The sequence below is a fragment of the Schistocerca serialis genome, chromosome 1 (genome assembly GCF_023864345.2).
Source record: "Schistocerca serialis cubense isolate TAMUIC-IGC-003099 chromosome 1, iqSchSeri2.2, whole genome shotgun sequence".
In the NCBI taxonomy this organism is placed as follows: domain Eukaryota; kingdom Metazoa; phylum Arthropoda; class Insecta; order Orthoptera; family Acrididae; genus Schistocerca; species Schistocerca serialis.
This window is the reverse complement of record NC_064638.1, coordinates 351,887,146-352,012,858: the sequence shown is the minus strand read 5'-3', so window position 1 is coordinate 352,012,858 and position 125,713 is coordinate 351,887,146. Positions and strand designations below refer to the sequence as shown.

General features: G+C 41.6%; 1 protein-coding gene across 1 annotated transcript; it reads right to left on the bottom strand.

The window, feature by feature from the left end:
- Positions 1-14,277: 14,277 nt before the first annotated feature.
- On the bottom strand, positions 14,278-64,493 carry LOC126470080 (lazarillo protein-like). The gene is made up of 6 exons (XM_050097596.1): positions 64,433-64,493; positions 56,625-56,798; positions 37,938-38,068; positions 28,029-28,117; positions 24,511-24,606; positions 14,278-14,907 (listed from the first exon to the last, which is right to left on the bottom strand). Exons 2-6 carry the CDS (start codon positions 56,754-56,756, stop codon positions 14,777-14,779), a joined length of 579 nt encoding a protein of 192 aa, XP_049953553.1. The 5' UTR covers positions 56,757-56,798; positions 64,433-64,493; the 3' UTR covers positions 14,278-14,776.
- Positions 64,494-125,713: the final 61,220 nt, after the last annotated feature.

The window sequence follows — 125,713 nt, the reverse complement described above, 5'->3', positions numbered from 1 at the left end:
CGTGTCGTCTTCAGCGATGAGAGTCGCTTCTGCCTTGGTGCCAATGATGGTCGTATGCGTGTTTGGCGCCGTGCAGGTGAGCGCCACAATCAGGACTGCATACGACCGAGGCACACAGGGCCAACACCCGGCATCATGGTGTGGGGAGCGATCTCCTACACTGGCCGTACACCACTGGTGATCGTCGAGGGGACACTGAATAGTGCACGGTACATCCAAACCGTCATCGAACCCATCGTTCTACCATTCCTAGACCGGCAAGGGAACTTGCTGTTCCAACAGGACAATGCACGTCCGCATGTATCCCGTGCCACCCAACGTGCTCTAGAAGGTGTAAGTCAACTACCCTGGCCAGCAACATCTCCGGATCTGTCCCCCATTGAGCATGTTTGGGACTGGATGAAGCGTCGTCTCACGCGGTCTGCACGTCCAGCACGAACGCTGGTCCAACTGAGGCGCCAGGTGGAAATGGCATGGCAAGCCGTTCCACAGGACTACATCCAGCATCTCTACGATCGTCTATATGGTAGAATAGCAGCCTGCATTGCTGCGAAAGGTGGATATACACTGTACTAGTGCCGACATTGTGCATGCTCTGTTGCCTGTGTCTATGTGCCTGTGGTTCTGTCAGTGTGATCATGTGATGTATCTGACCCCAGGAATGTGTCAATAAAGTTTCCCCTTCCTGGGACAATGAATTCACGGTGTTCTTATTTCAATTTCCAGCAGTGTATTACGTCTTGATTAGCAGAAATAACACCAAACACAACAGTACAAAATTTGAATAGTTTTTCTTACATCTAGACAGTAAAATACTGTATGAGTTAGCTAATATTACATGAAATCAATCGATTCCAGTTTGTAAGTTCGGTACTATTTAGAATGACAATCAAGTCTATTGAGGATGGTTAGTTTTTGTGGCAGGATAAGCAAAAGATTACTAAAGGTTACTTGTGTTCACAATGGACGCCAGCTGCTGATCCAGTATTTTTACATCTCTGCCTGCAGCATTTACCTTTAGCTGTAACGTGTTGTTGGCTGTATGGCTGCCCTCACCATCTGAAAATCCTATAGAAAGATAAGCAAAATCCTTGCTGATTTTATCAATTGAAACTGCCCTACGATTCTCGTCAGGCGAGAAAACATGCACTCATTCTTAGTCTGGAAAATATGGCGGTATACACGCTCATAGATGGAGCAGCGTGTATAATTTAATGCCAATGCCCTCTCAGTTCTCGTAAGAACAGTTAAATACGTGGCTGTTTCATTTCTCTGATATCAGAGCTCAACGACTCTTTAGCTAATTTCTAGCTGAATGTCAGCCGAAGTTAACGCAGTGTTCACAAAAAAATTCCTCTTTTCGCGTCGTGCAGAGCGTGATGCACTTTGTTCTACACTTGACGCTGGTTCAGAGGAGAGTCCCCAAAGTTTTCAGTATTCTGTCTTTCGTAGCAAACTGTACCCCACCTGTGTCCTTTCGTGCTTCATAGCATGGCTTTTTAGACCAGTGGAAGCGTTCCTTTCATCTCGTGCAAACTACACTGCCAATCGCAAAGGGCATACCTTCAAACTGCGCCGTAATCTCGCCACTTCTATTCCTCCTGAGTTTATTTCAGCCAATCGGACCTTTTTTGCCCACTCCTGACGACTAAAAATACACGCGTATATCACGAGAGCACCACAGGCCTTTCATGTAATCAGAAAATGCGACCGTATTTATCTGTATCTCAGGCCTGTTTGCATAAATCTGGAAATTCCCCAACGCAATTTTCTGGCTGTCACCTGCTCCCTTTGTTGGACCATCTGATTTGCTCACCGTCTCCTTCGACACAGTTCTCAACCTGCTAAAAGTTTTTTTTTCATCCTTTGCTCATTGACATGCAGGTTTTGGTTTGGTGTGTTAATACCGTCGAATAAAGTTCACACCTTTTCTTATTAAATATAGTACATTTCGATAGGCAAATATGCTGATTATGACCTGAGTATGTCATGTTACATTTCAAAAATGGATCAAATGGCTCTGAGCACTACGGGACTTAACTTCTAAGGTCATCAGTCCCCTAGAACTTAGAACTACTTAAACCTAACGAACCTAAGGACATCACACACATCCATGCCCGAGGCAGGATTCGAACCTGCGACCGTGGCGGTCGCTCGGTTCCAGAATGTAGTGCCTAGAACCGCTCGGCCACTCCGGCCGGCTGTTACATTTCAATCTACTTGTTACGATGTAGAGAATCTTGTGTAAGGTGCAAAACTATCATTCATTCAAGCTGTCACCTTACATATATGCCTCATTCAGTGTTCAATTTTGTGCTGGGACAATCAACGGATGAGAAATTGATTGAAGTAAGCTCAAAATTGTTCTCAAATGCTGAGTTGAAATAAATTTCTACTGACCAACTCTCTGTTTTAATTTGTCATAGTTGAAACAGATGTTCTTTCAGTCTCTTTTGTTTTTCCACCGTAATTGATTTACTATATACTACATGTCTGAGCAAAAAACGAATGTTTTTCCAAAATTTAATGTGTTTTAGTTTTCTGACTTAATAAATTTTTTTAATAGTATGAAGCCTTTTCTTTCTGATCTATGATTGCCTATGCTCCAATTTTTAAATTCAAACAAAATAGATATTCTATTTCACTTTATGTACTAATTTGTCCCACTCATAATTTTTAAATTTGAGGCTGATTTTTATTTGACATCAAGACTTACATTAAATGATGATGTAGATATATTGAAGTTGAGAAAACCTTCATTTATGATCATCCTCCCCTTTTTCAATACTTATGTTTTATTCTCAACCTTAATTTCTATGTTTATTAGTAGCTTATATTGCTATTATAATTCAAGAAAGATTCATTGCTTACAATAATTTATCAAATAATTTATCATATAATTTATCAAATCAATTCCCATAACTTTACAAGCATGATCCAATTAATTTTTACATTCAACATCACAAACATATTTATATCCCCCAAAAATCTTAAACTCATGCATTGTAACTGACAGAAGGAATAAATTATCCATAGACTTTTAGAAAAATATTAAATTTCTAACCCTACTAATTACCCTGCAAACATCAAATCATCATCACCAAAATGCAAAATCTTTTTTTTTTACATGACATATATACAACAAACATGTTACATACAAGAATCTTAGCATCAAAAGAAAATATCAACACATTGGTTTTCTTAATCTAGTTATGTTGTCAGAACGACATACAAAAAATGTCATTTGTCTGTCAAGATAAACAAAAACTTAAAAGTATTGTTAGCAAAAAATCTACTTTGAACACAAAATTTTTCAAAAATAAAAAATATATTTAAACAATAACAAACTCTTTGTGTCCACAATGTTTTCAATTTAACCAGATACACGTTATTCTGTCACAGACAGTCTTCTCTCCTATATCTTCAATGTGGTTCATTAAAGTCATCATCCTCATCTTCATGTGCCTAATTGTGTCTTGTCTGAGAATGGAATTACAGTCGGCAGAGAGGAAGATCGCAGAAGTTTTGTCTGTATTGTGAATGCTTGGTTGCCTTTATTACATTCCATGTACCCATGACGAAATTATATTGGAGATCTATCATTAGCAGCATAAAAACTTATATTCTTCATCAATACTCGAATATTTAAGCCAGTCCTTTGTTGATTAATTCGTCTCCAGTTTCCTGTATGAGTAGTGGTCTCTCATCTCTCTGTGTTAGATTTGAAAGTCTTGCAATTTGCCATAAGGAATATATTGGACGTTTGTTTTGCTAGAACAGTTAAAAATGGACTTTTTGTTGGTAGGTAGACGCATTAATGGTCTTGTATAGGAAAGGATTTAGTAAGGTTTCTTGTTTTCTTCTGGTCCAGGTCTTCTTTCTTCCTAATCTTATCCATTGAATCTTCTTTTATTGTTGCATCTTGCTATCATCCAACTTTTATCTTCGTTCTTTTCTGAACTGGGAATTAGGATTTAAGACCTTCTTAACCTCGTTATTTAGTATTTTCTTTCAAATCGTTGTTTATCCTTTACTGTATCAGGTTGTTCTTCAGGTTACATTGGACATCCTTCGATCATACTCTTGCTTACTCCCGTGAGTGTTTAGGGTATGTTCCACAATTGTTGGGTTCCATATGATATGGTGATAATTTCAGGTGTTCTGTATCTTGGGTTACAGACACGCTCCTCTTATTCTTCCAGTGATTTCAAACATTTGTTTGTCTTTGATGCAACAAGTCCACCTCCATTCCAGCTTGATGGAGATCCATCATAATTCCTTATGCTACTGTAATCAGTTTTCAACAGAAGTTGTAAATATCTATCGCTTTAGCAAAACTGTTGTTGTGAAGACTGCATGTGACTTCCGCTTGAATAAAGATCACCTCATGTCACATGTCAACTCTATCCAGGTTTCATTGCAGATCCCCGTACTGTCGATCATCTCGAAAGCTGATGTACTGGGCACCCACAATCATTGTTCCTTCCTCTCGTGCCTAACCGCTCTACTCAGTTCTGCCGTTGATCTGACCATGACGACGATGCATCTTACATCCCAAAATTTCTCTAATTTACATATTATTACCACCTATCTTAGTTTTTGGGTTGCTCTACCAATCTTTATCAAATCCAAAATGATTTTCAAAAGCCCCTTCTCCCTTAAGCTTACACACTTTACAAATACTAAACTACTAAGAGACTTTACAAAAATTCTGTATTAAAAACTGTACATAAGCATCTCTTCATTAAATCTCTTGATAACTGTACATCTACTATAACAGATCAACATCTTTTACCCCCATTCTATATGTACACTTTCTTTTTTCTTTTCACTATTAGTATAAATGTAGTAGTTTCCTCATCTTCATCATGATGATTAGTAAGAGGAAAATTGACGGTGATGAACGTTAGTGTAATATTATGTCCTTTTTTTTCTAACTACAGGCACATCATACTATAAGAACTCCGCACCTTGACTCTGACTGCAGCGTCTTTTTCTCTGCAATCTCTTCTTTTTTGCATAAGCTGTAACAGAACTTCAAAATACAATATACGTATGTCTACTTCTTGTTTCACTTTTAAAAACTTTCTCCACTGTCCAGTTCCTTTGTTGTAGAGTTTGTACTTTTATCAGTTGTAATTATCTTTATCCCCATCTCATAACTTTTTTCCTGCCTCCACCCTACTCTCCCTTAGTAAAATCATCCCTGTGCTAAACTCACGTCCCTTTATCTACATATTTCAAAGAAATGACATGTTTCTTGTTTCTTTTAATATTTCAATTCTCTCTCTCAATTCTTATCTCCTGACAATCTCTTCCAACCATTTCCCTAACATCTACTTTTAACATCAACTTGTGGTAACTTCAACAAATCATAAATACTTCTCATACTACCATAAATATCTCCTCAACAAACTGTTCGCAAACCACAAATAAATACTTCCCTCTTACCCAGTACTTCGTACATATAATTTTGTGGCTTCCTCTCTTCCACAAAATCAATTTCTTTCTATTTTATGCTAAGTTTTAAGAGAGAATCGACTCCTATTTCATCAGACTATCTACATACTAGTCTCTACCTTTCTCCTTTCTTTTCACTCATTTCCCATAGCTCAAAAATGGTTCAAATGGCTCTGAGCACTATGGGACTCAACAGCTGAGGTCATAAGTCCCCTAGAACTTAGAACTACTTAAACCTAACTAACGTAAGGACATCACACACATCCATGCCCGAGACAGGATTCGAACCTGCGACCGTAGCAGTCGCGCGGTTCCAGACTGAAGCGCCTAGAACCGCCCGGCCACCGTGGCCGGCCCCATAGCTCTTTTTCTCTTCGGATGATTACCTTTCTTCTTACTTTACTGTTCTTCCTTCACAGCTATCTTTATGATACACTGAGAAAGTTAACCAATTTGTTTTAATAAGTATAATTAAAAAATTATTTTTTTTTCTTAGCTTTCCTAGTTTTTGGCTTCTACATTTTATTCTCATAGGCATTACACTACTGGCCATTAAAATTGCTACACCACGAAGATGACGTGCTACAGACGTGAAATTTAACCGACAGGAAGAAGATGCTGTGAGATGCAAATGATTAGATTTTCAGAGCATTCACACAAGGTTGGCAAGGTGGCGACACCTACAACGTGCTGACAAGAGGAGAGTTTCCAACCGATTTCTCATACACAAACAGCAGTTGACCGGCATTGTCTGGTGAAACGTTGTTGTGATGCCTCGTGTAAGGAGCAGAAATGCGTACCATCACGTTTCAGAGTTTGATAAAGGTCGGATTGTAGCCTATCGAGATTGCGGTTTATCGTATCGCGACATTGCTGCTCGCGTTGGTCGAGATCCAATGACTGTTAGCAGAATATGGAATCGGTGGGTTCAGGAGAGTAATACGGAACGCCGTGCTGAATCCCAACGTCCTCGTATCACTAGCAGTCGAGATGACAGGCATCTTATCCGCATGGCTATAACGCATCGTGCAGCCACGTCTCGATCCCTGAGTCAACAGATGGGGACGTTTGCAAGACAACAACCACCTGCACGAACAGTTCGACGACGTTTGCAGCAGCATGGACTATCAGCTCGGAGACCATGGCTGCGGTTACCTTTGAAGCTGCATCACAGACAGGAGCGCCTGTGATGGTGTACTCAACGACGAAACTGGGTGCACGAAAGGCAAAACGTCATTTTTACCTATGAATCCAGATTCTGTTTACAGCATCATGATGGTCGCATCCGTGTTTGGAGACAACGTGTGGTGAACGCACATTGGAAGCGTGTATTCGTCATCTCCATACTGGCGTATCACCCCGGCGTGATGGTATGGGGTGCCATTGGCTACACGTTTCGGTCACCTCTTGTTCGCATTGATAGCACTTTGAGCAGTGGACGTTACATTTCAGATGTGTTACGACCCGTGTCTCTACCATTCATTAGATTCCTGCGAAACCCTACATTTCAGCAGGATAATGCACTACCGCATGTTGCCGGTCCTGTACGGGCCATTCTGAATACAGAAAATGTTCGACTGCTGCCCTGGCCAGCACATTCTCCAGATCTCTCACCAATTGAAAACCTCTGGTCAATGATGGCCAAGCAACTGGCTCGTCGCAATACGCCAGTCACTACTCTTGATGAACTGTGGTATCGTGTTGAAGCTGCATGGGCAGCTGTACCTGTACATGCAATCCAAGCTCTGTTTGACTCAATGCCCAGGCGTATCAAGGCCGTTATTAGGGCCAGAGGTGGTTGTTCTGGGTACTGATTTCTCAAGATATATGCACCCAAATTGCGTGAAAATGTAATCACGTGTCAGTTCTAGTATAATATATTTGTCCAAAGAATACCCGTTTATCATCTCAATTTCTTTTTGGTGTATCAATTTTAATGGCCAGTTGTGCATGATATCTGATACGTCTAATTTCTAATTTTTCTTGGGGTGCTAAAATTTAATGTTTTACCCTTTATACACTTTCAACTGAATCACATGGTACAAGCCCAATGATTTTCCTCTTTTTAGGTTAATCAATTTGACTGCATTATCATGAACCTCTTTAGTTAATTCCAAAGGGCCTTTATATACCGAAAAGAATTTATGGATTTGATGCTTTCTTTTTTTTGTTAGGGAGATGGTGGAATTTCACATGCGCTTTTTGTCCTAGTGAAAATACTAGTGAGGTTGCCGTTTTGTCCGCCTCGTTCAACGTCATAGCTTTCAAATTGTTCAGGGGCAATTTTACTAGATGCTGAAGTTTCACTCTGGTTATTGGTGGGAATTTAATTATTTCCCGGATTTTTTCCAGTGCCATTTTATTTTTCAGAACAGTTATTGGATGTAATAAAGTATTTCTATGTGGCATTTCATTTTGCACATCGTGGAACTCAGACGAATGTCTGTCCCGTGTATTACTGCTGCTTGCTACAATACAAACGACGGACGATCCCGAAATCCTTTATCTTTTGTACAGCCGGGTTGGCTGTATTTGGAAATACACTATGTGATCAAAAGTATCCGGACGCCCCCAAAAACATATGTTTTTCATATTAGGTGCATTTTGCTGGCACCTACTGCCAGGTATCCCATTTCAGCGACCACAGACGTCGTCAGAGAGCAGAATGGGGCGCTCCGCGGAACTCACGGACTTCGTATGTGGTCAGGTGATTGGATGGCACTTGTGTCATACGTCTGTACACGAGATATCCACACTCCTCAACATTCCTACGTCCATTATTTCCAATTTGATAGTGAAATGGATACGTGAGGTGAAACGTACAGCACAAAAGCGTACAGGCCGACCTTGTCTGTTGACAAACAGAGACCGCCTAGAGTTGAAGAGGGTCATAAAGCGTGATAGGCACACACAGGAATTCCAGACTGCATCAGTATCCACTGCAAGTCAGGCGAGAGGTGAGAAAACATAAATTTCATGGTCGAGCGGCTGCTCATAAGCGACACATCACGCTGGTAAATACCAAACGACGCCTTGCTTGGTGTAAGGAGCGTAAACATTGGACAATTAAACAGTGGAAAAACGTTGTGTGGAGTGACCATTCACGGTACACAATTTGGCGGTCCGATGGCAGGGTGTGGGTATGGCGAATGCCCGGTGAACGTCATCTGCCAGCGTGTGTAGTGTCAACAGTAAAATACGGAGGAGGTGGTGTTATGGTGTGGTTGTGTTTTTCATGGAGGTGGCTTGTACCCGTTGTTGTTTTGTGTGGCACTATCACGGCAAAGGCCTACATTGATGTTTTAAGCACCTTCTTGTTTCCCACTGCTGAAGAGCAATTAAGTGATGGCAATTGCATCCTTCAACACGATCGAGCACTTCTTCGTAATGTACCGCCTGTGGCGGAGTTTTTATACGACAATAACGTCCCTGTAATGGACTGGCCTGCACAGAGTCCTTCGTGCCAGGCCTCACCGACCGACATCGATACCTCTCCTGAGTCCAGCACTCCGTGAAGAATGGGCTGCCATTCCCCAAGAAACCTTCCAGCACCTGATTGAACTTATACTTGCGAGAGTGGAAGCTGTCATCAGGGCTATGGGTGGGTCAACACCGTATTGAATTCCAGTATTACCGATGGAGGGCGCCACGAACTTGTAAGCCACTTTTAGCCGGGTTCCTGGATACTTTTGATCACATCGTGTATAAATGGGTTTAATCTCATGCCTTTGGAGACTGTTTTGCCATTGTGCTGAACGATATTATGGCCCATTGTCCTACAGCATTTTATCCACATGACCAACCTGTCGAAGGAAATCCTTGTGTCAGAGTTTGGCTGATAATGTTCCAAGTCGCTTTCTTCAAGGCGGTAAATGTGTTATATTTTGACATTAATTCTAGGACAACAAAAATGAATACATGACTTCTCTGTGTATGAGATAATGGGCCCATGAGCTCTGTTGCTGCTGTGTGTCTCAGTTTCTCCGGAGTGATAGGGAACATTGGTTGTCTCGTTTTAAAAGTTAAATGTTTTTCTCTTTGGCATTTCTTACGTTTGGCCAGAAACTGTCTGATTATTCGCCCCATATTTGTGAAGTGACAAGACATCTTTAATTTAAAAAAACATTCTTAGGACCATAATAACTGTTACTCAAATGAGTATACCAATAATCCTTATTTATGAGATCCTATGGTATGCGCGCAACCATAAACTTGTACCTGTATTACGTCTGTAGCACAAGACATTGTCCTTTATGACATAGAATTGTCTAATGGCCCTTGATCCACAGTTTTCCCACTTAGTTTTAACTGTGGCGAGGTATGGGTCTTTATCTGGTTCCCTGCCTAACTGTTTTAATGTATTGGTGACGTAATTTTCAAATGGCACATTTTTCAAGTAATGCATTGCTACCTGCTCTTTTTCTGTATTACTCACTCTGCTTTCGTTAACTCGTTCCGGCAATCTGGATGGGGTATAAGCTATGTTTAATGGACCACTCATGTAGGTGATCCAAAAATCATATTCCTGTAAAGTTAACATCCACCGACCTTATCGTCCTGGCAATAGCTTTGCACTTAACATAGATCCTATGTCCTTATGGTCAGTAAATACATTCGTTTTTCGACAAAACAGGAAGTAGCTGAACCTACGAAACCCACAAACTACTGCCAAGGCTTCCAAATCTATGACTGAGTAATTTTTCTCACATTTGGTAAGTACTCGATTAGCAAAAGCTATCGTTTTTCTTATTCACTTTGCCGCGCGAGGTACCCACGTGGTCTGAGGCGTCTTGTCACGGTCCTCGCGGCTCACCCCGTCGGAGGTTCGAGTCCTGCCTCGGGCATGGGTGTGTGTGTCGTCCTTAGCGTAAGTTAGTTTAAGTTAGATGAAGTAGTGTGTAAGCTTAGGGACTGATGACCTCAGCAGTTCGGTCCCATAAGTCCTTACCACAAATTTCCAATTTTTTCTTATCCATTTTCCGTCTTCTTCGTATTGTTGAAAGAGCATCACACCTTAGCCTGTTTTAGCACTGTCTGTTGCCACACAGAATTCATTCGTCATATCGGGATGCACTAAAATTGAAGCCTTTACAATGACTTTTTTAGTTGTTGGAACTCCTGTTCTGCTTGAGCATCCCACATCCAGGGCATCTTTTTACTAGTTAACGCGCGTAAACGTTGGGTAGCAAGAGTTTCTATCCGAATGAACTTATTGTAGAAGTTAATGAGCCCCAAGAATCCACGTAAATCTTTGTGCTGGACGGAATGCCTAAATTTAGTATTGCTTTCAGTTTGCTAGGGTTTGGTTCAATTCCCTGTTCAGTAATAATATGGTCTAAAAACTCAACCTTTTTATTCCCAGAATTGGACTTCAGTATGTTCACAGTTACTCCATATCCTTTTAACGTCCTTAGCAATTTATTGAGCACCTCATTATGAAGTTTCTATGATAGTTCAGCTACTAATATGTCATCGGCATAACAGATGAAATGAAATGAAATGTCGTGTGACGAGGGCCTCCCGTCGGGTAGACCGTTCGCCTGGTGCAAGTCTTTCGATTTGACGCCACTTCGGCGACTTGCGCGTCGATGGGGATGAAATGATGATGATTAGGACAACACAACACCCAGTCCCTGAGCGGAGAAAATCTCCGACCCAGCCGGGAATCGAACCCAGGCCCTTTGGATTGACATTCTGTCGCGCTGACCACACAGCTACCGGGGGCGGACGGCATAACAGATGAGACGCTGTTGGAGCTCTTTATCCAATATAGTTCCTAAACCTCTTATAAAGGCAGCAGAGGATATGTTCAATCCGAAAGGGAGCCTTTTGAACTGATAGCATCGTCCAAACGCGATAAAAGCCTTATAATTTCTACATTCAGGTGTTAGTTCTATTTGCCGCAAACTAGTACTAAAATCTAAGAAAGAGAAAATCTTGATCCCAAAGAACTTTTGTCAAAGCTCTACCAGGTTTTCTGGACGATCGGTTTCAAGAATCATAACGGAATTTATCTGTTGTGCATCAGTGGCCAACCTAATACTTCCATCCTTCTCATCCACTTACTACAGTGGACTGTTGGATGTCCAAGTTGAAGTTTCAATAATATCATCATCTAGCATCTAGTGTAATTCTAAAAATGTTTGTCTTCGGTAACTCAACGGAATAGTATAAGGCTGTACTCTAAATGGCTTGTAATCTCTAATCTTAAATTCGTACTGAAAATTTTTAAGCCACCTAATTTTGATATAGATATCTAGGCATTTTACCGTAATACTACCTCTAATTCGGCTTTGTCTGTTTCTGAAATATACCTTACTTGTAGCAATTTACTGTATATTTCTCGATGAATTTCTACCATTACTTCGTCATCTGCGGGTATTATTTCTTCTGTTCACCTTTACCGGGGATGTCCCTCATCCGATTGATACAGATCCATTTGCTAAGTCCATTGTTTGTAAACCCTGGCATTTCTTCATGTCTGAATTTTTCCTCAAAAGTAAGACGTACCTTCCAGAGCATCATATACCCTTCGTCCATATTAAGTGTAACACGATTTTGACACATGAAATCGGCTCCAATGAATATGGGCACAGACAGTTTCGACACAATTACCATGTTAGGCTCTATTTCACGCCCCTGACAGGAAAAAGTTACACACGTCTAGTAACTACCGTCGACGTAGAAGACGACGAGATGGGTGTGGCCGCACCACCCAGACCTCATTCGAATGGCGTTGCAGGACAGATCTGCGTCCTCCTCGACTCTGGCGCAAAGTGGAACAGTGTAACACGTCGTACACTATCAGGGGAGACAGTCCGTCGACGTTTATTATGTGGCACGGCTTACGTGCGCGTCATCCACTCCTACACCTACATTTGACGAATGTGCAGAAACGTGCTGTTCGGCACTGGCGTATGGAACAACATCACTGGGGACAGGAACGGCATCAGATAGTGTTTTCGGAGGGATCCAGGATCTGTTTGTTTGAAAATGATGGCCGCAGTTTGGTTCGCCACAGACAGGCTGAGCGGCAGCACAGTGACTGCTTTCGCACAAGACATAAAGCGCCAGCTCGAGGCCTTATGGTGTGGGGTGCTACTGGGCACAACCACAGGTCACAGCTGGTGCGCGTCCAGGGCGCTGTGGCCAGTGTGACCTATGTGAATGTCCTGCGACCCGTAGCCATATCGCTCCTGCACAACACTTCAGACGCCATTTTCCAGCAAGCCACTGCACGAGCACGTGTTGCTGCACGAAGACGTGCCTTCTTGATGTTACGGGATGTCAGCCTTTTGCCACGGCCCGCCACATCACCAGACATGTGGCCAATTGAAAATGTGTGTGTGTGGGGTATGGTGATCGACGGGTGAAGCGCTGTGACACAGAGCCGACCACCAAAGATAAACATTTTAACCAGGTGAATACGGCATGAATGACTATACCACAGGACGCCATTCGCGCCTTATGCGCGTCGATGCCATCACGCATGGAACAAGTTATCTGGGCCCATGGTGGACCCTGTGCCTACTAGGCAACGGGGCGCACGCTGAACCGATGTGACGAAAATGCTAATCATTTCTGCAGAACATACTAATGTACATGTCCTTTGGATATGAATGTCTTACCTCTAGTCGTTGAAGGTGTTCTGTTGCTTCTATGAGTGTATGTAAGTGAATCATGGATAGTGAATCATGGGCAGTAGGAAAACCAGAAAAGAAGAGAATAGAAGGCTTTTATATGTGGTGCTACAGAAGGATGTTAAAAACCTGGTGAACTGATAAGGTAAAGAATGAGGTTCTCCACAGCAACGGCGGAGAACAAGACAACAAGACGAACATGTTGGTAGGACTTGAGCTGTAGAAGGTAAAAACAGTTGGAGACAATGGAGGCTGGAATATACCAAACAAATAATTGGGGACGTTGTGCTAAGTGCTATCTTGAAATGAAAAGATTAGCGCAGGAGAGGAATTCGTGGTGGGTCACGTCAAATCAGAGGGCTGGTGGAGAAAAATATTGTGAAATGGCAAGTTCTTAGATATGTTCGCTGTCTTAAATACAGTTTGTAATAAAATATTGTAAATAGCAGCTGTCTCATTTATGTATCACTGTACCATCACGACGTGGGTCTTCGAAGAACCTAAGATATAGGTACCCAGTAACCCAGAACGACTGCATATTTCTTTGATGTAATAACGATGAAATTACGGTTTCTTTTTCAGAAGTTGGTATTGAGAGGTGACGTAACGGCTAAGTGTCAAATCGAGTGATCTGAGGTTTTATACTCTATCTGTCCAAGGACTTTCCTCTGTCACATACCGCTTCCTTCACCGCTAATTGGTACGTACGAAAGATATCAAGTTGCAATGGTTTGGAGTCCACGTTTAAATGCTGATCCTACTTTAACGGCCAAAGTAATTCCGTTCAAAGTTCGGAGGATCGCTTTCTCATTGTAACCCATCTCGTCGTGTAAGAGAACATTACAACCAAAACTTCATTTTACTCACACTTATTTTCCAGAGGCTACTATCAAAAAATAAACGTAGCTAATTTAGTGTAATAATTGTATTTGAATATATTTCATTACACAGTACCTTTGCAAGGATTTGTGATGTAAACACTTTTCACTCCACATTGAAATAAAATGGTGACAGTTTACAAAAAAAGAAAAAAAATACATTTGGGTGTCTCAGAGACACAAAAGTGATACAGGTAATTCAATTTTCTTAGCTACTTTTAGTGCCTGGAGGAGCTATTTCATGATATACACGCACGCAGATAATCAAAAAGAACTTTTAATACTCCTAGAAACTAGAATTACGATCTATGAGTTTCTTTTATTTTCCTTAGCTACAGATGAAACGTAGTTGCCGGAGGTGATGAGATACAGTTGTTAAAACAATCAGTCCAGATAAAAACAATCACCAATTCATGACTCGCTTACTATGTATAACTTTAACACTGTCCACAATTTTTCGATTTTTCACTTTTCAAAATACAAATATTCACTCGGTGTGAGGCCATAAAGCGGTCATGCACTTACGTTTACTTGCTCACCACCACTCTGAACATAGAAAGTAGAAATATATTGGATGCTTTGAAAATTTTTGCTAAAACTAAATCAGTGTCAACTACAATTCTATATAACAAACGAAGACATTAATTTGATTTATTTCAAGGAATACATCTCTTATGAATACTTATTTTACATCGAAAAGTGTTATTGTAGCAATATTTTGTAAGAGACATAAAAATATGATTGCAGTGGCTATTAAGATAGTTTCAAACGGTCGATCTAGAGTTGGTTGGTCGACAGCTAATTGTTACAGTTTTGGTTTGTTTTGATGTAAGACTTTGTTTCCAGGTTGTTTTTGTCTAAAACTGAGAACATCCGTTGGATTGTTTCACTGCTGGGATTCTTGTCTCTTGTGAGCAGCCATGAGAATTCTGGAAAAGACGTTGTGGAGATTAATTGAGGTACAAAACCAGGAAACTTCAAAATTTGCACAAATTTTATTAACAATGTGAGTAATATTAAATATTATGTAAGGGAATGCTCCTGCCTTACATAACAACATATTTCACAACAGTTCAGGTACCAATACTAGAATCATGGGAATAATCATACTGTGGCAAGAAACCAGTGTGGGAAATGGCTCTGATAAAGATTGATACGGAATTAATCATGCTTATTAACAATGATCAACGACATGAGGATGCAGAAGGCACTGGAAACCACTGCATTAAAGACACGTAACGTGTATCCACAGGACATGTGGCCTGTAATTGAAGAAGTGTCATGATGATCTCTCCATTGTCAAAAGATTCCGGAATAGTCCCCCATTCGGATCTCCGGGAGGGGACTGCCAAGGGGGAGGTTACCATGAGAAAAAGATTGAATAATCAACGAAAGGGTAACGTTCTACGAGTCGGGGCGTGGAATGTCAGAAGCTTGAACGTGGTAGGGAAACTAGAAAATCTGAAAAGGGAAATGCAAAGGCTCAATCTAGATATAGTAGGGGTCAGTGAAGTGAAGTGGAAGGAAGACAAGGATTTCTGGTCAGATGAGTATTGGATAATATCAACAGCAGCAGAAAATGGTATAACAGGTGTAGGATTCGTTTTGAATAGGAAGGTAGGGCAGAGGGTGTGTTACTGTGAACAGTTCAGTGACCGGGTTATTCTAATCAGAATCGACAGCAGACCAACACCGACAACGATAGTTCAGGTATACATGCCGACGTCGCAAGCTGAAGATGAACAGATAGAGAAAGTGTATGAGGATATTGGAAGCGTAATGCAGTATGTAAAGGGGGACGAAAATCTAATAGTCATGGGCGACTGGAATGCAGTTGTAGGGGAAGGAGTAGAAGAAAAGATTACAGGAGAATATGGGCTTGGGACAAGGAATGAAAGAGGAGAAAGACTAATTGAGTTCTGTAACAAGTTTCAGCTAGTAATAGCGAATACCCTGTTCAAGAATCACAAGAGGAGCTATACTTGGGAAAGGCCGGGAGATACGGGAAGATTTCAATTAGATTACATCATGGTCAGACAGAGATTCCGAAATCAGATACTGGATTGTAAGGCGTACCCAGGAGCAGATATAGATTCAGATCACAATATAGTAGTGATGAAGAGTAGGCTAAAGTTCAAGACATTAGTCAGGAAGTATCAATACGCAAAGAAGTGGGATACGGAAGTACTAAGGAATGACGAGATACGTTTGAAGTTCTCTAACGCTATAGATACAGCAATATGGAATAGTGCAGTAGGCAGTACAGTTGAAGAGGAATGGACATCTCTAAAAAGGGCTATCAGAGAAGTTGGGAAGGAAAACATAGGTACAAAGAAGGTAGCTGCAAAGAAACCACGGGTAACAGAAGAAATACTTCAGTTGATTGATGAAAGGAGGAAGTACAAACATGTTCCGGGAAAATCAGGAATACAGAAATACAAGTCGCTGAGGAATGAAATAAATAGGAAGCGCAGGGAAGCTAAGACGAAATGGCTGCAGGAAAAATGGGAAGACATCGAAAAAGATATGATTGTCGGAAGAACAGACTCAGCATACAGGAAAGTCAAAACAACCTTTGGTGACATGAAAAGCAACGGTGGTAACATTAAGAGTGCAACGGGAATTTCACTGTTAAATGCAGAGGAGAGAGCAGATAGGTGGAAAGAATACATTGAAAGCCTCTATGAGGGTGAAGAGTTGTCTGATGTGATAGAAGAAGAGAAAGGAGTCGATTGAGAAGAGATAGGGGATCCAGTATTAGAATCGGAATTTAAAAGAGCTTTGGAGGACTTACGGTCAAATAAGGCAGAAGGGATAGATAACATTCCATCAGAATTTCTAAAATCATTGGGGGAAGTGGAAACAAAACGACTATTCACGTTGGTGTGTAGAGTATATGAGTCTGGCGATATACCATCTGACTTTCGGAAAAGCATCATCCACAAAATTCCGAAGACGGCAAGAGCTGACAAGTGCGAGAATTATCGCACAATCAGCTTAACAGCTCATGCATCGAAGCTGCTTACAAGAATAATATACAGCAGAATGGAAAAGAAAATTGAGAATGCGCTAGGTGACGATCAGTTTGGCTTTAGGAAAAGTAAAGGGACGAGAGAGGCAATTCTGACATTACGGCTAATAATGGAAGCTAGGCTAAAGAAAATTCAAGACATTTTCATAGGATTTGTCGATCTGGAAAAAGCGTTCGACAGTATAAAATGGTGCAAGCTGTTCGAGATTCTGAAAAAAGTAGGGGTAAGCTATAGGGAGAGACGGGTCATATACAATATGTACAACAACCAAGAGGGAATAATAAGAGTGGACGATCAAGAACGAAGTGCTCGTATTAAGAAGGGTGTAAGACAAGGCTGTAGCCTTTCGCCCCTACTCTTCAATCTGTACATCGAGGAAGCAATGATGGAAATAAAAGAAAGGTTCAGGAGTGGAATTAAAATACGAGGTGAAAGGATATCAATGATACGATTCGCTGATGACATTGCTATCCTGAGTGAAAGTGAAGAAGAATTAAATGATCTGCTGAACGGAATGAACAGTCTAATGAGTACACAGTATGGTTTGAGAGTAAATCGGAGAAAGACGAAGGTAATGAGAAGTAGTAGAAATGAGAACAGCGAGAAACTTAACATCAGGATTGATGGTCACGAAGTCAATGAAGTTAAGGAATTCTGTTACCTAGGCAGTAAAATAACTAATGACGGACGGAGCAAGGAGGACATCAAAAGCAGACTCGCTATGGCAAAATAGGCATTTCTGGCCAAGAGAAGTCTACTAATATCAAATACCGGCCTTAATTTGAGGAAGAAATTTCTGAGGATGTACGTCTGGAGTACAGCATTGTATGGTAGTGAAACATGGACTGTGGGAAAACCGGAACAGAAGAGAATCGAAGCATTTGAGATGTGGTGCTATAGACGAATGTTGAAAATTAGGTGGACTGATAAGGTAAGGAATGAGGAGGTTCTACGCAGAATCGGAGAGGAAAGGAATATGTGGAAAACACTGATAAGGAGAAGGGACAGGATGATAGGACATCTGCTAAGACATGAGGGAATGACTTCCATGGTACTAGAGGAAGCTGTAGAGGGCAAAAACTGTAGAGGAAGACAGAGATTGGAATACGTCAAGCAAATAATTGAGGACGTAGGTTGCAAGTGCTACTCTGAGATGAAGAGGTTAGCACAGGAAAGGAATTCGTGGCGGGCCGCATCAAACCAGTCAGTAGACTGATGACAAAAAAAAATTAACAACTACCTCAGCATGTATTATGCTAAGTATTTTAAATTGCGATTTACAACTGTATTCGGTTTCTATGTGATCTTGATAACCAGAATCTTACTGTGACATCTCTGTACCTTACGAAAAATGAAATGTGCATGATAATGCAAAATTTGATGATGTAAACACGCCTACATTGTGGATTAAAAAAAAACACGATAGGTGGTTCATAAGAGTTTTCGACAAACTGACAATTACATATTTCAGTGAGATGCAGACGCTGAATTAAAAAAAACTAGGGAAGAATTGAGAAGAATATTATGAAAAATGTAAGAATAATTCTGTTTCCGAAACCTAATGGAACAATAAAGAAACATTGGGGAATGTTATGTAGTCATGGGTGTTGCAAGTACTGTTTTAGAAATATTAAGAGTGAAATTAAGAAAAAATGAAAATTAATTAGTACTCATCGTGCGATTTTCTCATGGCATTGTATTTTCCAGTATGGAAGTGAGATATTCTACCCACTCGGATAGCTAGACGCGTTCGCACGCCGCTTTAGATTTTCTAGAAGGAGCGGCGATCCCGAGGTCAGGCATGTCGGCCAGCCTGGATGTGGCTTTTTGGCAGTTTCCCGCATCCTACTAGGTGGATAGCGCGCTGGTACCACATAACGCACCAGTTGCACGATACGCAAACATTCACAATGTTCGCAGACATTCACATGGATAACATTGGATGCAGTTGGTTGGGTACACATATTCCGTCCTGCAGGTAAAAGGATGGGGAGGGCATGTGGCCGGCGTCTACATTAAAAATCTCAGTTCTGACAACTAACGTGCCGACCCCGTGTAGATACGAAATTAAGGCAAAAGCAAAAGAAGACTGAACAGAGAAACATGATTTTACTGCTATGTAAGTCAGGGAATTTAGAAATCTGGATGTTGCCCGGCATCATACGATATTAAATCATTTTTAAACTTCTTGTTCCATTCAGTTTCGATGCCTATGACACATCTCATGGGACAGAACTTTTACTAAAAACGATCTGCTATAGTTACCACCATAAAACCTGGTGAACATCCTAAAGACACGAATGTTGAGGATCCCATGAAACGTCAAAACGTACGTAACAGAAGCATAACAATGCCTAAGAGAGGTATATGTTTAATAAGAAATTCATGCACGCTAAGAAATCAGATTACTGTTGCTAGAACAAATAATTATGTATACAACTACTGGAAAGAATTTAAAAATGCAGTGCGGTTGCTTAAAAACAGACACAATTTTTTTCTGAACTCTCATGACATGCTTAGCGTTTAAGGGTGGTAGTCAAACGGGCCGACTTGAAGCAGGACAGACACCACAGGACATTTTAATTTCCACTATCTATATTTTTACAAATAAATTCGTAAAACTTTGTCAGCATGACCAGGAAGGATTCAGGATTCACATTCATAGCAGTGGAAGTTCAAAAACATAAAAAAAAATTTTTTACATGTGAAATTTCATAATTTTTTCACTTACTATTGGCCGCATTTGTTGCTATAGGTACACTTTTCATCATAAGTAACAGAGATTCTTCGATGAATTTTGCACAGCATACAAACCATACGTACAGGTAAAACTTCCTGGCAGATTAAAACTGTGTGCCGGACCGAGACTCGAATTTCGCAGGAGAGCTTCTGTGAAGTTTGGAAGGTAGGAGACGAGGTGCTGGCGGAATTAAAACTGTGAGGACGGGGCGTGAGTCGTGCTAGAGTAGCTCAGTCGCCGGCACGGTAGCTCAGCGTTTTTGGTCAGAGGGTTAGCAGTCCTCCGTAATAAATAAACTGAGATAACCGATCAAAGACGAACTTAAACGGATGTCTTACGACGTCGGCCCCGTGGACATACAACGAACGAAAACGAACAAAATGAGAATTTAAAAAAAAAAAAAAGTTGGTGGAGCACTTGCCCGCGGAAGGCAAAGGTCCCGAGTTCGAGTCTCGGTCCGACACACAGTTTTAATCTGCGAGGAAGTTTCATATCAGCGCACGCTCCGCTGTAGAATGAAAATTTCATTCTACTTACTTCCAGATGTATAAAACTCAAAAATTCATTTACTTTACGAAAAAAATGGATGAGCTGCTACATTTTAAACTTCATGTTTAGAAAAAACTCAAATTTTATAGATAATTGTCTGAATTTTTACAACAGTTTTTAATAGATTTGGAAAATTGTAGCTCTCTTACTTATGAAGAAAAGGGTACCTATAGCAACAAATGCAGCAATAGTAAGTGAAAAAATGATGAAATTTCACATGTAAAATAAAATATTTTGCTGTTTTTTTGAACCTCCACTGCTATGAGTGCGGATCCTGAATCCTTCCTGGTCATGCTGACAAAGTTTTATAACTCATTTGTAAAAGTACATACAGTGGAAATTAAAATGTCCGTGGTGGCTCTCCTGCTCCAAGTTGGCCCGTTTGACATCCTACTCCCTTTAATTCAAAATCTGTTAATCTGTTACAAATAGACAAAAGTAGCACATGTTATGTAACAGGTTTCACAGATTTCTTTTTTTTTTCTTTATTGAGTTTAAATTCCCCCAAAAGGGGGCGGGATGGCAGCAGCTTAATACGCCGCTCTTCAGCCTACAGAATTTGTTTTAAAAAGATAAAGACAATAAATAATAAAAGCTGGCGATAAAATCGGTGACTTAAATGGTAAAATGGCGGAAAATTGTGGAACTTAAAACATAAAACAAAGAGTTGATGGTGCTAATAAAATACACAGGAAGCAGAAAAACAATAGATAGACAATTAAAAAACACGGGACAGTCTGGTTTCTGAGTCTGGAAACATCCCCCAGGCTGTGGCTAAGCCATGTCTCCGCAATATCCTTTCTTTCAGGAGTGCTAGTTCTGCAAGGTTCGCAGAAGAGCTTCTGTAAAGTTTGGAAGGTAGGAGACGAGATATTGGCAGAAGTAAAGCTGTGAGACCGGGCGTGAGTCGTGCTTCGGTAGCTCAGATGATCAGCCGGCACGGTAGCGTGTTTGGTCAGAGAGCCGGTTGGCCTCTGTAATAAAAAACTGAGTGGAAGGATCAACCATCGAACTTGAACAGGATGTCTTGTAACGTCCGCAACAACCAAACACAACGATTATTATTTAAAAAAAAAAAAAAAAAAAAAAAAAAAAAAAAAAAAAAAAAAAAAAAAAAAAAAAGTAGAGCACGTGCCCGCGAAAGGCAAAGTTCCGGGTTTCACAGACGTACAAATTTCTTATAAATGTCGAACAAGATTCAAGAACAGAAAGCTTTTTGGTGCTGATATACATATTTCAGATACTAATACATGCGACTTGGATGTATACATCAAATACTGTCATGAATAACTCACAGAATAAAAGATAGCACCGTTACCTGCACAGTTCGACCTCGACTGTTGCAAGTACCATACAAGCAACGCCCAGCGCCGCCGCGTGAGCTGGAAGGAAGGCTCTGTCATGCTAGGTGGCGTAACCATGTCGGTGCATGTTTCAGGAGCGCCATACAACTTCGTATCCATAGCATTACATTTAAATTGTTAAGGAAGAATTGCAAAAGATGCGTGTCAATATAAAGAACATTTAAAATACTGCTTGCCCTATTTGGGCAGAAATCCTATCTTACTTATAAAAGTGCAAGTGATATATTACGTAAAACCAGCGTATAAAAATCTTTATAAGGCTTTTTTTATTTGTATGCGTATGTAAAATTATCAAGTTATTGTCAGCTGAAATCCGTTACAGTGCGGACTGCCCATGTAACTTAACATAACAATACATTTTCATTTTTATTGCAAAGCAAAAGTCCTAGGGTCGTTATTCATAGAACGAAGTGCAAAACGGTACAACATTGGATACAGTTAAAACTTCACAAATGAATTTGCAACTTCATTTGTACAACAGAACAAAGACTCATGCGTCATCATTTACCTGATCCAGAGCAAAATAGGTGTAACATTAGGCGACTTTAAAATTCCAATAGTGAAATGTTGTATAGCAGATAATGGGATAAGTAAAAACAAGATGGAATGGAAATGAAGTCCCATGCTTCTTGACAGAGCGTAGGGGAAGGATGCGCGAGACCCGCACAGCCGTATTAGGTAAGGTCCTAATGGAAGTGGTTTGCCGTTGCCTTCCTCCGACCTTAATGCGGATGAATGATGATGATGACACAGCACCCAGTCGTCTCGGGGCAGGTGAAAATCCCTGAGCCCGCTGGGAATCGAACCCGGGACCACGTGCTCAGGAAGCGAGAACGCTACTGCGAGACCACGAGCGGCGGACAGAAACGGGGTACTATATTATTTTATTTTAATTCGATGGAAGATTCTAGGTTTTTTGAATATTGTTTGGAACTGACTTTTACAAGAAATGTGCGTTTCTGTAAAATATCTGTTACTTTTGTCTGCTTATAATAGATCAACCATGAAGGGTTAAATCCAAAACGTGTCATGATAGTTACTAAACAAGTTCAGAAAAAAAGCAGCAGCTGTTTTTAAGAAATTACACAGCCTTACTGAATTCTTTCCAATAATAACACTCCTAATGGTTGCAAGCCTCTACAAGGACTTTTAGTCTGAATTAAAATCACTACGCATTTTGAATAAAGTCTCATTAATCTGGAGAAGTCGATAGCACAATCTTCCGCTAAGGGGATTGCTTTAGAAAGCAATTTTATTTCTCTCAGTTACTATACAGTCCATTTCTTGGTCCATTTCCGTTCGCTGAGAGGTTCGCCCCAGAATGACCGACCCTGGATGTATTTGAACGATTGTTAATCCCGTACGTCATTGCAAACGGAGTGCCATGGTGTCTTTTTGCAACTATAAGAGCCCCACGGAGTACGTATGCAAACATGCGGGAGTATGTGAAATGGAAAAAAAATCGAGTGAACAGAAGATCTAAAAAGTTCCAAATTCCTTCGATGCACAAGTTGCTAAGATATTGTATTTACGCCTAGCACTAGCCTGAACAGATTGGAATTATCAAATGAATGCAACTGAGAATCAGAAACTTGTACAATAAATGCCAGAATTGTGTGTTACAATATACGGCAAAACATAAGATTCGTTTATAACGGACAGAAAGATTACGTGAGGAAGGTGTGCTATAACAAGCGCTTTTTAATGTAGGCATGGTCAACATCATAAGGGAAGATGGCCAAGAGTCAACAGCAGATGACGTGAAAATCGTAGCGTATGCAGTCACTGTCAAGATTTGGGAAGAAAATGAGCAAAAATTGAAAGAACAAGTAAATACGAGTATTTGAAGAAGAGACCATGGACACGATGAATAAAGAAATTATGAAAAGCAGCATGAAAAATGAAAAAAATGAGAGGTGTAAGTTGAAATGGAAAACTTATTAAAGTAGTTAACGCTTTCAAATATGTAGGAAGTAAATTAACCAAGGAAGGAAACATAAAGGACGAAATTTTATTATTTTATATCGGAAATAATTAGAAATTAGAAAACACTTGAGAAAGCAACGATCATGACATACAAGTCGTAGTATCTGCCAATTTTGACATGTGGCGAAAATGTTGGACCTGGACAAAGAAAGATCTGAGTAGAATACAAGCAAAAGAGTTCCGCTTTCTACGAGGAATCCTAGGTAAGACGAGACGGGTCAAGATAGGGAATGAAACAATATGCAACACCCTGCAGATCAAGCCCCAAAAAGAAAGTAGGCAGAAAAATAGGGTTAAATGGTTTGACCACATTAAAAGAATGGAACCAGAGAGACTTCCAAGGAGAGAACTCGAATGGACAAACCATGGACGAAGACCAATTTGAAGACCATAAACAAGATGGAGATAGCAGGTGAAGGATGGTGTGAACCGAAGGGGACTGCAATGGGAGAATATGCTTAAAGATAGACTGAGGGAGGAAAAGAAAACTTGAAAGGGGCTCTGAACGAGCTGCATAGGCAGGAACGTTTCACGAAGAAGAAGACGACTGGTGAATATGTGGCTTTATTAAATTTACTGCATTATATTGGTGAATATGTCGCTTCATGAAATCGTTCAATGGTCTGTCTGTATAATAATGTCTCTGTTCAACACGTATGTTCAGGAACTGGCAGGTAGGAGATTAAATGATAATGATGACAAACTATTTAAATTTTAAGCGGCTCAGTTATAAAGAAGGAGTGTGTCTACTCATTTATGATGGTAAGCTGGAGATATTTTTTCTTCCAATGAAACCAAAACATAATTGTCTTAAATTGTAGCTGTGGTGAAATTGCATGGGCTGTCAGAGGCGAAACTTACGTGCGTTAGCGATGTTTGCGAGGCTGCTACACGACCATACTACGGAGTAGCTGTCGTAGTCCGTGTCCAGAATCCAGTAGGGCGCCTTGAGAGAACCTGTAAGTGAAACACATTTAGCATCCGAGTTTACGAAGAAGTTAGTAACTTAATAGTTGCAGTTTTGTAGTTATGAGAATGTAAGAAAAACTTTTGTTTGATGGTGATCTAATGTATCCAAAATGTGGATTGTAATAAATAAATTCGCACACACACACACACACACACACACACACACACACACACACACACACACACATTCACGCGCATAAACTGTAATATACACAAAACGACAAATTAGTTTAAATCTGCCTCACAATCGCTGAAACAACCGAAGATTTATTAGTGTACTTCACAGCAGAACCTACTTCTGTAACGTTATCTCTTCAAAAAGGAGAACCGTCATTAGAGCGAAGTAACGCTTTATGCAAGTCAGTAGTGCAGCACTACAGGCTGTTTCAAAATTCCGATCCAAATGTATTATGTTTTAATGCTATTAACCAGAACTGTATAGAGGGGATACCGATGTATTTCTCCCCCAAGAGTGCAGTCACAGAGGGAGCGAAAAACTGAGCGAAAGGAAAGAAAGAAAGATACTTTAAGAATGTACTGGGATAGGTACATGTGTTGTCCAAATCGTCGTGTTCCCATCTTCTGCCTATGAAAAGAAGCCTATCTCTCGACCCGTAACCGCACGCTATTGTCACAGTGTCATTTCTAGAGTGTCATTTCGTCCAAGAGCTTCACAAAGAAACGGCTGCTAGTGATGAGACATCTATCGCTGCCGCGCGGAAAAGCCGAGTGGTCGGGGGCGCCTTGTCACATTTCAATCGGCTCCCCCCTCCCCCCCCCCCCCCCCCCCCCCGGCGGAGGTTCCAATCCTCCCTCGGGCATGGGTCTGTGTATTTCTCTTAGCGTAAGTTAAAGTTACATTGAGTAGTGTGTAAACTTAGTGACCGACGACCTCAGCACTTTGGTCCCATAAGGTCTAACCACAATTTTCCAATTTTTTACACCACCTACATTATTTACGCAACGGCAGTGCGCTGGGTTAAGGCTGGTGCTGCCTGCTGCCTGCACAGCTCGAGCACGTTCAACAGTGGAGCTCTTTCTTCTATCTGGGTACTGTATGCTAAGATTTCCAAGGGTCGAAGTAGGTTTTTGACAGGCCACTTTGGCTAAGGCCTTATGTGTGCTTCCATACTGCTTCTTTTATTTATTTTTTATTTTCATCATTTCTGTAGTGTTTTTCTTTACATTATGTATATTTTTGTATTCTCATAATTTTGGATAATTTTGAGCAGTGGATATCTGTTTATTTTACGTGTATAAGTAATTTCGTTATAATTCTAGACCTCAGCCCGAAAGGAGAATTAATATCGGTGCATGGTGGTGAGAGAGAGAGAGACAGTTGTAGGGCAGTGTGGGGTTTCCGCGAAGAACGAATTACAAGACGAGATTGTATAATCGAAAAAGCTGACAAATTTTAGCGAGAGATCAAAGGAAAATTTCTCATCATTGTGATTTGTTGAAGACATGAGACGAGGAAAGTAATATTGAGATATAAGGCGACATCTGTATTCCTGGTATATCTATTCTGAGGCCTGCAATAACCAATAATGCAGAGAGGAAGACGAATTCGCAAGAGGAGAACCTCGTAAGAAGAGGAAGAAGCAGAGAAAATAAGATTTGGAAAAGAGAAGAGATTGGAGAAGATTCAAGTAGAAGACGAAACAATATACACTCCTGGAAATTGAAATAAGAACACCGTGAATTCATTGTCCCAGGAAGGGGAAACTTTATTGACACATTCCTGGGGTCAGATACATCACATGATCACACTGACAGAACCACAGGCACATAGACACAGGCAACAGAGCATGCACAATGTCGGCACTAGTACAGTGTATATCCACCTTTCGCAGCAATGCAGGCTGCTATTCTCCCATGGAGACGATCGTAGAGATGCTGGATGTAGTCCTGTGGAACGGCTTGCCATGCCATTTCCACCTGGCGCCTCAGTTGGACCAGCGTTCGTGCTGGACGTGCAGACCGCGTGAGACGACGCTTCATCCAGTCCCAAACATGCTCAATGGGGGACAGATCCGGAGATCTTGCTGGCCAGGGTAGTTGACTTACACCTTCTAGAGCACGTTGGGTGGCACGGGATACATGCGGACGTGCATTGTTCTGTTGGAACAGCAAGTTCCCTTGCCGGTCTAGGAATGGTAGAACGATGGGTTCGATGACGGTTTGGATGTACCGTGCACTATTCAGTGTCCCCTCGACGATCACCAGTGGTGTACGGCCAGTGTAGGAGATCGCTCCCCACACCATGATGCCGGGTGTTGGCCCTGTGTGCCTCGGTCGTATGCAGTCCTGATTGTGGCGCTCACCTGCACGGCGCCAAACACGCATACGACCATCATTGGCACCAAGGCAGAAGCGACTCTCATCGCTGAAGACGACACGTCTCCATTCGTCCCTCCATTCACGCCTGTCGCGACACCACTGGAGGCGGGCTGCACAATGTTGGGGCGTGAGCGGAAGACGGCCTAACGGTGTGCGGGACCGTAGCCCAGCTTCATGGAGACGGTTGCGAATGGTCCTCGCCGATACCCCAGGAGCAACAGTGTCCCTAATTTGCTGGGAAGTGGCGGTGCGGTCCCCTACGGCACTGCGTAGGGTCCTACGGTCTTGGCGTGCATCCGTGCGTCGCTGCGGTCCGGTCCCAGGTCGACGGCCACGTGCACCTTCCGCCGACCACTGGCGACAACATCGATGTACTGTGGAGACCTCACGCCCCACGTGTTGAGCAATTCGGCGGTACGTCCACCCGGCCTCCCGCATGCCCACTATACGCCCTCGCTCAAAGTCCGTCAACTGCACATACGGTTCACGTCCACGCTGTCGCGGCATGCTACCAGTGTTAAAGACTGCGATGGAGCTCCGTATGCCACGGCAAACTGGCTGACACTGACGGCGGCGGTGCACAAATGCTGCGCAGCTAGCGCCATTCGACGGCCAACACCGCGGTTCCTGGTGTGTCCGCTGTGCCGTGCGTGTGATCATTGCTTGTACAGCCCTCTCGCAGTGTCCGGAGCAAGTATGGTGGGTCTGACACACCGGTGTCAATGTGTTCTTTTTTCCATTTCCAGGAGTGTATAAGGCCTACATCCAAGTTCCCCAGCTGCTTGACTGCTAAGAATGTCACTAACGCGGTGGTCGTATTCTTTTGGCGGGTGCCAATTACTTTCGACCCCCTTAATTGCCGTTCCACGTTAGTGCGAAATTCACAGTGATACACGAACAGCTCTTGCAGTTTTGGGAATAAGTGAGCCAGCGTTAAGTACTTGTGAATACCCGTAATACTGCAATGCCATTTTAATATATGAGAGAATCAGAGGTTGCTGGCGAATGCGGCGCAGTGTTTGAGGTGTGCACGAGTACAGTGTGTGTTGTCTATGTGAGGGCCCACTCACCTGTGAGAGGAAAAGACACGAGCAGCCGGCCGTCGCTCCCGTCACTCGCCAGGTTCGCCGTTCCCTTGATTGTTTCCGTGATGCCAGTGCTGTAAAAATCACGGTTTCTCGACAAAAATCTGTTACGTGCTACAAATATACTCACATGCAATGAAAGTGATGTTATAAATCTTCTGTATATTGCGCAATTTGTATCTACCACAGCAAAATATTCAAACAATGGCAATTCCAGGATGGAATGTAACAATAACAGAGAAGGAAAGTTGCAACTCACCATATAGCGGAGATGCTGAGTCGCGATAGGCACAATAAAAAGATAGCAACCATTTCCTCGACCGACTCTCCACAGTTCCTTTTCCTTCACTACACAGTGCCCTCCTAGTCACTATTGATGCCGCCTCCCTACACACTAACATTCCTAATGCCCATGGCCTTACTGCTATCAAATACTACCTTTCCAGACACCCTATGGATTCCAAACCAACAACCTCCTTCCTAGTCTCCATGACCAACTACATCCTCCCCCACAACTACTTCTCCTCTCAAGGCATTACCTACAAAGAAATACGCAGTACGAATATGGGCACCAGCATGGCACCTTCCTATGCTAACCTATTCATGGGCCATCTAGAGGAATCCTTCCTAAAAACCCAGAATTCTAAACCCCTCATCTGATTCAGATTCATTGATGACATCTTTGCTATCTGGATTGAAGGTGAGGACATCTTATTCACATTCCTCAACAATTTCTCCCCCATTTGCTCCACCTGGTCCTACTCAACCCAACAAGCCACTTCCGGCCGGCCGGTGTGGCCGTGCGGTTCTAGGCGCTCCAGTCTGGAACCGCGCGATCACTACGGTCGCACGCTCGAATCCTGCCTCGGGCATGGATGTGTGTGATGTCCTTAGGTTAGTTAGGTTTGAGTAGTTCTAAGTTCTAGGGGACTGATGACCACAGATGTTAAGTCCTATAGTGCTCAGAGCCATTTGAAACATTTTTGTTGACCTCCACCTCAGAATGGCTACATCAGTACCTCTGTCCATATCATACCTACTAACCACCAGCAATACCTCCACTTCGACAGCTGCCACCCATTCCATACCAAGAAGTTCCTTCCGTACAGCATAGCCACCCATTGTCCTCGCATCTGCAGTGACGAGGAGTCCCTCTCTAATATACCATGGGTCTCAATGACGCCTACAAGGACTGTAATTATCCTCCCATCCTTGTACAAAAACAAATCTCTCGTGCCTTATCTTTCCAGCCTTCCACAGCCTCCAAGTCCCACAGTCCGGCTACAGAGGAGAATTTCCCTCGTAACTCAGTACCATCCGGGACTGGAGCAACTGAATTACATTCTCTGTCAGGGTTTCAAATACCTCTCGTCGTACACTGAAATGAGAAATGTCCTACACACTATCCTTCCCACTCCTCCTACTGTGGTATTCCACCATCCACTGAACCTACACAATATACTCGTCCATCCTTACACAACCCCTGCTCCCAATCCCTTACCTCGTGGCTCGTATCCCTGTAATAGGCCTAGATGCAAGACATGTCCCATACATCCTCCTGCCACCACCTACTCCAGTCTGGTCACTAACATCACCTATCCCATCAAAGGCAGGGCTACCTGTGAAGCCAGTCATGTGATTTACAAGCTAAGCTGCAACCAATGTACTGCATTCTATGTAGGCATGACACCCAGCAAGCTGTCTGTCTGCATGAACGGCCACCGACAAACTGTGGCCAAAAATCAAGTGGACAACCCTGTTGCTGAACATGCTGCCAAACAAATCCCTCATCTCAATGACTGCTCCGCAGCCTGTGCCATATGGAGCCTTCCCACCAACACCAGCTTTTCTCAATTGCGCAGGTGGGAACTTTCTCTGCAATACATCCTACGTTCCCGTAACCCTCCTGGCCTCAACCTTCGTTAGTCACTGTCCTCACCCATCCAGCCCCCTCCCTGTTCCCATTCCAGCACTACGCAGCCGTCATTTCACCGCCACACCCAGTCTTTTAATTTAGTTTTATTTTTATTTCTCTCCTTTCCACTACTTACCCCCTCCCCCCTCCTCACTTTCTGTCCTGCCCTCCGTCTAAACTGCAACACTTCACTGTCCGCCGGCCGCGGTGGTCTCGCGGTTAAGGCGCTCAGTCCGGAACCTCGCGACTGCTACGGTCGCAGGTTCGAATCCTGCCTCGGGCATGGATGTGTGTGTTGTCCTTAGGTTAGTTAGGTTTAAGTAGTTCTAAGTTCTAGGGGACTGATGACCACAGATGTTAAGTCCCATAGTGCTCAGAGCCATTCTTGAACTTCACTGTCCGCCACTCCCATCATACTATCCCTCCCCCTCCCCACCCCAGCCTCCTCCTTACTCCCACCCAGCCGCCACTACCATCATGCACTGGTGCTGCTGCTCGCACTGTAGTTTCAGCTCTCTGAGACTGCAGACGTGTGTGCAAGTTGTGTTTGCGTGAGTGTGTGTGTGCGTGTGTGTATGTGTGTCTACTGTTGACAAAGGCCTTAATGGCCGAAAGCTATGATTGCGTGAATCTTTTTATTGTGCCTAAAGCGACTCAGCATCTCGCCTATATGGTGAGTTATAGCAAAATAATAATAGTCTAGGTATCTTCCGTTCCTTCCGCCCGGGCCACGGCAGGAAAGCTGGAGCCGACCTGCTATACAGCCAGTGCTGACGCTGCGATACGATGGGACTAGAAGTGACTTGTACAACACGTCAGCCAACGACTCTTAGAGAACTATGTGAACATGTCGAGCAGGCGTGGCATAATGTATCCCATTCTCCTTCTGTACGATCGACTGGATGCCGGAGTCAGCACCTGCATTGCCATCTGTGGAGGCTACTCCACACACTCATATGGATGTTTCAACATGGATCGATATCTGCCGGCCGGGGTGGCCGAGCGGTTCTAGGCGCTACACTCTGGAACCGCGCAACCACTACGGTCGCAGGTTTGAATCCTGCCTCGGGCATGGATGTGTGTGATGTCGTTAGGTTAGTTAGGTTTAAGTAGTTCTAAGTTCTGGGGGACTGATGGCCCAGAAGTTAGGTCCCATAGTGCTGAGAGCGATTTGAACCATTTTTGATCGATATCTGGTACCCTAGAAACGCTTGTGCTACGGATCTGTGAATGTAATAATGTACTCCATATGCACTGTTGCAACAAATATTAAGTGAATGGGAAACCTCTAAAAGGATGTACTAATTCGTTTTCCGGCAGTGTAAAATGTCTCATAGAGAGCAGAGAAATTTTCAAATGTAGAATAAAAATGTTTTTCCAGAACAGTACATTCTGAGTCAAAGAAGGAATTCCCGGACTGAAATCGTCATTCAGTTAGAAACCTGTAAAGGGTCAACATATTTCTACTTTTATCCGCAGTGTTTTATTCTGCTACATCATAACATTTATCGCGAATGTGAAATAACTAACCTCGTCAGTTGCTTGGGTTGTGAGCGTGTTACGACGTTACAGTGGGTGGCTCAGTGAAGCCTAAAAAGTCTCCGAGATTATCTGTACAAATAAAGTGGTGTGTGTGTGTGTGTGTGTGTGTGTGTATGTGTGTGTGTGTGTGTGTGTGAGAGAGAGAGAGAGAGAGAGAGAGAGAGAGACAGAGAGAGAGAGAGAGAGAAAGAGAGAGAAAATGTTCATGTGGTCACGATATGACAGTTTTCTGAATATACGTTCTAAACAAAAGGAGTAATTTTGAAACACCTGAGATGGTTTTATGATAGTCAAATCAACGTCAATTTAAAAAAAAGGAAAACCTCTGGCAGTTTTCACTACAGTATTTCCAGCCTCGACACGAAACAAATATCCTTATCAGTTATGTATTGCTTATACGCTTGAAAATGACGACCTGGCGAAATTGCATGACTCAGCGTAATCCCTAAGGAGGTAAACAAGGGGATGAAGCGATTTTTTTTTTTTAAGTGGCGCTAGTAAGGCAATTTTGAAGCTACACCTACGAAAATAAAGAAATATGCGTTTCAGTATTTTTGGATATTTGACCTTATGGATGGTTCATGCATTTTATTATCATTAAAGAACTACTGAAGTGTTTTTAAAGGTAAATCTATGAACAGTGGTATTTGACTTCTCGGTTACAAATAAAGACATACGAATTGAACTCCTTTGCAGGTGAAATAGGAAATAAAATTTTTTTACGAAAATGTTCTATTCTGAAAGTGTTTTTAAACCTAAGTCAATGAAAATTTAAATTTGGTTTCTCAGCTAGAAATGAAAAATACATGTTTCACTGTTTTTTGGGAATTCAACCCCTATGGGGGTGAAATGGGGGATTTAAGTTTTTATGGAAATATTTCCTTGCACAAGCATTTTTGAAGCTAAATTTATGGAAATTTGTATTTGGCTTCTCTGTCATAAATAAAATATATGCATGGCACTGTTTTTGGAAATTCAATCCCTGAGGGGGTGATATATGGGGTGAAACGTTTTATGAAAATATTTCATTGCGAAAGATTTTTTAAAATTAAATCATTGAAAATTGGTGTTTCACTGTTTTTCGAAATTCAGCTCCTAACGGGGTGAAACAGTGTCAGACTCATTGCCTGACTCGTCACCGTCCAGCCCAAACCACTAAGGATAGAAACAGGAAGTTTGAAGAGGGCATCGATTAAGAAAGGATTGTCCGAAATTACTCTCGTAAGCGGGTGAAACAGGCCTTTTACAAGTATGTCGCTATTAACGGAATTCTGAATATTTTTTTTAAACATTAGTCTTCTGACTGGATTGATGCGGCCCGCCATAAATTCCTCTCCTGTGCCATACTCTTCATCTCAGAGAAGCACTTGCAACATACGTCTTCAATTATTTGCTGGATGTATTCCAATTCTGTATTCCTCTACAGTTTTTGCCCTCTGCAGCTCCCTCCAGTACCATGGTAGTCATTCCCTGATGTGTTAATAGACGTCCTATCATTCTGTCCCTGCTCCTTGTCAGTGTTTTCCACATATTACTTTCCTCTCAGATTCTGCGCAGAAACTCCTCACTACTTACCTTATCAGTCCACCTAATTTTCAACATTCGTCTGTAGCACCACATATCAAATGCTTCGATTCTATTCTGTTCTGATTTTCCCACTGTCCATTTTTCACTACCATACAGTGCTGTGCTAAACAAACTTATATTCTCAGGAATGTCTTCCTCAAATTAAGTCCTATGTTTGGTACTAGTAGAATTCTCTTGGCTAGGAATGCCTTTTTTGCCAGTGCTAGTCTGCTTTTGATGTCCTCTTGCTCCCTCCGTCATTGGTTATTTTGCTGCCTACTTTGACCGTCCCCACAATCTTGTTGCGTATGTTGATGTATTAATGTTTGGACTTAATTAGTAACTTGGGCCGCTCGTCACATTTTCACAGTGCTTGTCACGCTGAAACAGTGACACTCTGCAACAAGAGACAGGGGCAGTCGAATATAAATAAACAGATCATTTAGTAATGAAACTACTCATCTTTCTTGTTGCTCTTCTTTGTAGTTCTTTGATGACTAATTAAGCATTTCCTTTCTGAGGTTTTTCTTTCTGTTATCATCTAGAGGATGGTTGGGTTGCTGTTCCAATAATAATGTTAAACCTGGTGGACTTTCTGCAGAATTACACATATACTTTCCGTCATTTCACTTCATAATACAAATCAATAAAATACACATAACTCGTTCTCTATCCTCGCACTTCAAACACGTACAACCAACTGCACTAAAGTACAAAGATTTACTTCTAAGATCACGTATCAAATAAATGAGTCATATATCCATTCATTTATGCAAAACAAGCTTTGACACATAAATTTCATAAATAAATTGCAATTAATTATCTCTCTTTCTTGAGAAGTCCATAATCATCGTTGTAATTACATTAAGTATTTATAAACATTGACATCGAAATATTTTCGCATAGCTGTGTGTTAGCGGATTTTTGGGTCTTATGTCTGCGGTGCGGTGTCGTTCACTTCATATGATACAAGGTCGGTTATTACATTTATCTCATCATAACCAGTTTTATTACACTAGACACTTCACTTACTTCCTGACCATCTGTCCTGATGTTAAGCTTCTCGCTGTTCTCATTTCTGCAGTTTCTGCTGCTTCTCATTAGTTTTATCTTTCTTATTTATACTCTCAATCCATATTCTGTACACATTAGACGATTCATTCCATTTAGGAGATCATGTATTTGTTCTTCACTTTCACTCAGGATAATAATGTCATCGGCGACTTGTATCATTGATATCCTTTCACCTTGAATTTTAATTCCACTCTAGAGCCTTTCTTTTTATTTCCATCATTGCTTCATCGATGTACAGATTGAACAGTAGAGGCGAAACGCTACATCCCTGTCTTACACCCTTTTTACTCCGAGCTCTTTGTTCTTGGTCGTCCACCGTTGTTATTCCCTCTTGGCTCTTGTATATATCGTACATCACCCGTCTCTCTCTCTATAGCTTACCCAACTTTTCTCAGAATTTCGAACATCTTGCACCATTTTACGTTGTCAAATACTTTTTCCAGGTGTACAAATCCTATGAACGTGTCTTGATTTTTCTTTAGTCTTGCTTCCATTATCAACCGCAACGTCAGAATTGACTCCCTGGTGCTTTTGTCTTTCATAAAGCCAAACTGATTATCATCTAACACATTTTCAATTTTATTTTCCATTCTTCTCTATATTATCCTTCTAAGTAACTTTGACACATGAGCTGTTAAGCTAACTGTGTGACAGTTCTCGCACTTGTCAGCCTTTAAAGTCTTCGAAGTCGTGTGATTGGTATTTTTCCGAAACTGCACAGCAACGTGAATAGTCATTATGTTGCCACTTCCCCCTATGATTTTAGAAATTCTGATGGAATGTTATGTATCCCTTCAGCGTTATTTGATCTTAAGCCCTTCAAAGATGTCTTAAATTCTGATTCTAGTACTGAAGTACCTATCTCCCCTAAACCGACTCTTGTCTCTTCTATCGCATCAGAGAAATCCTACCCCCCCCCCCCCCCTTTCCACCCACCCCCCTTCCTCCTGCAATAAGGCCTTCGATATACTCTTTCCATCTATCCACTCTCTCCTCTGCATTTAACAGTAGGATTCCCGTTGCACTCCTAATATTACCAGCCTTGCTTTTAATTTCACCGAAGATTATTTTGACTTTCGTACACGCTGAGTCACTCCTTCCGACAATCATTTCTTTTTCGATTTCTTCACATTTATTATGCAGCCACTCCGTCTCAGCTTCCCTGCACTTCCTATTTACTTCATTCTTCAGCGACTTGTATTTCTGTATTGCTGAATTTCCTTGAACATTTTTGTACTTCCATCATTCATCGATCAACTGAAGTATTTCTTCTGTTTCCCATGGTGTCTTCGCAGTTACTTCCTTTATACCTACGTTTTTATTACAATTTCTGTGTTTGCCCTTTTTGGAGATGTACATTCCTCTCTAACTGTAGTGCCTACTGACGTTTCTCCTTATTGTTGAATCTATATCCTATGAGAACTTCAAGCATATCTCGTCGTTCCTTAGTACTTCAGCACCCCACTTCTATTCGTATTGATTGTTCCTGACTGATCCTTTAAACTTCAGCCTACTCTTCGTTACTACTACATTGTGATCTGAATATATCTGCCCCGCGGTACAGCTTACAGTCTAATATCTGATTTCGGAATCTATGTCTGTAAAGTAACTGAAATCTTCCCATATCACCTGGCATTTTCCACGTATACCGCCTCCTCTTATGATTCTTGAACAAAGTATTCACTGTCACTAGCTGAAATTTGTTACAGAACTCAATTAGTCTTTCTCTGCTCTCATTCCTTGTACCTAGTCCATATTCTCCTGTAACATTTTCTTCTACTCCTTCCCCTACAACTGCATCCCAGTCCCCCACGACTATTATATTTTCATCACCCCTTACGTACTGTATTACCCATTCAATATCCTCATATAAATTCTCTATCTCTTCATCTTCAGCTTGAGACGTCTGTATGTACATCTGAACCATCGTTGACGAAGTTAGTTTACTGTCGATTCCGACAAGAACAACACTATCACAGAACTGTTCACAGTAACACACTCTCTGCCCTACTTTCCTACTCATAACGAAAAATACTCCCGTTATATCATTCTCTGCTGCTGTTCATATTACCCTATACTTATCTGACCAGAGATCCTTGTCTTCTTTCAGTTTCACTTCAGTGACCCATAATATATCTAGATTAAGCCTTTGCATTTCACTTTTCAGATTTTCTAGCTTCTCTACCGCGTTCAAGCTCCTGACATTTCATGTCCCGACTGGTAAAACGTTATCCTTTTGTTCGTTGTTCAATCTTTTTCTCTTCCCTTGGCAGTCCACTTCTAGAATCAGAATGGGTGACTATTACTAAATCTTTTGCCAACGGAGAGATCAACATGTCCTGTGAATACATATTATGTATCTTTAACGCAGTGATTTCCATTGCCGTCTGCATCCTTACGCCGTTGGCTATTGCTCATTCTTTCACCTTTCTGGGCAGTTTCCTACCCCAAGGACAAGAGAGCCTCCTGAATCTCTGCTCCTCCGCTCTCTTTGACAAGGCTGTTGGCAGAATGAGGGTGACTTCGTATGTAGGAAGTATTCAGCTGCCAATTCTGATTATTAATACAAATTTAAGCGGTGACAGGTTTCGAACGCGGGACCAAAGACATTCTGATTACCAACCAACCCAGTTACCACGGGTGCAATTTCGGAGATGTAACTACGAAAAGTGATGTTTGGTTTCTCAGTCAAAAAATAAAAAAATCGTGTCACAGCAGTTTTTGGAAATTCGATCACTAAGGGGATAGTTACTAAAAAACTACTTAAAGACTTTTAAGGTTACATCTATGGCAATAGGAATTTGTCTTCTAGGTTACGATTAAAAAATAAGAAAAAGAGATGTGTTTCAGTATTTCTGAAAATTCACCCCCTAAGCAAGTGCAATAGGGGATAAAAATATTTAAGAACATATTTCGCTACATTAAAAGAATGTAAAGCTAAATTTATGAAAATTGATATTTCACTTCTCGGTTAGATATAAGGAAATATTTGTTAGAGAATGAAAGTTGCTATTGAAATATCTCCATAGGAATGCAAAAGGCATGATTAACAAACACTTTGGACTCCAGCTACCAGAATCGGTTTTTGGTCAGAAGTACATTCGGAAAAGACCATGCTTATATGTCCTTAATTGGTGTGAAACGCTTAAAACATGTTGCAGTTTGTGAACAACATAAATATTCAATTAAATAAAAACAGAAAACAAAAATCTCTCCATGCCTTACAGTCATACGCCAGCGAAGCTATTAGTTATATAACTTCAGATAGTAAGTGAACGTGTGAATAAGGGCTGTAACTCACTTACTACAAAGTCATGCGTTGTAACGCAATTACCGCCTAAAAATGACCAATGTTGCAGGCAAAATAATAAAGGAATTCTAAACAGTAGGACGTACCTCATAGATGTGATTTGAGCTACAAGAAAGCAATAATAATGTTAAAAAGATCCATAGAAGTTTCTGGTACAATCAGAGAGTGCTTGAGAATACATCCATGAACGAAAATTAGCCGCATTTCTGAAGAAATATTATTCGGAACGAGGCATATGACCCTGAACTTCTACCTTTAATGGCTACTACCACATCACTTCCAGCGCTCACATCTCCAACAAACCCATGATCCCATGCATTTCACAGTCTTACAGTTTTCCAAGAGTTTGATTTTTTTGGGACTTACCTCATCTTTCTAATCCAAAGAAAAAAAATGAGAAAACTCGTAGCAAAACTGGAAAATTTATTCTCAATGTAATGCTTGCTGCATACATGTAGCAATCGGTTGTCATTTAATGGTTACTCACTTTGGATTATTCGCGGAATTCTCGACGGTGACAACACCGTCCCCGTTGCCAGAGTACGTAGCCGTGACACAGTCGCCTTGTCCTTCGAAGATGGCGAAGTAACGGTACTGCTCGTACCATTTTCCCAGGTACTGAAAGTGAAATCATGCAATAGATAATATTCAAGCTATATTAATGACAAACATACATTGTATAAAGACAATAATTTGATGTACTGGGAACAAATGAAAGGTTACATAATAAATAAAAAAATGATTCAATGTTATTTTATCCATGATGGAGCTTGTGATCTCCTCGGTGGTTAATGGTAGTTGTTGATTGACGCAACCAGCCACATACTTTTTGAATGTTTCCTTTTACTGCCATAACGGGTTTCGGGCTTCCATGTCCATCTTCAGATAGCTAATATTTTTCGTTACATGGATGTTTTGGTCAACAGCGTGTCATCTGCTCCATACGGCACAAGAATATTTGAGTGTTTAGTTTCCAGTGGATGGTGGTTCGTTTTGTTGTGGAACTAAATACTCAAATATTCTTGGGCAGTGTGGAGCAGACGACATGCTGTTGACCAAAACATCTATGTAACGAAAAATATTAACCATCTGAAGATGCGCATCGTAGTCAGAAACCGGTTATTGCAGTACAATAAAACATTGAAATAGTATTTGTAGCTGGTTGCGTCATTAATCAACTAAAAATGATTCTTCACGGTGTCGCAGCAACCGTTTTTGTTGATATGTGAAGTCGTATACAGACTTCGTGGAGAGAGATTTCTAAGAATCATATACTGATCCTCTTTAACTCTGTGCCATGACGTTTGAAGGCCCTGACTGCAGCAGGGGGAACTATACACCATGCTGGGTCCTTAGCTAGAAATCATGCACTGAACTGTAAGTCTGTAAATCTGATGTTTAGCGGGCGATGTTGTACCGCAGTTAGTAAATTAGATTTGCGTCTAGGAGGATCGCGACTGAAACGCCGTCCGGCCATTCAGAGGTAGGTTCTCTGTAGTTCCCTTTCTCTACCTAGCGTAAGGATAATGATCTCCTTTGGTAAGGCCACTGCCGATTTCCTTTACCTTCCTTGCTCAGTCCAAACTTTCTACCTCCGTCAAATGGCCCCTTTCCCATTGAACGTTAATCTAAAGTTCCTTCATTGCGTAAGTAGTTATGTCGCAATTAATGGTGTACGGCTCATTTCACTCACATCTATCTGTTTTGGTTTTATTATTTTCGCAGATATGAGTGTATCATCAATGAGATACACATTTGTTATTGTACAACGAGTGATTTATGATTCAGTAACTTTTTCTTTTAAGGTGATATCATTTTCCAATTTGCAAGCCAGACATTTAAATTTTAGAAGAGTATTGAAAAAGGGAGCATTGCGAAATTGATTTCAATAATTGGACTGAATAATTTATCACATCTGTACTAACGAGCCTAGCCTTTTCACAGATTATATAATTATTTTAATGGAGACTGCCTCACATGCAATGCATAACACACAACGACCAGTAAGGCGACACAAGTTTCTGAAATAACTCGTTTAGGAACGCAGCGGTGTTTTATAAATTCGAAAAAATCAGACAGGAAAATGTCTAATAAATTGGACATTTGTGGACTTTTTGATACAACTTTTAGTTCGGAAAATTATTACAAAAATAATAATTTATGCTAATCATCGTTGTAATTGTAAGAGTTAATGTTAAATGAAGAATGGGGAAAATGAAGAATGGGGAAAATGAAGAATGGGGAAAAAACAGTTTGCTGTTTTCGCAGACATGAGTATATCATCAGAGGGAATAATCTTCAATTTCCCTGACATTCTAAACAAACACAATTTGTTTAGTACTCAGAAGCGTGACCCCACTTTACAGTTAAATCAAACAGTATGTGTACTTTGGGTAAGCCTTTCGAGCAAGGGTGTCGTTTTAACCGTATTTTCGAAGGTCCTGCACCCCAATAATTTGGACTTCAACACCTTGAAAACCGACATACCACGATTACCAACACTGGAATGAAGGCTCATACACTACTGGCCATTAAAATTGCTACACCAAGAAGAAATGCAGATGATAAACGGGCAATCATTGGACAAATATATTATACTAGAACTGATATGTGGTTACATTTTCACGCAATTTGGGTGCATAGATCCTGGGTAATCAGTACCCCGAACAACCACCTCTGGCCGTAACAACTGCCTTGTTACGCCTGGGCCTTGAGTCTCTAACATTCTGCGTGGTGTCTGTTTGTTCTAAGTCGTGTCTCCATACCACTTTCGCGCAACGACGCTATGAGCGTGTTTTTTAGGGAATTGACTAGTTTGAACCTGGGACCTGTTGCTGGTAAGGAGACGCCAGACCACACATGACATGTAGAATTCAGAAGAGTTCAGTGAGACTAGCGATGATATAATCAAGTACTTAATGATTTCAGTGTCAGCTCTACTGCGCTTCCTGTAAAAGAATCTTAATACTAACTAAATTTAGTGGAAGGGGTTCAAGGCTTTCCTATTTTTAGTTAGCTGGTAAAATAACGTCGAAAAAGCAGTTAAGTTTGCCATTGGAAATTTTATTCTACTCAGAAAACATTGTTTATAAATTGCACTATTGATAAAAGGAAATATTTTAATACAGGATGATAAAAACCAACTGCATTCAACAAAAATGTGAACGAACACTCCCTGAATGGGTTTCCAAGTTCTACAATGGATCGAAGGATGACTTATGCCATATCACATCTATAATCTAGATTTAAGTTAAGTTTCTATCAAAATGGTCTACAGTGACCCTCAATTATCTTTAATTACTTATCTAACTTGTCGTAAATTACAGTGGCTGTTGTGGCTTCTCAATAATTATATAACAGAAAAATCATCGCGTTTCAGATTTTAACTTCACGTAGCAAATGTGAACACCATGAGATTTAATTGACGATAGACACTAGTATTGCGTAAAAAGGGGATGTAACAGATGAGACTTCTGCAGTTCTGAGTCAAGCCTTATGCGCTCAAAAATGCAGCATCGCGTGCGTTCATTACCTCGTCGGTGTTTAGGCAGCATCAGGGCGCGGCGGGCGGCACAGCTCCACACACCTCGCCTTCTTGGAAGCAACTCTCTCCTAACTTCTCCTTACTACAATTTACTGAAGTTGGTTTAAAAAGGCTATCTGGCTTTGTTTTCAACTGACCAATCAGGGTCTCAATGTTAACCTTCAGCTCCACCTCCAAAATTCTGTCTATCCGATGAGAAACATTATAATTTTCGTGGTGGGGCAATGTTTTTAACGTTTGCAACGTAACAGAGACGCGAAAAAGTCTCACGCTAAAACTTGCAGCTGGTGTGGCTCTTTTAGTGTTAATGGAAGATCTATACTGTTCTTCTGGAGGGCTCTATCTTTTAACATGGGCTGGGGGGGGGGGGGGGGGGGTGGTCCTGGCGGTCAGCCAGAGATGTGTGTGTCCGTCCCTTATCGTAGGGCCTTCTAGCTTCACACGGTTCTGCTCTCGGCTTCTGTTCTCATTTCTTCCCTCGGAACTGCGTCTGTTTAACGGTGGGAACGTATGATATGCGTTTAGGCGTTCTTGTGTTAGTCTGTGGTATTCCATTTGCTCACTCGTTGATCGTATTACTTTGGTTAATTTAATGTCAGGATTTATTCGGAGCTATGTGACATACTGCCGGATTTGCTTATCATGTCAGGGTTTTCATGGAAGGTGTTGGATTTGCCTGACACCTTACAAGTCAAACAGAGCTTGGATGGCGTGTACAGGTACAGCTGCCCATGCAGATTCAACACGATACCACAGTTCATCAAGAGTAGTGACTGGCGTATTGTGACGAGCCAGTTGCTCGGCCACCATTGACCAGACGTTTTCAATTGGTGAGAGATCTGGAGAATGTGCTGGCCAGAGCAGCAGTCGAACATTTTCTGTATCGAGAAAGGCCTGTGCAGGACATGCCACATGCGGTCGTGCATTATCCTGCTGAAATGTAGGGTTTCACAGAGATCGAATGAAGGGTAGAGCCACGGGTCGTAACACATCTGAAATGTAACGTCCACTGTTCAAAGTGCCGTCAATGCGAACAAGAGGTGACCGAGATGTGTAACCAATGGCACTCCATATCATCACGCCGGGTGATACGCCAGTATGGCGATGACGAATACACGCTTCCAATGTGCGTTCACCACGATGTCGCCAAACACGGATGCGGCCATGATGATGCTGTAAACAGAACTGGATTCACCCGAAAAAATGACGTTTTGCCATTCGTGCACCCAGGTTCGTCGTTGAGTACACTACCGCAGCCGCTCCCGTCTGTGATGCAAGGGTAACCGCAGACAAGGACTCCGAGCTGATAGTCCATGCTGCTGCAAACGTCGTCGAACTGTTCGTGCAGATGGTTGTCTTGCAAACGTCCCCATCTGTTGACTCAGGGATCGAGACGTGGCTGCACGATCCGTTACAGCCATGCGGATAAGATGCCTGTCATCTTGACTGCTATTGATACGAGGCCGTTGGGATCCAGCACGGCGTTCCGTATTACCCTCCTGAACCCACCGATTCCATATTCTGCTATCAGACGTTGGATGTCGACCAACGCGAGCAGCAATGTCGCGATAAACCACAATCACGATAGGCTACAATCCGACCTTTATCGAAGTCGGAAACGTGACGGTCGCATTTCTCCTCCTTACACGAGGCATCACATCAACGTTTCACGAGGCAACGCCGGTCAACTGCTGTTTGTGTATGAGAAGTCGGTTGGAAACTTTCCTCATGTCAGCACGTTGTAGGTGTCGCCACCGGCGCCAACCTTGTGTGAATGCTCTGAAAAGCTGATCATTTACATATCACAGCATCTTTTTCCTGTTGGTTAAATTTCGCGTCTGTAGCACGTCATCTTCGTTGTGTAGCAATTTTAATGGCCAGTAGTGTAATTTCAACAATATGAGTTAGCTGCCCATTAAATGCCACCACCCATTTAATGGCGTTAAAAGTCAAGTATTTGTGTTAGCATGAGGAAGCTGCTTCCTGACTTTCCACCGACCACCATCTTGTGTGGTCCCAACCCATGGTCCTGTTGAATAAACAACTTGGAAAGACATCTGGACCCAGCCACCCCATATCATCGACATCAGGAAAAACGTCCTGGGACGCCTCTGCAGCCTCTACCCTCATCTCAACCTGGAATTGATGCTTCTTGTCTACTTAGGTATAACATCTCCCTTCGGGAGGGCGCAGAAGCGGCATGAAGAAAACACATGAATTGTATGACAATTCAGCGAATATGCAAAAAGGTTATTGGAAGGGCAGTGGAATACGACACTGGAGCTAAGGAACAAACCTGCAGCGTGGGGAGCGAACGAAATGGATGGTCTGGAGATGTTAATCCTGAAGTTTGCTGCACAGCACGTAGGAGTGCCTCTGGAATAAGTAAGCCCAGTATTATTCTCAATCAGCTTCCATCCAACCATTGTCACTTCACCAGCAGATTAACCAGTGGTATTGAAGGAGATACATGGAATTCTATCGCTCGGTTCTGATGCAGCATCAGGAGAATTTCGATCATTTACTGGGACTACAGTCTGGAGATAAGATTAATCTCGCTATTGCTCACGCCTTAATCAAAGGGAGCGGATGGAAAGCCTGCTGCTTTCGAGGAGAGTGGCTGGCTGGATGGTAGTTTCTGGCGACGGAGAGGATGACCGTCCGCCCACTCACATTCAGTGACGAGAATCCTGAGAACACCGGACACAGACAATTCGTCCCGTTCTCGGAAATGCTTGTCGAGACGCATTGCAACCCCTAGAGTTGCTGTGGAACCATGTCGGCTCTGGGAACTCCGGGGCTAGTTTGCAAACGTAGAACTGAGTTCTTTCGGAAGCTGCCAAATGCTGGACATGGCCAGGTTTGGCCGTTCTCGGAAGTGTTTGTCACGATACCTTCCAACCCCTGGAGTCGCTGTAGAACCATGGCGGCTGTGAGGACACTGAGGCTGTTTTGTAAACCGGAATGGAATTTTTGTGGCGGATACCAAATGTTGCTTTCCCTTGAACACTAATAGCTGTTGTTGCCAGTCCACCTTTATACAGGGAAATTCATGTGGAAGAAGCAAGAGAGGCAGTGGGATAACATGGAACAGAGTGACCAGTGACAGCTCGTCATTGAGGTTGTTTATGAGATGGCCAATCATAAGAGGACGGAGGCCAAGAGTGATGTAGTGGAGTACAAGTGGGGAAAGAGTAGTGAAGGCAGTGAGTTTTGGTCTGGAGTTCGGGCCGGCAGTGTAATTGTGAAGTGGTGACAGCGGCGTGAAGAACTGGAGGCGACCCAGAGGACGTGAGGACACTTCAGCAAGGACCGGTGGAGATCAGAGAGGCGCAGCACTCACTGCCGAAGGTAAAGCGCCAAGTAAACTTACTGTAGTCTTAATTACGAGTGGGAACAGATTACTCTGATCGGTCAAGATTGGAGGACGGGTAATTTGTGGATTCTACTTGCTGTCAGCAAGGATTGGAAGTATCTATGGGTGTAACAAATGCTAGATTATATCTTATTTGTCATAGTGTAAAGAAGGAGCGTTTATTGGGTCATATAAATACAGAGACTAGAGGAAATCTTACTTGTGAAAGGGTAAAATGATGGAAACGGATATTAAAGGATGTGATTAGAAAAACTTTCGCGTTTAATTTATACTGCCATATCCTTTCAACAGTTAGTCTCTCCACTTGTAAGTGCTAAACGGCCTATGTGCTGTTATTTCATCTTCAGCGTCCACCATAGTCTTTGTTTGACGATAGACTAGGTTTTTGTATGTTGTCTGTATTTCAACATTGGTTTCCATACGTTTTGACAATCCTTAGAACAGACGCGAGGTCTTCGTGATTGTCAGATGGGCCACTGATTTCTGTTTCGAATAATTCACCTAGTCTCAGACGGTGAACCTTTTATAGTGAGGCTGGCGACCCAAGATAATGAAAGTTATCGGCGTTGGGAGAGTTTGGTTTTGAAAGCTGCCGGAAGCAGTTGACTTTGAGGAAGGGAACATTGCAAATCACGGAAAGCTGAATGTACGAAATGTCCACTGTTGGACGCTGATAACACGTACTGGCTGAAACAGGTGGAATATCAGAGGCAGTGGAATGTGAATATTTGGTACAGCATTATTGTCGACTAAGTTGTTGCTTCTTACTTCATTGAAGGAATCTTAACAGATAAAATATGCGCACAATCTCTTACCGAAATGCTACTGGATCTCCTAAAAGGAAGGAGGATTAGGGTTTAACATCCTGTCGACATCGAGTTCATTGAAAATAGAGGAAAAGCTTTGGAAGCTTCAGAAAGGGGAAGGATATCGGTTGTGCCCTTTCAAAGCAACCATCCAGGAATTTGCCTGGAGCGATTTAGGGGGCACACTGAAAACCCAAATCTGGATGATTATACCCAGACTGAAAACGTCATCCTTGAGAATGCGAGTCCAATGGTCTAACCAGTTCGCCATCACTTTAAATATGTATTTGGTAACAACATGATGGGAGCCCGGCTCACTATTTACTTGTGGCCAGCAAAATGCGCTCACTTAGTTTTCTTCTGATTTTTGGATAGGACGTAAAGGCGTTATCAGTTGTCCTGCAAGTTCGTCCGATTTGAGACTCCTAGACACTGCTATATGGGGTAAACTTAATATGAAATTTATCCACAGGTACCAACGATCCGAGGGTATTTAAAACATCACACTGTTGCAGTAGCGACAATGATAACATAGGATTCTCCTCAGTTTGACCAGAGGTCCGTAACACTTGCGATTGCAAACGCGTATTGAACTACACGGTGCACATTTCCAAAACTAGGTGTCATAAATGAAATTTTAACACATACAGCACTATGCTAGTACGCCATATGGGCGCACATGGATCGGCCGTATGGACAGCGGCCGCGTACCGTACGGGCGCTGGTTTTACATTGCCCGAATCATTTTTCCCTGTGCTACACGGCTGCCGGCTGAAGGATAGCCGTAGAAGTTGATATTTTGACCTCAAGATGCAGCAGGAATCAATTTACAATTTTCTAAACAAGGACGCTCAAGCAGGATGATATTTTCTTTAGGGAGGCATCGGTTCTAGCGCTCAAATGGAAAAATAAACGTGTTGCGGATTGCCTCTCCACAAAATATTAGGAGATTTCTGTACGCTGGTAAGGTGGTATTATGACAAAGATAAAGCGAAACATTATCATAAATTATAAAATGAACAGGGCTGGTGCAACCACGTCAATGAGCTTCAAAGCTACTATCCATTCGCAAGCAGAACAGTGAACTGACCAAGAAAACTATGCTTCCACGTTTTCCTAATGTCCACTGTTTATGGTTTTATCTTGGACAAGGATTTCACCAAGCAAATACACACTACAGAGTCAAACAAATGGTACACTTGGCTAATATTGTGAAGGGCCCCCGCGAGCACGCTGAAATGACCCAGCACGAACTAATACACAAATACTGTCAATATACAAATACGTAAACAAGCATATTTTCCAATCTACACTCCTGGAAATGGAAAAAAGAACACATTGACACCGGTGTGTCAGACCCACCATACTTGCTCCGGACACTGCGAGAGGGCTATACAAGCAATGATCACACGCACGGCACAGTGGACACACCAGGAACCGCGGTGTTGGCCGTCGAATGGCGCTAGCTGCGCAGCATTTGTGCACCGCCGCCGTCAGTGTCAGGCGGTTTGCCGTGGCATACGGAGCTCCATCGCAGTCTTTAACACTGGTAGCATGCCGCGACAGCGTGGACGTGAACCGTATGTGCAGTTGACGGACTTTGAGCGAGGGCGTATAGTGGGCATGCGGGAGGCCGGGTGGACGTACCGCCGAATTGCTCAACACGTGGGGCGTGAGGTCTCCACAGTACATCAATGTTGTCGCCAGTGGTCGGCGGAAGGTGCACGTGCCCGTCGACCTGGGACCGGACCGCAGCGACGCACGGATGCACGCCAAGACCGTAGGATCTTACGCAGTGCCGTAGGGGACCGCACCGCCACTTCCCAGCAAATTAGGGACACTGTTGCTCCTGGGGTATCGGCGAGGACCATTCGTAACCGTCTCCATGAAGCTGGGCTACGGTCCCGCACACCGTTAGGCCGTCTTGCGCTCACGCCCCAACATCGTGCAGCCCGCCTCCAGTGGTGCCGCGACAGTCGTGAATGGAGGGACGAATGGAGACGTGTCGTCTTCAGCGATGAGAGTCGCTTCTGCCTTGGTGCCAATGATGGTCGTATGCGTGTTTGGCGCCGTGCAGGTGAGCGCCACAATCAGGACTGCATACGACCGAGGCACACAGGGCCAACACCCGGCATCATGGTGTGGGGAGCGATCTCCTACACTGGTCGTACACCACTGGTGATCGTCGAGGGGACACTGAATAGTGCACGGTACATCCAAACCGTCATCGAACCCATCGTTCTACCATTCCTAGACCGGCAAGGGAACTTGCTGTTCCAACAGGACAATGCACGTCCGCATGTATCCCGTGCCACCCACGTGCTCTAGAAGGTGTAAGTCAACTACCCTGGCCAGCAAGATCTCCGGATCTGTCCCCCATTAAGCATGTTTGGGACTGGATGAAGCGTCGTCTCACGCGGTCTGCACGTCCAGCACGAACGCTGGTCCAACTGAGGCGCCAGGTGGAAATGGCATGGCAAGCCGTTCCACAGGACTACATCCAGCATCTCTACGATCGTCTCCATGGGAGAATAGCAGCCTGCATTGCTGCGAAAGGTGGATATACACTGTACTAGTGCCGACATTGTGCATGCTCTGTTGCCTGTGTCTATGTGCCTGTGGTTCTGTCAGTGTGATCATGTGATGTATCTGATCCCAGGAATGTGTCAATAAAGTTTCCCCTTCCTGGGACAATGAATTCACGGTGTTCTTATTTCAATTTCCAGGAGCGTATAAGGTATGAGATTTTAAAATGATGCTAGATGTGTGGCTCTAAGATGCTTGGCTATTATGTAATTCTCTAAATTTCTTAGATGATCCCCAAGACATCCGTGCAATCGAGAGAGAGCAGTCTTGAACGTTTCAAGCAAGAGTTCATTACATTCTTTTACGATTTCCTTTCCGTTGCCGGTGCTGCTGATTTCATTTTCAAATCTAATTGTGTATCTTTGACATTAAACTCATCCGCTATGTTACTCTTTAACAATGTTTGCACCTCAGTTCCTGTTTTGCAAACCTATTCGAATTTTAGTGTACAGATCACATTTCTTTCAAGTTTGCGGCAGATACTAGAACAGAAATTTGCAGTTAACTTGCGAATCGTCATTAGACATCAATCCTTTGTCTTCCATATAGAGTGTAGGTCCAACCACATACAGCCAGGTGTGATTAATGTCGGCTTTAAATTAAACTTTTCTCCACTATTCCGCTTCTGTAAATAGATTCTGTTAGTGCGTCAGTCGGGAGCAACCCATCAATCTAGCACGACAGTCCTACTGAGGAATAAGAAATTTTCGCATAAGACAGCAATCGCATTCATGTTGGAAACATGTTAATACAAAGTTCTAAATATTGTAATTTCTTCGAAACTATTAATCGGATTTGGAAGAGTGAAAGCCGTTGAATTCGTCTGTTTTGGAACTATAATACTAGCAGCAGAAATTACTACAGTTCTATCTGAAAAAGTGAAGCTGATAGCGATATCTATGTAATATGAAAAGGGACTACACGTCATTTAGTGAGGACTTTACGCAGTTAATCTGGGTGAAAACAGAATTAAAAAATGTGAGGCTTCACGTAGTATTTCAGGTGAACAGATAACCTGAATCATGCTGTATACTTTTGCATCACCAGGTATAGTCAACTTTTCTTAAAACTGCTCATTGCATTAGGGTTCACCAAATTCAGACTAGCAGCTCTAGGTTAAAAATAAAGAAATAGTTTCTTTTTTTCAGAGCTACTCCCCTAACCGTCGCTAAACCAGAAACAGGCATTACCAATTATATAAAATCGAACAGGCTTTTATCATAGTATATGACTTCCTCTCGTCTCCAAACTCCCCAGACATGAACGTTATTGAGCATATCTGGGATGCCTTGCACCGTGCTGTTCAGAAGAGATCTCCAGCCCTTCGCACTCTTACGGATTTACGTATAGCCCGGCAGGATTCATGGTGTTAGTTCGCTCCAGCACTACTTCAGACATTAGTCGAGTCCATTCCACAACGTGTTGCTGCACTTCTGCGTGCTCGCGGGGTACTACACGACATTAGGCAAGTGTACCAGTTTCTTTAGCCCTTCAGTGTACGTTCCGTGCGCTTACTCCTCAGTGTTAGACAAAATGGCGAAGGCTGCAAATGTTTGTAACAGTTTGAGCGGTAAAAACGATATATTAAAAGAGAAGGTACTGTAGCAGCAGGAAGGAAAAAGTTGAAAAATGGAGGGAATGAATACATTAAGTTCAAGCAATAAATTTATTCCCGCAAAAGCTCGTCCAGCACAGGAGATAAGTCTCATTACTGATCACTAAACTACACCAAATCTGGGCAAAATGGTTGTTCTTGAGTTACCAAGTATGTTGTTCCACAAGATGTAAAGGACCTGATACGGGAATCAAGGCAATTTAAGCTATTTATCGTCAGCAATATGAATGCATCTGACTTCTTAGATTTCAAGAAAGCAGCAGTTTGTAATATAAACACAGCAAACATAAACACATCAAAAGTACAGTGGTTGTGGTTAGACAGAAATAGCCGTAATGAAGTTAAGAGCAGGAGAAGAGGACAACAAGAAAATGCTACTATCTGCCACGAAAATTACAAGCCACATCTATGAAGAAAAGAAGCAATATTTGCTTGAAATGATGCATGACGTGACAAATAATGACCACATACATTTAATGATTTTTACGTACCATGCTGGATTACATCTTTGTCTTATGTGCCGTATGTACCGCTGCTGTGCTTTGCTTTGCGCTGAATTTAAGTATTTTACTGTTTTTGGAACAGACTTTAAAAATGTTAATTTTATTGTTGACTTGTACTGTTATTATGTCGTGATTTGGCGACTGGACAAAACTGTAATAAATACGAAAGGTATTTCCTAAATCCTGTTATGGCACTCCCTTCCCGAGGTTTCCTTACGCAGCTGGAGGAGTAAATTTCCAGTTGTCTGTATGCTCTGCAACTATATATTTGCACTTTGTTACTCGCATATGTTTATCTTCATACGTTTCTTATATTTTAGGAAATGTCATATTGACTGCCAGGTCCGTATATCTTGAAACGATAAGTTCTGCATTTTTGACGTGCGGTTAATCATTTGGTAACACCTGTATTGTCCATGATTGTAATTTTTATTTTCTGTCCTGTAGGATGATTTGAAGATGGATCCCGACTCGAAACTATTCATCAAATATTTAAAATTGAAATTTGCACCTTTGGCTTTGTTCCATGCTGTAGAATGAACTTTTACTACCTTTTTGCCGAGTACTAAACTGTGGCACATAGAGTTTTTCATTCCACTTTCACTAAGTTTTTCAAGTTGTTATAACACAATGTTCGTAATTTCGTTTGGAAACTAAATCCATACTATGCTTAACTTTCGACTAAAACACATTAATAGTACAATTATGACCATTAATTACCCAGTATATTTAAAAATCATCATCATCAAATTCATGATTCTGGCATATAAAGCCTATTTGTTTCAAAACTTCAGGTGCTACGCATAGGGCTCAGAGTATATAGTTACATTTGAGTAAGTTACGGTCGCCATAGAAAAACAATAAATTTTCAGTTTCAGTAATACGAGCCGCATTCTGTTACTCTGACGGCAGTGCATGTTATGACTTAGGTATAATGCGTTCCATGTCGACGGTTCCTTCGTGACTGTCTGTTAATGACAGGCAGATTGTGACTGTAGGTCACGTAACACGCACTCATCATACGTGAAACAGGAAGTTCGTTCTTTAAAAGCTCACTCGACCTTGAGAGAACTTAAGCAGCGATATAAATGCCACACAGATATTACGTACGTGTGTCTCTATGATCACGCTGCTACTCTCGCCAGAGCTTCTACACAGAAGAGCCAAAGAAACTGGTACACCTGCCTGATATCTACAGGACCCCCCGCGAGCACGCAGAAGGGACCCAGCACGACGTGGCACGTACTCGACTAATGTCTGATGTAGCGCTGGAGGGAACTGCCATCATGAATCCTGCAGGGCTGTCCATAAATCCGTAAGAGTACGAAGCGGAGAACATCGCTTTTGGACAGCACGTTGCAAAGCATGCCAGATATGCTCAATGATGTTCATGTTGGGAAGTCTGGTGGCCAGCGGAAGTGTTTAAACTCAGAAGAGTGTTCCTGCAGCCACTCTGGACATGTGGGTGGTCGCATTGTCCTGCTGGAGTCCGGGGGAATGCACAATGGACATGAATGGACGCATGTGATCAGACAGGATGCGTACGTACGTGACATCTCACACAGTCGTATCTAGACGTATCAGGGGTCCCATAGCACTCCAACTGCACACGCCCCACGCCATAACAGAGCCTACAGCAGCTTGAAGAATCCTCTGCTGACGTGCAGGGTCCACGGACTCATGAGGTTGTCTCCATACCGTATACGTCCATCCACTCGATACAATTTGAAACTAGACTCGTCCGACCAGGCAACATGTTTCCAGTCATCGGTGTCGGTGCTGACGGGCCCAGCGGAGGCGTAAAGCTCTGTGTCGTGAAATCATCAAGGGTACACGAGTGGGCGTTCCGCTCCGAAAGCCCACATCGATGATTTTTCGTTGAATGGTTCGCACGCTGACACTTGTTGATGGTGCAGCACTGAAATCTACACTGATTTTCGGAAAGGCTGCACTTCTATCACGTTGAGCGATTCTCTTCAGTCGTCGTTGGTCCCGTTCTTGCAGGATCTTTTTCCGGCCGCCAGCAATGTCCGAGATTTGATGTTCTATCGGATCCCTTATATTCACGATACACTCGTGAAATGGTCGTATGGGAAAATCCCCATTTTATCGCCACCTCGGAGATGCCGTGTCTCAACGCACGTGCGCCGACTATAACACCACGTTCAGACTCACTTAAATCTTGATAACCTGCCATTGTAGCAGCAGTAACCGATACTGCGCCAGACACTCGTTGTGTTATATAGACGTTGCCTTCCGCAGCGCCGTATTTTGCGTGTTTACATGTCTCTGTGTTTGGATACGCATGCCTATACCAGTTTCTTTGGCGCTTCAGTGAAGGTCATGATATTTGTATCATTTGTAGTTTTTGTAGGAAGTAAGATTTTCCGCCTTCCCCTTGGTTTTTACCGAAGTACCCCATTTGTATCTGAGGCTACTTCGTAGCAGGCAAACACAACTGTCTTATTTCCGAATTTCGTAGTACATAGATTTCTAGAGTTATCACGGAACGCCTGGTGTCTGTTGTGTAGCGATGTAATGTGTGACTGCTACAATTATGTTATTCTGTATAGGCTACACAAGTACCGAAAAAGGAGACTGGTGTAAATCTGGCAGATGGGCGGAAACGTTGGTACTGAGTGAGATGGTGTAGAGCTTAAGATAACATGGAATCATGTCCGGGGAGATAGATGTATGCTAGGCCATAAGTGATCCAGATTAAGCCTTCATAAACTTCCTGAAGTCTCTTCAGGTTTGTACTCGGCTGGTATTGTCACTTCGAACAAGCTGTTACCGATTTTGTTCCCCATCCTTCCTAAAATGAGATCTTTTTCCTTTCGAGATGGTGAAAAAATTATTGTCTTGCTTTTCAGATAATGCTTTTCAGCAAACACAAATACTACCATTAGTTTTGATTATGGGATTAACCATTTACAACTGGGATCAAGCATATAATCTCACTTTCCCACAGTAGCACGTGCAAACAGCGTCATCATTAATTTGCTATACATTTTCTAGTCTCTGTATGCTATAATTCTGTGCTGTACAACTTCATCCAGAAACATGGAACCCATTCCTTGATGTTTTAACCCACCATATCATCCTGTCCAGTACTCCAGCTACAGTTTTCCACACCTTCCTTTCATTGCCACTTTTGGGGAGAAACTCTTCATTTATCTTAACAGACCATTTCATTAGGTATCTGTACACATATGCCTTAAGCAAGATTCCATTTGTGTTGCCAAAAAATAAATTTTAAAACGCAGACTTCGTGGAAAATTCTTGACTTTTACGTGAGAATCGTGCTGGGTCTGAGACATTTCAGTGGTTTCTAGGAAACTGATTAGAACTCTCCTCTGATGATGCTGATTTCTTTTTTCCACTGGGACCGTAAATCATTTCAGGGAAATGCTGGATTAATTTCTTCAACAAAGTCTTGGCTAATATCCTTTCGTCTCTCTGTCTATTTCGACAACCGTTTTACTACCCAAATAGCAAAACTCATCTAACACTTTTATTGTCTCATTTCCTAACACCATCGCCTTATTTAATTTGTTTGCATGGCATTACGCTTAATTTACTTATTAGTGTTTTATCCATCTTCAGCAACTGTTTTTGTATTTATTGAAATAATGAACAACCAGTTGCACAAAAGAATTTTATTTTCTTAACCGGTTTCGGGCTCGTCTCCAGAAGGTTTTAATTATCGCATTATTTGCGAGTGTCAGTGCGATAGTTATAACCTTCTGAAGAAGGGCACTAAATGCCTAAAGCCGGTTAAGAAACTGAAATTTCTTTCAGGCACTTTTCCAGAAGATTTTAAATATCACATTATTTTCCACTGAAGAAGGGTACTGCCTGAAGCCGGTTAAGAAAAGTAAATTTCTTTTGCGCACCTGGTTACTGATTATTTCAATAAATAATTTACTTTTGATGATGTTCATCTTTTACTCTATTTTCAAGCCGCCGTCCATTCTGTTCAACTGATCTTCATAGGTTTTTGATTTTTCCGACAATGTCGTCGGGAAAACAATGATTTTTATTTCTCCTGCCTGAAATTTTACTCCTTTTACAACGTTCTCGTTGGTTTACTTCATAACTTGCTCAAGGAACAATCTGAATAACATCGGGACTAAACTGCAGACCTGTCTGCCGCCACTGCCCACCTTTCAAGTCCTGCACCTCGCTGTGTACTTACTGTACGAGTTGTGGAAATAATCCATAGATCTTCGCATTTTATATCTGATACCTTGAGAAATTCGTAGAGTGTATTCCACTCAACGCTGTGGAAAACTTTCTCTAAATTTAGAAATGCCATAAATGTAGTTTCACCTTCTTTCAGTATATTCTGCATGATAGGTCGTAAGGTCAGTACTGCCTCGTGTGTTCCTATTTTTCCCCGGAGCCCAAACAGATGTTCGCTATAAATTCTGTAAATAATTCGTTTCAGTATCTTGGAACCACGACTTATGAAATAGGTGGCTCATCTACAGACTTTCAAGACATAATTATTATTATGCTCTAGTGTAATGATTTTTCTTTGATAGCATTTAGGAATTGTCCATCGACGTCCATCCAAGACTGTTGAAACACAAACTTCGAGAAGTTCTTTATAACATTTACTTACTTGTTTCACGTAATCTTAGCCACATTGATATCTAGGAAGATTAGAAATTAACGCCTCATAGATGGCTGAGTGAAGCGACGCAGCAATATATAGGAGAAGGGCATTGTAGTCGCCTATGTGTTTGCTTTCGGAATTATTCAAGAAACCAGTGCGGAGAGAAAGGCAGGCCACGGGCAACTTGGATCAGGATGGTTGGATGCTCTGAAGCGTTACGCCACGTCGCCCTATTGAGGAACCTACTACAGAGTTCGTAAAACAAAAAAAAGTTTAAATTTATAGACAGATTGTGTTAAACTGACAAGTAAATGATAAACAATTTATGATCCAAGAGTGCACCTGCATATTACAATTCATAACTGTACTAAAATGTAGTTTGCACTACGGCTTCTGCATGTTATGAGTGGTTTAAGAAATGTTTCTAAGGTACTGATGGAGGAAAAGCATCCCGAGTGATTTGCCTAACGCAAAATTTTCAGACTTAAACTTTGTATTAACTGAAATCTTAATTAGAACACAGATCTTTGAGTGGACTGAGGCAAACTTTCTTTATCTGCTGTATCCAAAACTAATGTAAATGTTATTATCGGATAATCTTGACCGCCTCTTGTAGTTTTCTAAAGTAATGTTAAATACGGGGTAGGAGAGCGATGATGATCTTAGCGAAACTGTTTGGTGCAAAGGAAGTATTTTCAGTTCCTCTAGCACTGTAAACGGTCGCTTCTTTGATTATCACACGAAAAAATTCCCACACGTTACAACTAAAGGGAACGAATTATTATTTTATTATCTATTTTTTGTTTGTCTTATGATTGGTTCCATAATGCCCAACATGACTTTCTCTCCTGTACCAACCTCTTCACCCTCAATTATTTCTTGGATATTATTCAGTCTCAGTCTCCTCCTGCACTTTCTAACCGCTGCAGCTCCCTCCAGTGCTATGGAAGATATTTCCTGATGTCTCATTATATGCCGTATCACTCCGAATATTCTCCTTGTCAGTGTTTTCCATATTTTTCTTCCCTGCCGAGTCTGTGGAGAACCTGATCATTTCCTATCTTATCAGTTCATCTAACTTTCAACATCCCTCAAGAATACCACATCTAAAACGCTCTGATTGTTTTCCGGTTTACTCAGACTCAATGATTCACTACTTTACAATGTTGCGCTCCAAACGTACATTATCAGAAATTTCTTCTTCATGTTAAAACTGATTTTATTTTGATCAGAATGCGTTCTTTGACTGTGCTAGTCTTCTTTTTACATCCTCCCTGCTACTTCCGTCATATATTACTCTGCTTCCAACGTAGCAGAACTCCATCATTTTGTCCATATTGTTGTCCCCACTTCTGATGTTAAATTTATTACTAATATCACTTTTGATACTCCTCGTCTTTCTTCGATTTACTCTCAATTCATACCCCGTTTTCAGTACTGTATTCATTTCATATATATGTCCAGTACTTCTTCCCCACTTTCACAGACGCTAGCAACGTCATCAGCGAATCTTATCATATTGTTTCATCTTGAATTTTAATCCCACTCCGAAACCTGTATTTCTTTCCCTTGTTGCTTCTTCGATACACGTGTTGAACAGTAAGGGAAAAATATTGCTTCAGTAATCTCGAATTTTTTTCTGCGTCGTATCGTTATTCCGTTCTAACGCTATGCTAACGAGTCTAGAAACACATTTGAGCTATCCTGCAGTGGAAACGAGTCTCGAGTTATTCTTTAGACTGGTGAGTACTTGTTCTTAACTCTCGTCAGAACTCGAGGTCAGGAACATACACCTTTCATTGTGGGTTGTGAGTCGATCAAAAGAATGATTAAACAATCATATGCGCCAGATCTCAATACATTCATACGATGCTAACTAGACCAGAAACCTCAAAGAATGTGGCAATGCATGTAGTTTCGTGAAGCGAGACGTACATTAAAAATTCTATGAAATACTTAATCTGCAATGGAGCGAGCGAAATTAGTGAACTATTTTACATATTTTCTTGCATCTGTAGTTGAAACGACTGAGTGATTAAGTGTATACTGAAATCGGGCGAAATGTACTAGAGCTTGCGGCGCTAGCTCTGCGGTACTATTTGGCACACAGCTGGGATACTCACGGCAGACACGTTGAAATTGGGCATGACGTCGACCTCCGGACAAGGGCCCAGGCCAGCTTTCTGAGACAGCGAAGGTGCCGCCAGCAAAGCCAGAGCCAGGACGGCTACGTGGTACGTCGCAGCTGCAGCCATTTCTTCCCGTCCGAAGCGAAGTGTCTCGTATATCACTCTCGGCTGGAATTTTAAGGTTCACAAATGAATCAGCAGGTAAATAAAGGGCATTCAGTCAGAGTAGCCAAGCATGTACGTCTAAGAGGAGTATCATTAGCAAACTCAGGACGGACTTTTCGCTCTGCTGCCGACTGTGTACTGATATGAAGCTTGCTGACAGATTAAAACTGTGTACCAGACCAGGACTCGAACCTGTGACTTCCATATTTCCCTGGCAAATATATTACGAAGTGAACCAGCCAAACAAGACTGACGACGCGTCCTCCCAACATTACTTCCACAAGGTCCCGGCTTCGATGTCCGATGCAACCCACAGTCTTAATCTACCATGAAGTATCAACGCACACAGAGCTGACGCAAGTCATGGGATAACGATATGTACGTATATAGATCTCGGTAGTATCGCATTCACAAGGTATGAAAGAGCAGTGCATTGGCGGAGCTGTCATTTATACTCATGTGATTCATGTGAAAAGGTTTCCGGCGCGATTACGGCCGCACAACGGGAATGGTTGTTGGGAATGGTTGTTGGAGCTAGACACATGGGATATTCCATTTCGGAAATCGTTAGGATATTTGATTTTCCGAGATGCACAGTGTCAAGAGTGTGCCGAGAGTACGAAATTTCAGACATTACCTCTCACCACGGACAACACAGTGACCGACGGCCTTCACTTAACAACCGAGAGCAGCCGTGTTTCCGTATAGTTGTCAGTGCTAACAGATAACATCGCTGCGTGAAATATCCAGACATACGAAGGACTTACCCGCTAGGACAGTGAGGTTAAATTTGTCATTAATGTGCTGTGGCAGCAGACGACCGACGCGGGTGCCTTTGCTAGCAGCACTAAATCGAATGGAGCGCCTCTCCTAGGCTCGTGACAATCTCGATTGGTCCCTAGTCGACTGGAAAACCGTGTCCTGGTCAGATGAGTTCCGATTTCATTTCGTAAGAGTAGACGGTGCGGGCGTGGCGCAGATCCCAACTTGTCAATAAGGCATTGTGCAAGCTGGTGCTGGCTCCATGATGACGTGGGTTGTGTTTACATGGAATGCACTGGGTCCTCTTACCCAATTGAGCCGACCATTGACGGGAAATGGTTATGTTCGTGTATATGGAGATCTTTTGCAGCCATTCGTTGACTTCATGCTCCCAAACAACGATGCCGCGTCAGTGGGCACAGTTGTTCGCAATCGGTTTCAAGAACATTCTGGACAGTTCGAGCGATCCACTCGAATCGCTGAACTCTTATTGGACGTCCAGAGAACAGTTCGTGCACAACATCCTGCACCGGCAACACTTTCGCAATTTTTGGACGGCTGCGGAGGCATCATGGCTCAGTATTGCTGCAGGTGACCTCCAACGACTTGCTGAGTCTATGGCACGTCGAACTGCTGCCGGGTGAAAGGTGGTCCGATACAATATTAGGAGGCATCCCATGATTTATGTCACCTCAGGGTAAGAAAAAGCTTAATTTTAGTTATTAGTAAGAGACGAAATGAGTCTGCGAAACTCTTCCGAAATTTGTAAATACAAGGACTAGCAGCACACGTATGGTTTTAATTGTCACCTCGAATAAGATGGTTGGAGGTTGTTTTGGGGAAGGAGACCAGACAGCGAGGTCATCGGTCTCCTCGAATAAGTTACGATATTGTGAATCTTCAGGTTTTCGCGGCGCAAAGACTGCTCCATTAAATTTCGGGAATGCAGCCGCATAAATTCTGCTTCTTCTTCTAAATATTTCGGCTGTATATCTTTCAGCCATCTTCAGAGAGAGCCGTACGGCTCTCTCTGAAGATGGCTGAAAGATATACAGCCGAAATATTTAGAAGAAGAAGCAGAATTTATGCGGCTGCATTCCCGAAATTTAATGGAGCAAGTTACGATATTATTATTATTTATTTACTTTCGTGTCTATATGCGCAGGCCTGTTTAGCAATGAAATCCACGTGCCACAGTACCTAAGCGTGTCACTAGAGAGGTCAATACGGAACGGTGCACCCTCACTGGTAAATTTGAGCACCGAGTTCTAGGTAATTAGTTTTCTGCATTTGAAGAGAAACGACGACATAGCACTCAATGATGAGTCGGTAGATGTGTGCGGCAACAATGCGTTACCATATGACTCACTGTTACTTGGAGCAACCAGTTTAGTCAAGTAAAAAATGTGAATGACGAAGAACCGAATAGCGGAGCACCTCTCTGTGAAGAGCCGTGATTAGCAACGGAAGTGAGGCCCTGGTGCTCGAAGGGGGGCGTATCACATTCCAGACGACAATGGAAAAAGAGAAAACAGTTACCTTGCACGACTTTTAGAGGATGACAAAACTCACCACCTGCTGGATTCTCCATTGCTCACACTTACTGAAAAACGCCCTTCGAACCTAGGTAGCAGTGGAAACGTGGCAGCTGTGGCAGACCCATATTTTTTAGCTACCCAGTCACTATGAACGAGTATTACACGTATTACTATGACCCAGAGACAAAGTAGCAAACCAAACAGTGGAAACTTGTAAATCCATCACACTCGAATAGGGTGAAGACCCAACTATGATATGAAAAGTTGGTTCAGAGTAGTTTTTGTGATTGTCTCATTGCTGTGCCAACAGATTCCGGTCATAAGGGGCACCCGTCACAGGAGCATATTGTCGGAATCTCCTGAGGCCGATGCGGGAGGCTGTAAAGACAAAGCTTTCGGCAGGGGTTTATCTCCACGAGAACGAATTCCTCATTCATGCTTTCTACCCCCCCCCCCCTTTCTCCCCACAACTCTCCGCGTTCTCGTGATATGGCACCCATTGACTTGTTCCTCTTTCCTCAGAAGTAGAAATTGTTGGTGGAATACGTTTTTAGAATGACGACGAATGGATTTTCGATGAGGAACATTTTGCGGAATAGCCAAAATTGACCCAGCCTACAACCAAGATCTCCATCAGTCATCCACTGTTGTCAAAAATGTGTAGCATTAACCGATGAACATACAGAGAAGGATTAACATTGTCGCCAAATTTCATAAAAGTAAAGTGAGTGTTCCGGTCTTTGATGATCGGCAAAATGAAGAGTATAACATTTGGTCATGTATGGGGAACACAGACGTGCTTGCGAAATCAAGCCTTCCTGATTTGCATTCTCCGTTGTTCCCTAAATCATTCCAAGTAAATGTCACGATATTTATACTAGTGAGCAGTGGCTCACACTCTCCCAGTTCTTGTGTATTTTAAGATATGCGTGAAGTAAATTATTATTATTAGTAGTAGTATTGGTACTTTTATTAAAGAATATCGAATTTCAACCTTACATCACTAAGTTATTTTTTTCTTCTAAAAATTTGTTGATATTTTATGGCCTATTCAATACCTTAATTCAATTGAATATAATCGAAATATATGCAGGGTGGTCCATTGATAGTGACCGGGCCAAATATCTCACGAAATAAGCATCACACGAAAAAACTACAAAGAATGAAACTCGTCTAGCTTGAAGGGGGAAACCAGATGGCGCTACGGTTGGCCCGCTAGATGGCACTGCCCTAGGTCAAACGGATATCAACTGCGTTTTTTAAAATAAGAACCCCCATTTTTTATTACATATTCGTGTAGTACGTAAATAAATATGAATGTTTTAGTTGGCCACTTTTTTTGCTTTGTGACAGATGGCGCTGTAATAGTCACAAACGTATTGGTACGTGGTATCACGTAACATTCCGCCAGTACCGACGATATTTGCTTCGTGATACATTACCCGTCTTAAAATTTACATTGCGGAAAAGGTCGATATCGTGTTGATGTATGGCTATTGTGATCAAAATGCCCAACGGGCGTGTGCTATGTATGCTGCTCGGTATCCTGGACGACATCATCCAAGTGTCCGGACCGTTCGCCGGATAGTTATGTTATTTAAGGAAGTGTTCAGCCACATGTGAAACGCCAACCATGACCTGCAACAAATGATGATGCCCAAGTAGGTGTTTAGATGCTGTCGCGGCTAATCCGCACATCAGTAGCAGACAAACTGCTCGAGGATCGGGGCTCTCAAAAACGTTGGTCTTCAGAATGCTACATCAACATAGATTGCACCCGTACCATATTTCTAAGCACCAGGAATTGCATGGCGACGATTTTGAACGTCGTGCACAGTTCTGCCACTGGGCACAAGAGAAATTATGGGACCATGACAGATTTTTTGCACGCGTTCTATTTAGCGACGAAGCGTCATTCGCCAACAGCGGTAACGTAAACCGGCATGATATTCACTATTGGGCAACGGAAAATCCACGATGATTGCGACAAGTGGAACATCAGCGACCTTGGTGGGTTAATGTGTAGTGCGGTATTATGGGAGGAAGGATAATTGGCCCCCATCTGTAACACCCCACCCGTCACTTATCTGGTTTTGGCGTGTGTTCAACCCAGCTAATTGACTAACAGATCAACAAAGAGTGCAAAACTGCCGCAATATCGGATTTCGCAAAGAAAGTAATAAGGCCCTGTGACTCCTGATTGAAATGCGGTGGCAGTGTTGACATTAATTGATTCAGAATTGATCACTTTTAATTAAAAAGGGGTGCACATTGATGTCATATTCAGCTATTGAACACCAGATGCAAATGTTGAACATAAAATTAATTAAGAAAGTGACTTGAAATTTGAACTACTTGATTGAAAACAGATGCAGTCGACTAGCACAAATTTATTTAACTCCCAACTTTCAATCATCACATTACATGACTCTCCTAACAGGCAGTGGTAACAAATTGCGTCTGTGTGGAGTAAAGTGCGATAAATCAAAAGTAATGCCTATCGACTGACCTAGGCATAATGCAAAGAACGAGAAGAATTTTACAATACATGGCCCATGAAACCCTCGTGGAACCTTTGCTGACGTGATCCAACAAATTAATCAATGGCCTAACTCAAGCCGGAGCGGGCGCAATGTCACCGAATTCAGCGTGGTGGGGCGTCGTTGTTGTGTGGCCATCAGCCGACCTCGTGGTGCTGCAAGGCTGTGCTCGTCTATTCACTCCTAGCTATCTTGCTCAGTACATAGCTGTACGAAAACTTTCTATCACCAAGCTCAATTGTTCCGTTTGCTAAGTCCTAAACTGCAGAGATGCTCACTCTCTCTCAGGCAAGCTGAGTAAAGAATGCCACGTCTGCACTCTAGGCAACCTGGGAACAGAAGACCTCTACGGAGTCTTCTACCAGTCCGCTTTTGGCCTCAGTTCCCCCTCCAGGAAAATCACTTACGCCAATTGCAGCGCAAGTCGCGTTAATTATGCGTCACTTCCCAGCGCTGGCCAATGCCTGCTCTGGGAAGTGAACAAATTCCCACAAAATTTCGCTTCCTTTCAACTTCTGCTATTTAGCTCCTCCCAGGCCACCCAGCAAGGTTAGCGTCTGCACAAAACACCAGTTTCTCCGGAATTCTGACTCCCAGGAGAGTACTTCAAATTCCTTGGTCCTACATTCCCATCAGAGGCCGGCGTATTTCATTCTGTCGCTCTTCACCTGATTTACTTCAGACTCTGCAGACCGTGAATTCAGCGTGAAGTTGCTATAGTCATGAACACGCATATTTTGGCCTCTGTTGACCACTCCACCATAGCTTTGTGCGGCTTTCTCACATGTTTCACTGAAAATGGACATTAATCAAGAGGCGTATAAGTTCTCGATCTGCTTTCCGGTACACCAGCATGGGGTCAACCACCCACTCACTGTCACTCATCTGAAGGCAGCTGGAGGCCGCCCCCGTTACCGCTTTCTCAGAGTTTGAGCCGCCCTAAGCCGCCTATTGTCGCTTCCCTTCGTGCGCCCCACCTGCGCGCCAATGTCAACTCTGAATACTTCCCTGGGATGAACTAGCCTCCAGTAAATCGACGTGTTTCCACAAAGTTTTCATGTCGCGTGAATTACTTTAAAACCATCACCCAACATTAATTATTCCAATACGTCCATACTATACCCTCTACAGGATGCATTGTGCCTTGCCAATCATTTTTGTTCAGCCCTACTGTTCGCTCAACGTGAGTTCGGTGATCTTTAATGACTTCATGTAAGGGGCATAGTTCTTGCCATCTTACACATTTTATCGATGGTGATCTAAATGGTACAGTGTAAGCTGATTTCCTACATAATGTTCTACTGATATTACTACAAGATGTTTCACTGCATGACAGAATGGCGATGTACTTCCAACTTGATGGATGTCCGGCACATAGCTCACATACGGTTGAACCGGTATTGAATAGCATATTTCATGACAGGTGGATTGGTCGTCGAAGCACCATACCATGGACCGCACGTTCACCAGATCTGACGTCCCTGGATTTCTTTCTGTGGGGAAAGTTGAAGGACATTTGCTATCATGATCCAATGACAAAGCCTGAGGACATACGTCAGCGCATTGTCAATGCATGTGCGAACATTATGGAATGCGAACTACTTGCTGTTGAGAGGAATGTCGTTACACGTATTGCCAAATGCATTGAGGTTGACGAATATAATTTTGAGTATTTATTGCATTAATGTGGTATTTACAGGTAATCACGGTGTAACAGCATGCGTTCTCAGAAATGATAAGTTCACTAAGGTACAAGTATCACATTGGAACAACCGAAATAAAATGTTCAAACGTACCTATGTTCCGTATTTTAATTTAAAAAACTTCCTGTTACCAACTGTTTGTCTAAAATTGTGTTCTGTATTTTTGTGACTATTACAGCGCCATCTATCATGAAGTGAAAAAAGTGGTCCAACTAAAACATTCATATTTCTTTTCGTACTACATGAACATGTAATAAAAAATGGGGGTTCCTATTTTTAAAAAAACGCTGTTGATATCTGTTTGACCTATGGCAGCGCCATCTAGCGGGCCAACCAAAGCTCCATCTGGTTTCTCCTTTCAAGCTGGACAAGTTTCGTTCTTTGTAGTTTTTTCGTTTGACGCTTATTTCGTGAGATATTTGGTCCGGTCAGAGGAAAATAAAATTAAGTATCACGAAATACACAAATAAAAAATTACATCATAGTGAAACCAGAATTCCTCTATACAAGCAAACACTTAACAGACAATTATAAATTATAGTAACTAGAATTATTTAAGAGAAGAAAAATGATAGAAAAATTTAGTTGCAATAAGAAGGGGAGAGGCCTGGAAAATATGAAGGAACGTTGGAAAACATAAAACTCTTAAGGAAAATAAGATAAACAATAAGAATTAGAAGGTTTATAGTTTTTTGTCATTTGTACAGGCTACAAAACAAATCTTCAAGTGTCTCTGGGTAGATAAACTACAAGAAGGATGCGAGAAGATAAGTAAGGTTTAGAAATGCGGAATACAAAAGCAAAAGAAATAACAGAAGGAGCTATTTTCAGAAGAAAGATGCTACTTTTAGAAGGGTTCCGAGAGAGGAGAATTAAGAGAAAAGGTGTGAAGTGGTCGGAGCAGAGAAAAGAAGTGACATGGTGAGAGGATGAAACAATGTTTGAGAAAAAACTAAAAATATCGAAGGAGAAGTAGATGAAATGATAACACTGTCCCTAGTTGGCAAGAACGGAGGGGGGAGGGGGGGCAGGTGGAACGTTAGAAGTGGAAATACTGCTGATTCGAGTAGAGACTAAGAGTGGAGAGCGCTTACCACCCGCGCGGCAGCTGACCCACGTGCTGTCAGATGTCAGCGAGGCAGTGGGTGCCGTGCTAGGCGGCGGCGGCTTTTATGTGGGGAGGCGAGGGCGTGTGTGACGCACGCGGATCCCCGCCGCTTCCGCCGACGCCGCCCAGCCGCAGCTCGCCACAGGTGATTACGGCTACACTCACCACGTGCGGGGGCCGCCTCAACCAAAATGGACCCGTCGCATCGCCTAAACGGGCGCTCTGCTGGTTGACTCACTTTACAGTCTTCCCAATAGAGATATTCTGTCCTTCAGTTCTTATTCTACAAGGTACCGATAAACAGTTCGTTAAATTGATCGTTACCTGAGTGGCAACGAGCGCTAGAAACGTGTGCCGAGACAGAGGTCGAGGAGAGGCGTAAAGTATCGGACACACAAAACTGTAACAGATTTGTCTCCTGTACCCAAATATATGTCGTGAGTGTGAATATGGAGCAACCAACGAATATAAAATATCGTTCCAAACTGAGAAAAACACCAGCTGAGACTACACCAATGAGGTCAAATATTATGACTGTTGTACACCGCGAGACTGAATAAAGGAACTATACATGTGGGTCCAAGACGGAAATGTAGACATTCTAGTGACGATACGGGCCGCAAATGAGGAAATCCAGTGACAAATGAGACGCTGACAAGAGACAGATTAACATGGCCAGACGCCGAGCAACGAGCGTCTCGGAGATGACGTAGCTGATCGGTAGTTCCAGCGTGCTACTGTCGTGAGTGACTATGGAAAGTGGGCAAAGGACGGCAGGTGTCAAGGTACTGGACGTTCAAGCCCCGTCACTCAACACAGAACGTCCAGGTTGGAGGCTTGCCTGCGCTGTAACGCAGGCTAAGCAGCTATCTGTAGCGGATCTCATGACAGAGTTCAATAGGATCAATAACGTGCGCTGTACGGTGTGCTCCGAAACACTTGCTCCTGCGCCAGCATTATACCCTGTCGTCAAATCCGCCACAGAGTGGGCTAGCCTCCGACATCGATGTTCTGTAGTGAGACGTGGACGTGCCATACGTTGTCGCCTACACGTGGTTTCACCAGCCTTCAAGCACTTTCCATAGATGCTCACGACAGTAGCTCGTGAACAACTGACCAGCTTTCCCGGTTCCGAAATGCCCAATGCCAGGCGCTGCGCCGTATCATCTATCCTTTGTCAAAGTAGTTAATATCAGTGAATTTGCCATTTGTGACCCCCATCGTGGCTAGAATAATTCCCCACTCGTCTCTACTTCGCTTGTACACCGAAGCGCCAAAGGCACTGGTATAGGTATGCGCATTCAAATATATATGCAAACATTTTGAATACGGCGCTGCGGTCGGCAGTCCCTATATAAGATGGTTCAAATGGCTCTGAGCACTATGAGACTTAATATGTGAGGTCATCTGTCCCCTGGAACTTATAACTACTTAAACCTAACTAACCTAAGGACGTCACACACATCCATGCCCGAGGCAGGAGTCGAACCTGCGACCGTAGCGGTCGCGCGGTTCCAGACTGAAGCGCCTAGAACCGCTCGGCCACAGAGGCCGGCTGCCTATATAAGACAACGCGTGTCTCGTGCAGTTGTTAGATCGGTTACTGCTGCTGCAATGGCAGGTTACCACGATTTATGCGAGTTTGAACGTGGTGTTATAGTCGGCTCACAAGCGATGGTTCAAAAATGGTTCATATGGCTCTGAGCACTATGGGACTTAACTGCTGTGGTCATCAGTCCCCTAGAACTTAGAACTACTTAAACCTAACTAACCTAAGGACATCACACACATCCATGCCCGAGGCATGCCCGAGGCAGGATTCGAACTAGCGTCCGTAGCGGTCGCGCGGTTCCACACTGTACCGTCTAGAACCGCTCAGCCACCGCGGCCGGCCACAAGCGATGGGACACAGCGTCTCCGAGGTTTCGATAAAGTGTGGATTTTCACTTACGACAAATTCACAAGTGCACGGTGAATATCAGGAATCCGGAAAAACATCAAATCTCCGACACTGCTACGGTCGGAAAAAAAATCTTGCAAGAATAGGATCAACGACGACTGAAGAGAATCGTTCAACGTGATAGAAGTGCAACCCTTTCGAAAATTGCTGCATATTTCAGTGCTGGGTCATCAACAAGTGTCAGCATGCGAAATATTCATCGTAACATCATCGATATTCGCGTAACCTCGATGACTGCACAACCCAAAGCTTTACGCGTTGCCTGGGTCCGTCAACACCGATATTAGACTGTTGATGACTGGAAACATGTTTCCTGGTCGAACGAGTCTCGTTTCAAATTTTTTCGAGCGGATGGACACGTACGGGTATGGAGACAGCCACATGAATCCATGGATCCTGCGCGTCAGCAGGGGCCTGTTCTTGGTGGTGGAGGCTCTTTAATGGTGTGATGCGTATGTAGTTGGAGTGATGTGGGACCTCCGATATGTCTGGATACGACTCTGCCAGGTGACACGTATGTGAGGATCCTGTCTGATCACCTGCATCCATTCATGTCCATTGTGCGTTCCGACGGACGTTAGCGATTCCAGGAGGACAATGCGACACCCCACACGTTCAGAACTGCTACAGAGTGGCTCCAGGATCACTCTTACGAGTTTAAACACTTCCGCTCGCCAGTCAACTTCGAAGACATGAACATTATTGAGTATATGTGGAGTGCCTTTCAACATGCTGTTCAGAAGAAATATCTACCCGCTTGAACTCTTACGGACTTATGGACAGTCCTGCAGGATTCGTGGCGTCAATTCCCTCCAGCACTACGTGAGACATTAGTCGAGACCGTGCCACGTCGTGTTGGGGCACTTCTGCGTGCTCGCGGGGGCCCTACACGATATTAGGCAGGTGCACCAGTTTCTTCGGCTCTTCAGTGTATGCATTCCTTACTGCGTCACGTGGCCTAACGTTATCAGGCAGCATTTATTCTTTCTGTAGGCAGTGGTCACAATGTTGTGCCTCATCAGTGTAAGGCATCACATGTACCGTGAGCAGGTAGGTTCTCCACAACATCGTATTAAACTGCATCAGAATGGTTTCAAAACTACTCCATAGATGTGAGCATCCTTCTGCAGTTCCCCATGTCGCATGACCTTTGTCCTGTCGAGTACATATGGAAGACAATCGGGCGAGATACACGGTATGTGTCAGGACAAGTATCAGATAATATTATACGCAGAAATTTCGCCCGTACTCGCATTCAGTTTCTAACCATTTTTGCACTTTCCTACAGGCTGTACGGACTTGTTCTACATCTTTAGAAGTATTCGTTCCTCGTGGGTTGCGCAGAACACGATGTATGTGTGAATGAATGAAGACATAGAAGTACGGCAAAAGTGGTTTTAATATGCAGTTATGGAAAATAGAAAACACGATAGAAATAAAAGTTGGATCGCGTCAAATATGTCTATGGAGGGAAAAACAGAAACTGATCAAAAGAGAGATAACTTTGTATGAAATTTTTTCCATTGGCCCTAAAAAGTTTTCTTTATTGTCTTTCGTTTTCTGTACCCTTTAAATCTTTTACATTTAATGTTTCAGTCCCATACATAAGGTTTCCTTATATACTAGTGTGCAGAACTTAAAAAAAAGGAATTTCCGTATGATGCGTCATTCCCAAGTAGAATAGCTTGACGAAACTAGAGCCATACGCAGAAAGATATGCCACAAGATAGTAAAGAAGATAACAGAAAGAAATACGCAATGAGAAGAAAGGAAATGACACTTCTACTCAAAGACAATAATTAAACTGAAATCACTACGGTTTATGGTTGTCTCCTGGACATACGAAAAGGCGGGGGCATGGTTCATAACAGGGTGTGTGATCAAAGCAAATTTTATGCCATTGCACAACTGGCATTATTCAAGGCAAGATTTCATTAAGTAAACACCAGGGCCAAAAGTTAATTTTTCAATACCATCTTAATGCAATTGCACAAACGGCATTATTCTCTTAAACTTGATTGCTGAGTCAAATACATGTTTCATTACTGGCAAAACGGAGGAGTGCAAGAAACAAGTTCGCAGACCCAGTCAGATGCAGGTTTGTTGAATAATTAATTTGGAACAATCTTATCATTGATGGTTTCACTAATTAAAAAGGAAACAATTTTGGTTACATACTTTCAACTTCAGTACTTAAGTGTCTTTCTGTTTAAACAATTTTATTTCAGACTTTCTCTTATGATTCTGCTACAGCAGTGATGCGGTGCCGATTCTATCATCTTAAGTTAATGATTGTGAGATGATGATTTTTTTTTCTCTGGTCATTAAGTAATACTGAGCTCAAGAGAAGTTATATGCTTCATCTTTCAGCTACTACTGAACAGTTCGAGGATGAATCTTATTGTGTTGCATCTTAGAGTAAGTTATGTCATTATTAGTTGCTTTATAAGACACATTGTATTTATTTTACTGTTGTGATTATCTGTGTTTGGGCCATACGATTTTGAGTCCTTCAAATTATGACTCCATTCGATTCTGACCCATTGCAATTCTTACTCGACACACAGACAAATTCACATCTAATATCTGACGATATTGACGTTGTGACACTACTTAATATTTTCTATTCTATGAACATCATGTAAACATTACTATGATTTTAAAAAATGAAATAATTACGTTGTAATAATAAGTAAGTAATTGTGATAATCACAGACCCATTACTAAATTATGGAATGTGTAATATGTCATGAGAACTAAACTGAATATGCGGTCATAAGAAACGACATTCTTTACTAACTTACATTGACTGGAGCTCAAGTCACTTATATTGTGTAAGAAGAGATTGTATATATACTCACATATATTTTTCTTAAATATGTACCACAGAAACTGGATTATTTGAACATCACATTTTGATTGCTTCCCTCTAATTTTACTGTGTATATGAATGTGTATTCGAGGAATGCTGATTTTCTATTGTATGATAATTTATATCACAGGTAATTACTACGTATATATCGACTCTGGCCCCCCATGAACCATGGACCTTGCCGTCGGTGCAGGAGGCTTGCATGCCTCAGCGATACACGTAATCGTACCACAGGTGCAACCAGAATGGAGGGGTATTTGTTGAGAGGCCAGACAAACGAGTCGTTCCTGAAGAGGGGCAGCAGAATTTTCAGTAGTTGCAGATGCAACAGACTGGATTATTGAATGATCTAGCCTTGTAACGTCAACCAAAACGGTCCTGCTGTGCTGGTACTACGAGCGGCTGAAAGCAAGGGGAAACTATAGCCGTAATTTTAATTTTTTCCAAGTGCATGCAGCTCTACTGTGTGGTTAAAGGATGATGACATCCTCTTGGGTAAAATAATCCCCCATTTGGATCTCCAGGCAGGGATTATTCAAGAGGACGTCGTTATCAGGAGAAGTGAAACTGGCGTCTTACGGATCCTAGCGTAGATTGTCAGAATTCTTGATATGGTTGGTAGGTTAGAAAATTTAAAAAAGATAATGCGTACATTAAAGCTAGATATTGTGGGACTTAGTGAAGTTCGGTGGCAGGAGGAATTGTACTTCTGGTAAGGTGAATAGTGTCATCAATGCAAAATGAAATAGGAGTAATGCAGGAGTAGGCTTAATACTGAATAAAAAAGTAGGAACGCGGATAAGCTGCTATGAACAGCGTAGTGAACGCACTATTGTAGCCGAGATAGACACTAAGGCCACACTCACCACAGCAGTACACGCTTAAATGCCAACTAGCGCTGCAGATGAGGAGGAGATACAGGAAATGTACGATGAGATAAAATAAATTATTGAAATAGTTAAGGGAGCCGAAAATGTGTAGTCATGTGGGACTGGAATTCGATAGTAGAAAAAGGAAGATAAGGAAAAGTAGTAGGTGAATATGGACTAGGAGAAAGGAAGGAAATAGGAAGCTTCCTGGTAGAATTTTGCACAGAGCATAATTTAATTATAGCTAACACTTGGTTTACGAATCATGAACGAAGGTTGTATTCTTGGAAGAGACTTGGAGACACCGGAAGGTTTCAGTCTGATTATATTATGGTAAGATAGAGATTTCGGAACAAGGTTTTAAATTTTATGATATTTAGGGGCACATGCGGACTCTGACCATAATTTATGGTTATGCCCTGCAGATTAAAACTGAAAGAACTGCAAAAAGGCAGGAATTTAAGAAGATGGGCCTTGGATGAAATGAAAGAATCAGAGGTTCTGGAGACTTTCAGAGGGAGCATTAGGGAACGACTGACAAGAACAGAGGAAAGGAATACGGTAGAAGAAGAATAGGTATCTTTGAGAGATGAAATAGTGTAGGCAGCATTAGACCAAGTACTTAAAAAGACGAGGGCTAGTGGAAATAATTGGGAACACAAGAGATATTGAATTTAACTGTTGAAACGATAATATATAAAAGTACAATAAATGAAGCAGCCGTAAGGGAATAGAAACGTCTAAAACATGAGATCGACAGGAAGTGTAAAATGGCTAAGCGCGAATCGCGAATGGCTAACGGACAAATATAAGGATGTAGAAGCATATATCACTAGGGGTAAGATAGATGCTGCCTACAGGAAAATTAAAGAGATCTTTGGCGAAAAGAGAACCACCTGTATAAATATCAAGAGCTCAGATGGAAAACCAGTCCTAAACAAAGAAGGGAAAGCAGAAAGGCGGAACTATCATACAGAGAGTCTTTACAAGGGAGAAGTACTTCAGGGCAACATTATGGAAATGGAAGCGAATGTAGACGAAGTTGAGAAGGGACATATAATACTGCGTGAAGAATTCGATAAATCACTGAAGGACTTAAGTGAAAACAAGGCCCCGGTGGTAGACATCATTCTGTTGGAGCTACTGATAGCCATCGGAGAGCCAGCCATCACAAAACTCTTCCATCTGGTTAGATTAGATTACATTAATTATCCATTCCATAGACCCACAAAAGCGGGGATCCTCCTGGGTGTGCAAAATGTCACATAAACACATTACAAAAATGTAATTAGAAAAACTTGAGTTTCATTAATTTTAATGATCCTCAGTCAATAAACAGTAAAATTATGTACATGAATTAAAATTAAACTTCTAATATTTACAGGTTTAATACCTACATCTGCTTTCATTAAATCCATCATTCACATATTAGCTAGTTACTTGGCTATTACAACCAAGTGTTGTAAAAAATTAAGCGATAAATAACATTTAGAGTTATCGTTATCTTCGTATTTCTTCTTGAAAAACGGAAAGCAGCACGAAGGTGAAACAGCTTTGAAATATTTGTAATCGTCTTACGAAGAGATCATATACGTCATAGACAATAGAGCAATGAAAGTTAAAAAACTGATGGCGGATATCCTAATAAGTGTAATATATAACGTAGCTTTATGTTTGCAAATAAATAGGTGAGTTGCCAAGAAAATACATATTGGGACGAAGATATTGTGATTACCAAGAAATAGTCTAAAATATACGGCAGTGTGTTATAATGTAAAATCTTTACCATGTAGCATCTTGATATGTGAAAGGGATACTTGGCAACGCACGTGGCTTGAACTAGAAGCTATTCGTCGGTATCAAGGTTATTGGGCACCTGAGTGAACAGATGTTGTACAAGCGAAACCGAATGACGGAAGGAGATTTAACTGATAAACATTACGAAACAACTTGCCCGTTTCAACTCTTGTAATGTTAACTCCGCATTTTGTTTGTATAAAGTACATTGTCAACGTGATGCAGCACCTAGAATGTAAATAATACGTAAACGCAACTCCGGAATTCCTGCTATTAGTCAGTCTGTTGTAGCAGCGTGGGAACCGCGAGAGAGCATTACTCTCCGGAAATGATGTCGTCTGGCAGTGTCGAACTACATTACACAGCTGTTGCATGTCTATGAATTCTGCAGAGCGAGTACGTCTGACAATAGACACTTGTTCACACAAAGGATGCACAATAAACCTTGGTACACGAAAATTGTTTTGTAACTGGCTGCTTGCTGTTTCTCTCCAACCAAGCAACTGTGAATAGAGAGAACACATATTTTCCGCTGGATCTTAGTGGCTGTCCATCAAAATTCCTGTCCTATAGTTGTCAGAAACCCACACATCATTACCCACATACGTCATAAAGCAATCGTACAACATTATCGTATCGTCAAATGTAACGTCACTGTCATGTTTTAAAAAGAAACAAATAACTTGACAGTTTGTATATATTAGGTTTGTAGAGGATTTCCGCCTTATGCAAGACACCTTTGCAGTTTTCACCCAGACATGTTTCAGCACTTTTCGTGCAATCTTCAGTGGGTTTGTTTGTTTATTTTCCTGATACATAATTATTGTTACATGTAAGTCTTTACAGAAACTTGTTTTACAAAATACTTACACTTGTAATATGAGCGATTATTGTCAACTATTTTACATTGTTTTGCATATTGTACTGACTTGAGACATGTATCGCTGACTTAAAAGAGGCATCCTGTGTTGTTTATTTACGTTATGTCTAAAGCTTCTAGTTTGTTAGTAAGCCTACTTTGGAAATAAAGTGGATATGTGCATTTGTTTACATACTTCAAATAAAGGTTTTGGATTTTATGCTAGTTGCTTTAGGCTTAATACGCAATCTGCAGCTTGTCGTCTGCAAACAGCAAAGTTTTATTTTGTTTTTTGTTATGCATATTCAACTGAGAATCACTAGGTATCGTGTTGTTTAACGTCTTACTTACAGTTTTTTATGCTGAGTATTTTTTTTTATTTTTGTCGAAATAACAGACTTATTTATTTCGCTTTTGTCGTCACACATGCATTTTCTACGTTTCATTCGTAAACCACAAAGTTTCGGCGCCATTTCGTGTTATTGTGGCTGTTTAATGTTCATTTGTTTCGTGATATGTTTGCTTGGGATGTGGCGCACGTATTTGATGTGCTGCTGACGTTTGTGATGCTTACTTAATGTGTGTGTGCGTGTGTGTGTGTGTGTGTGTGTGTGTGTCCAAGACAGGGAGTTGGAGACAGAGAGAGAGAGGTGGATAGGTATAGGAGAGAATTAGACAGAGGGAATGAGGGAGTTGTGAAGTGTATGAGTGAAAACAAAACTATAAAGCTGTCTTCCATAAGGCGAAATTCCTCTCAAATTTTCGTATGAAGTGGAATAGTTGCAATAACTGCAACTGTAGTACTTGGTGTTAGACCAGCACCTTTTTTAGATTGAAATCAGCTTATAGGTATACGTGCTTAAATGAAGTTCCTGAAACTAAGGGCTCACCTTCACAGGATGCAATGCTTCCAAGTAGAGAAGGAATTACCATATTTCATCAAAATATAAGAGGTATTAGAGATAAAGTTAGTGAACTGCTTATAGATGTTGATTCTGAAATTATTGTTATATTGGAGCATCACTTAAATAATTTGACAATTAAGAGGCTTCTTTTACCAGAATACAGATTAGCTGGCTGTTTTTCAAAGAGTTCCTTGCGGGGTGGAAACAGTAAAAACAGTATTCCATTTGAGTCCATAGACGTATCACGGCATTGCACGGAACAGATATTTGAATGTTGTGTAGGAGCAGTTGAAATTAGTGAAACTAAACTTCTAATTGTTGTCGTTTATAGGTGCCCGAACTCTGACTTCAGAGCATTTCTGATAAAGCTAGAGAGGGTTCTTGATCCACTTTGTAGGAAGTACCAGAAATTAGTTATATGTGGTGACATTAATATAAATTTTGTATATGATGGTGCAAGAAGAAGGATGTTGGTAGAGCTCAGAAATTCATTTGATCTGATGCAGACTGTGTTTTTATAACTAGGGTTTGCAGGGGCACAGTAGCACAGCCATAGACAATATTTTATTCATTCTTCATTACTAGACGGGTATTCTGTTAGTAAGAGGGTGAATGGCCTTTCAGACCATGATGCTCAAATTTTAACACTAAAAGGGTTTAGTACTCAAACAAATGCCGCATTTAATTACAAACTGCGTAGAAGAGTTAATCTAAAAGCCATAGAGAGTTTTTTAAACCTTGTCAAGGAACAAGAATGGCAGGATGTTTATTGTGCCGATAACATATATGATAAATATAATGCTTTCCTTAACACATCTCTCATTGTCTTTGCGAGTTGCTTTCCGGTAGAACGTTCTGAAAGGGTACTAGCAGTAATAGGCAGCCCGGGTCGGTGACTAGTGGGATAAGGATATCATGTAGAACAGAGAGGGAATTAGAAGTAGTCACAATCAAGCTACAGTAGAACATTACAAACAGTATTGTAAGGTGCTTCGAAATATTATTAGAAAAGCAAAGAGTATGTGGTATGCAAAAAATAGTTCAAATGGCTCTGAGCACTATGGGACTTAACAGCTGCGGTCATCAGTCCCCTAGAACTTAGAACTACTTAAACCTAACTAACCTAAGGACATCACACACATCCATGCCCGAGGCAGGATTCGAACCTGCGACCGTGGCAGTCGCGCGGTTCCGGACTGTGCGCCTAGAACCGCGAGACCACCGCGGCCGGCTATGTGGTATGCAAATAGAATAGCTAATTCACAGGATAAAATTAAAACCATATGGTCAATTGTGAAGGAACTGTTTTGTCAGCAGCACATGGTCGACGATATAAAGTCAGTTCGCAGTAAGAATACTTCTGTTACTGATAAATCAGATATATGTACAATATTTGTCAATCATTTTCTGGGCGGTTCTGGTGAATTAAATAAAAATTTTGTTTCTGCAGAGAATCATATAGCTTTCTCAGAAAATTCTTTTCCGAGATTGATGTCTGAAATACTCCACTGTGATACAGACAACAGGGAGATTGAGTCAATAATTAAATCACTGAAGACTAAGGACTCTCTTGGTTATGATGGAGTGCCTAGCAGAGTATTTAAGTACTGTGCTGTACATTTTAACCCTGTATTTAGCCATATTTGTAATTTTTCCTTTTAGAATGGTCAGTTTCCTGAACGATTAAAGTACTCAGTAGTAAAGCCGCTTTATGAAAAGGGATAAAGGGATAATGTAGATAATCTCAGACCCATTTCTATGCCGTCAGTATTTGCTAAAGTTATTGAAAAGAGTTTGTATGTAAGGATAATTTTATATCACACGATTTGCTATCAAATGTACAGTTCGGCTTTATAAGTCGTTTAACAACTGAAAATGCTATATTCTCTTTTCTCTGTGAGGTACTGGATGGTTTAAACAAAAGGTTTCCAACGCTAGGCGCGTTTTTTGGTTTCATTAAGGCATTTTATTGTGTTAATCACAAAATATTGCTCCAGAAGCTGGAGCATTATGGAATAAGGGGAGTACCTCACAATTGGTTCACCTCTTGCTTTAGTAACAGACAGCAAAAGGTGTTTATTCACAATGTTGAGAATCGCTGTGATGTGGAGTCTGAGTGAGGTACGATCAAGAAGGGGGTGCCCCAGGGCCTCTCGTGTTCCTTATTTATGTAAAAGATATGCCCTCTAGTATTACGGGTAACTCTAAAATATTTCTTTTTGCTGATGACACTAGCTTCGTAATAGAGGATGTTGTGCACAAGATTGGCTCGGTTTCAAATAGTGCAGTTCATGACCTAATTTTATGGCTTGTAGAAAATAAACTAACGCTAAATCACAGTAAGACTCAGTTTTTACAGTTTCAAACACACAATTCAACAAAACCTGACGTTTTAATTTCACGGAATGGACATATAATTAGTGAAACAGAGCAGTTCCATTTTGTAGGTGTTCAGATAGATAGTAAGCTGTTGTGGAAAGTCCACATTCAGTATCTTGTTCAAAGAGTTAATGCTGCCATTTTTACTATTCGAACGGTACCTGAAGTGAGTGATCGTTCGACACGAAAATTAGTCTACTTTGCTTATTTTCATTCGCTTATGTTGTATGGTATTATATTTTGGGGTAACTCTTCCTATTCTAAAAAGATATTTTTGGCTCAAAAACGTGTGGTTCGGGCAATAAGTAGTGCAAGTTCACGAACCTCTTGTCGACCCCTGTTCACGAGTCTGGGTATTTTGTCATTGACCTTTCAATATATATATATATATATATGTTACTGTCATTTCTTGTTAACAATATTATCTTATTCCTTAAAGTAAGCAGCTTTCACTCAGCTTAATACTCGGCAGAAATCAAACCTGCATTTGGATCGGACTTCCTTAAGTCTTGTGCAGACAGGTGTGCAATATACTGCTACATCCATTTTCAGTAAGCTACCAATCGAATTCAAAAATCGTAGCAGTAATACACGCGCTTTCAAATCGAAACTGAAGAGTTTCCTCATGGGTGACTCCTTCTATTCTGTCGAGGAGTTCCTTGAAAAATTAAGCTAGCTTTTGTTGTATGACTACGTTTACTTACACTTATGGACTGACTTTTTTCGGGTTCATGAACATTTATTTTTATCTGTTATTACTTTTCTGTTGTAATTTCATGTACTGACACGTTCCATGGCCTTGGAGATTTGCTCCTCAATTTGGGCCTACGGAACTTGACGTGTAAATAAATAAATTCACAAGATATCTCAGTACTTAACGGTGACATGTTGGGCAATTGCCGTCTCAGAGAAAGGAAAAAAGCTCTTAAGGTCGCCTTGGGTCTGAAGTAATTACAGACGTATAAATTTCCCGCCGAATAGTTGGCACTGCAGTGGAAATCTGTCTTGATATTGTTTTTAAAAACTACTAGTACCTTCTCTTGATATTATTAACACAAGAAACAGCAAATACGGAGCGAGAGAAATACAAAGGTGTTCCCACTGACATATAGAGTCCTGATAATGCATAGACTCGATAAAAACACAGAATGCCTTCTGAAGACATGACAGTGTCCAGTAACGAGAAATGTTTAAGTACGTCAGAATCGAAGTGAAAGTGTGGTACTGCTAGGGTTAGTTGCCGTATCGTAAGAGAAAAACCAGACTTTTATACTAAGAATATGGATGTCCATTGTGGTAAAAAAAAACAGGAACTGGCAGAAAATAAGGAAAGACACACTAGTTATGTAAATGAAATCGCCCTTTCTTGCTGCGACTTAATTTATTTTTCCCAGACACTTTTAGCCTTTTTCCTGCTCTAAGGCATCTTCAGTGGAATAGTTTGCTGTCATCTGCGTTGCCTCTCATATGGTCTGGAGGTCGCACTATCCCTTTATTTGGGAAACATCAGCACAATTTGGTATTCCGAACTTTTTCACACTTTTCACCTTGGTCCTCCTTTTTTGTGGTGTACTATTGTTTTCTGAAACTAGATATAACTAGTTGTTCCAACACCGTGATTTTACCAGCGTAAATATTGCAGCTCATTACGTGTCTCCTACTTTGTGGTTTTAAGGGAAGATAGTAGCAACATCAGTAAAAGCAGGAGAGCGTCTATGAAGTTAGAAAAATAGTCGCGAGGTACTGGAATAAGTAGAGATGTGAGGGCGCGTCATTAGTCTTGCCTGGTAGCTCAGTTGATGAGAGCCCGGCCTGTTAAAGCAAGCTACCGGCTTCGAGCTCATGTCCCGAACATAATTTTAATCTGACAGGAAGTCCATAAGCAGGAGAGTTAATTCAATGAAGAGAAAAATATGCTTACAACTATAAATTTCTGACATAACTGTCGGTATTATATCTGCATGTAGATACATGCTCCGTAAGACGCTTTATGGAACGTGGTGTAGCACTTACAATCAATGTCATCCAATCATTTGCTGGATGTATTCCAATCTCTGTCTTTCTCTTTTTGAGCTCTACAGCTCCCTCTAGTACCATGGAAGTCATCCCTGATGTCTTAACACATGTTCTATCATCATGTCCCTTCTCCTTATCAGTGTTTTTCACATATTCCTTTCCTCTCCGATTCTGCGCAGAACATCCTCATTCCTTACCTTATCGGTCCACCTAACTTTCAACATTCGTCTGTAGCACCACATCTCAAATGCTTCGATTCTCTTCTGTTCCGGTTTTCCCACAGTCCATGTTTCACTACCATACAATGCTGTACTCCAGACGTAAATTCTCAGAAAATTTTTCCTTAAATTAAGGCCGATATTTGACGTTAGTAGACTTCTCTTGGCCAGGAATGCCCTTTTTGCCATTGCTAGTCTGCTTTTGATGTCCTCCTTGCTCCGTCAGTCATTGGTTATTTTACTGCCTAGGTAGCAGACTTCCTACTTCGTGACCATCAGTCCTGATCTAAAATTTCTCGCTGTTCTCATTTCTACTACTTCTCATTACCTTGATCTTTCTTCGATTTACTCTCTGTCTATACACTGCACTCATTAGACTGTTCATTCCGTTCAGCAGATCATGTAATTCTGCTTCACTTTCATTCAGGATAGCAAAACGTATCACTGATATCGTTGCACCTTGAATTTTAATTCCAGTCCTGAACCTTTATTATATTTCCATCATCGCTTCCTCGATGTACAGATTGAACAGTAGGAGCGAAAGGCTATCCTTGTCTTTCACCCTTTTTAATACGAGCACTTCGTTCTTGGGCGCCCACTCTTATTATTTCCTCTTTGCTGTTGTACATATTGTATATGACACTTCTCTCCCTATAGCCTCCGTAGGCGCCCTAATTTCTCTTACAGGGTGTTTCAAAAATGACCGGTATATTTGAAACGGCAATAAAAACTAAACGAGCAGCGATAGAAATACACCGTTTGTTGCAATATGCTTCGGACAACAGTACATTTTCAGGCAGACAAACTTTCGAAATTACAGTAGCTACAATTTTCAACAACAGATGGAGCTGCGGTCTGGGAAACTCTATAGTACGATATTTTCCACATATCCACCATGCGTAGCAATAATATGGCGTAGTGTCTGAATGAAATTACCCGAAACCTTTGACAACGTGTCTGGCGGAATGGCTTCAAAAAAAAAAAAAAAATGGTTCAAATGGCTCTGAGCACTATGGGACTTAACATCTATGGTCATCAGTCCCCTAGAACATAGAACTACTTAAACCTAACTAACCTAAGGACAGCACACAACACCCAGTCATCACGAGGCAGAGAAAATCCCTGACCCCGCCGGGAATCGAACCCGGAAACCCGGGTGTGGGAAGCGAGAACGCTACCGCACGACCACGAGCTGTGGACGGAATGGCTTCACATGCAGATGAGATGTACTGCTTCAGCTGTTCAATTGTTTCTGGATTCTGGCGGTACACCTGGTCTTTCAAGTGTCCCCACAGAAAGAAGTCACAGGGGTTCATGTCTGGCGAATAGGGAGGCCAATCCACGCCGCCTCCTGTATGTTTCGGATAGCCCAAAGCAATCACACGATCATCGAAATATTCATTCAGGAAATTAAAGACGTCGGCCGTGCGATGTGGCCGGGCACCATCTTGCATAAACCACGAGGTGTTCGCAGTGTCGTCTAAGGCAGTTTGTACCGCCACAAGTTCACGAAGAATGTCCAGATAGCGTGATGCAGTAATAGTTTCGGAACTGAAAAATGGGCCAATGATTCCTTTGGAAGAAATGGCGGCTCAGACCAGTACTTTTTGAGGATGCAGGGACAATGGGACTGCAACATGGGACTTTTCGGTTCCCCATATGCGCCAGTTCTGTTTATTGACGAAGCTGTCCAGGTAAAAATAAGCTTCGTCAGTAAACCAAATGCTGCCCACATGCATATCGCCGTCATCAATCCTGTGCATTATATCGTTAGCGAATGTCTCTCGTGCAGCAATGGTAGCGGCGCTGAGGGGTTGCCACGTTTGAATTTTGTATGGATAGAGGTGTAAACTCTGGCGCATGAGACGATACATGGACGTTGGCGTCATTTGGACCGCAGCTGCAACACGGCGAACGGAAACCCGAGGCCGCTGTTGGATCACCTGCTGCACTAGCTGCGCGTTGCCCTCTGTGGTTGCTGTACGCGGTCGCCCTACCTTTCCAGCACGTTCATCCATCACATTCCCAGTCCGTTGAAATTTTTCAAACAGATCCTTTATTGTATCGCTTTTCGGTCCTTTGGTTACATTAAACCTCCGTCGAAAACTTCGTCTTGTTGCAACAATACTGTGTTCTAGGCGGTGAAATTCCAACACCAGAAAAATCCTCTGTTCTAAGGAATAAACCATGTTGTCTACAGCACACTTGCACGTTGTGAACAGCACACGCTTACAGCAGAAAGACGACGTACAGAATGGCGCACCCACAGACTGCGTTGTCTTCTATATCTTTCACATCACTTGCAGCGCCATCTGTTGTTGAAAATTGTAACTACTGTAATTTCGAAAGTTTGTCCGCCTGAAAATGTACTGTTGTCCCAAGCATATTGCAACAAACGGTGTATTTCTATCGCTGCTCGTTTAGTTTTTATTGCCGTTTCAAATATACCGGTCATTTTTGAAACACCCTGTATATTCGTGGTTCTTACAAGAAATGTACTTTGGCGGCAGCAGAATATTTCTACAGTCAGCTGCAAATGCTTGTTTTCTAGATTTTCTCAATACTGTTTGAAGAAAGAACATTGTCTTCTCCAGGAATTCCCACTTGTGTACACGGAGCATCTCCATAATACTCGCGTGTTGCTCTAAGCTACTGGTAATACTCCACTACTATTTGAATACTCCATTAGTAGTGTAGCGCTTGACACAGTCACGTCGATTACGTATTTGGGCGTAACGTTGCAGAGCGATATGAAGTGGGACAAGCATGTAATGGCAGTTGTGGGGAAGGCGGATAGTCGTCTTCGGTTCATTGGTAGAATTTTGGGAAGATGTGGTTCATCTGTAAAGGAGACCGCTTATAAAACACTAATATGACCTATTCTTGAGTACTGCTCGAGCGTTTGGGATCCCTATCAGGTCGGATTGAGGGAGGACATAGAAGCAATTCAGAGGCGGGCTGGTAGATCTCTTACTGATAAGTCTGATCATCACGCGAGTGTTACGGAAATGCTTCAGGAACTCGGGTGGGAGTCTCTAGAGAAAAGAAGGCGTTCTTCTCGTGAGTCGCTACTGAGAAAATTTAGAGAACCAGCATTTGAGGCTGACTGCAGTACAATTTTACTGCCACCAACTTACATTTCGCGGAAAGACCAAAAAGATAAGATAAGAGAGATTAGGGCTCGTACAGAGGCTTATAGGCAGTCATTTTCCCCTCGCTCTGTTTGGAAGTGGATCAGGGAGAGAAGATGCTAGTCGTGGTACAAGGTACCCTCTGCCACGCACCGTATGGTGGATTGCGGAGTATGTACGTAGATGTAGATGTAGATGTAGATGTAGAACGAGTTTAGCAGCCTGCCTTTGAATTCCATATCCTCCTTTAATTCGATCTGGTGGGAACGCCAAACAAGTATTCTATACGTGATCTCTTTCACAGACGAACCACACATTCCTAAAATTCTCCCAATAACACGAAGTCGGCTATTCCCCTTCCATTTCACACCGCTTTATAAAGTTACATCTAAATATTTAATTGATTAGACTGTGTTATGCAGTACACTACAAATGAAAGAAATATATTCCCCAGACGCTCGCTGGCTGGAGTGGCCGAGCGGTTCTAGGCGCTACAGTCTGGAACCGCGCGACCGCTACGGTCGCAGGTTCGAATCCTGCCTTGGGCATGGATGTGTGTGATATCCTTAGGCTAGTTAGGTTCAAGTAGTTCTAAGTTCTAGGGGACTGATGACCCCAGAAGTCCCATAGTGCTCAGAGCCATTTTAGAACCCCATTAGCTCACCTAAAGCGGAAAATCCGGTTCGAGTCCCAGTGGGACATAAATTTTCGTTGTCACCAGTACATCGTGTCTGCCATAATCCGCAATTGCAAACACATTTCTTGTAATTCATTCAGCTGTCGACCGCAGCAGTGTCTGTTCTTTCGGACACGCATTCATGTCTGAAGGACATTTTACAGTACATAGTAAAAATACAGGAGCTGCAGTATAGTGTAACCCTACAAATGCTGTTCTATCACAGCAACTAGAAATTTTGCGTAAGTCATCTTCTATCCTCGTACAGTTATTTAACGGCGGCCCTTTCGTACGCTACAGCATCAGCAGCAAACAGTCGCAGATTGCTGCTCACTCTCTCCGTCAGATCATTTTGTGTATACACGTTTGCGGCACTCCTGACGATACACTTGTCTCTGATGAATACTTGTGTCGTGACGATACACTTGTCTCTGATGAATACTTGTGTCGTGGACAATGTACTTCTTTCTTTTCTTTCTTTTGCTACTGCCTTTATCCCGCATTGTGCGCAGGGTCGGCAGTGTTAAGTATGGAATTGGCATGGTTAATTTTAAGGGGTGGCCGGATGGCCTTCCTGCCACCACCCCATACCCCCCCGGGATGGAAGTAGTGTACCCCAGCTGTCTGCGTTTAGTGGAAATCGTGGAAGAGTGTGAATGTGTTTCAGATGTCTGTGAGTCGTGTAACTGAGGCGGGACGTGGGGACCAGCCCAGTATTCACCTAGTAGGATGTGGAAAATTGCCTAAAAACCACATCCAGGCTGGCCGGCACACCGGCCGACGTCGTTAATCCGCTGGGCGGATTCGATCTGGGGCCGGCGCGCCTACCCGAGTCCAGGAAGCAGCGCGTTAGCGCTCTCGGCTACCCTGGCGGGTTCGTGGACAACGTACTGGCTTCTATTATTTAAGAGGTCTTCGAGCCACTCACATATCCAGGAATCTATTGCGTATACCCGTACCTTCGTTAACAGTTTGCAGGCGGGCACCATATTAAATGCATTCAGGAAATCTAGGAATATGGAGTGTGCCCGTTTCCTTTGATCCAGGGTTCGCCGTGGTATCATTTGAGGGAAGGGAAGGCTGAGTGATGCTACAGTGGGCAATGGTTTAGCAGTTACAGAAATAGGAGAGAGATGTGGGAACAGCACCAAGTGGCGATGGAAGATCGTCATTCTCAGCAAAGGGCCGTTGGTATGGCAGTACTTGCTATATTTCTGAACTGGATCATCAAGCAAATGTGGGAAGTACCAGGTTCATTCATGAGATCAGCGACAAATTGGAAATTTCTTTGGAGTCCTGGTAAACAGTTAGTGCTGACGTCTTACTACAACCTATGGATGTTACTAGGATGTGGATCAAATTTGCGCGTTATTGGACAGAGCATTGTTTTCCTTGCGTTTATGTAGATGGGTACGGAAAGAAAAGGATGGCGAGGATGAAATTAGCTTGCAGCACTTCGTTTACCCCTGTCACAAGGCGCCAGACCTTAGGTCTCCTGTTTGACGTACAGAGAATCAGAAGCAGCCTCCTCAGTTGTCATTCGATTAGACTACGCAGAAATTCAGGAGCGAAGACATTGTTGTAAAATATGGCAATCAGGAACTGTCCCCACCATATCTTGTCCCAAGTAACCCAAAAGATGCCGCTCACAGTTCCTTCCATGGGCGAGTACTGTACTGGTTTACCTGTTGATACAGCCCCACCACATCATCACGATTTTCTGACCTTGGCTACATTTATGGGTAAGAAAAATCGTGGCTAATTCCGTGTTTCTATACTCTCACATACCATGTCATGAAACAAAGCTAACCTAGGTTCTGAATGTAATAATGTTGTGTGAAGAGGTTTTACAGTCAAGCATGACTTTCAATAAACGCAATGATAGCTATAAAATCGAATTAGAAACTTCTACAGTGCTGATCGTCTAACAGGAAACGAAGCAGCCGAGGCACCAGAAAGAGCGTCGGTAGTGACACGTGGGCGGAACAACGTAAATCAGATGTGAATAGCCCACGGCTTAACAGTATTTTCAAAGCACGCTTTGGTTTATTTTTCCATCTCCCTTTACTGTGGACAGCACGGATATTTTGGATCCGTTAGGATTTTCATTGCACTGTTCCAGAAAATTCTGTGCTAAATGAAACTGCATCCGATCCACATACACGGTAATTCAGCTACGCTGTTCATCTCAAACATTTACTGAACTATTTGAGATGTCGTAATTCGGTTTTCACTTACATGAGTTGTGGGAAAGTCGTCACTAAATGACTTATAGTCTTTTCCATAGCTATATCAGTCACAGAGATTTCGGTATCAGCTTCGATTTTTGAAGTAGACCTGTAGTAATTTCTGTTGCCAGTATCGTGTTTCATAGGAATCATGTGATTTGAGAATGAAACCTATTGTTGTCTTGTAGTGAGTTCCATGATTTCATACCCAACTAAAAAATACGTCATGTCGGATAATGAGGAAACACTGTGTTCCACCGCCGCGATACTGGTACAACGTGGCACAGAAGAAACATAACTTTCATTTTGCCTGTATCTTTCACATGTATCGAGTGCTGGTAAGTTGTAAAAAATGAATGTCCTTTACAAACTAACAGGGAAACATCACCAACGTAACATCATATTTTAAGGTGAAAACAGTACACTTGCAAGATATCAGCCCCAGCAATCGATCTCATGTGATAATTTGTTCCATAAGTGTGATAGCACGCAGCTGTGACCTGAATGTACAGCATGCAAACTTCGCGCTCACCGGTTGTTTGTCAGCCGCTCCGCCCCAGTACAGGCGCTTAATGCACCAGACCGAAGTACTGTGCACTGGCGTGTGTAAGAGCCTTTCTTTCATGATGTCGATGAACCAACAAGCCAGGGTGCGGCACATGCAGGAGGGTACAGAATGATGGTCACACTGCATCGTTTAAATCTCAAAGAAAGAGAGATCCTGAACACTGTCACTGTTAGGCATTATTATATGCGGCTATTTGACTAAATTTTGTACATGGCAAACGAAAGTGTTCGGGGCTTTCTTTGGGGTGTTATTTATTTCTTTCAGTTTCGTTGCAGCAATCATAGGCAACTGCACGAGTCAGACTAATCACGAAGTGTTAGATACAAAGCAAAATAGTGGATTGAGGTTCGACGCTTCTTCACGTGACGATGACGATGACGATATAGATAATGTGGCTGCCGTTTCACCACAGTCACGTTCATTGAACAGCTTCTTTGATACAACGGTGCAGGGATGTAAACACGGGGAAGTAAGTTATAATGATGCCTGCTGTGAAGACGTAATATAATCGGATACCAGTTTTCCACTGTAACAGAGGGGTATATGACACAAACTATCGCCTTTCGGGAAGTGGAAGGAGGGAAATCTGTCATACCAAAGAATATCCAGTGAAATATTTTAATGATATTAGTAACGTGCTTTGTTAATTGTGTCACAGTGAGAGGTTTCTAATGTGAAGTTGGTGGCAGAGACCTGTTTGCTTTGAACTTTTTTATATGTAGCTATTCACAAATGCATCATAAATGAATGAGTATGTCATTACAGAAATACCATAGCACTATTTAATTATTAATTAAAACACCGTTGTGAGTTATTTTCATTGGAGTGTAAAGCTGACGCTGCTTAACGATGGTTAATTTGTAAATCGAAAATCATTAGCTTCATTTCACAATGGTTATAAATCCAGATGAAGAATTATTATCAAATGAATGATTTTCTATTTACTATTTAAAAATGTCGATCAAGCTGAAGACTACCTCAACTCCTGCATATATATATGAGGCGACTGTAGAATACCAATACGAGAACACTGTTAAAATAATACTGAATATAAGTCCTCATGAAGCTGACATATTACGAACGCTATTCCTGTAGAATAACGTAAGTTCTCTAACAAGATTGCCAGAAACGTTGGGCAGATGTGACCCCTCCCCCTCTTCCCTCGCCTTCAACATCTCGCGAATAGCAGGGCTCTGGTTGTCATTCCGCTGTGCAGTAATTGGCGCACAAGCATTAGGTAGCAGCACGTGAAATTTATAACCTGTGCATTGAGAAAGTCATAACCACATACTTCCACAATTATGCACCAAATTATCGCCAGGGGTTCATTACTGGGGCTGATATCTTGCAAGTGTGCTTTTTTTCTCCTCAAAATATGAGCTCAGATTAGTGATGTTTCCTTGCAATGAAAACTAGATATTTTCCTTTTTACGGGGAACGCAGAAGGATTACGAAGAGGATAGTAGCGTTGTACGCACAAAGATATCCCTATAGACGATGCCCAACAAGAATGACAGTGCAGCGAATGTGCAAAATACTGTTAGTCTTGGGGCGCTGAAACATTACGGTGCAAAGCGACGAGGCAAAATGTTTTTCTTCATTTGTTGCTCATGACTCACACGTTAGATCCAGACAAATTGCGAGTGGCTCTGTTCTTGTATGTCAAACACAAACTCACAAAGTTACCGGTTTATTTACATTTACATTTGATGTGTTCTCTTTACAAATACGAGTGCGTGCTGAAAAGTAATGCGTCCGAATTTTTTATTCTGGTCTCAGTGTTGGTTGAGGTATTAAAATGTCATCAACATTACTCGGTCGACTTCCTCTCTTCGTTGACGCCAAGTTTCAACAATCTGCTGCAAGAGGGCTTCGAAATGTTGTGTGTTACATGGCTATGCGTAACATAACTATATCGGAGCTTGAGAAAACAGCGTCCTGTAATCGAGTTTATAACCGCAGAAAACGTGCCGCTAATTGAAATCCATCGAAAAATCAAATCAGAGCACGATAATGATTGCATTGACATCAGTAATGGGCGTTGTTGCTGGGTAGTTCGTGTTCGTAACGAAGGGAACGTTTGTGATAGCCTCATCGTGGGTAACAGAGCTCGAAGTGGATGACCATGTACGGCAACCAACAAAACTCATAAGAATCGAGTTGTTGAACTCATCAGAGAAAATCGTTGGATAACACAGACACAACTCTCAGGTAAGTATGGCATATCACGATAAGGTGTACATGTTATCGTTACAGAACTGCGACACAGAAATGCCTCGAATGCTGTGTGTACCTCGAATGCTCACTCCTGACATGAAACAGAGGAGACTGGATATCTGTCAACGATTTCTTTTGCGTTTTGAGAGTGAGGGTGATGGGATCCTCAACAGCATTGTGACAAGTGATGAGTCGGGTTCACCATTTTCACCTCGAAAACAGGAGAGCGTCTGTTTCCAAAACTTAAGAAACATCTCCGAAGACTTTACTTTGACGGTATTGAACTGGTTCAAGCAGAGATGAGGTTATGACTCCGTCAACAAAGTAAAAAATTCTACGACGACGGTATCAACAAACTGGTCTCTTGTTGGGAGAAATGTATTCGTGGTCAGGATGAATATGTTGAGAAATAAATATGTAGACATGAAGAACAAAGATGTAGAATGTTAACAACATTTGTTTTACTTAAAAAGCCTTAGCAGTTTCACATAAAAAATTCGGAGGCATTACTTTTCAGCACACCCGCATATGTACAGTACGTTTATATTGGGTGTTTAAAAACTATGCGCTATAGCAGTTGTTTGTAGTCCTCCAGTACTCTCAGTAGTAGAGTAAGGGGTCTTCGAATGACCGCTTACGCATCGCTGCTCGTCAGCGACCTCCAACGCCTGTCGGACAGTGATATGGAAATAGCCTGTAGACTACGTTGTTTTAAAGGGTTCCACGTCAGCAGAGGTCGCCACTATAACTACACTATTTGGTCAAAAGTATCCGGACATCCCCAAAAACATACGTTTTTCATATTACGTGCCTTGTGCTAACACCTACTGTCAGGTACTCCTTATCAGCAACCTAATGAGACATTAGACATCATCAGAGAGCAGAATGGGGCGCTCCGCGCAAGACACGGACTTCGAACGTGGTCAGGTGATTGGGCGTCACTTGTGTCATACGTCTGCACGCGAGACTTCTACTCTCCTAAACGTGCCTAGCTCCACTGTTTCCGATGTTATAGTGAAGTGGAAAAGTGAAGGTGCACGTACAGCACAAAAGCGCACAGGTCGACCTTTTCTGTTGACTGACAGAGACCGCCGACAGTTGAAGAGGGTTGTAATGTTCAGTAGGCACAACTATCCAGACCATCACACAGGAATTCCACACTGCATCAGGATCCGCTGCAAGTACTATGACAGTTAGGCGGGAGGTGAGAAAACTTGGATTTCATGGTCGAACGGCTGCTCATAAGCCACACATCGCGCCGGTAAATGCCAAACGACGCCTCGCTTGGTGTAAGGATCGTTAACATTGGACCATTGAAAAGTAGGAAAACGTTGTATGGAGCGACGAATCACGGTACCCAATGTGGCGATCCGATGGCAAGGTGTGGGTATGGCGAATTCTGGTGAACGTCATCCGCCAGCGTGTGTAGTGGCAGCAGTAAAATTCGGAGGCTGTGGTGTTATGGTGTGGTCGTGTTTTTCATACAGAGGGCTTGCATCCCTTGTTGTTTTGCGTGCCACTATCACAGCATAAGCCTTCACTGACATTTTAAGCACCTTCTTGCTTCCCTCTGTTGAAGAGCAATTCGGGGATGGCGACTGGATCTTTCAACACGATGGAGCACCTCTTCATAATGCAGAGTGGTTACACGACAGTAATATCCCTGTTATGGACTGGCCTGCACAGAGTCCTGAACTGAATCCCATAGAACACCTTTGGGATGTTTTGGAACGCCGACTTCGTGCCAGGCCTCACCAGCCGAAATCGATACCATTCCTCACTGCAGCACTCCGTGAAGAATGCGCTGTCGTTCTCCAAGAAATCTTCCAGCACCTGATTGAACGTATGCATCCGAGAGTGGAAGCTGTTATCAAGGCTAAGGGTGGGCCAACACCATATTGAATTCCAGCATTACCTATGGAGGGAGACACGAACCAGTTAGTCATTTTCAGCCAGGTGCCTGGATACTTTTCATTACATAGTGTAGCCGTCGTGAGGAGTTCCTCTGATGGACGAGTGTATGTTAAGTCGACAGTGCTGTGGACAACACCAGTCCCAGAACAGTTTCCATTCCGCGACGAGCGTTCCACGGTATAGCACCCTTGAGTTTGGCAGAGCACTTTTACACAGCAAAGAAACAAGGAGAGGGCGCTGCCACTATGCCTCTTCATACAAAGACAATTTAGATAGTGTCTCCCATGATAGCTTGGTATTTGAATTGGATACAATGGAACTTACAGGACACACGTTCAAAATAATGCATTCATTCAGGCGATTCTTTGATAGGAATGACAAAGATTGCGGCAGCATAAAATCAGTTCCGACTGAACTATCGTAGGTTTCGGTTATGGGACCTGTGCTATATTCGACATTCACCAACGGCAAGCCGAAGTAGGTGGAAGGGGAAATAGCCGTATATGAAAACGTTATTGTAAGGCCTGAGACGTTTGGACAAAATCAGAATCTGAAAATAAATTTGGAATGTGAAAATAAATGCTAAAGTAAGCCAAGAAATTCTGTTCACTTTTAAGCTGAAGCACCCAAACAGCGAATTCACAACTGGCAACACGAACTGGAGTTGCCGGCCGGTGTGGCCGAGAGGTTCGAGGCGCTTCCGTCTGGAACCGCGCGACCGCTACGGTCGCAGGTTCGAATCCTGCCTCGGGAATGGATGTGTGTGATGTCCTTAGGTTAGTTAGGTTTAAGTAGTTCTAAGACCTAGGGGACTGATGACCTCAGCTGTTAAGTCCCAGGGTTCGATTCCCGGCGGGGTCAGGGATTTTCTCTGCCTCGTGATGGCTGGGTGTTGTGTGATGTCCTTAGGTTAGTTAGGTTTAAGTAGTTCTAAGTTCTAGGGGACTGATGACCATAGATGTTAAGTCCCATAGTGCTCAGAGCCATTTGAACCATTTTTGTTAAGTCCCATAGTGCTCAGAGCCATATTTGAACTGGAGTTGGTGCGACTCAGTCAAATGCATACCTTTGTCAACCTAAATGACACATTGACGTGGAGGTTGCACATAATCAGTCAGGTCACAAGGACTAGGGCATATTTTATGAACTGGAGCCTCTCTTGAAAAGTGATAGACCCTCGGTAGGCTTAGAAGTGACCGTCGGGTATGATGGTACGCCCGATCATCCTTTATGATTTGGAAGTGTGGTCAGTGGAGTCTGACTGTAATTGAAAACGTGTCCACACTCCTCTATAAAAAACTATTTCGAGTTCTCACCAACGCTCCTCGCCATTCTATCAGAACACATTTAAGGAAGCACTCAAGGCAAGTACCACAACGTTCACCAAAAACCTATTACATTTTACGTCAAAACAAATTTTCGTTACAGTCGCATACATTCATTAGGACAAGAATCCTGAAATTCTCTTCATAAAAGATGCAACGTGAGGCAAACGCAACACTATAAGGACAAATACATATGTAACGATATGCAAATAGAGGCACTGGAAAAAAATATGGAAACACCAAAAGCACATTACTGTGCCCAATACTATGTAAGAAACCTATTGGAATTCAAAAACGGCTTCCAGTCGCCTTGGAATTGAAAAATAAGGTCCTGTATGGTTTTCAAGGGAATCGTATACAATTTTTCCTGCAGAACAATGCAAACACAAGTAACGATAATGGAGATGGACAACGATCAAGCACCCTTTTATCCAAGGTAAACCACAAAATCTAAATAATCTGAGCTGTTGCCTGTCATGGGCATGGGAGATGCGACAATTGATCCTAGCGCTCCGAAAACCAACCCTGAACGATGTGAGCAGTGCGAAGAGGTGCCTGGTCGTCGTCAAACAGATCACCATTGGGGAACAAACATCCTACAACTGAATGGACATAATTAACCAAAATTGTCGCATAATCCACGGCAGTAATGTGACCTCACAGTGTGAGGCACAAGGAATACCACGATATGGTTGACCAAATCATCAACGAACGTTCGTCTTGTTTCACTCTTAGGACTTAAACTCGGCCAGAAGTTGAGAAAAATCTGCCACAAGAATCATCCCACCAAATGACTTTCTCCAATTACTCCACAGTCCAGATTTTATGATTTCGGCAACACGTTTCCCTGTTAAGTACATATGCATAAATGGTGAATGGTTCTGGAATTCCAGCTCTATCTGCAATTTACTGCTTGTGGGTCTCACTTGGCGTTGTTTTGTTGCTGATACGGTTCACGAGGGCGACACTCAGTGCCGCAGCGACTTTTGCGACTGTCGTTTTCTTATTATGTCGTTACAACTTTCTTCAGTGACCGTCTGTAACGGTCGCTCAACACGCTCCTTCGTCCGCGTTGTGACTTGGCCGATTATGTTTTTCCGGTTTCCCAATAAGCGTTATAAATCTTAGATACGGTGCCTCTGGAACCATCAAACACTTCAACTACATTCTACATCTACATCTACATCTATGTGGCTGGTCTGCAAATCACACTTACATGCCTGGCAAAGGTTTCATGGAACCACCTTCACACGGTCGAACGGCGTGCCGAAAAACTGACCACTTACATGTTTCAGTGCGAGCTCCGACTTCCCTTGTTTTATTATAATGATTGTTTCTCATTATATAGGTCGGCATAAGTAAAATACACACATCAAAAAAGGTTTTTCATCACCCCGGTTTCCAGAACTCCTAAAGATAGACGTTGACTGTGGATATTGTATCACAGACACAGTCCATTTGCCAGCCTGAGTGGCCGAGCGGTTCTAGGTGCTACAGTCTGGAACCGCGCGACCGCTACGGTCGTAGGTTCGAATCCTACCTCGGTCATGGATGTGCGTGATGTCCTTAGGTTAGTTAGATTTAAGTAGTTCTAAGTTCTAGAAGACTGATGAAAAAAAAATGGTTCAAATGGCTCTGAGCACTATGGGACTTAACATCTATGGTCATCAGTCCCCTAGAACTTAGAACTACTTAAACCTAATTAACCTAAGGACATCACACACATCCATGCCCGAGGCAGGATTCGAACCTGCGACCGTAGCGGTCGCGCGGTTCCGGACTGCGCGCCTAGAACCGCTAGACCACCGCGGCCGGCTGAGGACTGATGACCTCAGAAGTTAAGTCCCATAGTGGTCAGAGCCATATTAACCATTTGTACAGTTTCCGGAACTCTCGGAACCGAGGTGATGCAATACTTTTTTGATATGCGTATTTTCGCATTCGGAGGAGAAAGCTGGTGACTGAAATTTCGTGAAAAGATCCCGTCGCAACGAGAAACGTCTTTGTTTTTATGATGTCCATCCCGAATCCTGTATCATGTCCGCGACACTCTTTCTCCTATTTCTCGATAACACATAACATGATGCCCTTGTCTGAACGCAGCAGTACTCCAAAAGTTGTCCTCCGTTAGTCTTATATTCCAGAAGAGTGTGGACAAGGCTTGTGTAAGCAGTCTCTTTAGTAGGTCCGTTGCATCTTGTAGGTTTTCTGCCAATAGAACGCAGTCTTCGGTTCGCGCTCTCCACAACATTTTGTATGTCTTCTTTCCAGTTTAATTTGCTCGTAATTGTAATTCCTAGGTATTTAGTTGAATTTACGCCCTTTAGATTTGCTTAATTTATTGTATAACGTAAGTTTAACGGATTCGTTATAGCATCCGTTTGGATGGCGTCACACGTTTCATTATTTAGAGCCAATTGACGATTTTCGCACCATACAGGTATCTTATCTAAATCGTTTTGCAGTTGTTTTTGATCGTCTGATGACTTTACCAGATGATAAACGATATCATATGCAAACAAATTAAGACGGATACTCAGATTGTCTCCTAAATCGCTTAGATAGATAAGCAACAGCACAGGGCCTATAACATCACCTTTGGGAACGCCAGGAATCACTTCTGTTTTACTCGATGGCTTTCCGTCGGTTACAGAATGAGATTTTCACTCTGCAGCAATCACTACGAACTGTGTTCTCTTTGACGGGAAATCACGAATCCAGTCGCATAAGTGAGACGATATTGCATAAACATGCAATTTGATTATAAGCCGCTTGTGAGGTACAGTGTCAAAAGCCTTCTGGAAATCTGGAAATACAGAATCGATTTTAAATCCGTTGTCAATAGCACATAACACCTAACACTTCGTGTGAGGAAAGAGCTGGTTGTCTTTCACAAGAACGATGTTTACTAAATCTTTTTTGACTGTGTGTCAACAAACGTCCTCTTCGCTGTAATTCATAATATTCGAACGAAATATATGTTCCAAAACCCTGCTGCATACCGACGTTAATGATAAGGGCCTGTAATTTAGTGGATTATTACTATTACCTTTCTTGAATATTGGTGTGACCTGTTCAGCATTCCAGTCTTTTGGTGTGCGTCTTTCGTCGAGCGAACGGTTGTACGTGATTGTTAAGTATGGAGCCATTGCATCAGCATACTGTGAAAGGAACCTAATTGGTATGCAGTCTGTACCGGGAGACTTTCTTTTATTAAGGATTTAAGTTGCTTCCCTTCTCCGAGGTTATCTACTTCAAAGTTACTCATGTCGCCAGTTGTTCTTGTTCCGAATTTTAAAATATTTACTTCGTCTTCTTTAGTGAAGAACTTTGGGAAAGATGTCTTTAGTAACTGTGCTCTTATTTAGTAGCACTGCCGTCGATAATATTTCCATTGCTATTGCGCAGAGAAGGCATTGATTGCGTCCTGCCCCTAGCATGCTTTACATACGACCAGAATGTCTTTGGATTTTTTCCGGTTTCAAGAAAAAGCTCCGTGGTGAAAATTATTATAAGCATCCCACACTGGAGTCCACGCTAAATTTCCAGCTGCTGTAAAAGATCGCCAGTCTTGGGGATTTTGTGTTCACTTGAGTTTAGCATGCTTTTCCGTTGTTTCTGCAACAGTGTTCTGGCCTGTTTTGTGCGCCATGGGGGATAAGTTCCGTCGTTTGTTAATTTATTTGGTATAAATCTCCCAATTGCTGTCGATACTATTTCTCTGTATTCAAGCCACATCTGGAAAACACTTGCATTGTCAATCTGTAACGAGTGGAGATTGTCTCTCTGGAAGGCATCAAGCGACTTCTTATCTTTTTTTTGTACACATGTTTTTTTCTTTTATTTTTGGTGGGTTTGGAAATCATAATATTCGTTCTGGCTTTGAAAACCCTATGTTGACTAATCCATGTATCCATTTTTATGCTTGTTATTAGCTCAGCATTATTAGTTGCTAAGAGGTTACAGACCCACCCACCATACGAACAGCAATAATTTGTCCACATTAGTCGGCCAGTCTGACCGAGCGGTTCTAGGCCCTTCAGTCTGGAACCGCGCGACCGCTGCGGTCGCAGGTTCGAATCCTGCATCGGGCATGGGTGTGTGTGATGTCCTTAGGTTAGTTAGGTTTAAGTAGTCCTAAGTTCTAGGGGACTGATGACCTCAGATGTTAAGTCCCATAGTGCTCAGAGCCATTTGAACCATTTTTCCACATTAGAATCCAATTAGCTCCGATATATGGCACTGCCAGCTACTCAGAAAACTGATCTGACCACGTCTGACAGATGCAACTTATTGAGGACACTGCAAGGCGCTGCTGGTGGTCAATAATTGCATGTCTGGCTAGCACCTGCATTTGTGTTCAAGTACGCATTTGTCGTGGTGTTTCCAAATTTTTCCAACCCTTGTATGTTCAGTAACATCCTGGGGCTTATGCTCTCCTGCAGTACAGCCCGACCTGCCAGGTTTCCTCTTTGGCAGTTGTCAACAGGATAGTAACAACTTGTTTAGTGTCAGGCTTGTGAGAGGTGCTACTCGGACAGGTTGTGCCATCGGTACCACAGGCATCGCCAGAGTCGTCGCATTACTTCCCTGCCGCCGGCCACTTGTATGAAAAGACAACGAGGACAAGAAACATACAGCTCGGCTTGTATTTAGAGGGGCCACACGACTCCAGGCCAGCAAATTCCGGTTGCGGTTCCAGCTGCACTCCGAGTCCAGTGAAGTGAAGTTATCAGCAGCTACCTCCAAGCTCTAGAAGCGATTGTCCACGATTTGCCTGACAGTGGTCGTTAACTAAGCTTCGAGCGCACTGACAGATTTCTATTCTTGTTTATGTGTATTTACAGACTGCACTATGCCTAACGGGCCGGATAGCCTACGTAGGTCTTTGAATGAGGAATGTATTAATTATCCAGTTTAGACTCGGCTTGTAAGTGTGTGCCTTATCCAGTCTCCTCATACGACTCGAACTGTACACATTGTGCCTTGGTGGCTTGATGACTTTTACTAATAACGTTATTTGTAGCTGCGGTAACCACCTCAGGGAAACAATTGTTTTAAGTGTAATACAGCACTCTATGACTGCCATCACAACACATTTCATAAGTTATAAATATTTATAGTACTGTCCGGAGACAGGTTGTCATAATGCCCTGTGGAGCTTTTACCACTTTAAGAACAAATAGCTCGTCCAACAGCAGTTGCAAAACAACCCGTCTCCTGCCATTGATATTTTGTGCTGAAATCTTTGCTTGGTTTTGGAATTTCGATTTCAGCACTTTCTTCACAATAATCTTGGTTTTCGTCTATGGATAATTTGGCTCGCAACTTCGTAAGTGGCGTAACTCGTTCACAAACGGTTCAAATGGCTCTGAGCACTATGGGACTCAACTGCTGTGGTCATAAGTCCCCTAGAACTTAGAACTACTTAAACCTAACTAACCTAAGGACATCACAAACATCCATGCCCGAGGCAGGATTCGAACCTGCGACCGTAGCGGTCGCGCGGTTCCAGACTGTAGCGCCTTTAACCGCTCGCCCACTCCGGCCGGCCGTTCACAAATCCTGGCTTTAATAAAGTTAGAAAGTTGCCACGGCTTTGCTCTTCCCTTTGTCTTCCAACATAACAGTGTTTAATGATTCGTTGGCCTTAACTGGGGCACGGTTTTGCGGAACTCGCCGTTTTGCATAAAGATAGTTTGATTTTAGTTTCTAGTGCCATAGTGAGAAGAAGACTAATACTGTGATATGCTATCTAAGATTTGATTACGGTTTCCTTTGTTGTATCACAAGTAGTTAAGTCACCCACCGTTTTAGTTGCAACAGAACTGTCTTAGCGTTCGCACCTGTTTCAGAAACTGCCCTTTCCCAATAAACGGTCTATCAGAGCAGTTAGTGTTTCAGTCGGATGCCTGACGTTGTGTATATCGCTTCCGGCTACGGAGAGAGTGATTTATTATTACGGAGTGACAGCTCAAAGACTGTATCGTGAATTAATAGAGGGCTAAGCTCTTTACCAATGAATCCCATCTCAGTATGAACAATGATTCTCGTCGCACATTTGTCTGAAAGAAAGTAATAACCAACATTATCACATACAGTACAATTCGAAGGAGACAGCATTGGGGAGGAGCATTATGTTGGTGACTGAATGAACACTGTTAACAGCAGGAGGGACAGCTTTCGGGTTCTGCAAACACGTGTTCGATTTTTCAAAGGATTTTTCAAGACCAAACTTCTTGTTCAAGGACAAAAGCATCCGTCGGCATGATAACTGCCGAGTTTCCCATATGAGACGATACCCACCGAATGGTCTGTCTAGCGATGCCTCCGGACCTTAAACTTGTAGGCACGTCTGGTATGTACTGGAGAGATGAAACACAGCCAACCAGTCACCACCAGACATTACAGACACTATTCCAGGACGAATCTTGTGAGCTTGTTTTAAACTTCTTGACAGATGAACAAACCTGTCTAAGGAATAGAACTCGGGACCTTGCCTTTGGCAGCCAATGCTGTTACCAACTGGGACATCTACGGACGATTCAGGAGCCAAACTTTCATCTAACAATGTTGTTAGTAGGTGTCTCCTAGTTTCTAAAATAAATGCTTAGAAGCTCTCCTGTGTAGTTTGCTATACTGGTTTTGCGGAGAAATAATCAATCTTTGCTGTTAACTGTTTTGTTGTTGTGCAAATTTTATTACTTAGCGTCAGAAATGTTTCCTTGCTGTATGAAGTGTTCCAGTTACGTATTTTAGATGTGTTTCAATGATATAAGCATTGTGGTTAAACTTCACGCATTCTATTGGAAATATTGTCCCATTTCATTATGGTTAACTTTTGTACCTTAGTGTAACTGCAGCTGATGCACATGACAGCATTGTGTCTTCAATTAAGGTACACAGCACTGATATTATGTTCACTGCGTAAATTATTAGCTGTAAGTCTCGTTCTACGCCGTTTCTAAGTTCAACTGTCTCAGTACGTTGGGCAATGCAATCTTTATCATTTTGGTTTGGTATCTGGGTATGTGGTCGAGCAGTATTAAATTTATCTTTGATGCTGATATGATGACACATTTCTCTTTTACTTACGATCACCACCTTGTTTTGCCGCTTTTTACACAAAGGGCGTTCGAAAAGTGTTGCACAGTGGTCTCTCTTTTTTTTTTAATTTTTGCTGGAGGAGAATGACATTTTTTGTGAACATACTTGGAACATTTAGCTACACATTGAGCCTACTCAATTTAGCCTCCATCAGCTGTGACGTATCTGGCCCAACGTTCTTTTCATGATGTAATTGCACTTTGGTTAAATTCTAGGGATTGACTTTTACACCATCGCTTGACACAGGAAATAAGGTCTTTCTCACTCTCAAATGTTTTACCGAACAGGTGGGCCTTCAGACACCTAAGAGGTAAAAATCAGACTGAGCTGTCCGCACTGTAGGGAAGATGAGGAACAATTTGCCAAACCATTTTCCTGAAGTTCTCCTGCGTCATAAGGGCTGTATGGGCTTTGGCATTGTCGTGGTGTAGTCTGATGAACTGACCCTGAAGTTGTGGTTTGTGGATCTTGATGGCACGTCGCAGCTTGTACAGTGACAAACAGTAATGGTCCCGGTTAATTGTGGAGCCAGGTTCCAAACACTCAATGAAAATGACACCACGCTGATCCCAGAAGAAGGAGGCCATCACCTTTCGGCTTGCTGTTCGTGAAAGTCTTGGTTTCTTATGCCGAGGGGAACCCGGATGACGCTACTCCATGGATTGGGTTTCGCTCTCAGGTTCGGACAAAAACAACCATGTTTCACCTTGGTTATGACGCCGTCAAAATAGTGTTTCTAGTCTTCAGTAAAGGTCTTCATGAGACCCTCACTCACACTCTTCCTCATCGTTTTCATTTCTGTTGTCAGCAAACTAGACACCCAACGTGCACAGATTTTTCTGCACCCTAGTGACTGTACCGGCTATACCACGCTACCCAATGACAAACTAGCCATTTCAGCAAGCTGTCGTGTCGTCACACATCTGTCATTTTGGATGATTTGATCAATGATCTCCTTATTCACATCACTCAGTGCCATCGATGGTCTACCGCATCGCGGATTGTGCAGTAGAGAGAAATCATCTTCTTTAAACCCGTGCAACCACCACTGGATACTGCTGCGATCCACTGTGTCCTCCCCACAAACAAGGAGCAACTTCCTGTGAATCGATGTGGCAGAGCCATCGCCGGTCTTGAAGAGGAATTCCATCATCGACCGTTGTCGCAACCTGACGTCTACCTCACGATCCATTATGGCTCAACTGTAAATAAAAGAAAATACATTTATATACCAACTTATAGCTAAATGTTTCAAGTATGTTCACAAACAATTTCATTCTCCTCCTGCAAACAATTAAAAAAATTAGAGTCGACTGCGCAAAACTTTTTGAACGCCCTTTGTATGACAACAAGTTACAATGTCAGGTTCACATATTGGACACTCTGTATATGGATTAGCAGGAATTCTGCTATTCCTGATCACTCAAGAATCTTGCTGTGGATTATGTATAGCTACATACAAATTTTCTCCTTGCCATCCCTTTCCTTCCTACGAAGCTTTGATAACTTGACAGAAATAAAAATAACCTACTTGTTATGGACACCAATTGCAACCGTTCTCCAAAGAAATATAAATAACAAAACAGTGCAATATAAAAACAGAAAGAAAAAAAGCAGTGAACTATGTAAAACTGGCTCAGAATGAATAGCGGTGAAGACCAATGAAGAGTGACAGGAAAATAGTAAAAGACGGAAGAAGAGGAGAGGAAAGGTTGTCGCTTCGCGAGGATGGGTTTTACAAGACCGACAGAGGTTCGGGCTAAAGGGAATTCAGCCGGTTGACCGAAAAGTGAGAGGGAGACTTGCTTGTCAGGATGAAATTCCCTGAGGCAGATGTAGAGGACCTTAGTATGACGAGAAGGGTAATCATCTCAGAAGATACAGTTAATTTCTAACTTTTTTCCGAATCTCAGTTACAGAAGTGACTTCTCTAAAAGAGGTATACACACTATAGACAAGTCGTTTCACAGAGACATGTCTCCGTTCTGTCTGTTTAATGAAATGTAAGACCAGCAGAACCCTTCAGCTGACTGACTTCTTCCCGGCGACTCCAGTCTGTAATTCTGGCCGCGTCCGTCCGCGACTTCTTCTCACTGACCCCAACGTCTGAAGGACTTCTTCTCTTGTAACTAGCAGACTCTGGACTGTCAGTCCTAGAGTTTTGTCTGCGTTCCCTCTTCGACACCTCTTGCCCCTGACATGACGTAATGCCGAAGAGGTCCTCATAGCCTTATCGATTGCCCTGGTGCGTTGTTTTTCAGGTACTCTTTAGTGACTAAAGGAGAGGGTAGGCAGCTCGTCCGTATATGGTCTCAAAATATGTTCTAAGTCCTTCACTGGCTTAACATGACGCAGTGTTTCCCTCACCACGAACCTTCTCTCTTTCTCTCCTGCAGCTCCTGTCTCAATGATCACCTCATTTTTGTCTAACGGTGTTTCTTCATCATTTCTGTCACGTTACGTGTTGCTCATGCCTCTGGTCTGACTATGTAGCACCCAAACACTGTCTTAATTTTACTTCAGTGTTGCTTCCAGGACTTTACTTTTTGTTCTGCGCGCCAGATTGTTTGTCATTGGTGTACGACAGTTTAGCCTAAATACAACAGTGCCGATATGACGCAACCGGGTTAAGTTTTTTGTGTTACGAAAGAAAATGGAGTAACTAGAAAGACTAGGACTACGGCTTGCAGGAAGATCAACAATAGTCTTCCCTCTAGTGTCACAGACCACTTGTTCTTCAAATTTTGTATTTGTCCTTCATCTCAGAATGACGCAAACAGGTTCACTTGTTTGTGATGAATAAAGTAGGATTACGGCTTGCAAGTTTTTGCTATATTGTCTCAGACCTTGTACTTCGTCTCAGAATGGTAAATGGTGTTCGGGACAACATTACGCCGTACTATAGCGTGACGCTCAAGAGAGAGCGAACAGGTGTTGGAAATGGGGCAACCACGTTCAGCCACCACACGCAACTCTCGTTCGCTTTGCTTCTGATGACACGGCAGCTACGGGACAACGATGTAACGGAAAATATTTTCCTAGGAACGCGAATGTAAACAGCTGATGTTTAATGGTAGATGTCATAGTGTGATTCTTACGTAAATGCGGTGTCTGTCACATAGATCTGGAATGTTCGCCTATACCGGAGAACAGAAGACTCCGTAATTGTATCGTGTAGACGACAGTAGCGGCTGTCCTTGCTTTTACCAGTACTAGCTTATTGTGTCTTCTAATATGAATCTCGTGACCTATTTCATGGACTTACGTGTAACATACGTTAACACTGAATAACTTGTCAAGAATGTATCTATGTCTTGTACGTGACTTGGGAAAAGAATAGCAAAGGAAAGATAATTCAACGTCTATTCGATGTCCAGATCACTGTATTGTTGCAGCATGTGCAAAGATATCGAAGAAGTATCATCAATCTGTGCAGACGTCCCTGCACAGCGACTGAAAACTTATATTGCAGCAGGCGGTGGACATGTCATAAACTCGGTGACACAAACTGAATTTCAAGGAAACGTTTACGAACACATTCTTTCGTGATTTCCTTTTTGTTGCTCTTATTTATGTAAGTTTCGAATGTAAGTGTGGAAAGCAAAGGTAGTTCACTGTAGAGACACTGTACAGGTAATTGGAGACAATTGTGATGAGTACTTGTGCAGTGTAATGTTGCGACTATTCAAATGCAAAAAGCCAACGCACATTTTGATCAACAGAATATACGACGTATTTAACGTAGCAAGATAAAGTAGAAGATGGAGTAAACATGGTAAAATCGCAAAATGCTTAGTATTTTCCTCATTAAACAAGCAATGTTTTACGAGATTGAGTGTAGGAAGTGAGACGGTAACTACCCGTCGTCGCTAACTTTGAATGACGACAATTTCTTTGTTATATTTATTTTCCTGATGACAGTCTGCAATTGCTGTGTCCACTCGTGATGAATATCTACTTGTTATACTCCCGCTAAGCAAGGGAAAGTGCAGATGTGACACTGAAAATCGCGAGGTCAAATGTCAGCAGAATGTGCTAAGAACGAAAACACGTTGTACTTGTCACATTCTTGCCGAAGAAAATAAGTTGAAAAAGGAGGAAAAGGAAGTGGAAAAACCGAAAGGATCTAAAAGTTAAAATAACTACATTTTTCCAACAATAAAGAAATTGCACTGGATGTATGGGTCATTAATCACTCATGAAATGCAAGTGATTGCAGAGGCGTGAAAAAAAAGTGGATAAAAAGCTAGAAACGAACAACCTAATCAAAAATTAGGCTCCGAGGATTTATTGAAGGGTAGAGATGTGTATTAGATTAAATTAGCGATTACACAGACCTAAAAGAAAGGGTAAATTATTTAACGAACGTATTACCTAATGACTGCTTACTTAGTTCCCTAAGAACTGTAAACAGTGTCTTCTTAGGCAGTCGATGACATAGTAATGGTACTTAAATTACGTAACCATTGCGGCGCCTCACCTCAACCTCTCGATACCAGCAATATTCTACTGTGTTTCTGTAGAATAGTTAACATATTTCTGTGACAACATTCAGATTTAATCTCATTAATGTAGAGGTACTATGATACATCGATGTATTTATATTGTAATGATATTATTCTTATGTGTATTCTTTCTTTTGTCACTATGATCTTCGTCGTACTTGTAACTCTGATTTTTGGGCGCGTAAGCGGTTATTAGAGAGAGTCAAGTCTTGGTCGTCATGTTGAAAAGACGCAAAATTGTAGTCAGTTTATAAAATGTAAACTTTAACAGTGAGGAAGATATTTTCAAGTATGATTTATATTGTGAAGTGATGTTTTGTGAGTTACGCGGTATTGCAACAAAAGTAATAAAAAAGAAGTGTCACTTAAATTCGGAGTGCTGATTACTTTTTTACATCACCATTGTGCTAACTTGCAAAAGTTTAATCTTCAAGAATGGTTTATGAAACACATCTATAAAAGTTCTGAATATCGCAGAATAACACCAAGGCCTCTTTGCACCCGAGCTTGGAATCATCACGACCTAGATTTTCGACGATTGAGCCATGAGTTCACAACGAGACCACCGTGGAAAACACGAAAAGATGAGTGCCTAGTTTATCCATTATTTCATGAAATGACTTTATTAACTGTGCTCTAATGACACCTGCCACATAATATAACGTTGTTGTTGCCCGAAAATGCAATATTTACTAGCGTGTGCAACACCACAATCATAATTAATTTTTGACCTTTGTTGTGGTAGGGGTGTTAGAACATTCATCTTCTGAAATTTTCTCGTTTCTTTTTCTTAACCTTATATAAACGTGCGGCATCTTTCTAGAGAAGTTTTCCAGAGGAGTTTGCTGAATAACTCTGTAGAATTTTTGTTCTGCATGGAGACGGAATACGTGGACCACAAAGCGTCTCTTTGAGCTTCAGCAAAATACGCAGCTATCAAGCGATGAGGAACGGTGATAAGCTCAAATTCGAGATGACTGAGCTAAATTTACCGTCCAGCAATCCAGATTCGATTTTTCCTTGATTTCCTATAATTTTCCTTGGCTTTCTACGTTCCTATTATAAATGTCTGAGAACTGTCACCCGTCGTCTGTTTACATACGTCTTGATGGTATGAATAAAAGGAAGATACAGATGGTTACTGGGACCTATCTGCCACGATGTTTCATACCTGTTTCATACCTAGTGCCAGCTTCTATAGAGTGGCCAATTACTCCTTGTCTGGAAAACTAGCTGTTTATATTACATTGCCACGAAGGGTCCAAAAAACTATCCCGGAATGTTCTAGTTTGGTCGTGCTGCAGCAGTTAAGTATTCCTTCTCCGGTCGTTCTCAGCATGATTCGCGGAACCTGTGTCTCGTTTCCTTTTTACTTGCTCCGATGCACTGCGTGCATTAAGCAATGGTCGTCTCTAACAGTTATTGTTTGTGACTTTCGACTACTGTTCAATAATATTCAGTTAATCCATATTCGTGGAATTAAATTTTCGGACATAGAATTTGCAATATTACGCTGTGACTGAGTAGCTTCTGTCGCCCTCATGGTTGGTCATACCACAGATCCCAACATACGTTCCATATCTATTGAACCAATATTATCTTCATTCGTATCGAACTGAACAGTACTGCTGAACATCGAGGATTCATGGGGTGCCAGTACTTGAAAGATACTGCTTCTTCAGTTACTTGTCTTGTTTAAACATTAGCACATTAACAGTAGTCCGTTTCCTCTTCATATGGTGATAGACAGATGTTCGAGACACAACTGTTTTCACAAAATGGGCAAATATAACTTGCAGTATCCCGTTACTTACATGAGCAGAACAGTTAAAGCCGGAGAGGCCATCAGCAAAGGCTGAAGTGAACAAACTCATAGCAAATTGACGGATTTCTACGGAAGAAGTAAATACAAGGAAACAAACGATAATATTGAAAACGTATACAACACCTCGTTCACTGAAATGTGTACAACCTGGAAAGTTATCTTTTTATTTCAGACATTCCTTTCATTTGGTTCCGACTTCAATCAGTATTTTTAATGATGAATCCGACAGTTCACGTTTCAGTTGTAAGTAGATCTGTGGTAGTTGGCAGTTGCGAATCAACTCGTCACATCCCAAATGGCTCTGAGCACTATGGGACTTAACATCTGAGGTCATCAGTTCCCTAGAACTTAGAACTACTTAAACATAACTAACCTAAGTACATCACGCACATCCATCACCGGGGCAGGATTAGAACCTGCGACCGTAGCGGTCGCGCAGCTCCAGACTGAATCGCCTAGAACCACTCGGCTCGTCACATCCCGTCCACATCAAATCTTTTGATGGCGTCTTAGAAGGCGAGCCCGTCGTAGGTCACGCTCTCTGACACAGTCGAAACTTGGCAGGTAGTAGAAGGATGAAAATGAAGGGGCACTTGTTTTTGGTTACGGACCAGCAATCTATAACTTCCGAAGAAATTAGTGTCAAATTTTAGACGTGACTTCATCAGTCTACTTGCGTGACATAAAACCAAGTGCATAGGTTGCGCAGAGGCTAAAGGGCACAGTTTCTAAATTTTTCGCTCAGTGTTCAAACCTATTCTAACGTTTATTTTCATTTGTTGCCACGGAAGTATGTGTTATCAACATTTTTTGTGACTTCATGGCAAAAGAAATAAAGATTTCAGATTGTATTATGATAAAATCTTAACACCACGAACCTACTACGCTGTCATAGTAGGAGGAGAGGTGATACTCCTACGTGGCGCGTCCCAGGTGGCGGATAGGGAAGTCCTCACCGGTTTACTGGCGGACTTGAGTGAAATAAAATAGCTCTCGCGGACCAAACACACCCTCTGCGGTTAACAACCGGAGTTGTAAATCGGAGCTTGCTCCAACTAAGGTTGACAACCTTCGACAGTCAAAAATGGAAAGGTCTTTTAGGAAAAAAATTCCACCGTCCTGCTCAAAAAGGCAGGAAAAGACTACATCGGATTCGGTAGGTAGTCAACTAGAAGACAGCAACGAATCGGAGCGTTTGCAACCATCCAAATGCACACTAAAACACAAAAAGAAGATTAAACATGAGCAAATAAATTATATAGTAACACACAAAATATACTCACTACTTCAGACCGGAAAACTCAAGGAGCTCACAGATGAACTAAATAAACAAGAAATTTTAATAACAGGGATCCAAGAAATGAGAAACACCACAGAGGACCCATTCGAATCACAAGGATACAGAATTTATAATGGGAAACCAAGACGCAGGGCAATGAAACAATGTCCCCAGTTTGGAACAGGGTTTTTAGTAAACATAAAAATAATAGATTCAGTAACGGATTTCCAAGCAGTATCACCAAGAATTGCGACTCTAAGCTTTAAAACAATGAATAAAACCTAAACAATAATAAATGCTCATGCCCCAACAAATGAAAAAAATTGTCTAACAAAAACAAAGGAAGAGGTAGATAAATTTTTGGACCTTCTAGAACAAACTGCGAACAGAGTAAATAAAAGAATGTAAAAATCTTATTGGGAGATTTCAATGCTCAGTTGGGAAAAGAAAGGAAATATAACGATATAATTGAAAAATGGAGTCCACATAAATTTACAAACAAATACGGTCAAAGACTTGTAGAACTCTGCAGAGAACACAACCTTATATCTAAATCAACATACTTTAAGAGGAAGCCAAGTAAACTTAAAACATGGAAACATCCAGACTGGAGGAAGGGCGAGTGGCAGCTAGACCATGTCTGTATGGACAAAAATTTTCATAAGGAGATCCACAATGTTAAAGTACTGAGAGGAGTAGACACAGGCTCAGACCATTATATGGTTAAAATTAAAATCAAATTCACACCGTTAAAGAAGAGGACCGGAAAAACTAATAAAATAAAAAGGAGGTTTGACCCACATCAGCTAATTAAAAATAATAAGTACCAACAAATAACACAAACCATCAAATTAACAGATGCTCTAGAACAACTAGTGCCTAATCTTAAAAAAGAAGCAGAGAATCTAGCTCCCTTGAACCCACGAAGGAAACATGCATGGTGGACATCAGAATGTGACAAATTCCATGAAGATAGACACCAAGCATGCTTAAAGTTTCAAACACATAAAACTGAAGAACATGCCATCAACCTAAAAAATGAAAGAAAAAAAATCACTCAAAAAATTAGAAGAATCAAGAGAGGATTTCATAAAGATATTATAAAGTCTATAGAAGGTAATTATCATAAAACCAACTCCAGGAACTACTACAAAATCTTTGGGAAACAACTACAACAATATGAGGCCCCTACACTAATACTGAAAGATGAAGATGGAAGAATGACACACAGTAACAAGGAAAATGCAGAAATAATGGCAAAAGCATTTTACAAACTTCTGAATTGCGAGGAACTCAAAGAACCCTTACAAATCAACATAAATACCCCAATAAAAACCAAACCTAACAAACTAAACCCTCCAACTTTCCAAGAAGTAGAAGAAATTCTTAAAGAACAAAAACATTATAAGGCATGTGGAGAAGATCAGGTTTTTGTTGAAATGTGGAAATATGCAAGTGACACAGTCAAGACCTCCTTACACATGGCTCTAACAAAAATTTGGGTAACAGAACAATTTCTCGAACATTGGACCACAGCTATCATCCACCCACTACACAAAAAGGGAGATAAGAGCAATCCAGACAACTACAGAGGAATCTCTCTCCTAGATTGCACATATAAAATTCTATCCAAGATCCTATATGAAAGAATCAAGGAGCAATTAGAACAGGAGTTAGGGGAATATCAGGGAGGTTTCAGACCATGGAGAAGCTGTGCAGAGCAGATAATTCGTTTAAAATTGATTATGGCGTACTACAAGAAACGGAACAAACCTCTGGCAATAACATTTGTAGATTTTAAGAAGGCATATGACTGTCTCCACAGACCTTCAGTATTAAAAATTTTAAGAAATCTAGGACTCCATCCAAAACTAATTAAAATAATACAACTCACTCTAACGAACACCAAATCAAAAGTGAAGTTTAGAGGAGAAATTTCGGAACCATTCCTCATAAAAACAGGCTTAAGACAAGGTGACTGCCTATCACCATTACTTTTCAACTGTGCACTGGAATACATAATGAGAGAATGGTGCAAGGACAATCCAACGAGGATAAGAATTGGTAGTGCAAAAGATGATATTAGCTTAAACTGTTTGGGATTCGCTGATGATCTTGCTCTCCCAGCCAACACCGTTCAAGAAGCCAGGCAACAAGTGAAATCACTACAAGAAATAGCAGAGAAAGTAGTCCTTAGAATATCATTTGAAAAAACGGAGATTATGCTAACTGATCCACCACTTGCAAACAAAATTACAATAGGAGAACAGGAAATCAAAATTGTTGATAAATTTAAATATTTAGGCGAAATAATAACATACAATCTAAATGAGAAGCCATCATGGCAAAATAGGGTAAGAAAACTGAACTATACAAATTACATTACCAAAACTACATACAACAAAAAAGCCTATCTATAGATGCAAAATTAAAACACTATAAAACAGTTACACAACCAGAAATAACGTATGCAGCTGAAACTATCTTCAAAACAACTAATACAGCAGAAATTGACAGAATACTAAAAATAGAAAGAAGAATAATTAGGACATGTATAAATAAACAGTATAAAATAAATGGACATTTGAGAATAGCATCAAATGAAACAGTATATAAGAAAATAGAACCAGTCATGAGCACAATCAGGAAGAAACGCATCTCATTCTTTGGACATCTGATGAGAACTCCAGAAAACAGAATTAGTAAAATAATAATACAAAAATTGTGGAATAGCAAGAGCGACATTAAATGGATCACAGAAATTAAGGAAGATATAAAAGAACTTCAAATTACAGTAGATGACCTAAAAAACAAGACAGAGAAAACCAGAATACTGCAAGACCCGCAAACCAGACTACAATTGAAAATCAATAAAAGGAGTACAGGAAGAGTTGTCTCAGATGAAGAACGAAAGAAAATATCTGAAAGAATGAAGAAATATTGGGCAGACAGAAGAGCAAAACACCTTTCATATAAGAATAGCCTCTAATAATTACCTAAATATATTAAGTTATTGTCGAACCAAATTGTATCCATATGTAACAACTTGTTTAGAACTTTGTATTTTTGACTACAGTGGAGTGGCTATAAAATAAATAATAATAATAAAATCTTAACAACTGACTCGGTTTGACACCTTCCAGGAAACTGATACTAACAGTTTTCGTTTGTCTCCAAGAAGTTAGCGACAAATTTGGTCCTCGAATCCAACAACACATAAACCAGTTAATGGAAAGACATCAGAATGTGCATACGACAAGCACAAAAAGTGATAAGTTCACAAAAGATACCATCAGTTTCCCAAGAAAGTATTGCGACCTTACTTAAAAACTGAGATGTTCACGTACATCATTGACTCGTGAGGTGGGTAAAATGATCGATCCCGACGGGTTGTTTGTCGATGAAATCGGAGTACCGACATGTTCACGCCTTGATCCACAATGCTGGTTTCGAGAAAATGTTTCGATAACGGTGGCTTATCAGCAAATTATCGCCGGCTCGCGAATTTATTTTCCTAACAATATCTATACAAAAAAATGTACTGTTCCATATGTGCCTTTGTAAGTTACTCGTGCTGTTCTGAACTTTTATGTTTTGAGTGGTTTTATGAGTGCAGTAGTTCTCTAGAAGTTACAAAAGTAAAATCCAAAACGAGAACTGGAACGCTAGAATATTTATATTTTTAATTTTCGGTTACTGTTGTCCGAACAGCCCATGGAAGGCCCAACGGGACCGACCGGCCGCCGTGTCGACCTCAGTCCGCAGGCGTCACTGGACGCGGATAGGGAGGGGCATGTGGTTAGCACACTGATCTCCCGGCCGTATGTCAGTTTACGATACCGGAGCCGCTACTTCTCAATCAAGTAGCTCCTCAGCTTGCCTCACAAGGGCTGAGTGCACCCCACTTGCCAACAGCGCTCGGCAGACCGGATGGTCACCCATCCAAGTGCTAGCCCAGCCCGACAGTACTTAACGTCGGTGATCTCATGGGAACCGGTGTTACCACTGCTACAACGCCGTTGGCTTCAGTTACGGTTAATTATATAAACTTATATAAGATTTGTGATGCAACAATCTATTTTCGATAAGATCTGAAACGATTATTTCTTTTGTCAAAAATTGCTCTGTATTGTACATCACATAAATATTGATGTGACTTCATGCTGCGACAACAATAGAAAGACGAAACAATGCTCCATTTGACTCCAGAGCGTATAATTTCAGAACTCTGTCCTTGGTCACTGCGCTACCAACTCATTCGGTCTTACGATGAGCGAGTGGACTGATGATAACGCATAGAAAGTTTGACCGACGTTACCTTGAAAATTACTGAGTTTTGGCACCTGAGCCGAAACAACTATCCCGTTATTATTTTCACCCTTCTTTCACAACACTAAGTTTTTATTGTTCCAGAGAGCGACCTATAGCTTGTTCTCCTTGTTAATATGACACTAAACTATGCAAGTCGTTGCCGCCATCCACGCAGCGTGTGGAAGCCAGGATCAGCGCTTAGTCGAGAATCGAAGTCGTAATAAAGAAGGAGCTTTACGACAACAAGTGACGGGGGTCCGGGGCACTATCGGTGAACGAAAGCCGGAACTGTTATAGAATAACGCATACTCCGAAATAGTGGCAAAATTAGGGTCCAGTTCCAGAAACCGAGTCAGTTGTTGTATCTGTAAACTGACGTAATTATAGCTCCAAAAAAGAAAAGTGCTCCGCTGGATCTATTTTTTTGTTGTTGTTGATACTTCTTGCGCTCTAGCTAGTTTGGTCTTGGTTCAAATGGCTCTGAGCTCTATGCGACTTAACTTCTGAGGTCATCAGTCGCCTAGAGCTTAGAACTAATTAAACCTAACTAACCTAAGGACATCACACACATCCATGCCCGAGGCAGGATTCAAACCTGCGACCATAGCGGCCGCTCGGCTCCAGACTGTAGCGCCTAGAACCGCACGGCCACTCCGGCCTGCTAGTTTGGTCTATTCGAGTTCTTATCCCTTATGGAGCCAGGGTGTTTTCAGTGATATACCAGACGGGATAGTATTGGGGAAGAGGGGGTCGTAATGTGGAGTATTTGGCGGGGATTTCCCGTTATAATGTGTGTCTTGCAACGAATGGGTATCCTCGCGAAACAGAATAGAGATATGGGACGTATTGATGGTTTAATTCTCTGGACAGGCGTACCATAAAAAAATTGAAAGCCTAGTGTATTTGATTACGTACACATTCTAAAACAAAATAAAAAAAAGAAAGGATGCACCACGTTGGCTATATGCAACTGCAGAGCAGTGTCACCGCGTTTGAGCTGGTCAGTCCTGTTTCCTGCATCAGCTGAACAACGACTAAGAAGGGCTACCACTCCTCTGCCAGGGAGGATTAGGGAGAATGTCTCCCTCGCCACTATAACAGATTCCCCAGCACAGAATTGACAATGATGCTCGCAGCGTTAGGATGTCGCATTGTTTTATAAATGTGTAACTGTATTGTAAATGAAAAACAAGACCAGCTCTACTTCTAATGATTTAAAAATGTATGTAATGTTGCCTAATCCTGTTGAGAATGAGAAAAACGAATGGTATAATGATGTATGTCATGTTGCATAATTCTGCTGACAGTTCGGAACGAATGTGATAAACGGGACCAGTGATCCGATGGCACCACAGATGATGCAAATAGAAAATTTTATAGTCCCTCAGGACAGGTTTTATGAAATTTTTCCAGAGGGATGGGAAGTGTTGCGAAATGTACTATGAGCCGGCCGGAGTGGCCGAGCGGTTCTAGGCGCTACAGTCTAGAACCGTGCAACCACTACGGTCGCAGGTTCGAATCCTGCCTCTGGCATGGATGTGTGTGATGTCCTTAGGTTAGTCAGGTTTAAGTAGTTCTAAGTTCTAGGGGATTGATGACCTCAGAAGTTAAGTCCCATAATGCTCAGAGGCATTTGAACCAAGCCAAATGCACTGTAAAGGGATGGAAACGGCACTAAATTCAAAGTGGTAAGCAAGAGGCTGCTTGAGAAGACGACGGAGGAGTTGACACAATCGGGTATTCAAACAGCGACAGACTGGTGACGGTCTGTGCAAGTTCTATGTACAAATGGAAACAGCCTCTGATCAGCCAGCGTGTGAATGACGTCCCGTATAGCAGCTCGTGACACTGACATAAGTGCCTCGTGAGTTTCCCATACATGGTAATGGACACTCCTCGTTGGTGATGCGCGTCAGAAGGAATGTTCTAGAAACTCGACTAGCGTTATAAAAAGGGGACTCGCCCCAAGCAAAAGAGGGAGCACACTTGCTAGTCGTCTGGGACGCTACCCCTGTGCCGGGCGCCTCCACGCCGAGGACTTAGAACAGGTAGAGTCTCGTCGAGGTCGAGATGGTCTCAGGTCCGCCAAATAGAAGGCAGCTGATAGTTACGTGAAGCCGTATATCGTAATATTGTGCATTGAACAGAAGAAGCTCAAGTCAGTAGGACCAGAAGTGAACTTCCAATTAACTTTATTAGTCTGAGCTTGATTAGACCTGAGTTTCGTTTCGTTGCACACCGAGTTCTGTGCCCCTGAACACCCTCTTTAGCTTGTACATTCTTTACAGGGCCGAGTTCAGCAAGCTGCTTACGCGAAATCTGCCCATCGATTACGTCGATCGAGGTAAGCCTTTCTACTTACAACGCGTCCTTCTCACTGCCTCTCGGGACACGACATACTGGCTGCAATTTGGCGCGTTTCGTTGCTTAGAAGGGAGAAAGTTTACTGACCGGAAATTAATCTCTCAGAAGGAAAGGAGGGGCGAAATAAACCTCTCGTTTTGTGAGGTCATGTGACTTTTATTTCAGTGATTATAAAATGAAGTGAAACGAACAGTGACGTTAGCAGTACGACCACACTGTTGGTGTCAGTATGACGTTGCAGTACCTGCGGCCTGAAATGAAAAAAATGGTTCAAATGGCTCTGAGCACTATGGGACTTAACATCTGAGGTCATCAGTCCCCTAGAACTTAGAACTACTTAAACCTAACCAACCTAAGGACAGCACACACATCCATGCCCGAGGCAGGATTCGAACCTGTGACCGTAGCAGCAGCGCGGTTCCAGACTGAAGCGCTTAGAACCGCTCGATCACAGCGGCCGGCAGCCTGAAATGACGCAGAGCCAGTTTAGGGCAGCAATATACAGAACTTCAAGCCGCGGCACTATTTTATTCTGCAATTCGTAATCATTGCTTTCTCATGAAATTACTCTTGCGACGTAGTTGTAGAGTGTAGTAAGTCAACTACTTTTTTCCGGTGAAAAATGGCATTAGTAAACAGTCTTTCCTACATAAGTTTACTGAAACTGGTGCTCCACAGAGTTAGAATCTCTTGTTGGCAATTACGTGTACGGCCTCCGAGTCGGACGTGGGTCTAGCAACGTTGAAATATATTCCTACATTGTTGAAGTGGATGTTACAGTTAGACTAATTCCCCGAAACTGCCAACTTGTACCACGCAGAATGATTTTACTGCAACGGTAAACAGCTGATCTTCTGCAACATTTTCTTCCTTGTTCTACTACGCGATCAACTCATCTGAAGAGAATGATAGCGACATTTAACGGAAGGCGTTAACATCCTCTGGCTATGAAAGTGGCGTTTACCACCAGTTTTAGCCGTTTACAATCGTTGTTGCTAAACGCCAGTAATTGAAGTAATGGAAAGCTATTTTTGCTCTGAAGTAGCGTCTCAATCAGGTAATTCGGTTTTAATGTGATCTACCAATTACTGGAGACATCCGATATGTCTGATAAACAAAGTAAGATGGTTCAAATGGTTCAAATGGCTCTGAGCACTATGGGACTTAACTACTGAGGTGATCAGTCCCCTAGAACTTAGAACTACTTAAACCTAACTAACCTAAGGACATCACACACATCCATGCCCGAGACAGGATTCGAACCTGCGACCGTAGCGGTCACGCGGTTCCAAACTGAAGCGCTTAGAACCGCACGGCCACACCGGCCGGCACAAAGTAAGAGCCTACGGAATATCAGACCAGATGTGTGGCTGGATTGAAGAGTTTTTAGCAAACAGAACACAGCATGTTATTCTCAATGGAGAGACGTCTACAGACGTTAAACTAATCTCTGGCGTGCCACAGGGGAGTGTTATGGGACCATTGCTTTTAACAATATATATATAAATGCCCTAGTAGATAATGTCGGAAATTCCATACGGCTTTTAGTGGATGATGCTGTAGTATACAGAGAAGTTGCAGCTTTAGAAAATTGCAGCGAAATGCAGGAAGATCTGCAGCGGATAGGCACTAGGTGCAGGGAGTGGAAACTGACCCTTAACATAGACAAATGTAATGTATTGCGCATACATAGAAAAAAGGGTCCTTTGTTATATGATTATATAATATCAGAACAAACACTGGTAGCAGTTACTTCTGGGAAATATCTAGGAGTATCCGAACAGAACGATTTGAAGTGGAATGATCATATGAAATTAATTGTTGGAAAGGCGGGTGCCAGGTTGAGATTCATTGGGAGAGTCCTTAGAAAATGTAGTCCGTCAACAAAGGTGGTGGCTTACAAAACACTCGTTCGACCTATACTTGAGTATTGCTCATCAGCGTGGGATCCGTACCAGGTGGATTGACAGAGGAGATAGAGAAGATCCAAAGAAGAACAGCGCGTTTCGTCACAGGGTTATTTGGTAAGCGTGATAGCGTTACGGAGATGTTTAGCAAACTCGAGTGGCAGACTTTACAAGAGAGGCGCTCTGCATGGCGGTGTAGCTTGCTGTCCAAGTTTCGAGAGGGTGCGTTTCTCGATGAGGTATCGAATATATTGCTTCCCCTACTTATACCTCCCGAGGAGATCACGAATGTAAAATTAGAGAGATTCGAACGTGCACGGAGGCTTCCCGGCAGTCGTTCTTCCCGCGAACCAGACGCGACTGGAACAGGAAAGGGAGGAAATGACAGTGGCACGTAAAGTGCCCTCCGCCACACACCGTTGGGTGGCCTGCGGAGTATAAATGTAGATGTAGATGTAGATATTAACTTGAAAAGTATTTCCTAGACATTGAAGGAACTAAATAGTTACTCGTTACCATCCCACTGCCGTAGAAGTCGAAGCCATTTGTAACGAATTAAATAGTTACCTGTTTTTGGGCAACTGCTTCTAAAAATGACCAGGAAGCATTAAATGCTTCCTTCAGACAAGCACATAGCAACAACAGAAAAAGAAGTTAATAGCGATAATGGCACTAATAATCGAAATATTTGATAACTTCGCACACTGCAATGGTATTTCTCGAACTAAGAAATTTCTTGAAGTACCGAAAGCATCAAAATGGCTTCGAATCGAGACTATGATGGCTGAAAGTGTCTTTACATCCCGCTAACGTGAGACTAGCATGATTTCCGTTTCAGAAGCCTGCTGATAATTAACCAGTAAATGGAGAACCGAATTTTTTTCACCGTGTCTAATTTGCAAGAAAAGCGCGTTGTACATTATGACACAATCATAAAAATAGCACATGTAGGCTTCCGTGACCTGGTAGACTGGTCCTGCTTTCTTAATTGTGAGGTATGTGTTCGATTCCAAGGACAGACTCCTTTATCTCTAACAATGCCAGATGAAGAACGTCAGGTTACACCCTAATTCAGAATCCACACTATAAATATCATATCCCTTCGCTACCACCTGGGGCAGAGCCGAATTAGGTTGAGCCATAGCAAAGCGGAAAGTTGCGACAGACAAAAACTCTAAAACTCTGTCACCAGTGAGCTTCCTTACACAAGGAACTTTATTTTATTTAATGAGTCAATGCTCAAATAAGGTCACAGGGTTCTTACTTTATCTGACCTGGAGACTTTGAAAAATTTGGTGCTCGACTAGGATTCGAACATTGATCTCCTCTTTCGTGGTATCTGGCCCATACAGAACGATATAGTTCGATCATTTCGTTTTTTTCCCCCAAGGCAGCTAACTGCTTTAGATCTCCACGAAAGGCACATATGTGGGTTCGAATGTTCATGGTTTCATTTCAGGTAGCGTATGAACACTGAATTTCTAGTGTTAAATAATCTTCATTCTTAATGATTCTCCATGTGTTGTCAACAGCACCGATAGGGTGGCGTTGTTTCGTGTCAAACAAGCACACATATCACTGATGGTGAGCAAACAATGCGTTAACAGAAACCAACGGCAGTAAGGGCCGGGTTCGATTCCCGGTCACGCAAAAAAACTGTATCCTCATTTCAGAATCAAACATCTGGCTGCTCGTGAAAAAATTCTGCGTCTAATATCTGATTCTACTTAGTTAACAATTCGATCTCGTGCTGGGTTCGAGTCCGCATCACAAAACCTTACACCACGACAATTCGTTTTTAACAGGTTCAAACGTCGTTATCTGAAACTATATTAAACATTTTTCGTGGGTAATTAATAGTGAGATTAGGGTGTCGACAGGGTTCCAGGCAGGGCATAAAAATTTTCAAGTTCAGGTTTGCTAACTTACATTGGTGAAAATTTCGATATTTTACGACTGCTTATGCCTAATCACGAATGGCGGACGATGATGTGATCGGGTCTTTGTCATGCACGAAGGCTTTGGTTTGTTCCAGTAGCTACATATACTTGGTTTCACTCCAGATACAAAACAAAAAAGGTCGTCGCATCGCTTAGAGTTAATAAATGAGCACCAACAATTGTGAATTATGAGTACAAAGAATAATTGTGACACGATATTAATTTCGAGGTTTCCAGAGAGCGCTTGCCGCTGTTAATCGTGTAACTTTTAACTAGTTAATTCAACATCCCGTTTACAACCAACGACTGGCATCAGGAACGACGTTTGACAGGAAAACGTTTTAAAGAGCTAAAATACCTCAAATTGTGACATAACTTTAAAATTATGGATATTGTCTCAATATCACTTGTCAATAAAAATATTTAATTTTGCCTATAGACCCCTGGAATGACTTACGTGATGGAGTTAGTTTACTTAAATTGTAATGAATGTGGTACTGATTTTGAAATGTCACTTACCATAATAAAATTGAGTTTAGAAGTGATAAGGACTATCTCATCTCTAATGTCGTGTTTCCTAGTAACTGAGATAGTGTGGTGTTGATTTACATCTGGACTGATTCCATTAAAGAACGAAGTTCTCTAGTGATCTCTTGTGGTATGCATTTTTTACATTCGACGACTGTACTGCGAAGAGCTTAGAGGACCTGCAAGACAGCTATGTTATGTGGGATGCATCCAAAGCAGGTGAAATGCAATTCACACAATCCGGATACTTTTGGGTGTGATAGTTTTCTTTTTTCTTAGAGGAACATGGTATAAAATCTGTCGTTTACCCGACCAATTGCTACCAACCGCAAGCGATGTGATCGAAGGCAGTCGATGCTGTGATGTGGCATGTATTTATTTAGGGGCAGTCTGGCAACAACCAAATCGCTGCTCTTTGATTACGCAGTTTTAAAATTTCATATAAAACAATTTAAGAGATTAAAACAGGTGGTTGTGTTTACGTCAACATGATGATGTGAGTCTAGGGTGTTCTAGGTGACGAGACGATGTGGGAACTTTATGCACTGATACTGGATGCAAGTAGGACAAGGGAGTCGGATATGGAAACCAAGGCAGAATAAGTGTCGTTCCATGATCTGGAGGGATTAAACTTGATGGAACAGATGTCTATCCTGCACTAGGAAGGGTGAAGTTGGGGTAGATGACGATTTTATATGCCTGGGTGATATTTCGTGGAATTCAATATCCATATTTGGCCGGTTAGAAGCTTTAGTGATTTTACTCGACTCTCCTCGACTGTCAATGAAAGATATTTGGTGTTATATTTAGATGGAATTGATGGTTATGAATTGGCAAGTAAAGATCTTTGATGCAAAATGCTCAGGTAGTTTTTGTCATAATTATTGCCTTAATTATTGCAAAATTGATGGAAAGGTAACTATGGTTACTGCTGGAGGTGAAGTTCTCGATTTAAATTTAGAAGGATCGTTCAATTGAAAGGAGGATTTACACATTTGCCGCCAGTAGGCTACTTTTTCGCTGCCCCTACTGACCTCTTGAATTTGACACTCTACTTCACAGTCGTATTAATTACAATTCTTACCTAATTCAAATTGCAACTTTGCTATTTGTGCACTGTCATCCTCATTACGGCACCTTTCTTCCATAATTATTGTGAACTGGGGATCGATGTGTCAGTTCCTAGATTATTTTGCGAACCAACGAGTTGGTGAAGTTTGGACAAAGAACTGTCCAATGAGCGAATAACAGCTCAATCGTGTACTGCTAATAAGGCGGAGTAAGGTATGCCTTAATACACAATAATTTACCCTCAGTAAACGTAATTAAATAACTTTTCTTGCGCTTTCTTACAGTTTAAAAACAATATATTTAATTATGTGGCAATAACCAAGCTGACGATGACGATGAAATTCAATTAATTAAGTTATCAAGGTCCTACAATACCTTTTTGTACGACTTTCTATTAGCAAAAACTTCAGTTGTATTGTAGTATGAAATCTTCTTCATTAGTTCTGACTCAATTCACAAAAGAGCTAAGGATTTTAACTTTTCTTGGCTTAAGGCAGATTTTAGATAATTTTTCACCCATTTTAAGAAAGCAAAGCTTCTCTCACCCAAGCAAGTTGTTACTAGTGCTCATAGAGCCATGAGTTGTTACGAGAGTTTGCCGGAGCAAGTCTTACCTCAGCGTGTGCTCGTATACGTGGGCGCGACGAGATTGTTTTTTGAACGCTAAAGATTTGCGATCTACTACGACGCACTGAGCTTGTAAGAAGTAAATCAGTAACTTCAAATAGGATATCATGCAGAATCCAGATAGTGAAAGATTCGAAAGTGTCTTAAATTGAATATTTTCAATAAAAAACTGGACATTGTCCAAAGTTAGAAACTATTAATGATGGACCGATATAGAGACTAAACTTTGAAACCGAATTGTGAGAAAAGAATTAACTTTCTTTGAAATCAGTTAATGGACTCTGGAACTTGCATAATATCTTGCACTAAAGTATACGTCATTAATTCCACCTACATAGGAAAAGCTACTTCTTACGGCAATGTTAGGATGTGAAAATAATGCAGTAAACCAGCATTCAGTGTTATTACTGCGTTAATAACTTCTTTCAATCCATTCAGTATTGTGTACTCAGTAAATAATTATCTGTGCGACGACATTAATTGTCCAAGGAACACGGCGTGCATAAGTACTCTTTGCCGCATTAACAAATTACCGCTCTGTTACGAACTATTAGGCTCAAGTAAACTGAAAAACTTTAGTGCAGATATTGGTGTTGTGTACGTACTGAAGCTATGATTAATACCGGAATAGGAACTGATATATCCCTATGTGTAGCTGTGTTTAAATACACCGAGGGCACGTAATTGCTTGACCTGATCGAGACAAATAAAACGCACTCGGTGGGATTTCAGCGCATCCCAAATGGATTTTTTATATAACGTTAATATATACAGCTCTACCGCTAGTTAGCCAGACTGCGACGTTACAGCCTGCAGTTGAATGGCAGCATGATGAGTGGTTGTTGATTGTTACACAAGAAGGATGGTTAGTCACAAAGGACGCAGTTAGGTGGATGTAACTGATTTGAAGTACGTACGAGGAGAACATGTCTCCATACACTGTAGTAGACTTTTCGATGTCTAGGGAGAAGATGGAGGAGGGACGGCGTTTGATGTTTTGTTGGAATAGGAGGTGAGCTAGGTGCAAGAGCAGACTATCGACATAAGTTAGGAGAGAGCTCACACTGGACTTGAGGTCAGTCTAATGGGACTGCGGGGAGAAGTTACAGTGGGAGATTTGTTGGGTTTTAGGAAGAGTAGAATTTCTGTGTCCGCCTACTACACCGGGTACACGGCTGATCACCATTCCCATGTCATGTGTTAGCCACGAACACCATGCTTGCGTCTGCCGAAGGCGGACCTATGGGCCGCACAAATGAGGTTCTCGGCACTTTCTGAGTCTGTCCCCTTTTTGCTGGAGGCGTATTAGACTTGTTATTTCAAAATGCTGAGTTCACCCAACATCCTCAAACATCGGTTTGACATACTTATTATTTATCTACCTCCATAGTTTGTCTTCTATTTTTCACAGATACGAATTCCTGGATGGCGAAGAAAGCTTCCCATGGACCCATCTTTTATTGTCGGAAGGAGATGCCATACACATTCCTTGCCTAGTGTTACTAATACCGTTCCACCTCGAATTTTGTGCACAATTTTTTTAAAATCCTTCTGTAGTACTACGTTTCAAATACTCGTAGACTCTTCCACCCCAGATTTCTTATGTCTGCGTTTCACTTCTATGTAATTTCTGCTTCCTGTAACACACTTCCAAATGTTAAACCACTGAGGACATTTTCTTGAAGTAGGATTTATTCGCCAGCACCAATCTAATTTTGATATTTACCTTGCTTTGGACATCCCTTGAAAACTTGTTTCCTGTTCAAGAGGGTTCTTTTATTTCTTCACGTACGTATCTTCGACAGTTACGATGTTAACGAAGCTGCTGTTTCCTATGCTACCATTCCTCAACACTTTCGACTTAGCTTAGTTTTTTTTTAACTCGTGCTCATTACAAGGTATGATGGATATTATTCGTCGGACTCTACTTTGCTTTCTACCAGAAGACCTAAGTCAAATGCGAATCTGAGCGTTGGTATGTACCCCTTATATTTTCACGTGTTTTACATTTTTTATTTCCTTACTTCATTATTTCTTTTGCATACAAGTTCATTGACAGCAGCGATGAGCTGCAAAAATGTTTTGCACTGTCTAAGATATTTCTTAATTTCATGGATTATTTTGAAATTATCTGACTGTACAGAATTTTCTTCCTTTCTTTGTAAATATGAAACAAAAAACAGTTCAAATGACGACACCAGAGAGATACAAAGCAAACCTCCTTTGTCTGCTGAAATACGAAACTAAGTCGAAAGAACAACGTTTTACGAGATCATTGCCGGTATATTGGTGAAAGACTGACTGAGGTGATTGTTGTTACGCAGTCGAGTTCACAGCACCACTCAGTACTTCAACTGCGGCCTGTTGCACTATACGGCCTTGGGAGCTGTGACCTGGAAGGCAGACACTAGAATAATAAGCTCGTAAAGAGAAATGACCAATTTTGTAAAAGTTGTTAATTAAGTTAACATTACGCCGAAAAGAATTCAATTAGCGACTATTCTAACTTACGTATTGCATATTTCACTTTTTCAAATGCATTTTTCGAGAAAAGATAACGTTTCTTAAGCGTCGCTTTTCCCATATTACAGACGGGTTTGCACAAACTTAAGACGTTTACGTAAGTATTAAGTGCAGAATTTAGTTTGTTTTGGTTGTACTTAGATGTAGTAGAGACCCATCTACTCGGGGAATTAAAGTTTAAAGTTCTATCTTTTATTTGTTTTAAAAACGAATGAAGTCTGTAGGGCGCTTACGCGATTTTGGGCCTTTTCTTCGGGTGTACAAGGTTAACGTTTTTAACGAAATTTCAAGTGCATTACGTTGCTATATTAGTAGTACATACAATATATTACTGTCCTATATGACTTTATTGTCTCCTATTATCTGTAGTTAATATTTAGATACATTTCGTAAATACATTTGTTAACAACCGTCAGTGCGAAGAGTTTGAGTTGCTGGAGGAAAGTTGTAACGGTTTAATTGTGGGAAAAGTAGTGGAAATGGGGCTGTGAAAGTAAATGATACTCTTACATGGTATTGCAAAATATGGTCAAGTGGCAGGAAAACAGTTGAACAGGAAGGGACGATTGTAGTCCTTAATGCTGCGTGGGGTAATGAGATTAATGAGGGAGGATTCTAAGGGCAAGTGGGATGTGATAGCAGAGAACTGGGGTCACAGAAAAACAACATTATCTGATAGTTTAATGACCAGCATCAAAAATAGATATGCCTTGCTACCTCAGATAAGGAAGGAACAAATTTAAATAGTCGTAGGTGTAGTTAATACCCAAGAGACTTTCATCAGGAAACCAGCTGTTTCAAAAACAAAAGAAAGTTTTGTTTCTAGGAAGTAGCCATGCGAGAGGCGTGGGTCAGATCTTGTAAGAAAAAAATAGTGGACAGGTATCAGATTCCAAAATTCTCAAGTCCAGTGGTTGTTTTAACCTAGAGAATGTAGGATTCTTGTGCAAGGGCAGGATTATCTTGTGGTAGAGGGTGGAGCAGAAAACGGTATTGATAAAAGTCAGGGCTATATATTGAGAGTTACCTGGTACAAATAAAAAAGTAGCTTCTGTGAGGAACCATACAAATGTGGAGTTGGTGCCTTCTTTCATTCAGTATGATCGGCCACAATTGGACAGCCCTTATAAAGAGGGTCAACATGGAGTTAAACTAGCTGCTTTGGGTGACTACTGGGTCAGACGTGGGTTTCGTTTCTTTTGATGAAATTGGTAGCTGGGGTTTCACTTGGTATGGCCTGCATCTCAGTAGGAAATGGAATGGTAAATTAAGGGGAAGCACTGAAACTCATAGGAATATATCTTTTTCAGACTAAGATCAGCGTCCAGTGACACAACACTGGAGGAAATAAGCTTAATGAGAATATCAGACAGTCAGATACTAAAGATGCTAAAATGGTGCAAGGTTCTTATAAAAGTAAAGTGAAACATAATGTTAGTACTTTGCATTAGAATATCAGGAGGTTTAAAAACAAAGTTAATGAGCTTCTTGTTTGTTTGAAAGATTAATAAACTGCAGCTTGAACAGATGAACTATATCTGTCTTAACGCCATGTAGTTACAGATATGAAAAAGGTAAATATAAAAGATTATAAGCTTTCAGCAAAGTAAGCAGAAACAATAGGGGAGAAAACGTTGCCATATCTGTTAAAGTTAATCACTGGTTGAAAAATTTGGAAACTAAAATAGTTCTGTTTAGTGCTACATACAGAAGTATGTGCCTGTAAGCTTTAAACTAAATAACGGTATTTTTTGATTGTAACTGTGTACAGGTCCCCAATGGCCCATTTTCAGCTATTTCTCAAAAGCTTGGATTCTTTGTTGTGCTTCCTATCAGACAGAGGCAAGAAAATTAGTGTATGTGGGGACTTCACGGTAGAGATTCTGAAAAACTCTGATAGTAAGAATGACCTTGAAGTATTACTCATTTCTATGAATTTAACATCAGTAACTGCTTTTCCTAGTCAAACAATGCAGGAATGCAGAACACTGATCAATAATATTTTCGTAGACCAAGATAAATTTAAGCAAATAAACATTTATCCTGTTAAGATGATACATGGCTAGTTACAGTATATGACATAGCTCTATACAGTAAAGCAAAACAGTCCTCCAAAGTGGCGTGTTCAATTAACGATTTAATATATGCAAATATTAGGGAAAGCTTGTAGCAGTTAGAGTGGGATGAGGTGTACCAGGAACCTGATTTAAAATATAACTTAATTAATGATGTGTTTGTGAATATATTTGAAAACCGTTTGCCCAAGAAAACAGTTACATATAATTGTAAGAAACGTGGTTTGCTAAAGGGATAAAAATATCTGGTAATCAGAGAAGGAAAATATATTTAATACCAAGAAAGATTAATGATGCAGAAACGGTAAAATATTGTAATAACTATGATAAGATATTAAGGAAAAATCTAGAAGTATGTCTATTATTTCTGAGATTAGTATCTCTGATAGTAAAATTAAAACAATTTGCAATATTGTTGAAAGGGAAAGAAGGTAACCAAGAGCACACAACGACTGTATTACCATCAATTTGAACGAAAGGTTTGTTAACAAAAATTCAGAAGATGAAAATATTTTTAACAAGCACTTTTTTAAATATTGTGTAGAAAATGGAATCCTGATGTTTATTAGAAAAGGCAAAGTATATCTGTAATAATGAAATACCAATGAATTTTGATAAAATCGAAATTCCACTCACCTCTCCTTCTGAAATTAGAAAAATAGTTAACTCACTCAAAAGTAAAAGCTCACATGGAATTCATGACATTTTCAAGAGAGTACTTAAAGAGTGTTCCCAGCAGATAAGTAGGATTCTCAGCCACATGTGTAACAATCACTGAAGTATAGCATTTTTCCCGATAGAGTGAAATAACTTTATCCAAAATTCTTGAAAATGTGATTCATTCAAGAACAGCTTCATGTACTTGTAAAAATAAAACACTAACGAAATTTCAATTTGGTCTCTGTTGGTCCATCATGGACAGGGGTCATAAGGTGGTCAAGTAATTATCAATGAAATTCGCCAACACACATGTAATTGAGATGTTATTTTAGTTTGTTTTAACTACTAATTTTGGCATTCCACTATGCTGTCTTCAGGTCTCACATGTATCTCTCAGAAATAAACGATGTTGTCATACAGAGCCATATGTTAACGACATCCAGAAACGTATGGCAAAGATAATAAAAAATTTCAATTTGGTTTTCAGAAATGCTTTCCAACAGAAAATGCTATATATGCTTTCACTGACCAAATATGAAATGCTCTGAATAACGAAAATCACCCTTTGATATTTTGTGTGATCTCTCAAATGCTTTTGTCCATGTAAATCATAGAATTCTTCTAGATAAGCTTAAGTACTGGTACTGTGAAATGAGTGGGAATGTGCACAAATGGTTTAATTCATATTTAACTGGAAGAGTGCAGAAGGCTGAAACAAAGGGTTCACATAACTAAGAAAAATCATCAGCTTCCACAAACTGGGGAGGTATCAAGAATGGGGGCTCACAGGGTTCAATATTGGGCCCTTTATTGTTCTTAATATATATTAATGACTTGTCACTCTGTATTTACGAGGATGAAAAAGGTATTCTCTTTCTGATGATATGTGTATAGTAATCACACCAAACAAACAAGAATTAGCCAAGAAAAGTGTAAATAATGTTATTCAGGTAATTATTAAGTTGTTCTCTGCAAATGAATTCTCATTAAATTTTAATGAAACGCAATATATACTGTTCTATGTGATAAATGGCATAACACCATTAATAAAAGTGTGTAGCTTATTTGGACATTGCAATTTTTTGGATGTATAGGTTGATGAGAAATTGAATTAGAAGAAACCCACTAATCATCTACTGAAATGTTTGAGTTAAACTGCTTATGCTATTATGGTTATTGCAAATTTTGATGATAAACACTTCAGTAAATTAGCTTAGTATGACTGTTTTCATTTAGTGCTTTTGTTTGGCAACAAATTTTTGGGTAATCTCTCATTAAGCCAAAAGTATTCATAAGTGTGTGATCATAATACTAGCTGGAGCCCACCCAAGGTCATCTTGCAGGCATTTATTAAAGAAACTAGGGATATTCGTAGTAGCTTTACAATATATATATATATACATATATATATATATATATATATATATATATATATATATATATACCCCATCCCAGTTCAAAAAGTAATAGCAGTGTGCATAGCTACAACACTAGGAGATATGCTGATTTTCACTATTCTGTGTTAAATCTACCTATGGCACTCAAAAGGCATGGATGGGGTAAATTATAAATTATGCTCCCCCAAAAGTCTTTGGTCACTTGCATCAAAACTGTTACAGTTGGCCAACCAGCATTTCAGAAAAAATTAAAAATTTCTGAATGACAACTCCTTCGACTCAATAGACGAATTTTTAGATATGAAATAGTAATCACACAAGCTTTTAAAATAGAGTTGAATTATGATGTGTAAAGAAACTTCTTGTTAACTGATCAGTGTCATGTCATTACGATGTGTCGTATTCATGATGTATGGAACAAGTATTAATCTAATCCAATCTGATTAGCATTTCATTTCATTGCTAACCACAGTATTTAAGTGACTAGTTTTCCATCTGACACAGTATTGAAATTTCTGCATCTTTTCCCATTTTATGATCATATCCTTTTCTCAATTCAGAATCTTCTATGTCTTGTTTCCATAGATTTACCTCAACAAACCAGATATTTCATCGGTTCCTAACGCAATGAAACAGTGTATATCAACATTAATTTAGGAAAATTGCACAAAATGTAAGTGTGTCCACTCTCAAGACATCATAACCATTTCTGTTACTAAATGATGACTCTCCAACCACAGAGTTCAAGTAGGTATGCAATTTCTTTTTTAATGAGGAACAGTCTTGAGCAAAGTTCAAGTTGTTAAATTTCCGATCTTCTGCAGACCTTTATCCCATAGATCTGGCGGTGTTTCTCGTGGTCTCTCTCTGTCTCTTGGATTCTACTTCTATAACGCTTTTGTCCATCGATCATTATTCTTCTGGTGACATGGCAGGCCCATTGCCGTTTTGTAGTGTCTGATCTCTCCAAGATGTCTTTGACATCAGTAATTTATCTCATGTCTTATGTCCTACTTTATATACTTCCTTGTAAATCCAAACTTAGGTCTTCCCATGACTCACTAAGCAATTCTAAATGTTCGTCTTGTATATTCATGAAGTGTCCAGGTCTCACAGCTGTAAGACAACACAGACAGCACACACTGATCAAAAACTGCTTTTTCTTCTGTTTTACTGCCGCAAGGTCTTTCTCAGGAAAGCTCATGGCACCTGGA

Excerpts from the sequence above, each read along its gene's own strand:
- LOC126470080 (XM_050097596.1), bottom strand. The coding sequence starts at position 56,756 with ATGGCTGCAGCTGCGACGTACCACGTAGCCGTCCTGGCTCTGGCTTTG. Across the intron at positions 38,069-56,624 it reads CCAATTTCAACGTGTCTGCC|TACCTGGGAAAATGGTACGA; the intron begins GTGAGTATCCCA and ends TTTCACTTTCAG. Across the intron at positions 24,607-28,028 it reads CGTGTCTTTTCCTCTCACAG|GTTCTCTCAAGGCGCCCTAC; the intron begins GTGAGTGGGCCC and ends TTTCACTTACAG.